The 144179-nt window shown below is 41.1% G+C and overlaps 4 protein-coding genes and 1 pseudogene across 5 annotated transcripts; 4 read left to right on the top strand and 1 right to left on the bottom strand.

The window, feature by feature from the left end:
* The window catches only part of LOC127215580 (C-type lectin domain family 4 member A-like), a 10599-nt pseudogene extending 270 nt beyond the window's left edge, over nucleotides 1-10329 (top strand).
* A 14551-nt stretch (nucleotides 10330-24880) lies between these two features.
* LOC127215585 (C-type lectin domain family 4 member A) lies at nucleotides 24881-53211 on the top strand. The gene is made up of 6 exons (XM_051175988.1): nucleotides 24881-24965; nucleotides 26140-26256; nucleotides 31136-31237; nucleotides 50238-50389; nucleotides 51413-51525; nucleotides 52687-53211. Exons 1-6 carry the CDS (start codon nucleotides 24884-24886, stop codon nucleotides 52826-52828), a joined length of 708 nt encoding a protein of 235 aa, XP_051031945.1. The 5' UTR covers nucleotides 24881-24883; the 3' UTR covers nucleotides 52829-53211.
* A 24167-nt stretch (nucleotides 53212-77378) lies between these two features.
* Nucleotides 77379-89282, top strand: LOC127215586 (C-type lectin domain family 6 member A). Its single transcript, XM_051175990.1, has 6 exons — nucleotides 77379-77405; nucleotides 77617-77713; nucleotides 79133-79234; nucleotides 82504-82655; nucleotides 86582-86697; nucleotides 88705-89282. Exons 1-6 carry the CDS (start codon nucleotides 77379-77381, stop codon nucleotides 88847-88849), a joined length of 639 nt encoding a protein of 212 aa, XP_051031947.1. The 3' UTR covers nucleotides 88850-89282.
* Nucleotides 89283-99883: 10601 nt separating this feature from the next.
* On the top strand, nucleotides 99884-117819 carry LOC127215584 (C-type lectin domain family 4 member D-like). Of its 2 annotated transcripts, none has more exons than XM_051175987.1 (6): nucleotides 99884-100028; nucleotides 102176-102268; nucleotides 104033-104143; nucleotides 105200-105348; nucleotides 113999-114114; nucleotides 117287-117819. In XM_051175987.1, exons 1-6 carry the CDS (start codon nucleotides 100001-100003, stop codon nucleotides 117456-117458), a joined length of 669 nt encoding a protein of 222 aa, XP_051031944.1. In that variant the 5' UTR covers nucleotides 99884-100000; the 3' UTR covers nucleotides 117459-117819. The 2 variants fall into 2 exon arrangements, with proteins under 2 accessions (XP_051031944.1, XP_051031943.1); XM_051175986.1 differs by having other exon boundaries at nucleotides 105197-105348.
* Nucleotides 117820-126783: 8964 nt separating this feature from the next.
* LOC127215582 (C-type lectin domain family 4 member E-like) lies at nucleotides 126784-133180 on the bottom strand. Its single transcript, XM_051175985.1, is given in 7 exon segments — nucleotides 126784-127629; nucleotides 129030-129132; nucleotides 129135-129144; nucleotides 129690-129841; nucleotides 130740-130829; nucleotides 132162-132257; nucleotides 133021-133180. Coding segments are annotated over 7 exon segments (645 nt in total). The 5' UTR covers nucleotides 133058-133180; the 3' UTR covers nucleotides 126784-127472.
* Between the last annotated feature and the right edge of the window lie 10999 nt (nucleotides 133181-144179).

Raw genomic sequence — 144179 nt, 5'->3', positions numbered from 1 at the left:
TTTGCTGTTTATGCTGCATTTTTTTCGTTTATGCCCTCACTTCTTCCAAGTTAACACTTCAGGGGAGGCTAAGTGGCAGCTCTTTAGGGCTCAGGAGTAGAAATCACAGCACAAGATGGGAAAAGGAGGCTTCATTGTAGAGGTTGTCTTAGACCACGTGTCAGAATCTCAACTCTGTGAGGAGTTTGACTTCTCTAATGGCCTGGTTCCTCTTTTCCATTCCTTCCTGTTTTCTTCTCTCCCCCGTCTGAGTTCTTGGTATTGCTATGATTGTATAATTGTCCTGCGTGTATTCTCTGTCTGTGTTCTCCCTTTGTAGGGCAGGGGATTGGACCTCAAGCTACATGCTCAGGGAAGCTGTTACTGCCCCTCATCCTTAGCTGTATCAGGATAATTTGCTCCCACTTTTGTTCAGGACCTGTTTTAAAGAAGGGATGGCACACATCTTCTGGAGAGCAGGGGAAGATTTCTTCTCAACATGTATTCAGAAAAACATTTATATTAACACGAACCTCAAAAACAAATTTGATTCCTCAGACATCAAAGCAGACCCTCCCTCCAGGTAAGAAAGCATTTTCTGATGCTCCTAGCTAGTGATGAAGGACGAAGACAGATAATCTTAGTTGCTGGCTGTGTTTCTGGGTCACTGGAGTCTTAACCAAGTGTTCTGCCTTTAGACAGATGTGAAAGGTTGTGGGACTGTACAATGGAAAAGAGAGGTGTTGTCTTTACTTTTACCATCTTGAGAAAATCACACCATCAATGTTATTGTATCTTATGTGTAGAAACACATAAATATGTATAACAAATTGCTTCAAAAATTAAATTATGGTTTAGTGATTTCCCCTTCTCTATTTTGTAACATGTTGTAGCCTGTTTGGCATCTAAGTGTTGAGTAGCCTTTTTCACTCATCTCCCTCCAGTGATGAGGACAGAACCTTGGACCTCACAAGAGGTTGGAAAGTATTGTAACTCTTTCAGAAGTGGTGACTTTATCATAAAATGTAACTTATTGACTGTGAATACTTTGGAGTTAGAAGCAAGCTGGAAGACTTTAAAAGTCCATAATGGAGTACTATGCAATCATTATAAAAATGATAAAGAAGACATGATGGTATAAAAAATGTTCATCCAGATGTTCAGGCACATGTTTGTAATCACTAAATTCAGGAGGCTGAGACAAGATGGGAGGGATTGTTGTGGGTTTGAGGTCACCTTGGATTACACAATGAATTCAAGGTCTGTAGCAAGACTCTGTATCAAAAATAAAAAAAAATCATAAAGGAAAAAATCATGTCAAAAAATGATAGTCAGGAATCAATATTTATGATGTGGAAATCAGTTGTGGAAAATAAAATTAAACTTGTTGGAACGATACATACCAGAATACTGACAACAATCATTCTCAATGTCAGGAATGGGTGATTTTACACTTACTGTAATGCTTTATAATTAACATGATTTTTTTCCTATTTGCATTTTCCTATTATTTCAAACATCATGTTATTAGTGTTTATCATGCACAAAAGAGAGGAGAGGGAGGGAAGATGAGGAAAAAGGAACAGAACTGAAGACATGAATTTGTTTCATTTTTCAGATCCTCAAAAGAAGACCACATCTCATGAAAGCTGTCATGGATTCTTCAGGGTCCTCCTCACCTCATCCACAATATATTTCCTGCTGTTGACAATCTTATTCTCCACTGCTGTGATCAGTAAGTATGCCCGTGGGACAAGTAAACTAAGGGGAGGAAAGGGACCCATTAGACAGATGCTTTCCCCTGGGGAGGCCCCAGATGACGCTGGGAATTTTGCTCTGTCTCAGAACAACTCTTCTGTAAAGTCATTCCTTCTCCCTGGAGAAACAGGTGTGTTTGTTGGTGTGACAGAGTGAAACCCCTGGGCTTGTGTGTTAGACTCCAGTACTGAGGACGGGTCTGTGTTTCCTCATCAGCGTCTAGAAGCCAGCCCCATTGGATGTGTAGATACTTATATTTGGACTGAGCAGGGTGATGAGAAGATATGGCCAGAGATATTCCGAGGGACAGAGCTCAAGTGAATTTCCTTCTAACCATTTACTTTTTTGTTTCAGATTGTATGAGACCTGAGAAGCTAGTTCAGAAAATAGTGGATTTCTCTCTAAATGGCTATCAATTTATGAAAAATTAAAAAGCAGAAATTATATTTTTTGTAGGTATTATATTCATTCATTCAATAATTAATGATATTCATTTCCTATATATTAGGCAGCATATCAGAGAGTCCAGAAAGTGCTACCATCCCCAGTGTCGAGAAATTTAGACAACAGTCAAGTGAGTTGAGTGTTAAGAAATTGCATGGGAAATGCTATGCAGATGGGAAGGAAGAAGTAAACACAGGGAGCTCAGAAAAGCTTGGAGCAGATGACATCTAGACCTGTGTGTGACTTCAGTGTTGTAGACATGAGGGATCATGAAAAATATGGGCTAATATAGTGATGCATTACTTTAATGTATATTGCTATGTGAAATTGTAGAGGACATACAAAACTAGACTCTATATCATAAAGTTAGTACATCCCATATTACATGGGTGTCCCTCTAAATGTTATTTTATTTAGTAGACTTAGTAGGTTAGTTGAGCTTTTTATTTAATCTTCTGGAGCTTTACTTGAGACTGGGTTCTCTTGGAAGATTCCCTCCGTCCTAGGTGAACTTACTCTCCTTCTCAGCTCAACTTCCCATGCCAATTGCAAACTTCCAGGCAAGATGTGGCAGGAAGCCAAGCTCAACATGGAGCAAACATACATTTGCTTTTGTGTATTTTAGTGGCCAAAGAAAGTCTTAAAGGCAGCTCAGATGAGGTAATGTGTAGAAGTAGACCTTGTTTCTTGAGTAGGGATATTCATATCAGGAAGGTTAAAAAGTGTGTCTGGTTTTTCAATGTGCCACAATCGTGAGGATTCAATGAAGAATCAGAAGCAAAACATACTAAATTAAAAGTGACTTAGAGAAGTGTGTCACTCCACAGAGGTTTGGGAAGGAAAACAGGTGAAAATTAGGAAGCTGATTCAGAACCTATTTGATCAGTACTTGGGGTTTGATCCAAGTGCTGATGATTACAGGAGGGGAGAGAAACTTGATGGAAAGGAGGTGAAGTTTTGATTAATATTTATGGCTGAGGATTAGGGAAACACATAGGAGTGAGGCCTGGTTTTAATATTCTGACTTCATGAAGTCAGAAGTCATGAAGTTATTATTAAGACAAGAAGGTAAGGGAACAGGTTTGGGTGGAATACGATGATCGAAGTTTTGTTTATGTTCACCTGAATCTCAGATGCACAGATTCTATTCGAATGACATTAACATGTTTTAGGAAAGAGGTGTGCATTTTAGAAGACCTAAGCTTACATAGGCAACAGATAACAACAACAACAACAACAAGACTACAAAAACAAAACAACAATGCTTAGTTCCCACCCCCACCCCAACAACCCAGGGAAATACAATATCACTAAGCAAGAGGAATTTGGAGAAAAAGGGGGTTATAGATGGAACTGGGTGCAATATTTCATTGTAAGAGAGGTGGGTGGAGAAGGAAACATGCAGGAAGGAGCTCAGGAAATAGCATCAACAGGGCCAGGCAAAAGCTGGAGGGAGCCACGGTCTCCTCACAGTTAAGGAGGAAGAGAAGTCAGAGTGAGAAGTCCCACAGGAAGGTGTCAAAGAGCGGCATTGATATCTATTTCAGGAACAGTTTGGTAAATTAGCAGATGTGAAAGCCAGACTCTAGTGACTCAAGGAACAAGTGGGACATGAGGCAGAAGAAAAAAAAAAAATTGTATTTCTAGAGGAAAGGTGAGTTAGTTTTAAGTGAGGAGCACCGTGAATGTGTAGGGACACTGGGAGTCAGGGCTAGCTGGGGGTGGGAGGGAGGGACAGGAAAGAAGAGGGTGGAAACAAGGTCCTTTAGATCAGTGTCAGACTCCTTTATGACTTCATGCTCAGGTAACCTGGAATTAGCTCATTTCTCCCTCACCTTTCCTGGGATACCCACATACTTAATAGAACTTGTCTCCTAAGATGTAGTCTTTAGTAATTTAGTTTTTAAATGTTGAGAGACTATCCAGGGTCAATGATCTGTCCTGTCCTTTTCCTGGAGATATCTGTGTCATAACGGGGTTATATTGGCTGTGGGTTGATGGCAAATTGCCTTTTTTGTGGTAAGGTATTGTGTAGCCAAGGATAGACATAAACTAAGTAGATAACCAAGTAACTAAACCAAATCCAACCAACCAACCAACTACACTAACTTGTATAAGTTAGGGATGACCTGAAACTTCTGATCTTCATCATTGTAACTTCCAAGTGCTAGGACCACAGCCACCACACTGTAGTGATGGGAAATCTTTCCCAGACAGGCTCTAACTACTCAGGTAGTTAACATTTATAGGTTTTGCTTCTACAAAGAATATCAAGACAATAAAAGTAAAGAATTGAGTCTTAGTACTTTCAGGAAAATGAAGTGTTTTTATTCTGTTTTACAGCTTTGTTTAAAAAATATTCTCAGCTTCTTGAAGAAAAAGCCAATCAGAAAAGAACTGAATTATACTGGATTGGAATGTACAAAGCAGCATTCATTCTTGAAAGGTAATGCCTGGAATCTGCATTTCCAGCATAATTCTGGTAGATCCATCCCCCAGTAATGGGAGCTATGGTAACATGTTCAGATCAGATGCTCAGGGAGTCTGTTCTAGAGGTCTCCAATGAGGCATAATTGGGATGTATGGACAACCTATTGACAATGAAGGAGTTTCAGGGACTGGAGAGCCAATGCTGGGCTGAGTGAAGTTTATTAGAAACAGAAAGGAGCTCCAGAGAGAATAAAGCAACCTGATGGTGTGAATGTGAGCATCTCTAGGGTGTTATGCTCAAGGGGTGTGGTTAAGGTTTTATTGTTTAATTAAAAATACCTATACATGCATGTGCTTGTGTGTGGATTTGTGCATGTGAGTACAATGCCTGAAGAAGGCAGAAGAGGGCGCCAGATTCCTGGAGCTGGAGTTGTATGTAGTTGTCAGCCACAGGTGTGGGCGCTGGGAACTAACTCCAGTCCTCTGTGAGAGCTGTGCACACCCTTAACCACTGGGCCTTCTCTGTAGTCCCTCAAGATTCTCTCTCTCTCTCTCTCTCTCTATATATATATATATATATATATATATATATATGTATATACACACACACACACACACACACACACACACACACACATATATATATATGATGCTGTTGCTTTTTTAGTTACAGTGTCTAAAAGTGTAATTTTTTTTTCAAAATTTGAATACAGAATTTGTTTTTCTTGTAAACTAAGCTGGAAGGTGGATGTATGAAGGTGTATTGCTTAGATTTAGAAACGAGAAGGGAGTGCTTAAGGCTATCCCTTACTTTGCCTCTAGTAAGCAAAGTGTCTTTGACATCTATAAGTGAGATGTCTTTGGAATATACCATCTGGCCCTAAATAGGCAGTATCTTTACTGTCTGTGACAAGAGATCTTTTGCAGAAGACTGTTTGAGCTTGTCTAGGGTTTCCAGCCCTTCTGAGCACATCTCTCCATCTCTCTTCACTCAGCCGTATCCTTTGCTGTAAAGAAGCCTGCAGTCCTATTCATGGAATCTTTGCCTGTGACTACATCTTGAAATGTTTCTCATGGTTTTTTCCCCCTCTAACAATTTCAGGATTCCAGGCCTCACAGCAAGATGTTTAACCCATTTAGACTCATTGTAGAGTCATTTTATATTCAGAATGGCTGTGGATCTAGCTTCATTCTTCTGCATGTTGGTAACTAGTTTTCCCAGAACAATTTGTTGAAGAGCCTATCTTCCTCCACTGTTTATGTTTGGTGAAAAGTCAGGTGGCCGTAGCCGGTGGGTTTGTGTCTGTGGTTCTCTTTGTGTTTCCCGATCAATGTGTCTCCTTTTGTTGCTGGTACTGTACCCTATAGTGTAGCCTGGGGTCAGGCATGGTGATACCTCCAACTTTATTCTTTTTCCTTCAGGGTTGCTTTGACTATCCAGGGTCTTTCATGCTGCTATCTGACTTTTGAGATTGTTTGCCTATTTATCTTATGAAAAATCTTGGAATTGTTTTTTGGTAGGGATTGCATTCATCTGTGGCATCTTAGGATTTTTATAGGAGACTTTATTTTTCTATTTCATTTCAGTTTTTCCCCCTTGAGGGTTCACGGATATCTCTGTTGCTTTTAGGATTCAATGCAATACCCTGGAAAACTTAGAGATATGATTTTCAGATATAAAATTGTTTATTGTAATATATTTAACACACATTTATCACCACTAATGAAAAATATCTGTCTGCTAATTCTGAAATTTTACTGCCTTGGCTAATGACATGTATGTATGTATGTATGTATGTATGTATGTATGTATGTATTCTTTTTATGTAGCAAACTTTCTGGTTCTTGGTGTGATGAGTTCAATTCTTTGGAGACCCAGGCTATTTAACATTATGTCTTTAGTGTCTGAGTGCCCTTTTTACACTGTGTTCCGGACATCACCCCAGTAGGACAAAGGGGTCTTGCCATTAGTGCAGATGGATGTAAACTGGGGTTGCTTGGCACCTGACGGGGAGAGGCTCCTTGTTACATCTGGAGAAGTGGGAGTCCCAACTCCCATGTGGTCTCTGCACACAACAACTTTTTAAATGACTTAATGACATTGACTCACATCTCCTTCCTCCCGGATAGACAAAGTCTGGAGCTGTTGCCCAAAGGACTGGAAGCCGTTTAGTTCCCACTGCTACTTCATTCCCACTCCCTGGGCAAACTGAGCGAGAGTGCGGAGAAGTGCTCCAGCATGGGCGCTCATCTGATGGTGGTCCACAGCAAGGAAGAGCAGGTGCATTGTGGGAGGGAGTGGTTTCCTGTGTTCTGCCTGGTGTCTGCCTCATTTTACTGAGAGGGAGTTTATGCGGACATGGGAGTTGGTGATGTGGCAGAAGGCTTTCCATCAATCAGCCGGAAAGGTAGCTTCAGCCTTGGCATTCTACACCTTGCTCCTGCTTCAGTGGAGCTAAACAGCCCACAAGGAACCATGGCAACAGACATGCCAGGCCTGAGGGTGGAGGGAAGGATGGAATGTTTCTGCCTGAAAGACCAGTGTGCCATCCCAGCCCTCTAATGCTTCCTGTAGTAGCAACTGCCTAACAGAGGAGGGCGCAGAGCTGACTAGGGAAATGGGATGGAATCAGCAGTCACAGCCAGCCATCAGAAAGGAAATATCCGAAGTGGAGAGTGATTCATCTGCAAAATTCTGTCATGTACAACTTTCAAGAACGGTCTTGGGGGAAGAAAAGAGGGGAGTGAGTCTGAGATGAGAATTATTATGATCAGGGCAGAGACTGTTTCCAGTGACATGGAAATCAGGCCTATGGGTGATGACTTTGTGTCCTGGTCAGATGGGGACGATGGCCCTCCTGGGGGGTGGGAGTGGCCCCTCTAGTCCTTGATCCTTTCTTTGTCTTCTCATCTCTGTGTGACCAGAAAAAGTATCACAGAGTACCTCTAAAATGTACAATTATTGTGTATGAATCTAAAATTTGAAAACTGTTTAAGGGTCGGAGAGATGAACTGTTTGATTATTATATATTTGCATATGTGCATCACACCGAACCTATAATTTTATGTTGTTATAATAATTTTTAAAAGAGCATATAAAACTTCTATAACAGAAACAGCAGCCCTCCATCCAGGCTGAATGCTTCATCTTTCCTTCCTCTTAGGATTCCATCACCAAGATCCTGAATGTTCATGATGCTTATTTTATCGGGCTTTCGGATCCAGGTCATCGGCAGTGGCGATGGGTTGATCAGACACCATACAATGAAAGTGCCACGTGAGTCTAGAGTTACCTAGAGAGGCCTGTGTGCTGTGGCATGAGGAGACTTTAGGGTGTTGCAGCTGTTGGTTGTGAAACTAAAGCAGCTCAGTCCTGGTGTGGCTGCTGGGGATGGAGTTACTTTTAGCCCCCATGTACTCAACACAGGAGTCCTGTGAGACACGGGTTACTGATGCTCCAGGTAGAGATGAGTGTGAAGAGTGTAGAATGATAAGGACCCAGGGTACACAATCTAGGTGCTTATACCTAGGTGTGTTTTGTTACACTTTCAGGCACTCATCTCTATTTTAGAAACTAGGATCCATTTTTACTTTTGTTTGTGTGTGCATGTGTACCTCTGGTGTGTGCCATGTGTATGGTGGTGCCCATGGAGCCCATAAAAGGGGTTGTTGGGTCACCTGGAGCTGGGGTTACAGGTGGTATGACCACGCCAATATGGGTGAAGGTATCTCTCATGTTTTCTGGAAAAGCAGCAGCACTCTTAATGTGTGAGCCATATCTCCAGGTTTCACTCATATCTTTTCTTCTTCTTTCTTTTTATTTATTTTTTAAAGTCTTTTCTCATTTTACCACTCTCAGTTTCCCACTCCCTCTTCTCCTCCTATACCCTCACTCATTCCTCAGAGAGAGTTAAGGCTTCCAGTCAACAAAGTCTGGCACATCGTTTGAGGCAGGACCAAGCCCTACCCTCTATATCTAGGCTGAGTAGGGTACCCCTCCAAAGAGAATGTGCCTAAAAACGCCAGTTCAAGCATTAGAGATACCTCCTGCTTCCTCTGGGCAGTGGCCACACAGACTGCCCAGGCAGCAGAACTGTCACCCATTCAGAGGGCCTAGTTTGGTCCTATGCAGGTTCCAGTCCAGAGTCAGTGAGGCTCCTACTAGCTCACTCCAGCTTTTCTGTGGGTATCTCCATCATGGTCTTGACTCCTTTGCTCATATTATCACTCCTTCCTCTCTTTAACTAGACTCTGGGAGCTCTGACCAGATTTTCAGGCAAATTGATGGAACTAGAAAAAAAACCATCCTGAGTGAGGTAACCCAGACCCAGAAAGACACACACAGTATGTACTCATTCATAAGTGGATATTAGACATAAAAGCAAAGGATAACCAGCCTATAGTATATGACCCCAGAGAAGCTAGGTAACAAGGAAAACCTAAGAGAGACATATATGGATCCCCTCCCCCCAGGAAGGGGAAATAGACTATATCTCTTGAGAAACTGGGAATATGAGCTGGGGGAGAAGGGAGGGGAAATGGGAGAAGGAGAGGGAGGGGGAGAAAACCATGAGGAAATGTGTTGAGGAGATAGGGGAAGGACAGAGAGGGAGAGCAAGGAAAGAGATGTCCTGATTGAGGGAGCCATTGTGGGTCTATCGAGAAGCCTGGCACTAGGGAAATTTCCAGGGAATCCACAAGGATGACCCCAGCTAATAACCCCAAGCAATAGTGTAGAGGGTACCTGAACTGGCCTTCCCCTGTAACTTCAGATTGATGACTGTCTTAATTGTCAAGCACAGAACCTCCAGCCAGCAACTGAAGGAAGCAGACATAGAGATTCATTTGTATCTTTATAACAAAAATTAATGTCAAGATAATAACTGATATTGTGTTTTGTGTTTATGTAATTATTTTAAAACTCTAATATCTTAGTATTTTCCCATATTGTATCCTGACTTCTGTTGTGACCAGTAGGTAGTGATGGTATTGTTGTTCTCAGTTTTCAGAGAAGAAAAGTAGGAATCTAGGAGGTTACTTGTCCTAGATGACAGAAATTATAGATCGTCTACACATTTTAACTAGTTCTCCAGTTTCTAAAGTAATACTGTTGTAAAAATGAAAAAAAAAACTTTATTAAAACATGAGAAGGGAGAGGCCTTTTCAGCTTGTAAATATAGCACCTATGAAATGATAGCCCCAGGTACCGAGACCTAGGGATGAAGTAGCCTCTGGGATGTGTCCTGGGAGAACAGTTAAGTGACAAGCTAAGAGAACTTTGAATGTGGTGGGCTGTGTTTTCCAGGGAAATGTCAGATATGTGGTGGAGTGGAGAATGGCTGCTTTGCACACACTTGAATCTGATTTCCACAAAATTCCAGCCTCATCCTCAGACTTGCTTACTGTGCCTTCTCTTTCCCAGCATTGCTGTAGAAAACACCCTGATGACCTTTTCCCTCCCTTTCAGGTTCTGGCACCCAGGTGAGCCCAACAACGACAAGGAACAATGTGTTATAGTAAGTCATCCACGTTCTAAGTTGGGGCTGGAATGACACCCTTTGCAGTGTGAAACAGAAGTCAGTTTGTCAGATGAAGAAAATATACTTATGAAAAACCATTCTCCATGGACATGTGATTGCATTTTTATCTGCCATTACATAGATACCTGCCAAGTTTTAGGCATACCTATTTAGGCATAGGTATACCTATGATAATACTGCTCCACCAATATACTTACTTATTGATCCTTTACTTTCTTATATAATGAGAATTTCCCATATACCAGACACTATACAGGATCCCCTTTGTGCATATGTGGAAGCACACCAGCTTCTCTGTCCATTCTGAGATTCCTAAAGCCTTAATTGATGATAGAACTGTGTGCCGTGTGGTCCCTCTACACCATTTCTCTCTGTCTTTTCCCCCTGTTACTGGACTTATTGATGTATAACTGACAAATAAATCATGTATATTTATGTTACACTGTCTTGACTTGATATGGAAATGCTGGGCAATGGCTACCATGACCAGGTTAACAACACCCTCTATTACCTTTCATAGTTGCCTGTTTTGTGTGTGTGGTGTTAGGACATTTAAGATCTTTCCAAGCACCTTCAGACAGACAGGGTGACATTGTTACCTACTGTCACTTTGATCCTCAGTGATTACTCACATTTTCTCAGGCAGTTTGTGCCCTTCCTACAGCAATTTCATGTCTCCAATACCTGTACTTACCAGCAGCCATTCAGGATCTCGGTCCTCATGGCTAGTGTGTGGGGGAGCTCTGGGTACTAAGAGGCTGATGAGGGGCCTCTAAAGCGTGGCTAATCCTGGGCTGGGCGGCCTTCATCAACAGGAAGTTTTAGAAGACGATAGCCAACCTTTTGGCACCCCCGTGATTCTTGGTGTCTCACCTTGGTGCCTGCCACATGAGGGACAGCCTCTGCCCTGTAGATGGACACTGAGGAGACCCACATGTCCCATCGAAGCCTGTATGCTGCTTAACACTTTTTGAGGCCCTTTCAACTCTTTATCATGAATATTTTGAAACAGAAGTTGACTGGATGGTGTCATTGTTACTCAAATGATTACTGTCTATATTAATGGTAGTTGGCATTTAGATGATTTGACATATGTGTCTATATGTATATATATGCAAAGTGATGTGGGATAATGCTCTCGTAACTGTAAAGATTTGTCACTTGTATTGGTTTAATTAAAAGCTGATTGGCCAATAGCTAGGTTGGAAGTACAGGTGGGGTGACCAGACTAGAAGAATTCTGGGAAGAGGAAAGGCGGAGAACGCAGTTGCCAGCCAGACCCAGAGGAAGCAGGATGCCTCACTGAGGAAATGTACCGAGCCATGTGGCTAAACGTAGATAAGGATTATGGGTTAAATTAAGTTTGTAAGAGTTTGTTAGTAATAAACCTGAGCAACAGGCCAAACGGTTTATAATTAATAAAAAGCCTCTGCGTGTTTATTTGGGACTAAACAGTTGCATGACTAAGTGGGACAGAAATTTTGGTCTACCTGCCGCACCCAAACATTTGCCAAGAATTTCGACATAAAACCTGACAAAAGCTTGAAAAGGGGATTCTGAACACAGAAGAACAGGACAGAGCACAGCTTCCTGGTAGCAGCATTTTCTCCGAGTAGGCTGTTTACTAGAGGCAAGCAGAGGCGTGGCCCCCGTTAGGAGAGGCTTCCTGATCGAACATTACTGGCAAAAACCGCAGGGCTCTTTTAGAGGCCCTGCTGCTACATTCACACCACAAGGGCATTTGCTCAGCTATGTTCACAGCAGCATTATTATAATAGCCAGATCTTGGAAACAGCCTAGATGCCCCTCAACTGAAGAATGGATAAAGGAAATGTGTTATATTTACACAGTAGAGTACTACTCAACCATAAGAAACAATGACATCCTCAGATTTACAGGCAAATGAACAGAACTAGAAAAAAACATCCTAAGTGAGGGTAACCCCAAACCAGAAAGACAAATATAGAATGTACTCACTCGTAAGTGGATACCAGACAGGAAGCAAAAGTTACCCAGCCTACAATCTATAATCCCAGAGAAGCTTGAACCCTCTTCCAGAAACACATGGAAGCAGATGCAGAAATCCAACTAACCAATGGGCAGAGCTCCTGGAGTACAATAGAAGTGAGGGAGGAGCAAACATGAACAAAGGAGCCAAGACCATGATGGGCAAACCCACAGAATCAGCTGACCTGAGCTAGTGAGAGATCACTGACTCAGGTCTGACAAATGGGGAACCTGCATAAGACCAAACTAGACTCCCCTTAATATAGGTGACAATGGTGTGATTGGGGCAACATATGAGGCCACTGGAAGTGGGTTCAAGTCCTAAAACTAATGCACAAATTGACTTAGTGGAGCCTGTTCTATATGGAGAGATTTCTTGCCCAGCCTAGACACAGGGGCATGGGGGTGGTGGAGAGGTGCCTTGGTCCTGCCTCAATGAGATGATGGGACAGACTTAGAAGACTTCCTATGGGAGGCCTTACCCTCTCAGTAGAGCAGAAGGGGGAAGGGGGAGAGTGGAGGGAGTGGAGGGAGAGGAGGGAGGGGCAACTTGGTTTGGAATGTAAAAAATAAATTATTGAGAGAGAGAGAGAGAGAGAGAGAGAGAGAGAGGCCCCTGCTGCCAAACACTTAAATGATGTTTATGAGCAACTGGCAGCATGCTTCTTCATAGTGACACGGACCTAGAAACTCTCCAGAGTTGTGGCAATAACCATGGATCCACCAGTACCTCCATCATGAAGCTAGACTCTCAGGAAGCCAGGGAATGTGGCAGAGCCAGCTGCTGCTTTATCCTAGCCATGCTGGCCTAGCCTAGCAGATTGAAGACTCATGTGGTCAGAAAATGATAGAGATATACAGTAAAGACTGATTCAGATGAAAAAACAAACCTCTAAAGGGTTTACAGTGTGTTTAAAAATATACATAGGCTTGGGAGAGAAAAAGAAGGATAGAGAAAGTTCTTAAAAAAGAACTAGAGTAGTTGTGTGTGATAGCTCATGTCTTTAATCCCAGCACTAAGGAGGCAAAGGCAGACAGATGTCTGTGGTTTCAAGGCCAGCCTGGGGTACAGAGTGAGTCCCAGGACAGCCAAAGGTACACAGAAAAACCATGTTTCAAAAAACCAAAAAATAAAAAAAAAGAGGAGTAACAAAAAATAAAAGCCATAAAATGATGGAAAATACGGAGAGTCTGGATACTGCATGTTACTGTGTTGTCTCTGGATTGTTTGAACCCTGAGGAAGGCAGCAGCTGCTAAAAGACTTGTGGCTATAGATGCTGCTGGATTAATCACAACCTATACATTTAAAAAACTGCCTGCCTCGACTTCAAAATTGAAGTAAAAAATATGTTACTTTGGAGAAGAGGTTTTGCTTTTGTTTCCAAAAGAAATGAGAGGCTATAGATTCATTCTTGTTCAAGAAAAAATAAGGTTTGATCTAGAAAGAACTCCTGAAAAATTTCCAAAGGGAATAAATGGGCTAAATGATCCAACATTTCAGAACGCCTCTTTTTTCTGAGTTCTGTATCCAGAACAGCTTCAAGGCTGCTGACTTGAAGATGATCCAAACTCCAGGCAGGACTTGACCATAATCCTAAATTTTCTTTGGGTCCCCATAAGATTACCACTGCCCCCCAATCAGCAGGAAGTAGCCTAGAAAACTATGTTCACATCCCCCAAGTGGATTATGGATGTTTGTCTTTGTTTAGCATGTTGGTTACAAGTTGTTAATGGATAATGGATGGTCAAGAAAAAAGCTAAGCAAAGGAGATGAGATTCAGGGTTCTTGTGAAAAGAAGAAAGGGGGTAATGATGTGGGATGATGCTCTTGTTCACTGTAAAGATTTGTTATTCAGAGTGGTTTTAATAAAAATGCTGATTGCCAAGTAGCCAGGCAGGAAGTATAGTCAGAACGACCAGACTAGGAGAATTCTGCGAAGAGGAAAGGCAGAGATACAGATGCCAAGTAGACACAGAGGAAGCAGGATGAGAATGCCTCACTGAGGGAAATGTACCAAGCCATGTGGCTAAACATAGGTAAGAATATGTTATAAGAGTTTGTTAGTAATAAGCCTGAGTGATAGGCCAAACTTTTATAATTAATATAAGCTTGTGTGTGTTTATTTAGGACTGAATGGCTGTAGGACCAGGCAGGACAGAAACTTCTGTCTACACACATTACTTGATAGGGCATTTGAGAGATACTTAGATTCATAACACGTCAGGCAATATTTCAGCATATATCATCTGAAATTGTCATTGCACAGCAAAACAATACCATTATTACTCTTGGAACATTTAACAACTCTTTTCTTAGCCATCTCCAAAATGTTTCTTATGTCTGTTCTAGTAAGCCATGGCCAAAACCATTTCATTGACTAATTAAATTTATTCTACAGGTTCAGGCCATGCTTTCACAAGACCAATAAACCAACCACCAACCCTTAAAAAGAATTTAGAGGAGTCCATTGCTAGTAAAGTTAGGTTAAGATGTTTTTGTTAATGGCTTTGATGTAGAAACCCTTTGGGAACAATTTACAGTTTAGGAAGGTACACTTTTGCTTGTTGAGCAAGGGACTTATTGAGGTCAGGGAACCAGAATGATAGCAGCCTGACTAATGCTGGCTGAAGTACCTCTCTTGCTAAAGGCAATGATTAATTTCTTGTACTGATTTTTGTCCTCAGATTCCTAACAAAAAATTGTTGTTGAGTGGGTGTGTACTCTGAAGATTTAAAATAGAAATGACTGATTTTTTTAAACATGAAAGTTTATATTTCTGATCCTAAAATTTTAAAAATAAGATTACCTTTTGAGATAAATCATAAAATAATTGATCTTTTTTTTTTTTTTTTTTGTAACTCGAAATGCAGCTTGCCAATAAAAGAACTGGTTGAGAAAAAATACCTTGTTTGCTTACACTTTGTTATTCTGTAACAAGTTGCTTAGATGTGAATGTATGTGGATCCATTGGAATAATTTGTTTGGAATAATTTGTTTTTTAACTGTAATACATAAATATTTAATCATGTAAAGGAAATGGGGATCATGCTGTGTTTTACTCATATTCATTGTAATCATTCACTCAAAGAAAAGAATATAACCACATTGTAATGTTTATATTGCTTGAAAGATTTTGCTGGGGTTTAAAAGCTGTAAGGAAAAAAAATAAAGGTGGTAAAAGGAAAACAACAGGGAAGAAGGAGGAAAACAACAGGGTAGAAGAAAAGAATAGAGAGGAGCAGCAGATGAGAAAAAGAAAGTAAACAATGAAGTTCTGTGTGCGTAGGTCATTCCGCAGACTCCGTGCCTCCTCCTCAGTATCTGAGCTGCCGAGGTTCCCTGCTGAGGGGTAGTGACGATGACTTTAATATTCTGATTTCATAAACTCAGAAGTCATGAAGTTATCTGAAGATGAATAAGATGTGTAGGAGGTTCTTTTGGTTGGAATACGATGATTTAAATTTGTTTATGTTTACCTAAACCTCAGATTCATAGATTTAGCTGGATTCATATTTAGCATATTTTAGGAAAGAGGTACATTTTAGCAGATCTTTGCAGCAGATATAACAACAACAAAAAAAAAGATCAAAAACCAAAACAAGCCCTCCCAGCCCCCAACCACCCAGGCAAATGCAGTATCATTAAGGGAGAGGGATTTGGAGGAGATAAAGATGGAACCGGGTGAGTGTTTCATTGTACGAAAGGCAGATGTAGAAGGAAACAGGTGGAAGAGAGCAAGGAAACAGAAGCAAGCAGGACCAGGCAAAATTGAGGAAGCCATCATCTTCCAACAGGAGGAAGAGAGCCAGCAGGCTTGGGTAATGTGCCAAGTCTCACCAAAGATGGCTGCTGTGTGGACAGGAGGAGCAGCTGATGGTCGATTTCATACACAGTTTGGTAAATTAGCAGACGTGAAAGCCAGACTCTAGGGACTCAAGGAACAGTGAGGCAGAGGTGAGGCAGAGAAAAAAAAAAAATTGTATTTCTAGAGGAAAGGTGTGTAACGTGTACGGGGTTTTCCGCCCGCCGCCTGGTCTTGTCCCGCCGCCAAGCCAGCCCCAAATAACACACAGAGACTCTGTATTTGATATTATACTGTTGGCCAGGTGCTAGTTTCTAATCGGCTAGCTCTGTCTTAATTATTAACCCATTTCTGCTGATCTATGTATTTTCACATGGCCTTCTCTTACCGGGGAGGTGGCTGGCGTCCAGCTCTCTCCAGACCCTCCATCTTGGCTCCTCCTTACTACTTCCTATTTCCTCCTTGTCTCCTAGTCCATCCTATCTTCCTTTCCTATTGGCCAACAGTGCTTTATTATTAACCAGTATGAGAAACATATATACATAATGGCATCTCCCATCAAAGGTGACTTAGTTTTTAAGTGAGGAGCACCGTGAATGTGTGAGGACACTGGGAAGTCAGGGCTAGCTGGGGTGGAGGGCTCTTTATGACTTTGTGCTCAGGTAACCTGGAATTAGCTTATTTCTCCCTCACCTTCTGGGCTATGCACATACTTAATAGAACTTGTCACCTAAGATGTAGTCTTTAATGTCCTCTCCATTAAATATTGAAGAGTCCTCAGGGTCATGATCTGTCCTGTGTCCTGTCCTTCCAGCTCTTCCTGGGGATATCTGTGGTCATAAATCTCTAGGAGTGGGATTATACTGGTTGTTGGGTGATGGAATTGTTATTATTATTATTATTATTTTGTGTGTGGTAGGGTCTCATGTAGCTCAGGCTAGCTACAAGTTAACTAACAAACCAACTACACTAACTTGTATAGTTAGGGATGACCCAAACTTCTGATCTTCCTCATTGTAACTCCCCAAGTGCTAGGACCACAGCCACCACACTATAATGATGGGCTCTAACTACTCAGGTAATTGGACAATTATAGGATTGGTTTCTAGAATGTAAGAAGGTAAAGTAAGAAGTGGAGTCTTAGTACTTTCAGGAAAATGAAGTGTTTTTATTCTGTTTTACAGCTTTGTTTAAAAAATATTCTCAGCTTCTTGAAGAAAAAGCAATCAGAAAAGAACTGAACTATACTGGATTGGTGTGTACAAAGAGGCATTCAGTCTCAAAAAGTCATACTACATGTGCCTGGAATCAGCACTTCCAATACGATTCTCGGGTAGACGCATCAGCAATGGACACCTTGGGGACACAACTTCATACCGCACACTTAGTACCAGCTGCCTGGGGAGTCCTTTTAGAGGTCTCCAACCAGGTACAATTGGGACATAGTTTCAGGGACTGAGAGCCAATGCCCGGCTGAGTGAAGTTTATTAGAAACAGAAAGGAGCTCCAGAGAGAATAAAGCAAACCTGGTGGTGTGAATGTGGGCATCTCTAGGGGTGTGTTTAAGATTTTATTGTTTAATTAAAATACCTATACATGTGGGAAGCCACAGCCCCAAGGTGGTGCCTGGCTGGATACCAGGTAGTCCAAGCTTAGCTGTAAACAAGCCAGCCCCAAGGTGGAGCCTGGCTGGATGCCAGGTAGTAACTGGTTGTAAACAAGCCCTATTTGGAAGTGCTTGATGGATCTGGTGTGCTTCCCTCCTTCTGTGGCCTATCCGGGATTGCCAGGTGGCATGAGCTGATTGGGCAGTGAGCACATATTTAAGGGCTTGCTGGGGCTGGGAGGGAGCAGAAGAAGATTGTTCAAGGTTCCTGAATAAACTGCTTAAAGAAGAGTCTGAGCATTGCATCTTCCTTGCTGGTCAAGGTGGTTGTGACAAGTGTTGGCCCATACGGGGAAACCTCTCATCGAAAGACTCAGAACTTTCTGCAGTCAGGGTAAGTGCACTGGTAGTTCCAGGTTAAAGTGGGACAAAAGCGGGTGTTTGCTCTTCTCTGTAAACAAAGAGGGGAGTGAGAAAAGTTCTCGGCGCTTCAAACCAAAGTAAAAGCTTAAAAGGAAACTTTGCTAGTTTAGCAATGGGCGCTTCTCAATCGCACCCAGTTTTGTTTTGTTTTTTGTTTTTGTTTTTTTTTGCTCTGAATGAGCTGCTTCGTTCAAAGAATTTAAAGATTAAGAAGAGCACTCTAGAGAGATTCCTCGGGGAGGTTGAGATGGTTGCTCCCTGGTACACTGTTTCTGGTAATTTAACCGTCAGTTGCTGGGACAAGCTTGGCAAAGACCTAGACTTTGCCTGGGAACAGGGAACGTTGAGACCAGGGACAAGACCAATGTGGAGGCTTGCTCGCAGCTGCCTAGAGGATCAAAGGTGCTGCAGGGCTGTCGAAAAGGGGCACGAAGTGTTAGAACAGTTGAAAGAAGAGTGCTCCATGAAGTCAGAAAAGGAAAGTCTGGGGAAAGTCTAGAGGAAAGTAGCTCAGAATCAGAGGAGGGAACTAGAACCACCCCCTCTTCCATACAATGAAACTTCTTTGTTAGATGATCCTGGAGGGCTGTCTTTCTGCCCAGAGGTCTGGAAGGAGGTTAAACATGAATTTTGTTCCAAGCCTCGTTCCCCTAGACAGGGCTTGGGTTTTCCCTAGGGGCCGTTGAGGACATTATTCCCATTACCTGGAATACAGAGGGAGCCAGTCTGGGTACCCCTCAATGGCCTCTCTCCTCTGAAAAACTTGCTGCAGCTAAATCTTTAGTTCAAGAACAATTAAAATTAGGACATATTCAGCCTTCTGTTTTACCCTGGAATACACCCGTTTTTGTGATAAAGAAAAAGTCGGGGAAATGGAGGTTGTTGCATGATTTAAGAGCCATAAATAAGCAAATGCAAGTTATGGTGCCTGTGCAGCGTGGCTTACCTTTCTTTACTGTCAGCTTTACCCAAGGATTGGTCCCTTATAGCGGTGGACATTAAGGATTGTTTCTTTTCCACCCCATTGTGTGCTAAAGATAGTGTTAGATTTGCTTTTACCTTGCCTTCTGTTAACCATGAAGAACCTGATCTGCGCTACTTAATGGGTAGTGCTGCTGCAGGGCATGGCTAATAGCCCCACTATGTGTCAGCTTTTTGTAAGTCATACCATTGTTCCCATTAGAGAAAGATATCCTGAGATGCGATGTGTTCACTATATGGATGACATTTTAATGGCCAGTAAAGATTTGATATTACTATACAAGGCATATGGAGAGTTGGTAAAGATCTTAGAGAACAAAGGGCTATATATAGCCCCAGAAAAGGTATACCAGGGCAATATTATTGATTACTTGGGAGCTAAGATATATAAGGACCACATAGTGCTTCAGAAAATTACTTTTAAGATTAGATATCTTGCAAACCTTAAATGATTTTCAAAAATTGTTAGGAGATATAAATTGGATTCGGCCATTTTTGAAGCTTTCCAATCAAGAATTGAGACCCTCATGATATATTAATTGGCAACCCTGATTTAATTTCTCCTCGGGCATTAACTGATGAGGCCCGAGTGGCATTGCAAAAGGTCTTTAATGTGGTGCATTTGGCTTTGTATACTGACAACTGTGTGTCAACCCTCAGGAGTACTGTGGCAGGGGGGCACCGTTACAGTGGATCCATCCCAAAAGCTCAGTGACTAAGTCTGTAGAGCATTATCTGACCAGCGTTGCTAGTCTAGCTCTGATGGGGATCCAGCAATGTTTACAATTTTTTGGATGTCAGCCTGAAATGCTTATTACCCCATATTCTGCTGCCCAAATAAAAGTTTTAATTGCCTCATTAGATGAATGGGCTATTTTAAAATGTAGTTTTGATGGAGATATTGATAACCACTATCCCAAGCATCCCATTTTGAGCTTTTTTAAGGAACATCCTGTTATTTTCCCAAAAGTTACCCGTAAAGTACCCATTGAGGGTGCAGTAACCATTTTTATGGATGGGTCTAAGACTGGGTGCGGCACGTATGTAATTGTAGAAGCTGCCCCAATTATTTGTCGGTTTATGCCAGGCTCGCCTCAAATAATGGAGTTTCAAATAGTGTTAGAGGTTTTTAGAAAAGTTTCTGAAGCCTTCGATTTAATTTCTGGTTTCAATTATGTTGTTAATTTGGTTAAAGATTTGGAGGTAGCTGGAAAAATACTACTAGCCCTATTCAGCCACATGTAACCCAGCTACAAGAGATCATTTGGAAACGTTTGCAACCCTTTTATATCCAACACATTAGAGCTCATACTGGATTGCCTGAACCAATTAGTGAGAAAAATGAATTAGTGGAAAAGTGTACCCGGATGCATTTTATATTTGCCTCCCTCCCAATTGATAGAGCTCAGCAATTTCATTCTCAATTTCATGTTAATTCAAAGACCTTGCAGCATCGCTTCGGGATATCCAGCACAGCCACTCCTGATATAGTTAAGGCTTGTAAAAATTGTGTAGTGTATTTACAGCCACCTACTTGGGGGGTTAATCCCAAGGATTGGCCCCTCTTAGAATATGGCAGATGGATGTTACTCATATCGCTGAATTTGGCACATTAAGGCATGTGCATGTCTCTGTGGATACATGCTCAGGAGTGATACATGCTACTCCTTTAAATGGAGAAAAGGCACAAAATGTAATTACAACTGCTTAGAAGCTTGGGCTACGTGGGGTATGCTGCAGCAATTAAAGACTGATAATGGACCAGCATATACTGCTGCATCTTTCTCTGCATTTTGCAAGCAAATGCAGATAGATTTGAGACATGGTCTTTCCTACAACCCACAAAGTCAAGGCATTGTTGAATGAGCTCACCGAACTTTGAAGGAATGCTTAATAAAACAAAAAAGGGGGAATAGGCCAAGGTCGCAACCCCCCAAAGAGAGAATATTTCTAGCTCTACTGACTCTTAATTTTTTTTCAATTGGATGTGAATGGGCGCTCAGCTGCTGATTGCCATCACAGTGTCCTCCCCGTTGATAAGGGATTTGTAAAATGGAAAGATGTCATTTCTGGACTATGGAAGGGTCCTGACCCTGTGTTATCATGGGCGAGAGGGTCTGTTTGTGTTTACCCACAGGATCAGTCAGAACCTTTGTGGATTCCTGAAAGACTGACCAGGAGAGTTCCTGCCTCTGTAGATGGTGAGGTCCACAAGCAGATTGATGCACCTGATGCTGACGATCATGATGATGGTCCTGGTCGATGAGATGGAGGCAGATCCACGATGGGGGATCCTGTCAGTGTTTCCTAAACCCATGCCAATTAGGCATTATGCCCAAGTTTTTCCCAGATTTTTTTAGTAGCAATTTAAGTTTAAATTTACCCTTTTTGCCTTTAGATAAGGATATTAGTCCTGTAGAGGGGAAATGTTAGTTTTGCGCTGGGAGGGATGCTTATCCTAGTCAGTCTCATTGCTTTATGGCGTATCTGCAGGATGAGAGTTACACAGCCGGAGAAGTAATGCCACGATTGCACAAGCCTTCACAGTTCTGGAGGTAGGGCAATCACCTCAGGCTTGGTTAACTGTGCTTAAAAGCTAAGCAGTCATCACGCTCAGGATGCCAGACGAAGTACTGTACTTGAGGCCAGCTATTAGCGGCTTCATGGAGGGCAAGTCTGATTGCATATGGGTTGGTATCGTAATCCCATCTCTGAGAAAAGATACCGGACGGGTGTGGCACCAGCTTGGCTGATAACTGGGCGCGGGGCCATTACAATGTCCCTTGTTCATCAGAGATCAGACCTCTACCCTTGCCTGTTGCATTTTAAACAAAAAAGGGGGATCTGTGGGAAGCCACAGCCCCAAGGTGGAGCCTGGCTGGATGCCAGGTAGTAACTGGTTGTAAACAAGCCTTATTTGGAAGTGCTTGATGGATCTGGTGTGCTTCCTCCTTCTGTGGCCTATCCGGGATTGCCAGGTGGCATGAGCTGATTGGGCAGTGAGCACATATTTAAGGGCTTGCTGGGGCTGGGAGGAGCAGAAGAAGATTGTTCAAGGTTCCTGAATAAACTGCTTAAAGAAGAGTCTGAGCGTTGCGTCTTCCTTGCTGGTCGAGGTGGTCGTGACAATACATGCATGTGCTTGTGTGTAGAGTAGTGCCTGCGAAGGTCAGAAGAGGGTGTCCGATCCCTGGAGCTGGAGTTATATATGGTTGTGAGTCAAAGGTTGCTGGAAGCTGAGCTCCCGTCTTCTTCCAGAGCAGTACACACCCTTAACCACTGAGCTATTTCTGTAGTTCCTCAAGTGTCTTTATAAGTGTGTGTGTGTGTGTGTGTGTGTGTTCCTTCTCAGTTACAGTGTTTACAGAGTGTGATTTACTCAAGATTTTTATTCATTTTGTTTTGTTTTGTTTTTCAAGACAGGGTTTCACTGCCTTGGCTGTCCTGGAACTAGCTTTGTAGACCAGGCTGGCTTAGAGCTCACAGAGGTCTACGTGTCTGTGCCTCCCAGGTACTGGGATTAAAGACTGTGTCATCACTGCCCAGCAATATATAAAGTATGCTTTCAACCCTAATCATCTGGTTTGTCTAGGTGACTTTCACTGGCCCATAGAATGAGAATGAATCTGATTCTCTAAATACAGGAGGCTACAAGGAGCTGCCATTCTTTATGACCTGGCTCCCAAATGGTAAGTGTGGAAAAAGACTGAACAGAATGACAGCGGTCCATAGCCAGACCCCTAGGGCACACACACATGAGAAACATTTGTTGTTGGAAGCTATTTGAATATTGTGTGTGGATCATTCTAGTGTATGTGAGATATGATAACTTTAGAAATACGTTTTTCTGAGAAGGTAAAACCCCTGAGCATCTGTGACTGGAGTGAAGTGGTATGTAGAAATATTTATGCACCTGGAAATACTTGATAGGTTTAATAATTATACTTTATTTGCGTATTCTCCGTCATACCCGGTTTCCTTTCCTGGCAGCACCTCAGTTACTAAGAAAGTTACTGAATAAAGAATGGCGTAGGAAGGGCAAGGCAGGTGTCTGTGGAAGGGCAGGTGTGGGGCAGCAATGGGCTGTCTGAGGGTGTGAAAATCCAAGCTGGGTGGTCGTGCAGCTCTGGCTTGAGAGCAGAACTGGAGTCCAAGTAGTGAGGGGATTGTCAGCAGGCTGGAGAGAAAGTGTCTGGGTCAGGAGAGTCCATGAGCAGCAGTCTGGTTGAAACATCAGAGCCTGAGAAGTGAGGAGGGCGGCTGTTCTATGGAATGAATGGTCCCTCTGTGCTCAAGGATGGTGAGGAAAGTATCAACTCATTAGACCACTTCCTGCGGGGAGTCAGAGCTCCAAACAGGTGAGCAGAGGGTCCTCGTGGAGTAACTGGACATTTGCAAGGGTGGGGGAGGGTACCAGCACATAATGGGTTGGGATTTCAGAGGCACAGAAGGAACTTCCTTGCAGAGTGTAGTTCAGGCATGGGTAAAGAGTGTGTGTACAGTAGGTGTCAAGGTGGGCCCTATGATTCCTGCAGCAAGGTGTCTGTCCCTGAGGGGGGAGCATCCAGCTGAAGGAGGAAGGCAGCAGTGCAGGGGACACAGGCTTGACCTGAGGGCTGGAGCCCATCCTGCAGGGCAGGTGTCTTAGTGGAGGTCGTGAGAGGGCGATGGGCAGCATCCAGGAGATTATCACTTGAGAGCCTGCGATAGAGATGATGAACACAGATGTTTTCAGCCACAGATGTAGGTTCAAAATGCTGAAATTGGGGAAACAAAATGAAGGATGTGGTGGCATTATGTTAGAATGGGGTTAATAGTGTGAACCCATGGTTGTTAGTGTGTTTGGATACAAACTGGAGAGAAAAACCTGGAGACACAAACACCGTGTGTGTGTGTGTGTGTGTGTGTGTGTGTGTGTGTGTGTGCGTGTGTGCGCGTGCGCACGTGCACATCCCGTTTGCTTGCTGTATGAACATGGAAGTAGCTAGAGAAGATTTCAAGAAGGGAAGTGTCTGGACGAGCCCAAGGGTGAGCATGTGAGTACGAGCTGGAAGACATCTGCACAAGGAATCCCACTTTTAGCAACCAGTTAAAGTTTCCCCTCACATATATTGTGATCTCTTAATTCTCCCAGCTGTTTCCAACAGTGCAGTGGACCCATGAAGCTCGTGCTGAGCAGTGCAGGGATCCAGGGAAGAGAGGCATGAGGAGAGGCACAGCCTGCGCCCATTGCTGCCAGCCAGAACTATTTCTGGATGTGGCCAGTAACACAGTGAGGGGAGAGTCCCTGTGCAGTGAGTTATGATCTGCTTAGGGAAGCAGAGAGCTCAGGGGGAGCAGCTCCAGAAGCAACAGTGTGTGAGTGTTGCCTTCCCCCTGCTGAAGGCAGCCGAGGGGGGGATGGGAGAGCCCACATGATGGTGAGGGGCTAATGGTTGTCTAGAATGTTGTGCCAGAACTTGCCTTTTAGTCAAAATGGATGCTGTCATGCCTTAAGTGTTTGCTCATGTTGTCTGTTTCATCTGAAACAACATTTGCATATAAAAGTGCATGAGTTTATGTTTGCCGCAGTGTCTTAAGACAGAGTTCCCTAATGGCATGGTTCCTCTTCCCTCCTTCCTGTGTCTTTCCTTCCCACTTTAAGTTCCATCTTTATAGTGTTTGCATATCGCATTGACTGGGCTTGAGCACTACAATCCTTTTTTCTTGTTTTAAGATTTTTTTTTTTTTCATCTCTGTATATGGCCCTATTGACTCCGTGCTGTGGTATCTCGTTCTCATGTGGTAAATCTTAGAGGGAAGTCCTTCTTCTCTTATAAAGTTGTGTGATTGCCGCGTTTGGTTCCCACATACCACAAGTTTTAGGGAGGAGGCGAGGTGTGTTTTCTGAGGGAGGCAGGCCTTTTTTGATATGGCTTCAGAAATCATGTATGCAGAAGTGAAGTTCAAGAATGAATCCAACTCCCCAGGCACCGACTCAAATTCTGCTGCAGGTAAAAAACAGTTCAGATTTAATGTAGTGGGAAGGATAAAGGAAGGGTCATTAATAAGCTTTGGGTGACGTTGGTTACTAATTCTCTGAGTGCTCATGTCTGGGATTTTACTGGAGTCACAGAGGATTGAATTGTTTGTAGAGTGACTTTAATAGCTGTAGAGTTGTCTGGTGGGAAGAAAAGCTTTCTATTTTTTGCTTTTTCCATTTACTGAAATTGTATCGTCTTCTATATAGCATTTCCTGCTACATAAAAATTAATGTAAAATGAAATCATACTTTTCAACATTGAGCTTTCCCTTCCATGCTTGACAGTATATTGTAACGTTGTGAAAACTGCTTCTGTGTTTGGAGCTTTTATCTCGAAGAAACTTTTTCTTTCATAGGAAAGATCAAAGCACAGCTTCTCCCTCAGTAGAGAGTTGCTCTGTCACTGAACTACACCTTCACCTAGCAAAGGGTTCCCAGCCCTGATTGAACTTACGCTAAAGAAGTTGAACATGATTAGAAATATTTATCTCTTACTGTATATGTATCTTTAGTGTTTTGACAGTCTGGGATTTATTTGAATACATAGTGCTGCAACCACATTACAGGACACCAAGAAAACATGCGATATGAAAATGTACTTACAATACTGTATCAGAGAAAAGTCATAGGCCAGACAGGAGTATTTATGTTGTTTTGCCATGTGGGAAAACATACTATATGTGCATCCTTTAAAATTTGCTTAAAAGGCCAGTGTGGTGTAATTCTAGCACTCTGGAGGCCTAGGCAGGAGGACCACAGAGGATTTGAGGCCAGCCTGGTCTACATAATAAGTTCCAGAACAGCCTGTTCTACGTAGTGAAATCCTAGCTCATTACACCTCCCACCACTACCAAAAACAAAACTAACAAACAAAAACAAAACTTGCTGAAAGATTTGATCAAAGTGTTTTTGTGAAAATATAATATATTCAAATTATTTTTTCAGATCTCAGAATGTTAATACCAGTCATTTCAATGGTGCATGTGCTCTTATGTATTTTATAATGTTTTTACAATGGACATTATTTTTCTGTCATTTTAAGTGTCCACACTGTTAGTAATTCTGTGATATGGAGGAGAAGGGAGGAAAGACAGGATGGAGGATGGGACATTGTACTCATGAAATACATGTGGCTGTCCTTCTAGCTCCCGAAGTGAAGCCTACCCCTCATCTAAGTAAGCCTGCTGGCCCCACGCTGCTTTTTACATCTTTGATGGCACTTTTCCTGCTGTTGGCTATCTCATTCTTAGTTGCTTTTATCTGTAAGTATCCCAAACGAACCACTAGGCAATGTTTGCCTTAGGGGGAGGGAGGTTCCACTGTAGCACTTGGCATTTAACAGAATATGAAGAAGAAATATTCTTTGAGAAAAAATAATTCAAGAGATTATGTTGTGACTTTTACTTTGTCCTTGGATTTAGCTATTGTCTTAGGAAAACAATGGAATCCATTCTCATTGGAAAAACTGAAGTGCATTTATGAGTGTATGTGGCATTGTGGAGTGAACTCTGTGAGGTGTTGTCTTTGTTAGAGTGGAAGGGCAAATCTATATTTTCTCATGGGATTGAGAAGTCAAGCTGGATGTGTATACAAGCTGTGTTTGTATACAAATTGTGTGTGTATACAAGCTGTATGTGTATATAAGCTGTATGTATATAGTATATACAGTCTTTGTGTGTGTATGCAAGGTGGATATGTTTGCAAGTTGCATATGTATATAAGCTGTGTGTGTATACAAATTGTGTGTATATACAAGCTGTATGTGTATATAAGCTGCATGTATATAGTATATACTATCTGTGTGTGTGTGTGTATACAAGCTGTGTGTGTATACAAACAGTATGTGTGTACAAGCTGTGTGCATATATAAGCTGTGTGTGTATAAAAGCAGTGTGTGTATACAAGCTGTGTGTGTATATAAGCTGTGCGAATATACAAACTGTGTGTGTATTCGAGCTGTATGTGTGTACTGGCAGGAGCCATGAGAGATACAGCAGGTGCTAACTAGTGTTTAATAGATTGACCCACAAGATGCATGATTCCTGATGGGGTCACCCTACTTGGCAAGGCTGTGGGGTTACTGGCTGTGGAAACAGGCTCTTGCCTGTAATTTCTTTCATGAGTCACTTCATTCTTCCCCAAGAACTTCCTTTCTTCCCCAAGAATAGCTTTGGGTCTTTCCCACTGCTTGTGTATTCACCTCATGAGAATATTCCATCCACTGGCACATGTATCTGTGGGTGGTCTAGAACATGACTTTCCATTTAACTATATAGTTTTGATATCTAGAATATATACTGGGACATGCTTCATAACCAGAACTATTTGTCCCACAAGGTCTGTGGACTCTGAACAGCCTGCCTTGTTCTCTTACTTAGATTAACTGCACACAATAGATCACTTTCACCTCAGAGCAAGTTCAAACTAGACTAAAAGGCCTTTTATAAATAGATCATAAGTTTAAACCCTTACAGCTATGTCAGAGCTGCAGATGTCCAACCAAGGTTACTAAGAAAAGCATGCCAATTCTTCACTTGCCTGTCTACTAACAATGGATCTGTGTCTCAAAATTGTCATTGGGCACTGTGCCCCTTCCTGTCTGGTCATAGATTTGCTCCCATGGCCTTGGACCCTTGCATTGCCATGGTAATCACTTGCTCTAGGAATGTGCTTTTGACCAATAAGAGGTCTGCTCCTTCTTCTCCCTGATCTCTCAGCATTTTCCTCTATATATGACTCCGGGTTTTTATTACTTAGACCAATTAAGAACTCCATTTATATTTTAGCACCCAATGTGGGGTACGAACCCTGAGATCTGAGATTGAGTCTCATGCCCTACTGACTGTGCTGTTCCTGCCCAGGCATCTCACTTCCTGTCTGTGTCCAGCCATCTTACTTCCTCCCCTCCACCCCCCAGCCATCTCCCTTCCTGTATGTCTATACAGACCTCCAGACCTGTATGGTTAGCTAGTGGCAAACTCCATTATCTGATCTTCAGGCAGGCTTTATTTGTACAAGCAAGATATCACCACATGGAAGCTAGAAGAAGAATAACGGAGAAGTTAGAAGTAGAACAGGGTTATCAGAGTAGAAAAAGAACAGTAAAGAACACATGAAATAAAGAGCATGACCCTCAGATTGTGTGCGAAATTACTATAGAAATCTTTTACCCCCTCCTTTGCTTCTGAGAAGCGTATCACCTTTGAAACCCTGGGCAGGGGCTGGAGTAGGTCTTATAGCACTTACAGTATACAAACAGTATATGTATATAAGCTGTGTGTGTATATAAGCTGTGTGTGTTTACAAGCTGTGTGTGTATACAGGCTGTGTGTGTATTCAGGCTGTGTGTGTTTATAAGCTGTGTGTGTGTGTGTGTATATATATATATAAGCTGTGTGTATACAAGCTGTGTGTGTATACAAACTGTATGTGTATAGAAGCTGTATGTGTATACAAGCTGTGTGTGAATAGGGCTTCTTCATCTTGGGATGAGCATGTGGACAAGGAGGAGCTAGTGTTCTTCAGCTAATTCCTAATTGCTTCTGTCTTGCCCAAGATTATGTGAAACCTAGAAGCCAACCGAGAAAGCAGGTGGATTTCTGTTCATCAAAGATTTGAGAATATCTGAAAAATTCAAAATGCATGCAAACTCGTATATTTAGAATGTTTGGTCAGTATCAAGTAGTGGCCATTTACTCTACATCGTGAGGTGAGTCTGACAGAGTCCAGGAAGTGCAGGGACTCCGCTCTCCAGAATCTTAGAGAAAAGCCACTGAGCCAGTGCCAGCCGGGTGCAGCGGCATACTCCTATTATCCCAGCTACCTAGGATGTTGAGATGGGGGACAGCAAGTGTGGAGATAGCCTGGACTGTGTGAAAACTCTGTGTCTAAAAAAATGAAGAAAAAATGGGCTAGTGTCTGCAACACTGTCCAGGAAGTTTTGTGGTGACAGATTTCCTAGAAGAGGTAACATCTAGAACTGTGTGTCAAGAATGTCAAAGAGGGGTGAGACAGAAGCACGAGCGGCTGAAGCTCACAGTGCTAAGTAAAGAAGAAATGACATTTCTCTAGGCAGACATAGCAGGGTACAGAGCCTATGTTGTGCCCCTTTATGAAAAACTTAGTTTTTACCCCTAAATAATGTTTTTATCAAGTATGTTTTCTGGTTAATAAATTAGCATAAACTTAATGAGGCAAGACAATGACTTATTAATCTTATGCTTTCATGGCATGGCAATTTAGGCCAGTCTGTATCGACTGGTTCCTCTGGTCCTAGCTGAACTTAGGCATTTGTATGTGGTCAGTTACGAGTCCAGGCACCTCAGCTTCCCAGAGGAGGAGGCCAGCTTTAGTGACTAACAGTACGGCCCGTCTTTATATGGTCCCTTAGGATGGCCTGGGCTTGTTTACATAGCAGATTTCAGACTTCCAAGATTGAAGGTGACCATGAGCCAGGTTTCTCAAAAAAATTAACATGAGGACTGGAGAGATGGCTCAGAGGTTAAGAGCATTGTTATTCTTCCAGAGTTCAATTCCCAGCAACCACATGGTGACTCACAATTATCTGTAATGAGATCTGGTACCCTCTTCTGGCCTGTAGGCATATATACAGGCGCAATACTGTATATATAATAAATAAATCTTTAAAAACTTAACTTACTAGTAGATCAGAGTTGATTTTTCACATTCTCTTGGCCAAAAGAAGTCTCGGAGGCATCTCACACAGAAGACTTCATCTCTTTTCTTTTGTGTTGTTATCTGGGAAAATTTCAAAATCACATTGCAGTGGTGTGTGGATACAGAAGTTAAAAATTGTGGTCATTTTTTGCAAAGTGTCACAGCCATGGAGAACCATTGCAACATTTCAAATAGAGAATTGATGTAGCTAAATTTAGGTCATAGACAGTGCTTTGCAGGAATCTGAAAATAGAGTCATTAGGACAAAGAGAGAAATGAGAAGGCCAACTTATAACCTGATAATGAGATAAGTAAAAAACACAAGAGGAAAAGGTTTCAATGGTAAAGAGCGTAGGACCAAGGAAATAGATGCTTGATGAATACCGAGATCCAGGGATTAAGGGGTCCAAGAAGTACAGTGTGACCTTAACATTCTGATAATGTAAACTCAGCAACCATAAAGCTATTCAAAGAGGTAGACAATGTACGAGAAGTCATAGGTTTAAGTTGGTTGTGTTGATTTGAGATTTGGGCATATTGAGTCAAACCTAACATGTTTGTGTTTAGGGGAGCACAAAATCCCACACATATAGGCAGCAGGCAAGGCTGTAGCAATACATGACATCACTCGGAAAGGTTTTGCTCCGAGGAGGAAACATAATAACAAGACTGTAAGTGTGACATTTTAAAGGGGTGGTTGGAGGGAGAAGAGATTATATGAGTCAACGAGTCAAAGAAAAAAAAGAAAGAAAAGAAAAGAAAAGGGAGGCAAAAACCAGGACAGAGCAATGTCTTGATTGCTGATGAGTGAGTGCCCTGGGATATTACTGCTAATCCAAATTCGGTGTTAGTGAAAAGGAGGGAGAAAAAGTGGTGGGGTGAGGAGGGTAAAGACACAGGGAGGAAACTAAGAAGAAATTCAGTTCCAGACAGAAGCCAGTCAGCTTTAAACCTGGAGAGAGCGAGAACAATTGCCTGGAGGAGTAAGTTGTTCAAAATAAAGAGAGTTTAAGGAAGAAAACAATGCTCCAAAGATAATGTTGGGTTCTTTCGTATTTCACATTCCAAAATAAACCTAGAGACCCTCAGAATTAGCGAGCCCCCTTTCCTCACAAAGCCAAGGCAGTTTACATCCTTGAATATGAGTATCTATGCACGCTTCACCTCCCCCAAGAGTTAGCATTACATCTTACATTAAGCATTTGAAAGGCATGGCTCATTCCCTTTAGAGTCACGACAATGGGTCCATCTTGCTTTTTAAATTACTGGTCCTTCTATGAATCCTGGAGGTACCTGTGGTTTCAAAATAGGAAGACAAGGACAGTAGGGTGATGGGAATCCCAGTCAGGCTCTGTCTGCTTAGGTAATCAGGACTTAATAGATCTGTGTACCAGTAAGTAGAAAGCCATAATTCTTTCATGAAAATGAGTGGTTTTTGGTTGTTTTTTTTGTTTTGTTTTACAGTTTATTTTCAAAAGTACTCTCAACTTCTTGAAGAAAATAATGCTTTAAGAGGTCTAAATTACACAGAGTTGAGCTGCACAAAAGACCATTCACTCAAAAAAGGTAACAGTTAATGTGCCTAAGAATTTGGTTGCTAGCTATAGAATATAATGGTTGCACATAGATTTATTTCTTCCTTCCTCCCTCCCTCTTTCCCTCCCCCTCCCTCTTTTCTTCCCCCTCTCTCCCTCCCTGCTTCCCTCCCTCCCTCCTTCTTCTTCTCTCATACATTACATCAGAATTGCAGTTTTCCTTCCCTCCACTCTTCCCAGTTCTATTCCCCATCTCCCTTCTCCCCCAGATCCACTCCTCCATTCCCTCCCAAAAGGGGCAGGTCTCTCAGGGATATCAACTGACACATGGAATAACAGGTTACAGTAAGACTAGGCACAGACCCTCATATCAAGGCTGACCAAGCAACCCAGTAGGAGGAAAAGGTTCAGAGACATGCCCTCTCCCATTGTTAGGAATTCTACAAGAACACCAAGCTACACAACCAGAACATGTATGCAATATGGTATCCTCCACTTCTCTGGCTCCTACAATCCTTCCTTCCCCCTCGTCTGTGGGGTTTGTTGAAGGTATTGCATCACGGGTGTGGGTCCACTCCAGTCCATTGAGAGAAAACTGAGACACTTTAAGAATAAATTTAGTGGTTGCAGCTGCAGGGGACTTCCAGGAACTGACACACATTTCCTACGTCCGGGGCATTTTTACTTTTCTCTATATTTTGCACTTTAGCCAGTTGATTACCATATCTCAGAACAACTTGAATGAGGCTTCCAAAAAGACAATGGCATGTGCAAAGACTTGACTCATAGGCACCACAGTTTTCTGGGTTTCCTGAACCAAGTTTTTTTCTCCTTGGGAAATTCCTAAACAAGTTTCACATGGGGGAGCAAAAAGTATTCCCCTTAATCCAAAGGATGGATTAAGCTAGGTACTAGCTCTCCAGAGCTAGGCCAGGTGCACTGAGCAGATGGTTAGTATAGCAGTGGCCAGCAGGATACAGGGGTCCCCAAGCTCAGTCTGATGTTTGGCTGTGTGTCTCTGCATCTGCTCCCATCAGTTGCTGGATGAAACCTCTCTGATGACAATTGGGCTAGCCACTGATCTATGAGTATAGCAGAGTATCATTAGGAATACTTTTATTGACTCTTGTGTTTGTTTTTATTGTTTTTCTGTTTGATTCTACTCTAAGTCTCTGAGCCAGTCAGCTTCAGGTTCTTGGCTGTGTCTTGGGCCTCAAGCTGGACCAGTCTTACAAGTTTTGTGCCACCTTTACCCCAGCACATCTTGCAGACAGGATAAATTGTAGATTGAAGGTTTTGAGGTTGGGTTGGAGTCCCAGTCTTACCGCTATAAGTCTTAGCCTGGTTACAGAAGACAGCTGGTTCTGGCTGCATATCAACCATTTCTAGAAGTCTTTGCTAGGATCACCCTCATAGATTACAGGGAGTCTCCAGTGCAGTACAGGTAGGTTTCCATACCACCCCACCCCATTCCAGTCACCACTCTCAGTGATCCCTTCCACCACCTCCACACATTGATCCCTCCTGTTCCCATATCCATCCACCCACCCCAAAATCTATTCTATTTCCCCTTCCCAGAGAGAGCCCCCTGACAGGTAGCCTCTCTGGGTCTATGGATTGATTGTAGCATGATTATCCTTGAATCAACAGCTAATATCCACTTATAGGTGAGTACATGCCATGTTTGTCTTTTCTGGATCTGGGTTATCTCACTCAGGATGCTTTTTTTCTAGTTCCATTCATTTGCCTGAAAATTTCACAATGTCATTAAAAAAAAAAAAAAAAACTGCTGAGTAATACCCACTGTGTAAATGTACCACACTTTATCGGTTTTTCTGAGAAACATCTAGGTTGTTTCTAGTTTCTGATTATTATGAATAAAACTGCATGGGCATAGTTTAGCAAGTGTCTTTGTGGTAGGATGGAGTGTCTTTTGCCCAAGAGTTGTATAGTTGAGTCTTGAGGTAGGTTGATTCCTAACTTTCTGAGGAACCACCAGGTTGATTTCTATAGTGTCTGTACAAGTTTGCACTCACACCAGCACTGAAGGAGTGTACATCCTCAACAGCTGTCACTTGCGTTTTTGATTTCAGCCATTCTGACAGGTCTAAGATGGAATCCCAAAGTAGTTTTTATTTGCATTTCCCTTTATGGCTAAGGGACTTTTCACTCACACACACACACACACACACACACACACACACACACACACATTTTTATTTTACATATTGATCCCAGTTCCCTCTCCCTCCCTCCCATACCCCCCCACCCCTCCCATCCCATTCCTCCCCCCCACTCCACAGGGAGGGTGATGCCTTCAAGGAGGTGTTTTAATTATTATGTGGCGAGGAACTTTTTTTTTTTGGTCCAGTCTATTTGGTGTTCCGTATGCTTCTTGTACTTTCATAGGCATGTCCTTCTTCAGATTGGGAAAGTTTTCTTCAATGATTTTTTTAAAATATGTTTTCTGCACCTTTGTTCTGGGCTTCTTCGCCTTCTTCTATGCCTGTTATTCTTAGGTTTGGCCTTTTCACGTTGTCTCACATTTCCTGGATGCTTTGTGTTAAGGATTTGTTAGATTTAATTATTCTTCTCCTTGTTCTATGCCTATTATTCTTATGTTTTTGGTTGTGAGCCTAGCCTTTAGCGGCTGAGCCACCTCTCCAGCCCATATGCCTATTATTCTTAGGTTTGGCCTTTTCACGGTGTCCCACATTTCCTGGATGTTTTCTGTTAAGGATTTGTTAGATTTAAGATTTTTCTTTGGTCGATAAATCTATTTCCTTTAGTTTATCTTCAGAGCCTGGAGATTCTTTTTTTCAATCTCTTGTATTCTATTGGTTATGTTTGCATCTGTAGTTCCTGATTAATGTGGTTTAATAAGGATTAGGAAAAACAAATAGGCTAAATAGATGTTTATTCAGGGAGAAATAACTTACAACAGAGACAGATGAACACCAGCAGGTTCCTGGTCCCAAGGATGCCTCCAGATGCTCTTCTGTCCCCGTGCTGCAAGCAAGAGAGCTCCAAGGCCCCTTCCCCAGACCCAGTTCCCCCAGGTAACATCTGCCCCTATGTCCACCCCCAATGGGTGTGGTCAGTGCCACAGGAGTGGACAAAGTGAATATCTCACTACACCTGACTTTTTACCCAGTTTTTCTATTTCTAGCAATCCCTCAGTTTGTGTTTTCTTTATTGTCTCTATTTCAGTTTTCAGGTCTTGAACTGTTTGAATTGTTTCCTTCATCTGTTTCATTATTTTTTTCTTGGCTTTCCTTACTTTCTTTAAGAGATTTGTTCATTTCTTGCATTTTTTGTTTGGTCTTTAAGGAACATTTCTTTAACTGTTTCTTAGCCATTTGAGATTCCTCTATTGAGAATTCTCTGTTTAGCTCTATATCTCATTTTTCTTTTTTTTATTTATAATATTTTTATTTAATTTTATATAACAAAGTCCAATTAAATGAAAACAAACATTTATACACAATATTTGGGAATTTGGGCGTCGTTCTTTCCAAACTACTTCCTGCCGGTAAGGGGCGCTGTCTTGAGGGATTCGAAGAAGATTCAGATATCCTGGCTGTAGTCTGTAGGGCTGTTTTGTCCAGCTGTTTGGAATGTAGGATCAGCTTGTACTCTGTTTCAGGCAGTCTGGCGTGATCAAACCACATTAGTCTGGAAGGAAGCCACATCTATTCATTTTCTGTGGAAACAAAAATAGAAATCCTTTTCCCCAGTAACTTGTTCTTCAAGTTAAATTTTGGAGTCAAAACATTTTTTTTAAAATTTATTATTTTACATGTCGATCCCAGTTCCCTCTCCCTCCCTCCCCTCCAACCCTCCCTTCCTCCTTCCCTCCCTTTTACCCTCTCTGCCCTCTCACATGCACTCTAAACACCCTCCCCTCCCATCCCCCCACCACAATTCCATATGTAGGGGAATGCCATCCAGTTGGGGTCATGTAGATGTGACAGGTCCTGTGAAGTAGGGACTAGGGCTTCTCTCCTGTCTCTAGAATAAGGCAGTTATCCCTCCATGGGGGATATGTTTGCAAAGTGCTTTTGTGCACCAGGGATACATCCTGGCTCCACTGTCTGAGGTCTCTTAGACTGCTCAGACCTTCTGGCTGAGACCCATATTCAGGGGGGGGCCCGAGTCAGTCCCCTGCTGGCTTCCCAGCTATCAGTCTAGTGGCCCTTAGCTCTATGTACTTCTCCACATGGTCTTGTCCTCTCCATCTGCTTCTGGGTTCTAGTTCGACTCAGTGTTTATGTATGGGTGTTTGCTCCTATTTTCAACAGGCATTAGTTGAGGGCTCCATAGAGAAGTTAGTTGTTGATCTCACTCTCCGGGAAGGGCATTTATGGTAGCCTTTCCACGGAAGCTGAGATTGTTAGTTGGGAGCAGTCTTGTAGTTCTCTCGACCTTTCTTTGTGTTCAACTTTATCTTCAAACCAATATTGGCTCCCTCTTTTATGTTCTCTCTCTCTGTCTCTGTCTCTGTCTCTCTCTCTCTCTCTCTCTCTCTCCTGTCTTCCATTCCTAACCAGGCTCAATCCTCCTGGTCGCACATGCCTTCCTCTCCTCCCCCTCATTTTCTCCTACTTCTCTCTCCATTCGCTGTCCTCCCCCACTTCACCTGAGCTCTGGGGGACTTGTCCCTTCCCAGTTCTGTGAGGGACTTTATATGAATCTCTTAAAATACACCTTGTATCCTATTCCTCTGGTGATGTGAATTATAGGCTGGTGATCATTTGATCTAGTTCTAAAATCCATATATGAGTGAGTACATACTGTGTTTCTCTTTTTGTGAGTGGGTTACCTCATTCAGGATGGTTTCTTCAAGTGCCATCTACTTGTCTGCGAATTTCAAGATACCATTATTTTTTTCTGCAGAGTAGTATTCCATTATGTAGATGTGCCACATCTTCATTAACCATTCTTCAATTGAGGGGCATCTAGGTTGCTTCCAGGTTCTTGCTATTACAAATAGTGCTGCTCTGAACATAGTTGAACAGATGTCTTTGTTGCATGGATGTGAATCCTTTGGGTATATGCCTAAGAGGGGGATTGCCGGGTCCTGTGGTAAACTAATTCCCATTTTCCTGAGGAACCGCCATACTGATCTCTAAAATGGCTGTATGAGTTTGCACTCCCACCAGCAGTGGAGGAGTGTTCCACTTTCTCCACATCCTCTCCAACATAAGTCATCACTGGTGTTTCTAATTTTAGCCATTCTGGCAGGGGTAAGATGGTATGTCAAAGTTGCTTTGATTTGCATTTCCCTGATAGCTAAGGATGTGGAGCATTTTCTTAAGTGTCTTTCAGCCTTTTTGATTTCCTCCATTGAGAATTCTTTCTTCAGTTCTGTACCCCATTTTTTAATAGGGTTATTTGGTGTTTTGTTGACTAGTTTCCCGAGTTCTTTGTGTATTTTGGAGATCAGCCCTTTGTCGGATATAGGATTAGTGAAAATCTTTTCCCAGTCAGTGGGCTGCCGTTTGGTCTTGTCAACTGTGTCCTTTGCCTTACAGAAGCTTCTAAGTTTGAAGAGGTCCCATTTGTTAATTGTTTCTTTCAGTGTCTGTGCCCCTGGAGTTATGTTCAAGAAGCGGTCTCCTATACCAATTTGTTCAAGGGTAACTCCTACTTTCTCTTCTAAGAGGTTCAATGTGGCTGGATTGATGTTGAGGTTTTTGATCCATTTGGACTTGAGTTTTGTGCATGGCGACAGACATGGGTTTATCTACAGTCTTCTACACACCCTCATCCAATTGTGCCAGCACCATTTGTTGAAGATGCTGTCTTTGCCCCATTGTATAATTTTAGCTGTTTTGTCGAAAATCAGGTGTTCATAGGTGTGTGGATTAATATCAGGATTTTCAATTTGATTGGTCTACCTGTCTATTTTTATGCCAATACCAGGCTGTTTTCAGAACTATAGCTCTGTAGTAGAGCTTAAAGTCAGGAATGGTGATGCCTCCTGACGTTCTTTTATTGTATAGGGTTGTTTTGGCTATCCTAGGTCTTTTGTTTTTCCATATAAAGTTGATTATTATCCTTTCAAGGTCGGTGAAAAATTGTGGTGGGATTTTAATGGGGATTGCATTGAATATGTAGATTGCTTTTGGTAAGATTGCCATTTTTACTATGTTTATCCTACCTAACCAAGAGCATGGGAGATCTTTCCATTTTCTGGTATCTTCTTTAATTTCTTTCTTTAGAGTCACAAAGTTCTTATTATATAGGTCTTTTACTTGTTTGGTAAGCGTTACACCAAGATACTTTATGTTGCTTGTGGCTATTGTAAAGGGTGATGTTTCTCTGATTTCTTTCTCTGTCTCTTTGTCGTCTGAAAAAAATAGGGCTACTGATTTTTTTGAGTTTATCTTGTATCCTGCTAGTTTGCTGAAGGTGTTTATCAGCTGTAGGAGTTCCCTGGTAGAGTTTATTGGGTCGCTTATGTAAGCTATCATATCATCTGCAAATAGAGACAGTTTGACTTCTTCCTTTCCAATTTGGATGCCCTTGATCTCCTTTTGTTGTCTTATAGCATTAGCTAGAACTTCTAGTACGATATTGAAGAGATATGGAGAGAGAGGACAGCCTTGTCTTGTTCCTGATTTTAGAGGAATTGGCTTAAGTTTCTCTCCATTCAGTTTGATGTTGGCAGTTGGTTTGCTGTATATTGCTCTTATTATGTTTAGGTATGTTCCTGTTATCCAATACCTGTATCTCCAATACCTTTATCATGAAAGGGTGTTGAATTTTGTCGAAGGCTTTTTCCGCATCTAGGGAGATAATCATACGGTTTTTCTTTTTCAGTTTGTTTATATGGTGGATCACGTTGATAGATTTTCGTATGTTAAACCATCCCTGCAATCCAGGGATGAAGCCTACTTGATCATGGTGGATGATTTCTCCTGATGTATTCTTGAATTCGGTTTGCCAGTATTTTATTGAGTATTTTTGCATCGATGTTCATCAGGGATATTGGTCTGTAGTTTTCTTTCTTAGTTGTGTTTTTGTGAGGTTTGGGTACCAAAGTTATTGTGGCCTCATAAAAAGAGTTTGGCAATAAACCTTCTGTTTCTATCTTGTGGAACAGTTTGAGGAGTAGTGGTATTAGTTCTTCCTTGAATGTCTGGTAGAATTCTGCACTGAATCCATCTGGCCCTGGACTTTTTTTCGTTGGAAGGCTTTTGATGACTGCTTCTATTTCGTTGCGGGTTATAGGTCTATTTAAGTTGTTTGTCTGTTCTTGATTTAATTTTGGTAAGTGATAGTTATCCAGAAACTTGTCCATTTCCTTTGAATTTTCAATTTTTGTGGAATACAGATTTTCAAAGTATGACCTGAAAATTGTCTGGATTTCCTCTGTGTCTGTTGTTATGTTCCCCATTTCGTTTCTGATTTTGTTAATTTGCATGTTCTGTCTCTGCTTTTTCGTTAATTTGGATAAAGGTTTGTCTATCTTGTTGATTTTCTCAACTCTTTGTTGCATTGATTTTTTGTATTGTTTTCCTGGTTTCTATTTTGTTGATTTCAGCCCTCAAGTTGATTATTTCCTGGCGTCTACTCCTGCGGGGTGAATTTGCTTCTCTCTGTTCTAAGGTTTTCAGTTGGGCTGTTAATTCTTTTATGTGACTATCCTCTGTTTTCTTCATATGGACACTTAGTGCAATGAACTTCCCTCGTAGCACTGCTTTCAAGGTGTCCCATAAGTTCGGGTATGTTGTATCCTCATTCTCGTTGAATATTAGAAAGTCTTTAATTTCTTTCTTTATTTCTTCTTTGACCCAGGTGTGGTGCAATTGCATATTGTTAAGTTTCAATGAGTTTGTAGGTTTTCTGCTATTTGTGTTGTTGTTGAATTCCAATTTTAAATCATGGTGGTCCGATAAGATACAGGGGACTATTCCTATACTCTTGTATCTGTTGAGGTTTGTTATGTCTCCTAGTATGTGGTCGATTTTAGAGAAGGTTCCATGTGGAGCAGAGAAGAAGGTATAGTCTTTTGTCTTTGGATGGAATGTTCTATAGATGTCTGTTAACCCCAGTTGAGACATAACTTCTGTTAATTCTTTTGTTTCTTTGTTGAGTTTCTGATTTGTGGTCCTGTCTAGTGTTGAGAGTGGTGTATTGAAGTCTCCCACTATAAGTGTGTGAGGTTTTATATGAGCTTTGAGTTTTACTAGTGTTTCTTTTACGAATGTGGGTGACTTTGTATTAGGGGCATAGATGTTCAGAATTGAGACTTTGTGTTGATGGATTTCTCCTGAGATGAATATGAAATGACCATCTTCATCTCTTTTGACTAATTTGGTTTGAAGTCTAACTTGTTAGATATTAGGATAGCTACGCCTGCTTGCTTCTTATTTCCATTTGATTGGAAAATCTTTTCCCAACCCTTTACCCTGAGGTAATGTCTATCTTTGGAGCTAAGGTGTGTTTCTTGTATGCAGCAGAAGGATGGATTCTGTCTTCGTATCCATTCTGTTAGCCTGTGTCTTTTTATAGGTGAGTTAAGACCATTAATGTTGAGGGTGAGTAAGGTCCATTGATTGTTGATGCTTGTTTGATTTAGGTTTGTTGTTGGCAGTGGTATTGTGAATATATTTGTTCTGCTTCACCCTAGGTTTCTGGTGTAGTTGGATTATCTGTTGCCTACATCTTTGTGGGCGTAGTTACCTTCCTTGGGTTGGAGTTTTCCTTCCAATACTTTCTGTAGGGCTGGATTTGTAGATACATATTGGGAAAATCTGGTTTTGTCATTAAATATCTTGTTCTCTCCATCTATATTAATTGAGAGTTTTGCTGGATATAGTAGCCCAGGCTGGCATCCGTGTTCTCTTAATACTTTTAGAACATCTATCCAGGACCTTCTGGCCTTGAGGGTTTCCATGGAGAAGTCAGGTGTAATTTTGATAGGTCTGCCTTTATATGTTACCTGTCCTTTTTCCTTCGCTGCTCTTAATATTCTTTCTTTATTCTGTATGCTAGCTGTCTTGATTATTATATGTGGAGGGGTCTTTTTTCTTTGATCCAGCCTATTTGGGGTTCGGTATGCTTCTTGTACTTTCATGGGCATGTCCTTCTTCAGATTTGGAAAGTTTTCCTCGATGATTTTGTTGAATATGTTTTCAGCACCTTTGAGCTGGACTTCCTCACGTTCGTCTATGCCTATTATTCTTAGGTTTGGCCTTTTCATGGTGTCCCACATTTCCTGGATGTTTTGTGTTAATGATTTGTTGGATTTATGATTTTCTTTGGTCGATGAATCTATTTCTTCTAGTTTATCTTCTGCGCCTGAGATTCTCTCTTCCATCTCTTGAATTCTATTGGTTATGCTTGTGTCCATGGTTTCCGATTTTTTTGCCCAGCTTTTCAATTTCCAGCCTTCCTTCCGTTTGTGTTGCCTTTATTCTCTCAATTTCAGTTTTCAAGTCTTGAACCGCTTCCTTCACCTGGTTGATTGTTTTTTCTTGGCTTTCTGTACTTTCCTTAAGGAATTTGTTCATTTCTTCCACTTTTTGTTTGTTTTTTCCTCCATTTCTTTAAGGGATTTACTCACATCTTCTTTGAGGGCCTCTATCATTTTTATGATGGTGATTTTTAAGTCGTACCCTTCTGCTTCCTCTGCTTTGTTGTTGTGTTCCATTCTAGTTGGTGTAGATTCCCTAGATTCTGGTGGTGTCATGTTTGTCTTTCTGTTGTTAGGTGTTCTCTTGTATTGCCTTCTTCCCATAGTTTCTTCCAGTAGGTGTTGGTGGTGTCTCTTCCCTCTCTCTATGGTACTTCCCCGATGGGCTTATGTGGATCTGAGATTCAATATCTGTAGCTCTGTGTGGTCCAAGCTCTCTAGGAGGTTTCTCTGCAGACAGGGATTCAGGGATGGGGTCAAGGATGAGGATCCAGAAGAAGATGCCAGCAGGTACTCACAGTGGTCCTCTGGCCAATAGCTCTGGCCAATAGCTCTGGCCAATAGCCGGCAGAAGATCTTGCCTGCAGGAACTCCGAGTGGACCCGCAGAGATAGGCAGATCTCTGGGAGGGGCCCGGGACTCCAGCAGAGGACTGGAGGCGGGGTCAGAGACCAAGCCGGTGGAAATTGCAGGTGGTCCTGAGTGGATAGTCAGGTCTCCTTTGTATGGAGTTGCTCCAAGAAGTCTCTCCGAAGTAGGGTGGACTGTTGGCTCCACCCTCTGTCCCAGTGCTCAACCAGAGCAGCAGGACCGTAGGTGGGGTAGGGCACAGGGTGGGGGGGGGTAGGCTGGAGGTGGGGAAGGGTGGGGGTGTATCAGAGCTCCAAGGGTGCTCTCGATGGGGACCAGAGGCAGGAGCATCAGGATCAGGGGCCAATCCAGGGAGTTCAGGCGGGGGAGGGGGGAAAAGAGGTTGTAGGGGACAGGCAGCCCCAATTGGGCCCAGACTCACCCCTGGCCAATAGCTGGTGGAAGAGGATGAGGGCTGGGCTGGAACTTGAGAAGGTTTTGCAGGGTAGTGGGATCTCACTGGAAACTGGCGCTCTCCCGCTGAGACCTCGTTCTTTGGCAGGGGCCCGGATTTGGGGGTCAAGGATCTTGCCCGCAGGAACTCCGAGTGGCTCTATATCTCATTTTAAAATTGGATTGTTTGTTTTGTTGATATCTAGTTTCTTGAGTTCTTCATATATTTTGAGATTAGCCCTGGGTCAGACCTGTAGCTGGTAAAAACCCTGTCCTATTCTGTAGGCTGCCATTTTGTTCTATTGATGGTGTCTTTTGCCTTACAGAAACTTTTCAGTTCCACAAGGTCCTGTTTATTGATTGATTGCTGATCTCAGTGCCTGTACTGTTGGCATTCTGTTCAAGAAGTTGTTTCCTGTACCAGTGCATTCAAGGCCATTTCCTACTTTCTCTTCTACCAGGTTTAGTGTCTGGTTTAAAGTTGAGGTGTTTGATTTATGATGGAGTCCACAGGATTCTGCAGTAGATTACAGCTGATATTTAGAAGTCCAGCCCACCAGAGATACACTATCTGGTGGAGGAAAAACTCATACGCAAGGCCTACAAGGAATACTGCCTTTTGAATAGCTGGCTCGTCTACCTCTAATTTCCAACACCCCCCCCCCCAAACCCCAGCCTTTAACAGCTACGAGACTTGTCCCACAGCAGTGTATTCCTCATTTCTCTGGCACAATTATTCCAATTATTCCTGTGTACTGATAGAAGGATGACTTCTCCCTACACTGTGCAATTCTGGTGATTAAAATAAGTCACACAGTCAAGCTTTTGTTCCACATTACAACAAAAACTCAGAAGCCTATTCTTTATAATTATCTTACTGATGGGACAATTTGGCCAGATGACGTGTCCTTGCAGATGGACCACAAACGGGACTTCCACAGATAATGCTCAAGGATGGAATTACAGTATACCTGGATTTGTTGAATCAAAACCTTTTGGAGATTAAGGAGAACAAAATTACCCTGGTTTCACCCTGCCTGCTGATAGCCGAGCCACAGCGCTTCCTTGCTTTGACCCCAGAAGGCTATTAACACGCACATTGTATTTATTTTCACCTCCGTCTATTGATGCAAGATTTCAGCTTAGGAAACTGTTTATGTTTTAGCCCTGCGATTTGTGTGATTAACAGGAAAGATTTGTTAACTGACTGAGCATCTCCAGAGAGGGGGCAGCTTTCTCACCCAGTTACTGTGGGAAGTGAGCCATGCAGATGACCAGAATGGCAGGGAGATGTACGGCTCTGCCTTGTACAAAGTAGCCAACAGGCCGCCTCTTTGTTATAACTACACATAGAGTAGAAGATGAATTTTTAGTTCTGAAAAACTTTCTGTAGTAGACTAGGCTGTTCTTGAACTCACAGACAACCACCTGCCTCAGCCTCCCAAGTGCTGGGATTAAAGCATGCACCACCACCCAAGGCCAGAGCCTTTATCCAGAAGCTGATGGAAACAGAAGCAGACACCCACAGTGAAACACTGAGCTGAACTCCTGGAATCCAGTTGCAGAGAGGGGGGGGGGTGATAAAAGGGGTCAAGACCAGACTACAAAAAACCAGAGGCAGCTGACCTGAACGAGGGGGAGGTCATGAACCCCAAGACTGATAGCTGGGAAACCAGCATTGGACCAACCCAGACCCCTTGTACATGGGTCTACGTTAGAAGGCCTGGACAGTCTATTGGACCTCTGACAGTGGAACTAGGATGTATCCCTGATACACGAAAGGACTTTGGGAGCACATTCCCCATGGAGGGATACTCCCTTAGCCTAGAGTCAGGAGGGAGGGCCTAGACCCTACTCCAAATGACTTGACAGATTTTGATGACCCCTCCTGGAAGGTTTCACCCTCCCAGTGGAGTGGGTGGGGAATGGGATGGGAATGGGGGGGTCAGGGAGCATGGGAGGATGGGAGGGAGAGGGAACTGGGATCAATAGTAAAATAAGGAAGAAAGAAAAAAAAAAGACTGTGTCAGCTAGCATTTGGTGAATATGCTGATGTGAATCAACGCTATTTGCCTCCCCTTCAGTATATGCAGGTTGCCATGGTTATTCACTGACACCACTTCCCAAAGGCAGCTGCACACTCAGAGCTGGGATAAAGAGGAGGTTTGCCTTTTTTGAGTTTTATTTATCACAAAATTTTAGCTTATACATTTAGTCACACTTAAGAAATGTAAAATAGTGTCCAAATTCTTTGCTTTCTCCTTATATTTCTCTTTCACTTAGTTTCTCTTCTTTGAGAAACTTCACTTTACAATAAGCCAAAGCTTTTTACAGCCACAGAGGCAACCCTGGGCCTTAAAAAAAGCTGTCGAGTTATTGCTCCGTGTGTCTCTTATTGAATCTACGAAGACTGGCTTGTGACACTGAGAAATAGCCTTGTAAGCTTTCTAATGTCAGAGAATTGCTGTTGTGTGTGTAAATAAACTGTAGATCTTTGAAACTCAAGGAGAACAGTAAAGTGTCTGGCCTTGGGCTTCTTTTAGTCAGAAGACTTTTAATGACTGCTCCTATTTCCGTTATAGGTCTATCTGATCTTGATTTAATTTTGGTAAGTGGTATCTATTGAGAAAATTATCCATTTCTTTTTTGATTTTTCAATTTTGTGAAGTACAGATTTTTAAAGGGATTTATTCATTTTCTGTCTAAGGACCGCTATCATCTTAATAAAGTTGGATTTAAGGTCTTTTTGCTGTACTTTAACTGTGTTGAAATATTCAGGACTTGCTGTAGTAGGATAGCTGGGCTCTGGTCATGACATATCACCCTGGCTGTTGTTGATTGTGCTCTTACCCTGACATCCGGGCTTGGGTTTGGGATGGCTATAGGTCTAAGCTTGTGTATTTCTAAGTTTGTGTATGTTTGGAGGGTGTTTTGTTCCTGGGGTCACTTTCCTCTCTGGCCTTTTTGGTCTGTGTGTCTTATGGTTGTCAGAGTTGGGGGCTGGAACATGGTAAGGAGGGGAGGGGGCATTTGTGCACCCCTCGTGTCTGGGGTGCATAAGGACAGTGGAGGATGTCCTTGAGCGGGCATCTATCTGGAGTGGCCCTCATGGCCTCTGGTGGCCCTCATGGCCTCTGGTCCAGCAGTTGAGTCTCTGCCTGACTTTTCCTGTTCATTCTTCTGGCTGGTGTGGGATGTCTACTTGAGCTGTGTGACATTTCTGATAGATTCCCAGGTGGCACATACTGAAAAGTGGAGCCCTCATGTACTTTCACATCAGACCGAGGAATTTGATATTGTATGAGTCCATTTGTCCACACAAGTCTTATTTGTGGAAGGGGTTCTGTAGCAAGTATGGTTTTCCCGCCTGCCGCCGCCCGGTCTTGTCCTGCCGCCGCGCCAACCCCAAATAATACACAATACACAATACTGTTGGCCCGGTTACATGTTTCTTATCGGCTAGCTCTGCCTTTAATTATGAACCCATTTCTGCTGATCTATGTATTTTCACATGGCCTTCCTTTACCGGGGAGGCGGCTGGCGTCCAGCTCTCTCCAGACCCTCCATTTTGACTCCTCTTTCCTACTTCCTATTTCTTCCTTGTTTCCTAGTCCCTCCTATCTTCCTTTCCTATTGGCCAACAGTGCTTTATTATTAACAAGTATGAGAAACATATACAGAATGACATCTCCCATCATCTCCTCTTTTCTGTCTAAATAAAAAGAAGGGTTTTAACCTTAACATAGCAAAATATATTATACAACAGTTATCAAGAATCACACTTATCAATATTTAGTCCATTAACATTTAATAAGATTTGAAGAAAATATTTCATCATCTATTTTATCTTTGTGTGTCTAAAGTCTAAGTAACTTATCTTTAACCCTAACTAATGAAAACTATAACCATTATTATCTGTCTTCAACTCCTTCAAAGACCACAGAAGGATAATATATAAACTCTAGAAATGACAGAGACATCTCACTGCCTGGCCATCTGAAGTTCTTTTGTAATCTTCCATCTTCAGCCCATAGGCCATAGTGTGTCTGGCAGACTCTTTAGCAAAGTAGGAGACTTTGAACTGTCTTCTTGTATTTGCAGTTTGTCCGTCACTTTTTTCTGTGTTCTGCAGACTGTCTGGCAGACTCTTCCACAAAGCAGGAACTCTGTAGCAATGTCTATCTTGAATCAGCAGTCACTTTCTGTGGATCCTGCATGTCCAGTTTATACATCAAAAAGTCAAACAGTCCAGACAAGAGCAGTATCTTGTTCAAATGGCTAGTCTTGCCATATTGGAAGCAAACTCCATAACGAGTTTCTTCAATGTCCATCTTCCTTTCTGGTGCAGGTGGTATTGCCAAGAGCAATTATGTCTCACTGTCACGAAAACCCTAAACCATTTTAAATGCCATATTCTGTAGGTCTTTGAAAGGTTTGAAGAATGCCTATCTCAAATACATCTCTGTGTATCTTGAAAATCTAACTCACCTAGCTATAAGTTTTGACTATTATAGGTAACTATGTAAAATCTGTACTAAATTATACATTACATTTTTAAATGAGCTATATAAACACAATACATAAACAAGAAGAGAAATATACATATCACAACACTGATCTTAAATTGTATCAATAAATGAAAATCCATTCCAAAATGAAGTATTCATATCTATACCATAATCCCCTTTTTACCTTTAAAAAGATAATGGTTGTGATCATTAACCATTTATAACCAAGTCCATTTAAATGAAAACAAACAATTATAAACAATATTTGGGAATTTGGGCGTCGTTCTTTCCAAACTACTTCCTGCTGACAGGGGGCGCTGTCATGGGGGATCCTGAGAAGACTCAGAATCTTGGCTGTAGTCTGCAAGGCTGCTTTGTTCAGCTGTTTTGAATGTAGGATCACCTGGTACTCTGTTTTAGGCGGTCTGGCTTGATCAAACCACATTAGTCTGGAAGGAATCCACAGCTTTTTATTTTCTGTGGAAACAAAAATAGAAATCCTTTTCCCCAGTAACTTGTCCTTGAACTTAAATTTTGAAGTCAAAGCATTTTTAAAATATATAAATTGAATTAATTCAGCAGCCTTTGTTTTAACAGCTGTTTCCTCAGCAGTCAAACAATAAAAAAACAACACAATAGCATATAGTAACCAGATTCTCTCTGAGCTTTTCATCTTTACGTGGCTTTATATTACTCTGTTTATTTTACTTTTATTTTTTTTTTACATAGGGTTTCACTGTGTAACTCTTATCTGTCCTGGAATTTACTCTGCATACCAGGTTTACTTTGCAAATCACAGAGTTCTGCTTGCCTCTGTCTCTTGAGTGCTGGGATTAAAGGCGTGTGCCACCACACCCAGCTCCTCTCTGTCTTTTTAAAACCATTTTCCCCCCAAGCCTACGTATTTTTTTAAAACACACTGTAAACTTTTAGCACCTTTTCTTAATGTGAATTATGTCTTTACTGTAAATCTTTATCTTTTTCTGGCCATGAGTCTTTATCTGTTAAACAACAACATTGCTAAAATGAAAGTCTTTGTTTCTGCCGCGGTTATCAAAGATGGTGGCGGGTGCTTTTACCGCCAGCAATGAAAGCTGTGGTCACTGCTCTGGTCAACGCTGCCGGCTTGGAGATGTGGTCACTGCCATTGCCATCTCTCATACACACCAATGAATAGTTAGCAGAGTTTCTTAAAAGCCTTGTGGTTTTTTGTCGCTTATGCTGAGTCAGGAATCCTCCCTTTAAGGAGCCGCGCAAATATCTGCTTGTCTCTCGCAAAACAGAGTCCAACCGAGAAAAATGCTGCTACCAAGAAACCTTGCTTGTCTCTGTTCTTTTGTTTCTAAATCCTTTTTTTAAGCTTTTGTTAAATTTTAAGTGGAAGTTCTTACTAGCCACGTGGGCGCCATTTGTAGCGAGTGGGTTCTATTGTTCATAGACTTTTCTAGCCTCTGTTTCTTTCTGAACCATCTTTGTACACTTGCTGTTTCTCACCTCAGTACACACACGCACATGCACATGCACATGCAGTGTATACATACATATATGTGTACACACACACATATGGACTGGAGAGATGGCTCAGAAGTTAAGAGCACTAGCTTCAGGGTCCTTAGTTCAATTCCCAGAAAACTCATGGTAGCTTACAACCATTTGTAATGAGATCTGATACCCTTTTCCACCATGCAGATACACATGCAGGCAGAACGCTGCATACACACTAAATAAATAAGTCTTAAAAATATATATTTTGAAGAAAACGATGATGCCCTGTATCATGAATACAAATTACTTAAAGCTTTAACAGACTCCTTGAGAACATTTTCAAATTCTTAGATTTCATAAGATATAAAGATATCATTCTAACCCCACATATTCATACACTGTCCACTGTCCATATGAACATTTTTATACATAGACGTGGTTGCTACAGCTACCAACTGACATCATTGCTGATTGAAGTTCATGGTTACTAGACTCTCATCAGTGATATAACCACCATATTTAGCTGTCACATCTCTTTAGTCTTCTCTTGGTCGGGATGAATTTTCAGAAGGTCCTTGTTTTTAAATGATTCTGAATATCAGTTTTGAGGATGGCTGATCTGGTATACTATAGGATATTCCTGTATTGAAATTTGAGAAATTATTTTTGGAGAGGCAGATGGCAGGTGTGAAATGCTAGTTTAATCACACCATGCACAGGGTCTAAACTATACAAATGACTATAGACCGCCATTATCACCTGATGGTCTACTTAAGGTAGGCCACATACAAGTGTGTCTTTTTCATCATCTGAGTCTCTTCTTTTTTGGAAAAATGTTCTTCTTTTATACAGTACATCCCAACGGCAGCCTCCCATCCCTCCTGCAGGTCCCACCCCAGTCACCTCCCTCTCCCCCAGATTCACTGCCCCTCCATTTCCCTTCAGGAAAGATCAGCCCTCCTTGCTCATGGGACCTTTTCCCTACTACTGGGTTGCCTCTTCCAGACATGATATGTGGGATTGTGCCTAGCATAATTGCATCTTGCTATGCAGTGTTTGGTTGATAGAAGTGTACCTATCTAGGGCTAATGATTTGGTACTGGATAACCAATTAGGAGGTTCATCCATGTTGAAGATTAATTGTCCCTCTCTCAGCAGTCATTAATTGCCTGTAGTTCTTATAACACTAAAAGTAGGCTATGGATTTGAGAGGGAGAAGGGAACATACAGGGTTTGGAGGGAAGAGAAGGAGGGGGAAATGATATAATTATATTTTAATTAAATGTAAAGAAACTGATCTTTTTTTAAAAATCTATTTCCACAGTATAATTTTTGGAAGGATGTTGTGACCAATAGGCCACACTATGGTGGAATATTGAGTTAGGTTTCTCAAGAGACAGAATAATGTATCTTTCTATGTCTATCCAGGTTCCTCATGATGTTGCGCACTACTCTTTGTTCTCCGAGCCTTGTTATGTTTACCACTGCAAACGTAATTTCTTAGTTATTTGCTTAACACTGCATGCTTTGGCTGTTCATTCTTCTATCCCCTCCCACTCTTTGATTGCTCTCTTAGCTCTTTGACATTCTTGGTGTCCACACAAGCACATAGGGATACATATAAGCGTGTGAATATATCTCTGTGTACCTGCCATGATCTGTTTCTCAATTAATTTTTTTCATTTTTCATATATTTTAAACCTCTCTTATTTGGTATAGGCAGTTAAGGATCATGATAGGAGACTGTTTTTAAATTCAATTTCTATGGTTTTGTTTCTCCTGATTTTGCAATCCATCATACTATAACCTCTACATTTAAAAAAAGATTATTTTATCATTTTTTATTATAAAATGGAAAAACATATTATTACAGATATGAGAAGTTATATTTACAAAACATTTGATCCTTTGGTCCAGCAATTTATTATTTAAAATTCTTCCCTAGGACACAATTAACTAGTGTAGACAAAAGTTGATTTGCTATAATTCTTAGAGGGTTGTAACGAAAAGCAACCCCCTAAGTAACTGGCGAAAATTGGGATCTGTTAAAAAAAAATATGGTCATATATCATTGTAATGGAACATTATGCAATGGTTAAAATGTTTTCAAAAATAAAAAAGTTATATTTGCACACATTGGGTGTTTATATATTTTACTTTCCTGAGGCATTCTATTTTACATTTATTTCTAGAATCTTTGTAATATTTGTGTGAAGTACTTTTATCATCACTAAAAAATCTCTCTCAGGATTTTGCTGCCATTATTGACATGTGTTATTTAAATACAACATATAATATTACAAAACCTTCTTGTTCTTGGTATAAGTTCTATTCTTTGGAGACAAGGGCATTTGTCGTATGTCCTTGGTGTCTGAGTAGCCTTTACACTGCATTCCTGACAGCACCCCGTAGGACAAAGGGAACTGATGTTAGTGTTCACAGAGGTAGACTGGGGCTTCTTGGCACCTGACGGGGAGAGGCTCCTTGTTATATCTGGAGAAGTGGGAGTCCCAGCTCCCATGTGGTCTCTGCACACAACAACTTTTAAATGACTTAATGACATTGACTCACATCTCCTTCCTCCCGGATAGACAAGTTCTGGAGCTGTTGCCCAAAGGACTGGAAGCCGTTTAGTTCCCACTGCTACTTCATTCCCACTGCCTTGGCAAACTGGAGCGAGAGTGAGGAGAAGTGCTCCAGCATGGGCGCTCATCTGATGGTGGTCCACAGCAAGGAAGAGCAGGTGCATTGTGGGAGGGAGTGGCGCCTGGGGCCTGCCTGGTGTCTGCCTCCTCATTTTACTGAGAGGGAGTTTTGCGAACATGGGAGTTGGTGATGTGGCAGAAGGCTTTCCATCCAATAGCCGGAAAGGTAGCTTCAGCCTTGGCATTCTACACCTTGCTCCTGCTTCAGTGGAGCTAAACAGCCCACAAGGAACCATGGCAACAGACATGCCAGGCCTGAGGGTGGAGGGAAGGATGAAATGTTTCTGCCTGAAAGACCAGTGTGCCATCCCAGCCCTCTAATGCTTCCTGTAGTAGCAACTGCCTAACAGAGGAGGGCGCAGAGCTGACTAGGGAAATGGGATGGAATCAGCAGTCGAATCCCCCCATGATAGTGCCCCTTACCAGCAGGAAGTAGTTTGGAAAGAACAACGCCCAAATTCCCAAATATTGTGTATATTGTTTTCATTTAATTGGACTTTGTTATATAAAATAGAATAAATTAATAAAAAATAATAAAAAAAGAAAGGAAATATCCAAAGTTATGAGTGGAGAATGATTCATCTGCAAAATTCTGTCATGCACAACTTTCAAGAACGGTCTTGGGGAAGGAAAGAGGGGAGTGAGTCTGAGATGAGAATTACTATGATCATGGCAGAGACTGTTTCCAGTGACATGGAAATCAGGCCTATGGGTGATGACTTTGTGTCCTGGTCAGATGGGGACGATGGCCCTCCTGGGGGTGGGGGTGGCCCTTCTGGTCCTTGATCCTTTCTTTGTCTTCTCATCTCTGTGTGACCAGAAAAAGTATCACAGAGTACCTCTAAAATGTACAATTATTGTGTATGAATCTAAAATTTGAAAACTGTTTAAGGGTTGGAGAGATGAACTATGTTTGATTATTATATATTTGCATATGTGCATCACACCGAACCTATAATTTTATGTTGTTATAATAATTTTTAAAAGAGCATATAAAACTTCTATAACAGAAACAGCAGCCCTCCATCCAGGCTGAATGCTTCATCTTTCCTTCCTCTTAGGATTTCATCACCAAGATCCTGAATGTTCATGATGCTTATTTTATCGGTCTTTCGGATCCAGGTCATCGGCAGTGGCGATGGGTTGATCAGACACCATACAATGAAAGTGCCACGTGAGTCTAGAGTTACCTAGAGAGGCCTGTGTGCTGTGGCATGAGAAGACTTTAGGGTGTTCCAGCTGTTGGTTGTGAAACTAAAGCAGCTCAGTCCTGGTGTGGCTGCTGGGGATGGAGTTACTTAGCCCCATGTACTCAACACAGGAGTCCTGTGAGACACGGGTTGCTGATGCTCCAGGTAGAGATGAGTGTGAAGAGTGTAGAATGATAAGTACCCAGGGTACACAATCTAGGTGCTTATACCTAGGTGTGTTTTGTTACACTTTCAGGCACTCATCTCTATTTTAGAAACTATGACCCATTTTTACTTTTATTTGTGTGTATGTGCACATGTACCTCTCTGTGTGTCATGTGTATGCCATGGAGCCCATGAGAGGTTGTTGGGTCACCTGGAGCTCGAGTCACAGGTGGTATGGCCACGCCAATATGAGTGCTGGGAACAGAACTCTCACATTTTGTGGAAAAGCAGCAAGCACTCCTAATTTCTGAGCCATCTCTCCAGCTTTAATTTATATCTTCATGGCAAAAATTAATGTCAAGATCATAACTGATTATTTCTCTTAAATCAAAAGCTTCAATCTGATACAGTTATGTTTTATATTTATGTAATTATTTTAAAACTCTAATATCTTAGTATTTTTTCATATTCTATCCTGCTTTCTGTTGTGAGAAATAGGTAGTGATGGCATTGTCATTGTGAGTTTTCAGAGAAGAATGTAGGAATCCAGGGTATTAAATTACTTGTCCTAGATGTTAGAAAAAATTAGATTATCTCAATATTTTAACTAGCTCCCCATTCTCTAAAATAAGACTTGTAAAAATGAAAAAATTTTAGTAAAACAGGAGAATAAGGAGACCTTTTCAGCTTGTAAATTAGCACCTATGGAATGACAGCCCCAGGTACCGAGACCTAGGGATGAAGTAGCCTCTGGGATGTGTCCTGGGAGGACAGTTAAGTGACAAGCTAAGAGAACTTTGAATGTGGTGGGCTGTGTTTTCCAGGGAAATGTCAGATATGGGTGGTGGAGAACGGCTGCTTTGCACACACTTGAATCTGATTTCCACAAATTCCAGCCTCATCCTCAGACTTGCTTACTGTGCCTTCTCTTTCCCAGCATTGCTGTAGGAAACACCCTGATGACCTTTCCTCCCTTTCAGGTTCTGGCACCCAGGTGAGCCCAACAACGACAAGGAACAATGTGTTATAGTAAATCATCCACGTTCTAGTTGGGGCTGGAATGACAGCCCTTGCAGTGTGAAACAGAAGTCAGTTTGTCAGATGAAGAAAATATACGTATGAGAAAGCATTCACCATGGACACGTGATTGCATTTTTATCCACTATTACACAGATCCCTAGAGCATTTTTCATGTCAAAGAGAGGGTTACAGAATTTAAATAGGCAGCAAATGGTTATACATGTGAGGACAGCATGTCTGCTTGCGTATTCATCCACTTAGTCCTACACACGATGACCTTTCTCTAGGATTTCCCGTGTGCCAGGTCACTGCACATTGGTCGTTTTGTGCACATATGGGGCTTTCATTTCCCCTTCAAGCTTTCATTAACTCCCACAATTGTATGCTATGTTCTTCCCATTTATCGGTTTTTTTTCTTCCTCTGTCTTACTCTGCCTTTGGCTTTGTTGACATGCACTTGAGAAATAAAATTATGTACATTTAAATTATAGTGTCTGGCTTTTAATATTAATATATATATTTACTCTGAAACTACTATGCAAAGCAGGGTGACACCATCCATTACTTAATATAGTTACCAGTGTGTGTTCGTGTGTGTGTGTGTGTGTGTGTGTGTGTGTGCATGTATGTGTGTTAAGAACACTTAAGGGCTTTCTAAGAAAGTTCAGATATTCAGGATAGTGTTAACTATTGTTACTCTATTGTATCTTGGACCCTCAGTATTTACTTTTATTTTATCTGTCTGTCTGTGCCCTTTCTTCAACATGTCAGGGATTCCAACATCAAACCCCTGCCACCATGGATTTTCTCTCTAATTCCTGCAGTTTATGTTTTCAGACATTGTTTATAAGTGAGATCGGATACTGATCCTTCTTGTACTTGTTCACCATAGATGAACACCCCCTACATTCATCCATTGCTGCACATCCGACGATGCGCATTTCATGATGGACCAATGTTTCAGTGTGTTAATACACACACAGGTAGGTGTTAAACATTTATGACCCACTCATCCACTGACCCCTGTGGTCCATAGGACTACACAGTGAGAACTCAGCTGACAAATCACAAGGATAACCCACAGGGATCACACATTCTGATGGAGGAGACCAAATGCAGGGCAGTGGGAGTCTGCTTTTTCAATAGTCACTGTCCTTGCTGCAAATTCCCTGTAGAGCCACAGTGCTCCCTTTGTATGGTGACATTCATCTCATTAACCCCAAAACTGTATTAATCAATTACTGGGCACATATATCTGTGGGTGGTCTAGAACATGACTTTCCATTTAACTATATAGTTTTGATATCTAGAATATATACTGGGACATGCTTCATAACCAGAACTATTTGTCCCACAAGGTCTGTGGACTCTGAACAGCCTGCCTTGTTCTCTTACTTAGATTAACTGCACACAATAGATCACTTTCACCTCAGAGCAAGTTCAAACTAGACTAAAAGGCCTTTATAAATAGATCATAAGTTTAAACCCTTACAGCTATGTCAGAGCTGCAGATGTCCAACCAAGGTTACTAAGAAAAGCATGCCAATTCTTCACTTGCCTGTCTACTAACAATGGATCTGTGTCTCAAAGTTGTCACTGGGCACTGTGCCACCCACAGCCCCCGCTCAGGTCGCAGTTTTGCTCCTATGGCCTTGGGCCCTTACATTGCTATGGCAATGCCTTTACCCTTATTGCTTTCCCTAGAAATGTGCTTCTAACCAGTGAGAGCTATCTGTTCATGTAACTCCTTCTTTTGCTTCAAGCCTCCATGGGAAGGGGGATGTTTGAGAGACTAGAATAGAAGAAACTGGAAGAAATTGGGAGAAATTAAAGTAAGACAGGATTATTAGAGTAGAAGCAAAAGAGTAAAGAAACTGGTGTGAAAAAGTACATAGTGGAGAATTCATTTCGCCCTCAGATCTTTTTCAGTTAGTTCTCTTACTGGCTGTAGAATCTTGGCTGGACCCTGAAGAGGTCTAAGGGGCTGGTACCCGAAAGACCTCAGTAACTAACATACAGGTTGTTTCCAAGTTTTCACTTTAGTGAGTGATACTGCAAAGAACATGAATGTGGACGTCTTTAGGTGACGATATTTTTATGTTTCAGTCTATATATCCCAAAGTGAGAATGCTACACCACAGCCAGTGTTTGGAGGAACTTCTTTACTGATTTACTTAATGGTTGTACCACCAGCTCAGTTTCCTGGTAACAGTGCATCAGAATTTTACCGTTAAATATTTTGTGTTTTAACGTTCTTAGACATGGATTTCTTTCTACTTCTGTGCAACTGCAAAAGACCTGTCTATGATTTATCCTGGTACTGTACAAACTTGTTCTTTATGTCCAACATGTATGTATGTGAGCTGTATGTGTACTATGTAGAATTTTTTAGGGTTTACTCTATAGATGATCACATTATCATTACAGAGAGATAATTACACTTCCATTCTGTGTGTGGGAGCATGGACAGTATGGACAGAAAATGTCCCCTGTTGCTTTCTCCCACTGGATGGTCACTGCCTGAAGTCTGCTCCCCTGTAGACACTGCTCCTACTGAGAGTAGCTAAACCTGGCTCCATGTTCAGTTGTATCTAATAAACACTCTGAGCTTCTGGGGTGTTGCAGCTTCTTCAGACAGCCTAACCCACCTGGTTCCAGCTTTTCTGTATCCATGCCTTTGTCCTGCCATCATTTTCCAACCTTTCTTTATTCCATCATCTCCTCTGGTCATGGCTTCAGAACCCAAGCCATGCACGATGTAGTACATTCCGAATTGGAGGCCATCTGAATTCCTTTCCTTGTCTACTTTTTCCAGTTAGGTCGTCCAGTACCACAGTGAATAGGAGTGGTGGGAGAGGCCACCATTGTTCCTGATGCTAAAGGAGTTATTTCAACTTTTCAGTGTTGAAAGAGGTGATAGCTGTGTATTTTGTCATTAATATATAGTCACATTTTATGATTTGTGTTTTAATTATTTGTGTTATCGTTAAATATCTTACATTCTATTTCCTTATCTAATTGTTCTATCTAATGAGTTGCAAAAAGCACCAGCCATAGGCAACCACACCAAGCAACTTCTGTTTTGTGTGTTGCTTAATTGATGTTTAAGGACAATCTTGGATTATAAATTAATCTTAGATAAATAAAATATGAGAAAATAAGGCTCAACTTGTTAATGTAGCTACAGTGCTGATTTAAAAGAAATAAAAATCATGAACTTACATAACTACTATAAAATATGAGAAATATTAAATATTCCTTATTTGATATTACATGAAGACCACACTAACTTGCCTTTCAGTAAGTGAAAGTTTGACCCAAGAAATTTGATTAAATTGATATAGAGAATAAGAATACAAACAATTGCTTCACTCTTTTCAAACATTTCCTGTAGCAGGATAATGATGACAAATAGAAACACAGGCAAATATTGCTCAGCCCTGAGGCAGTGAGGCAGTTTCTTCAGCATTCCTATAACCAGTTACTTAAGTCCACATGTAAAACAGAACTGTGGTAGCTTCTGAGGTTGTGGTCCCATCTTTGAGCGGAAGTTGAATGTTGCTAACCAAGCCAGATCTTCTCTTTAGAAAGGGAAAGCAGGGGTAGTATTCACTAAGCTGATTAAAAGATCATATTTTTTTCACTATGAGCCAATTTTACTTAAACCCAACAAAAATATTCTGCTAGCCTTTCATGATCATGTATGAATGAAATTGTGGGGCAAGTTAAATGCCACGAGATGATTGGTTTGTAGTAAGTAGGCAATGGATATTAGTCATTAGTAGCCTCTTTAGCATAAGCCATCAAACTGGCCCCTCTCCCGCATTATTAATCCCAGTAAAGGTCAGCTTTATTCCAGTAATGGCCCGATCCTTCATCAGTGTGCCCTGCCCTAGAAGATGTCTCTGCGCTTGTTGACACTTGTGTAAGGGAAACCAGCGTTCTGACCTGCTGAGCTAATCCAGCCGTGTGCTACCTCTCTTACCCACAGAGTGGCGTTCTTCTTGTCTTTCTCAACAAAACCCAGGTTCATTTATCATTTTATTTTTTTTGTTTTTGAGATACAGCCTTCCTATGCATGTATTCCTGACTGGCTTCAAATTCACAGAGATCCACCTGCCTCTGCCTCCCAGGTGCTAGGGTTAAAGGTGTACGCCGCTGTACCTAGCCAAATCCCATTTTTAATTTGCTCTTCTATAATACTGACCATTACCCATTGGAAGCAGGACTGTCTCAATAGCCAAATGGATGTTGATGTACATTCCCATTGTACCCATTTTGTTGAGTCTTTAAAATTATGAATGTGTGCTAAGTTTTCAGATACATTAGATAATTTATTGAATTTGTAAATATTTTTTTCCCTCTTCCTGTTAATGTGGTTCATTGCATTGATTGGTTTTCATGTGCAACTCATTTTTGCCTGTTATTGGTAAACCCAATCTGATCATAATCCTTCAATGTCTGCTAAAGTCAGTTTTCCAGGTTCTTTGTTTGTTTGTTTGTTTTGTTTTGTTTTGTTTGGCCTCTAGCAAAGAGACCCGACCAGCCTGAATTATGTCTTCTTATAATACATTCTTGTCTCACTTAGGTATTTGTACCACATAAGGGTTATCAAGTGACTTTGCAAATGTATCCTTCCCTTAAAGGTTTTGCTTTATTTATTTATTTGGAGGTCATTGGGCTTCTTTACTAAGCATTTGACAAGAAAAGGTGCCTCATCAGACTGCAGAGAAGAGAAGGTTGGGATCGCACTGTGAGAAGGGTTCTGCCTTCCAGTCCAGCTCCCTTTATTAGGAAAACAGCCTCAACCTAAGATATTTTCTTTGAGTGCAACTTACTGCTTCCTAGAAGATAGGATTTCTGCCTCAAGTGTCCCAGAGTTTGAAGAACTATTCTTAAAGTTTTGAAAAACTGAAAACGAATAATACTACTAATTTATCCATGAGACCATATGTTTTAAGGCTTTCCTTTGTAATAGTTATTTGTTAATAAATTCAAACTCCTTACATATTGATTTGTTCAGAGTTTCTACCTATTCATGACTCAGTATTGGAAGTTATAATTCCTTCTTTCCTTCCTTCCTCCCTCCCGCCCTCCTACCCTCCTTCCTTCTCTCCCCCTCTCTCTCCTTCTCCTTCTCCTTCCTTCCTTCCTTCCTTCCTTTCTTTTTCTTTCTCCTTTCCTTTCTCCTTCTCTCTTCACTTTTTACATAGCATCTCATGTAATCCAGGCTGGCCTTGAACATGTTACATAGCTGTGAATGACTTTGAACTCCTGGTCCCCTTGCACATCTTCCACATGCTGGAATTACAGGCTGTCTCATAGCATCCAGCATGGATTATTAATTTTTATGGATTATTCAATTGTTGATATGTAATTGTTCATAGTATGTAACGAGTACTGTTTTTCCGCCTGCCGCCGCTGGTCTTGTCCTGCTGCCGCGCCAGCCCCAAATAACACTCAGAGACTCTGTATTTGATACAATGCTGTTGGCCCGGTTACTTGTTTCTTATCGGCTAGCTCTGCCTTAATTATTAACCCATTTCTGCTGATCTATGTATTTTCACATGGCCTTCTCTTACCGGGGAGCCGGCGGCATACTGCTTTCTCCAGACTCTCCATCTTGACTCCTCCTTCCTACTTCCTATTTCCTCCTTGTCTCCTAGTCCCTCCTATCTTCCTTTCCTATTGGCCAACAGTGCTTTATTATTAACCAGTATGAGAAACATATACAGAATGACATCTCCCATCATCTCCTCTTTTCTGACTAAATGAAAAGAAGGGTTTTAACCTTAACATAGCAAAATATATCACATAACAGTTATCCAATAAGAATCACAGTTAACAATATTTAGTCCATTAACATTTAGCAAGATTTGAAGAAAATATTCCATTATCTATCATATCTTTGTGTGTCTAAAGTCTAAGTAACTTATCTTTAATACTAAGGAAAACTGTAACCATAACTCTCTGTCTTCAAGTCCCTCAAAGACCACAGAAGGATAGTATAAACTCTAGAAATGACAGAGACAACTCACTGCCTGGTCACCCAAAGTTCTTTTGTAATCTTCCATCTTCAGCCCATAGGCCATAGTGTGTCTGGCAGACTCTTCAGCAATACAGGAAACTTTAAACTGTCTTCTTGTATTGGCAGTTTATCAGTCACTTTTCTCTGTGTCCTGCATACTGTCTCGCAGACTCTTCCATGAAGCAGGAACTCTGTAGCAATGTCCATCGTGAATCAGCAGTCACTTTTCTGTGGGCCCTGCATGTCCAGTTTATATAGCACAAAGTCAAACAGTCCAGACAAGAGCAGTATTTTGTCCAAATGGCTAGTCTTGCCATATTGGAAGTAAACTCCATAACGTGTTTCTTTAATGTCCATCTTCCTTTTTGAGCAGGTGGTGTTACCAGGAGCAATTATGTCTCATTGTCAAGTAAAACCCTAAACCATTTTAAATGCCATATTCTGTAGGTCTTTGAAAGGTTTGAAGAATTCCTATCTATCTTAAATACATCTCTGTGTATCTTGAAAACCCTAACTAAACTCTAAGCTTTGACTATCATAGGTAATTATCTATAATCTGTACTATATTATACATTACATTTCTAAATGAGCTATACAAACAAGAGGAGAAATATACATATGACAAAATTGACCTTAAATTGTATCAATAAATGAAAATCCATTCCAAAACAAAGTAATCATATCAATACCATAATTCCCTTTTTACCTTTAAAAATAATTGCTGCGATCATTACCCATTTATAACCAAGTCCATTTAAATGAAACCAAACATTTATAAACAATATTTGGGAATTTGGGCGTCGTTCTTTCCAACTACTTCCTGCTGATAGGGGGCGCTGTCATGGGGATCCTAAGAAGATGCAGAAATCCTGGCTGTAGTCTGCAAGTCTGCCTTGTTCAAGCTGTTTTGAATGTTGGATCATCAGGAACTCTGTTTCAGGCGGTCTGGCTTGCTCAAACCACATTAGTCTGGAAGGAATCCACAGCTTTTTATTTTCTGTGGAAACAAAAATAGAAATCCTTTTCCCCAGTAACTTGTCCTTGAACTTAAATGTTGGAGTCAAAGCATTTTTAAAATATATAAATTGAATTAATCCAGCAACATTTCCTTTATCAGTTGTTATTTTCTCAGCAGTCAAACAATGCAGAGACAACACAATAGCATACAGTAACCAGATTCTCTCTGAGCTTTTCATCTTTACGTGGCTTTATTATTATTCTATTTTACTTTTATTTTTTTTTTTTTGACATAGGGTTTCACTGTGTAACTCTTATCTGCCCTGGAATTTACTCTGCATACTAGGTTTACTTTGCAAATCACAGAGATCTGCTTGCCTCTGTCTCCTGAGTGCTGGGATTAAAGGCGTGTGCTACAACACCCAGTTCCTCTTTGTCTCTTTAAAACCATTTTTTTTAATGTCTACATATATTTTAAAACACAGTGTAAACCTTTAGAGGTTTTTCTTAATATGAATCTGTCTTTACTGTAAATCTTTATCTTTGTCTAGCCACAAGTCTTTTATCTGGTAAACAAAAACATTGCTAAAATGAAAGTCATAGCTGTGTCAGCCGCGGTTTACCAAAGATGGTGGCGGGTACTTTTACCGCCAGCACGGAAAGCTGTGCTCACCGCCTTGGTCTGCGCTGCTACCAAGAAACCTTGCTTGTCTGTGTTGTTTTGTTTCTAACACCGCGTTTTTAAGCTTTTTTTTTTTTTTTTTTTAACTTAAGTGTAAATTCTTATTAGCCACGTTGGGCGCCATTGTAACGAGTACTGTTTTTCCGCCTGCCGCCGCTGGTCTTGTCCTGCTGCCGCGCCAGCCCCAAATAACACTCAGAGACTCTGTATTTGATACAATGCTGTTGGCCCGGTTACTTGTTTCTTATCGGCTAGCTCTGCCTTAATTATTAACCCATTTCTGCTGATCTATGTATTTTCACATGGCCTTCTCTTACCGGGGAGCCGGCGGCATACTGCTTTCTCCAGACTCTCCATCTTGACTCCTCCTTCCTACTTCCTATTTCCTCCTTGTCTCCTAGTCCCTCCTATCTTCCTTTCCTATTGGCCAACAGTGCTTTATTATTAACCAGTATGAGAAACATATACAGAATGACATCTCCCATCAATAGTATTTTATGATTTTTGCATTTTATTATATCTACTATAATATGAGTTTTGTTTATAGTTTTAAAAGTTAACTCTTGTCTTTCGCAATTATTTAATTATAATTTCAGCCCTTTCCCCATGCTGCCAGGCAGGCTGGCTCCTTGCTATCCTATGGGCCTGCCTGGCCCCTGTGGGATTTCTCTCCCCTGCATTGCCTCAGGAGCAATAAACAGCAAGAGACAATCAAGATCAGGGCCGAAATTCATGAAATAAAAATGAAAAAAAAAAAAAAAACAAAACAATGAATCAGTGATAGGAATAGTTATCTCTTTGGAAAGGTTAATAAGAATGACAAAAATTTAGCCAAATTGAGTATGTGTGTGCGTAGATCCAAATTTACAAAATTAGAGATGAAAAAAAGAGACATTAGAATAGACACTGGTGACTTTCAGAGAGTCACCAAACTGTTAAAGTAAGATAACTAGATAACATTTCTAGATGCTTATGACTTACCAAAGTTAAACCAAAATCAGGTAAATAGTTTAAACAGTCTCATAGCAACTGATGAGATAGAAGCAGAAATTAAAAATATCCCAACTTAAAAAAGCCAAGCACCACTAAACAACTACCCAGGGCTAGTGAAGCTTTGAATCTTGGAGGAGAACCTACAACCACTTCTCTACTAAACGAGTGTAGCCCCTAACTACATTCTAAATATTTGTCCTTGCACCCACAGACAAGTGTAGTCCTTGCCCCTCATCAAGGAAACTTCCCTTTGCAACCAATCAAAATGTAGAGTTGTGGACCTCAGTCCCGAAAGATACCCCTGCAGCTCCTGTACCCAAGGCCCAGGGAGTTTGTGGAAGAGAGGGTTTGTACAGATTGTAAGAGCCAGAAGAATGGGGAGTGTGTTGTGATATTGTTTCTGCTAGGAATGTCAGAAGCTACATCCCATAAGGTGTCATCAACATGACTGCTTAAACATGAGCTGAACAAAGGACAGCAATAGACATACTAATGTGGGTGTGGGGAAGGCAAGGAAATGTCACCCCTACATAAAGAACTACAGGCAACTACAGAATGCTGAGAGAGGGAGAAATAGTCTTCTCAGGCAGAGATCAGTTGATTTTCCAACACCAAATGATCAGTCCTGGAAATATACATACAAATATACAGATGGAGCAGGATGTACTTAGGTATTTAGGAGTGTGTGTGTGTGTGTGTGTGTGTGTGTGTGTGTGTATGTGTGTGCGTGCAACAACAATTAATGAAAACAAGAAACCGTGATTTTGAAAAAGAACAAGGAGGGGCATTGGGAAGGAGAAAAGAAAAGGAGGAAATCACGCAATTATAATCTGTTGTTCTCGACTTCTTTGGCTCCTACAGTCCTTCCCCCCTCCTCTTCTGTGGGGTTCCCAAGCCCTGTCTAATGTTTGGCTGTGAGTCTCTGCATCTGTTCCCATCAGCTACTGGAGGAAGTCTCTCTGATGACAATTGGGCTAGGCACCAATCCATGACTATAGCAGAATACCATTAGGAATAGTTTTATTGACTTTTGTTTTTGGTCAGCCATGTTTGGTTCTACCCTAGGTCTCTGGGTGGGGGTTGGGTGGGGATGTCTCTGACTCTTTTGACTGCTCATGGAACCCTTTTCCTCCTCCTGAGTTTCCTCCTCAAGCCTTGATGTGAAAGTTTATGCCTGCTCTTATTGCATCTTGTTATGCTGTGTTCAGTTGATATCACTGGAAAGCTTGCTCTTTCCTCAAGGGAAATGGAAGAGCATGGCTGTGGGGAGAGGGGATGTGGGAGGGGGCAGGAAGGAGAAGAGGAGGCTGTGGTTGGGATGTATTGTATGAGAGAAGAATAAAGAAAGAGGGGAAAAGTATATCATAATCTCAAAATATAAAGTAAATAAAAAACCCCAAGACCAGCTGGATTCAGCACAGAGTTCTGCCAGGTCTTCAAAGCACTAACACCAACATGCTTCAAATTATTCTGTAATGTAGAAAAGGAAGGAAAATTTCCAAATGATTTTTATGAAGGAAGTATTTACACACACACACACACACACACACACACACACACACACACACACACACAGAGAGAGAGAGAGAGAGAGAGAGAGAGAGAGAGAGAGAGAGGAAAGAGAGAATGATAAGCCTTGAGAATTATTCCTGATGAACACAAATTGAAACATTCTCAATAAGGTAATTCCATTTTAACTCCTATCTATCTATCTATCTATCTATCTATCTATCATCTGTCTATCATCTGTCTATCATCTATCTATCTATCATCTGTCTATCATCTACCTATCTAGCTATCTATCTATCATCTACCTATCTATCATCTATCTATCTATCTATCTATCTATCTATCTATCTATCTATCTGAGCCTCTACAGAAATAAGCTTCCACACCACTCTTTTGAAAGGTCTTCATTATGACTCATCCCTCCCTGTATTCCCTTTTCTATCCTGCCCTTCTTACCCTTACTCCAATTTAACCTTTCCTATTCCATTATTCCTCGTTAACTTTTATACCACTGCATTCTATTTCTCTTTGGTTAAGAGTCTGTTTGCAGACTAAAGTCTCCGTCAATAGCCAATTTACAAAAACCAGACAATTTACACTCTGAGGGTTAAGATGAGTCACTTGAGAAAAGTGTACAGTCACACAGGCAAGCTGCATGTGGCAGACAAACCATACATGGCAAAAACATGTCCCCCCCAGAAGCATATAAACAAATAAAATAAGCAGTTGTAATGAATAATCTGAAGTAAACTCACTCCTACCCACCATGCCTGGGAGGGGACATGAAAGCATAACCCAAGAATGATTCTGTCTTTTTGCAGACTGGTTATTACTGCTGCTTGCAGGCTTCATAGGAATGGGTTACCTTTTTTAGAGTTGTTTGCCAGTTAGCCCCATAGATGCCCCCAACATGGTAGGCTGTTGCAATTTTTTTGGTTACCCTCCAGAACTTGACCATAAGATCCTATTGCTTAAGGCACCACATGCTTGAATCATAGATCATGGGGAAATCAAGCTGGTATTCATTTGGATGCTTCATCCTTACTGGATAGCTTTCATGGAAGGTGTTTTGCAAAGCACTGAGAAAGAAAAATAATCATCAATCCTATTCATCTGTGAAGCCCGAAAGGAACAGTGTTAACCAGTCTGGTTATCACTGTTATGCCCATTGGTACAATGGTGGCATAAATATCATGGGAGTAATCAACCATTTTCTTATTGGATTTAAGACCCAATCCATAAGTTGAAACACATACATGGACTGTTATCAGTGCCAAGAACATATGACTAGATAGGTCATAGGCTCTAGAGGGAGAACCTAATACTATCATTTTGCTAAATTAAATTCACTCTTAATGACACATTATTATAAAATGTTAAAGATATGTTATATCTTTCTATGCTCTAGAATATTTGTTTAATGAGTGCAAAGATGTGTTGCATTCTTTTATGTTGCATTTGTTTAACTCTGTGAAGCTGTGTTATTTTGCCTGACTAAAACATCTGATTGATCTAATAAAGAGCTAAAGGTCAATATCTGGGCAGGAGAGAAAAATTGGCAGGGCTGGCAGGCAGAGAATAAATAGGAGGAGAAATCTTGGAAGGAAAGATTGAGGGTCAAGGAATAAGAAAGGAAGGAGAGGAGGACATCAGGGGACAGTCACCCAGCTACACAGCCAGTCATGGAGTAAGAAGGAAATAAAGGAATATAGAATAGAGAAAGGTAAAAGCCTAGAGGCAAAAGGTAGGTGAATAATTTAAGACAGCTGGCTAGAAACAAGACAAGCTAAAGTTTGGCATTCATAAGAAAGAATAAGCCTCCATGTGGTTAATTTGGGAGCTGGGTGGTGCCCCCCCAGGTCGGGAGATGTCTTTGTGGGGCTGCAATCGTAGCCAGCAGAGCTGCCCCAAATCCATACCTGAGTGGGGGTGGGGGAATGTGGATGAGAGAAAGGCTAGTTATAGACAATAGAGAAAGACAGAAAGACAGAATAAAGGTCAGGAGGGCAGATCAGTCAATACTGAAATGCCATGAGTTTATTTTTCCGCCACTCTTATATACCTTAACCAAAAAGGGGAAACACCGTATCATGTATATGGAACAAGCAGACTTTAATTCTTCACTTATTCTAAGGGTTCAGTAACCACACCTTAGCTCCAACTTCTTGTTCCCTAGCCTTGAGGTCAGGAGTAGCCATGCCTCAGATTCAACATCTTCTTCCTTAGCCTTGACAGTCAGGAGTAGCCACACCTCAAATTCCAGGTCTGTTGTTATTTAGACTAAGACAGCCAAAGCCTCCTTCTGTAGCCACACCTTTGTCCTTAGGTCTTATGACTTGCTGACAGCTTTGAACTTTCTGCCCTTGTGCCAAGATGGAGTACAGCCATCTTTATGGGCACCCCATCCCCAAAGAGTAAAGGGTAAAAACAAACAACTACAACACATAGTTTAATACATCTCTCAGCTCTTATCAGAGAAACTTTTATTTTCAGTAGACATTGATTAACACTGAGAACCACAACTGGCCAAGGTAGAAAAAAATAAGAGACTGTGACATACTCAGTCCTAGATGGGACATGTATGTCACATCCTCTCTTCTCAAATCTCATTGAGGAAGAGGGGATGGGATGAATGTGAGAGCCAGAAGCAATTTCTTCTGAACACAACAGGGTAGCTGCAATATGAACTCAGTGGTTGTCACACCATGTGTAATGTCTCTATAAGCCACCAAACAGACTAATTCCAGCATGGATAGGGGAGTTAGGCATGAAACGTCACCCCTATCCACTGAGCTATTGGCAGTAGTTGTTGAGAGAGGTGAGTCGAAGACTGTAACTTGATGATGTGACCATCCTTGGATGGATGGCCACACATGGAAGAGTATGTGGGCAGTGCAAATTGAGTTTGATGGATTTAAAACAAAGGAGACACAAAACTGGCTGGATAGGGAAGCGAGAGTGGATATGGGGAAAGCTGGAGGAAGGGAGGAATACAAGCAAAATGTGAAATTCTCAAAGAACCGATAAAACATTTCTCAAGAAAATACTTTCAAACTGAATTCAATAACACATCAAAGGGATCACCCACCATGATCAAGTCAGTTTCATTCAGAAATGCAGGGATGGTTCACCATATAGAGCTGAATAAATGTAAACACGTGGTGATATATTGTTTATGGTCTAATGAAGCTTGCTTGGAGGTCAGAATGCAAAGCTAGTGACAGCCATAGAGGCCAGGCAGTGTAGCACACACCTTTAATCCCAGGACTCAGGAGGCAGGCATATAGATTCCTGTGAGTTCAAGGCCACCCAGGGATACAGGAGAGTGAATCAGTCTAAAAGAGAAATAGCTCACACCTTTAATCCCAGCACTAGAGAGGTATATAAGACAGGAGCAGGGTCTCAGAACTGACATTCAGTCTTATGGAATTATTCTCCAGTTGCATTGAGGACAGGATCTCCCCAGCCTTGATAGAGGTAAGAGCTCTCTGGTGACTTGGCTGCTTTGCTTTTCTGATCTTCAGCTTGAACCCTAATATATTTGTGTCTGGGTTTATATTAGTCATGCTACATAAACCACCATATAAACAGGCAAAAGACTGAAAGAAACAACATGAGCATCTATCTTAGTGAAACCCTGTCTCAAAATAAAATGCAGAGAGAGGGAGACTGGAGAGATGACCCAAAAGTTGAGAACATAGTTGTACTGGTGGGAGCAGATGCAGAGACCCACACTCAAACATTAGACCGAGCTTGGGGAATCCTGCTTAAGAGAGGGAGGAAGGATTGTAGGAGTCAGAGGGGCCAAGGACATCATAAGAAAACCCATAGAATCAACTAAACCTGGGCTCGTAGGAGCTCACAGAGACTGAACCAACGACCAGGTTGCATGGGACCACATGCAACACATGTGACAGGCGTGTAGCTTGGTCCTCTGGTGGGACTCCTAACAGTGGGAACAGGGACTGTCTCTGACTCTTCAGCTGGCTTTTGGGACCCAACTCCTCATACTGGGTTGCTTTGCCCAGCCTTAATACAAGGGGAGGTGCTTAGCCTTACTGTAACTTGACATGCTATGTTTTGTTGACATCATGGGAGGCCTGCCCTTTTCTGAATAGAAATGGAGGAGAAGTGGAGGGGGCAGAGAGGAGGTGGGGGAGAGGGACTGGGAGAAGGAGGAAGGGGAAACTTTGACCAGATTGTATAATAAAACAAATATTAATAAGAACACTTGCTGTGTTCCCAGAGGAAGTGGGTTTGGTTCCCAACATCTACACAGTGACTCACAAGCATCATAACTCTGGGTCCAGTGGGTCAGACACCTCTTCTGACCTCCAACAGCACCCGGCATGCACGTGGTACATAGACAGACATACAGGCAAAACACTCACACTCATAAAAATTACTCACAAAAAGTAGGGAGACGGTGAGCTCTGGTGTTCATCACCCTTGCTTTCTGCCTTGTGGCTCCTGCCTCCAAGAATCCTCCAAGAATACGGACTGTGCCCTTGGACTGTGAGCCAAATAAACCTGTGTCGTGTAAGTCACTTTTGTCAGGATATTTTATCATGGTGACAGGAAAAGAAACCAAGGCAGTTTCCTTGTCTCTGTTTAATCTTGTAGAAAAATTTAGTAATCAAGAAATTAAAAAAAAAAAGAGAACTAAGCCAGGGAATATTAGATATTTGAATTAGAAATTTAGAATAAGAAGTCAAAGTCCTTCTCTGCATCTAATGAGATGCAGAAATCAAATGATCTCTATCTTTGAGTTTATTTATAGACTTACATATGTTGAACCATTCCTGCTTCTCTGCAATGAAACTGACATGGTCATGATCTTTTGATATGATCTTGAATTTGGTTTGCTAATTTTTATTGACAATTTTGTATCTATGTTACTTAGAGAGGTTATTTTGTAGTTATCCTCTTCTTTGTATCTTTCTTCAATTTTGGTATTAGGCTAATAGAAGCTTCATAAAAAGAATTTTAGAAGCGTCCCTCCCTTTTCTATTTTCTAGATTAATTTAAGGAGTGTTGGTCCTTTGACGTTCTCAGGATTCTGTGATGGATCCCTTCAGTCCTGGGTTTTTATTGTTGAGAGAGTTTTTGGTACTGACTCAGCCTCATTGCTGACTGTGGGTCTGTTTATATTATCTATTTAATCACCTCTCTGATTAGTTTCTGTGGGATGTAGAACAAGGACTAATGGTTCTTAACCTGATTCAGGAATGGTCCACACCCTGAATCTGCAGCATCTGTCGAAGTCATTTAGAAATACAGAACTTCTTGGGTATCTGTGGACCTAACCTGGAGTCAAATCCAGTCCCCACCCTGCATCTGCACTTCTGCTGGAACCCCTGACATACAGCACTACTACCTGGGGACCGAGTGTTCAAATACATAAGCCCATGAGGGGTCCCATGATTGGAACCACCACAACTACTAATCTCACAGCAATAGCCTCCATGGAGAGTGAATTAGAAGAAATCCCAGGACAAGAACTCAAAAAATGATTGTGAGTCTCTTCAAAGAAATTAAAAAAGGCAGTAAATGGATTCCTATCTGAATTCCAAAAGGATATAGAAAAACAGCTGAATGAATTGAGGAACTAGTACAACACACGAGAAATGAATCCAGAAGGAAAACAAAACAGAAATACTAGAAATTAAAAGTACAATAAGCCAAACAAAATGATCCATAGATTGAATCAGAGAGGGAGAGAGACTTTCTGAGCTAAAACAACAAGGTGGAGGATTTGGAACATTCCTCTGAGTCTTTTGTTTGGGGGAGTTGAGATCTTTAATTTTCAGAGCTAATATTAAAAGGTATGTATTAATTCCTGTCATTTTTGTTAAATTTGTAATATGTGATATTTTCCTATTCATCTCTTGCTTAACTATTTAAGTATAGTTTATTCTTTCCCATGGTCTCATGGATATGTTGTCTTTATTTTTGGTTCAGAGTATCCTTAGTAGAGCTGTGTTAGTGTCACGAATCCCTCCAGTCTGTGTTCTTTTCATGGTGAGTTTTTCTTCCTTTTTCTATTGTGACATATAGCTTTTGAAAGGCATTGTAATACATTGGCATGTAATTCCCAACTCTCCTGGCCTTTAAAATTCTGTTAAGACATCTGCTCTTAGTCTGATTGGCTTGCCTTTATATATGACTTGGTCTTTCTCTCCTGCTGCTTTCCACAAATGTATTTGTTCTTTCTATTCAGTGGTTTAATTATATTATGATGAAGGATGATTGCTTCATAGTTTTGTCTGATGTTTATATGCCTCTTTTATTTAGATTGGCAAACATTCTCTGAATTTTGGGGAAATTGTCTGCTATAATTTTTGATGAAAATATTTTCCGTGAATTTAGAATGAAATTTTCTCTCTTTTATGCCCATGGGTCTTAGTTTTTGTCTTTTTGTTGTGTCCTGAATAGATGAAAAGCCTGCTTAGATCTTATTAGTTTACGTTTGCCTTGTTGGAATGTTCCAACTCCTCCACCTTGCTAACTCAGAAATTCTGTCTCCTCCCTGATTCAGTCTATCTATGGATTCTTTTATTTGACTTATTATACTTTTAATTTCTAGTATTTCTGTTTTGTTTTTCTTCTGGATTCCTCTCTTATGTGTTGTATTATGTAGGTGGAAGTTTCTGTTCCACCCCATCCTGCAGCCATCCAGTCCTAAATAAACATACAGAAGCTTATACTAATTTTAAGCTGTTTGGCCTGTTGCCAAAGCTTATTACTATCTAGCTCTTACAACTTAAATTAACCCATAGTTCTTATCTATGTTTAGCCACGTGGCTTGGTACCTTTTCTCAGTAAGGCATTTTCATCTTGCTTCCTCTGCATCTGACTGGTGATTGCGTCTATGCCTTTCGCCTTCCCAGAATTCTCCTAGTCTAGAAGTTCCATTTATACTTCCTGCCTGGCTACTGACCTATCAGTGTTTTATTAAACCAATACGAGGGCCAAATCTTTACAGCGTACCAGAACATTATCCCACACCAGCATTAGGACCCTCAATTTATTTAGCTGTTTGCCTATATTCTCTCGGAATTCAGCTAGGAATTAATTTATTGTCTACTTTAATTTCTTTGGATGCACTTGCAACGATTTCTTGAGTTCTTCTCCTGAGATTTCTTCTAATTCACTCTCCATGGAGGCTATTACTGTGATGGTCCCAATCAGAAATGTTGCCCACAGCCTTATGTATTTGAACACTTGGTCTCAGGTGGTGGTGCTGTTTGGCAGGGGTTGTGGAACCTTAAGGAGGGGCAGCCTTGCAAGAAGAATTACAACGTGTGTGTGTGTGTGTGTGTGTGTGTGTGTGTTCATGTGTGTATGCACATGCATGAAACTTGAGGCATTACAGCTTTATTCCTACTCTCAATTTTCTTTCTCCTCTTCCTGAATGGAGATGGAAATGTGATCTCTAAGCTTTCCACTCTGCTTGCTGCCATGCCTTCCCTCCCATATGGACTCTCCCTCCAGAACGGTAAGCCCAAATAAACTTTACCTTTTCTATGTTGCCTTGGTTATGGCATTTTTTTTTTTATCACAGCAATAAAGGTAACTAATACAGTAATTTTGGGGAGAATCATATCACCTTCATTTTTCATGTTTTATACATTACTGCATTAAGATTTATGCATCTGAAGTATTTTATTGCTTGTGTTTTTAAGCCCATTTTATTATTTTAGTTGAAGTATTTACAATGTTCCAGTGGGGCTAGATTGTGGTAGAGTTGAAGCGCATGGTTCAGAGTTTAGATTTTCAGTTCTGGAGCCTAGAGCACCTGATGCATTCATTGTCTGTACTACTGTCAGAGTAGAATATCAGCAGCAGCCTCAGCTGCTGGATAGGACAATTATGGAAATTCATATTAGGAATGAATAACAGTTGTGTCTTTAGTTTCAATAGCTGTTGAAAGATAAATGACCAAAAGTATATGGTATATACTAAGATTTTAGTTACTAAGAACATGATTTAGAGGGATTTAGTTTAGGTGACAATAGGGAACTTTAGAGAAAATCAAGATTGAAAAAGTTACTTGGAGGGTGACCTAGTTAGGGTTTCTGCTGCTGTAATAAAACCACCATGACCAAAGCAAGTTGGGGAGGAAAGGGTTTATTTGACTTACATTTCCATATCACTGTCACCACCAGAGACAGTCATATAGTAACTCCCACGTGGTAAGGAACCTGGAGGCGGGGACTGATGCAGAGGTCATTAAAGAATTGTCCTTACTTGCTTGCTCCTCATGGTTTGCTCAACCTGCTTTTTTATAAAAGCTGGGACCACCAGCCCAGGGATGGCACCATCCACAATGGTCTTGGCCCTCCCTCATCAATCACTCATTAAGAAAATGCTCTATGGAGGCATTTTTCTCAATCAAGGTTCCCTCCTCAAATGACTATAGCTTGCGTCAAGTTGGCATAAAACTAACCAGGACAGAAGGGAAAAGTAGAAGACTGCTAAAGCCCACAGACTTTAAGGCTAGAGAACATTAGAGTTGAGTAGCAGTGATAAGGAAGAGGGACAGAAAGAAGAACGAGGGAAGGAATATAAGCTGTGCAGAGGAAGCATAGTACAGAGTGTCTATCGGTAGGCTTCGTAGAGAAACACACAGAAGTGCCCTAAGCATAACCGAGCAATGGATTTACTATGATACAGCAAAAGTACTTACATATATGCATGCATATGCACTGATTCAGGAAGTATGTTTTGCAATCTAAGTTGAAGCCCACAGAGCCTGATTTGAGGTATGTACCGCCCTGGTGGAGTTTAGAAGTTAACTTGGAGTGACATTCTCGCACAGCCTCCCCGAGATGAGAGGTGAGCGGCTTAGCTACATCGTGAGCCTCTCTCTGACTCATCTCAGTACTGTGTGTTGTAAGTTTAAGTGGGAGCCCTTGGTTGCAGCCTTTGAGGAAGGAGTGGTTGTAAGTCATTGCCTGGTGGTAACCGCAGACCTCCAGCACCTCTATGCTGCTGTAACTTCTTCCTCTCACTGGGTCACTGCTAATTACACATCCAGCCCTTGGTGTTCAGCTCACTATTCTTTCCAGCCTAGTGTTAGTAAAGCACAGTGCTTCCCCATCATCTGAACTGCTTTCACCGGAGAAGCCTGGTTTGTCTGGGCAGTTCCGTCTCTCCTGCCTGCCCCTTCAAAGAGATCTCTCTTAGCTTTCTAAGTTCATTGGCAGTTCCTGTGTCCTTTTGACTGATCTTTCAGTTCGGTGACTTCTCATTTCTCATCTTACCTAGGAGTCAGCATTTATAATTTTTTGAATTAATGTATTTATGGAAAAAAGTCTGTTAGCTAGGTCAAGGCTGCCATTGGAATCTGAAATGAATTTCTGGTTCACAGGAGCTTACTCATGGCTTATTTTTATTGCTTGCACCTTTCCAATAATTTATCTGCAATGCTCCAACCCTCTGATAAGGACTAAGAACAACCAAAGCACACCAAGTATTCTACTGCCAGGGATGTTGAGCCAGCCTATTCTAGACCAAGCCACATATGAAGGACAGCTGGCAGGATAGCCCAGGGGAAGATATGAATTGAGGACTCAAGACCTAGGCATTGTGGATTTTTAAATACCTTATTTATAAATACTTCGATCTCCTTAGTCCTGTGCCTTCAGAAATTCCTAGAATTTTGATATATTGCAGGGTCTGAGCAGAGTCCCAAGCGTAGCTTATAGGAAATTTCTAACTAGCAAGGTTCAATAGGAGCATTCTTTTTTTTTTAAATAAAAGAAGTTCAGTGAAAACAAAATAATATTCCGTTTGTCTATGTCTCCAGATGTGTGTGCTCCATGCCTCTAGTTTAGTCCCCAGTGGTTATGATACTCTTCATAGCGAGTTCTTGCATTTTTTCTGGATAGACTCATATTTTATATTTGTCTGCACATCTGATTTGAGCTTACTCTGATTTCCCATTTTCCTACTAACTGGCTTTCTTTTGTTCAATGTTATATTTTATTTCAGGACAGCCTTTGCTCCATCTCTTCAGCATTATTTATTAAAGGCATACAGCACAGTCTGGGAGATGAAGGGAGCAGAGGCTAGTGTGGTCCATCAGGGCGTTAGTGGTCCAGACAGAAGACAGTTAGGGGAGCAGTTAGGAACAGTTAGGGGACAGTTAGGAAGCAGAGAGAAGTTTCCCCTCTGTACAGCTTAGCAGGGGTAGGGGACTCATGGGGCAGGGGAGGGAATGTTTTCTCTCCCTGGACAGTCAGTCAGTTCAACACTATAGATTGTATTTCTTCATCCCTGAGGGGAACTGGAAACAGTTGGTAATGTCTTAGTGGTAATAACCTCTTCTTCTTCCCTTGTGACTTACTACACCTCAAACAACCCCAATGGGAAATAGCTTTGGGGGCTTTTACAATTACTAAATGGATCCTGTCGTAAGTGACACTTGAAAAGCCCTGTTGAATTCAACCCACATTTGAACTTTCTCTGCAGGGTCTGTAATGGTTGTGGTGGTTGAACTCAGTCTTCAGCTCTTTTCCGTTTCTGAAGGGGTGGGACTGAGGGTACCAATGGTCTGATCACAAGGTTGGTCCCATTTTGAAACAATCCTGGGGACTGGCAAGAATCATCTCATTGCCACACAGTAAGGCCTGGTTAATATGGACTTGTTATACATATGAAAAGCTGGTCCTTTCATATTTATTGCTCTGGAACTATTTTTTGGAATTAAAAATATCCTCACAAAAATTGCAACTGAAAATGCCCTACGATCCAAAGACTTGGGAGTTCTGTGCCTAGAACCTAGGAAAGGGATCATGTATGTTTTACATCCGGGTACTGTACTATCTATCCTTATGAGTGTGGAGGTCTTGGTGATGATAGAAGAGGAGAGGCCTGTGCTCCCAAGAGTGGGTGAGGAAGGAGTGGAAATGGACTTCATGAATCTTGCCTCTGACTTTCTACCACCTTTCACATCTCTTAACCTAACGAGAGAACACATAATGTTACTAACTTTTGCCTGATGTTACTCTTGATGCACTAAGAATTTTAAGTTGATTTTGTCATAGTGGACCAGCCAAGGTGAGTCTGGTTCCTTGGTACCTGGTCACAATTTCAAGTCCAGGGATTATAGCTCCTGCCAGAGGAGCAGGCTTTTTACTCTCCTGTCAAACAGCAAGTCATAAAACTGGCCCACAACTTAATCAGTTTGCTTCAAGGATCACAAAGTCAGAACACGAAAAGAAGGGAAAGGAATATATGGATATGTAGGCAAAAGTAGATAAAAGAAAATTACTTGAGCCCACAGTGTTAGTCATGAACCAAAGATATGCTCATGAACGAAATCCTATAGATGGTTGCAGAGATCAGTCCCTTCCATGATGACAATGGACAAAGTCTGGATTGCCCCCAAATCACCAGCACTGAAGGAAAGGACTCATTTGTTTCAATAGAGCCTCCGCATGCACAGCTCAGAAGGAGTGATAGAGTCAAGACGTGTCGCAAATGTCAACCTGAATCATTCATTGGTCCTTACTATATAAGGAAATGTCTAAATATCTAAAAGCCTACACCCCAGCAGTCTCATTTGCATATTGACCTACCATTGTCAATGTGATTGCCATCGAGATGATAGATCAGTTATTTGCCTCAGTTATAGCTTGTACAACAAGAGGGGGTTCAAACTGGAGTTGGTACTGTCAAGGCATAGTCACAAGAATATCATAATTAAAGAACCAGTTTACTCACATTCGAAAGAGCCATATGACAGCAAAACTCACATCACGACGCGGTTGACATTTCACAACACCACTTCTGAACAATGCTCATGTGTCTTGTTCTTAATGTATGTATGCGTGTTGCGTGTGTGTGCATGAGTTGGGGACTGTTAGGTCTCAAACCTGGGCCAGCCAGCCAGCTGAGGTGCCTATTAACACATCAAAGTAGACACTGTCCTCTAGTCTCTCGCAGCATCTCCAGTAACCGTTACAGAGACATCCTGGCTGGCATACACCACCGCTAGTCTGGACTCTCCAGCCCAGGGCCTGGACTGGGCCCTTTCCACCAGCTTCTCTTCCCCACATAACTCATCCATTTTGGCTACATGGTCCTTTTTGTTTCCTGGCCTATTGACTCTCGCCTGACCTCTTGGCCTCTGGTTCCTCTCTCTTTTTCTATGGCTGGCCCTCCCACCATGCCCTGGTTCAGTCTGGACCATTCCAGACAACTCTGGCACCTCTGGATGTGCTCTCCCTTGTATCTATTATAAAAACTTCAGCTCCTTAGGAGCAGTAGTGTCCTCCTTTTATTTTTTCATTCAAGGACATCCTCGGGTATAATTCTCAGGACACCATCTACCTCCTGTGAGTCAGGGTCTCATGGGTCTGCAGGACACCAATCAGGCTGGGCTGTTCAGACAAGAAGCTCCCAAGGTTCCACCTGTGTCTACTCCCCAGTGCTGGGATACAAGTGTATATCATTACACGTGACATTTTTAGGTAGGTTCTGGCTATCAGTTTCAGGTCCTCAAGCTTTACCATCTCGCAGCCCTCCATGAACATCTTCTTATTCTCATATGTCTCATATGTCTCAACTCTAACCATTCGATCAGACTTCTTAGTACTTTCTGGACCTGCTCAATACACGAATTAAGCCTTATATGAACTAAATAACTCACATGCGTTTTGTGAAGAACCAGCGCTCAGCAGGCCAGAGAAACTGAAGAGGAGATGTGGAGTCGTCCAACTGCTGGACACACTCACGGACTTTATCTGAGAGGCAAAGCTTAATTCTTCACTTAATTTTTCTCTGTATGCCCCGACTCTGTTCTTACTCTGCTCTGCTCTTCTGCCCAGTTGTTGTTCTTTTTCCTTGCTGTTCTCCTGCATCCTCTCTTACTTTTCTCTTATCCTAAGGCAAAAATTTCTGTGCAAGAAAAGATTACCTCACAACCACAAGTTGCATATTTTCCAAAAACAATTAAAATCTTTACAAAGGAAGAGACCACAAATTAAGATTACAAGTTACATGTTTTTCTTAGAAGTCCACAAATAGTTAAACATTTTCCTCTGTGTTAATTGTCCCACCATAGCATCCTCACCCCAAAGCATTGATTTTTTTTTATAATAGATGAAAAAAGATTTAAGCAAACCAAGTATATTACAGCAGGTTCCTTTTGTAGGGGCAGGAGGCTGTTTGTGGTTTGAGATCCCTATCCTTTTTCTACTCAATTAACTACCCATTTTTCTTTACACACAAGAGGGTCATTTAATTTCCTTTCACAATTTTGTTTTTTCAAGGTGCATACTGAAACCTGTGATTAATTCTGTAAGTTACGGGACTTAGGCTCAGGCCTAACTTTGGTGTAGGGACATGATTGCTTTCTTTGATCATCAGCCTGTTTCTCCACAGGCAGAATCCATGGGTCTGTAATGCATGAAACACCCTTGTTCTTATTTTCCATACTCTGCAAATCTCATATCTAACAAAGGAGAAGGTGACTTCTAGCCTATTTTTGCCTTTTTATTTATTTATGTATGTATTTATTTATTTATTTTTGTATCCCTTATTGGAGCAATTGGCAGAATAACCTAAACTACTTCCCTAATCATCTTCCCCAAATGTCTTGGCAACTTCTATCTTCTAGGCTGACTCCAAAATTTTAATTAATTAAATCATAGATCTAACTAAGCATCATTGCTCTTATAAAAATCATCTTCATTATGATCCACAAGTAAACTGCCCAGTGAGGCGCGGGATTTTCCCATGAAATAATCACACTACACTACATACAGTGGGATCCACTCATACAGGAATCAGAGCATGCCAAACACAGCAGGAGCATGGCAGGAACAAGGCAGGAGTACAGAGCATGGCCCAGCAGGCAGCAGGAACAAGGGGCCATCTGGGAACAATCCTTCTGGGGCTTTGCCTGTCCAGGGCTCATTCATCGCTTAGCTTGGCTATTAGGTGCTTGAACTTCATAAGCTCCGTTGCTGCCTGGAGCTCCTCTGACATGGCCACTGACAGAGAAGGAACACTTAATTTGAGCACATTAGGAACCAAGCAGATGATGAGCCTCTTCTTGTCAGAGTTTTCAGGAACAATTTAAGGCATGTTTCTCAATTTCCTCTTTCCCATGTCTTTAAATCACTGGAAACCAGTTCAGACTGTGACTTCTTCTTTGTGTATCCAGTGTTGGCCATCTCTGGGCCATTTAGCTTGGAGCTTGTAGAGGTTGACTCTGAGCTCTGGCCAGGTCTCTTTGTCACATCTTGGAGAGACAGATACAAGAAGTCTTGACCTTCTGAGCGTAGACCTAAACAATGGTGCAAGAAAGACATTCCCAAGGTGGAGGTGAGCATTCATTGAATGGGAGTGTGTGAAGTGATGGGCAGTGGATTGGTGTGAAAAGGCAGGCAATGGGCAGGCTAAAGTGAGGGAATGGACCAAGGCAGCAAGAAGCCACATACTGAAAGGAGACGTGAAAAGACAGGACATCCATGGAAGAAGATGATACTTACAAACAAGTAAGGACATGAGAATTGCAACTGCCTGATGGTGAACTTTTTCTCGGTTTTGTGTGTGTGCGTGCTTCAGAGCTGACTTGGTCCTTTAATATGGGGCATTGACAGCTTTTTCCTGCTCGAAGATTATCATTATTCTGAGCATTTTGTCAGGTTTTTCATTGCTCTGACCTTCTTGGTCTTGACATGAGTGCATCTGCTTGCTATCTGACAGGGGGAGGGAGTCGGAGTCTGCTGGTCCCTGAGAGTCTGGTCAGTCTCAGTGATTTCCATCCTACTCCTCAGCACCTGTTTCATCGGCAGCTGTGTGGGTAAGTTCTTCACTGACGTAGTGTCTCTTTTGGATACTTTCTTTTCTGTTCTGCAGAGACTCCTGGGGGTCATTTCTTCCTTCCCCCCCATTAACTAGTCAAATCTTAATGCAACACCATGTTTTTTTTTCATTGATTTCTCTTCTTCCATCTTTTGATCTCTGAAACTTCTAAGTTAGTCCATGCTATTCATCACTGTCGTCTATGACAGTGGCATCAAATTCCCTGGTCACAACACCGCTCTATTGGGAATGTAATTCCAGTGGCTTTCGTATTGTCTGCAGTTTAGAGTCTTTGATCCATATGGGATTTTTTCAATACAAGAGGAAAAAGCAGCTAAATTAAATGATGGAGATTGAAGAAATAAAACATTTCTTCCCTGTTCACCAACCCATAAAACCATATCTCAGTCCACGGTGTGAGAGGTTTGGACAGTGTTCTTTGCAGCTACAGTCTGAGTCTCTGTTTGCCGTGAAGATGATCACAGTCATTACGGAATGGTCCAGGAGGGCGTGGGAGTGGCTTAGGCCAAGAGCATCATGCCTGCAGTATGCTCTGAGATGCAACAAACATCCCATTCTCACCAAAGCAGGAGGGGCTCTCATCTGCACAGTCAAGCCTAAGAAGGCAGGCTGTGCTGTTCAGGATAGATTTTACTGGTCAGGAAGAAACAGAAGGTCAGGACCCAAAGCACAAACTAGAAATGTAGATACATTTGCTGAAGAAAGTTTGTTTTTTGTTAATGCTGTTTAATGGGCACACCCATGAGCAAAATGCTAACTTTAAAACATTAAATCTTACTTACTCAATGAAAAATTCATACTTACATACAATGTATCTTGACCATATCCACCCAAGATGTTTATGTTAACATACCCTGTGGTCTTGCCTTAAAGTTGTTTAAAGGACCAGACATTGGTGAGCCAACAGATAACTATACAGAACCAGTGACAGGGTTTGTGATTAATGGATGTAGAAGATGGAATTTCTGCTCCAGAAAACAAAGCTGATGTTATAGTCAGGGAGAAGAAAAACAAATGAGATGTAGAAACAAACAATATAAGAGAATATGGAGGGGAGGGCTGGAGAGATGCCTCAGAGGTTAAGAGCACTGGCTGCTCTTCCAGAGGTCCTGAGTTCAATTCCCAGCAACCACATGGTGGCCAGAACCATCTGTAATGAGATCTGGTGCCCTCTTCTGGTAGTTGTGCAAGCGTACATGCAGACAGAACATTGTATACATAATAAATCTTAAAAAAAGAGAGAATATAGGGGAGCAATAATTTAGTCTGCTCTTCAGTGGTTTGCCTGGAGAAGGGAAGTGGGGAGGTAGAGCGGAGGTGCATTGGCCTCGTCCACATGGAGGACATGAGCTTCTGGGGCTGACTATGTGTACATCCATCCCTTCTCTCCTCACAGTGACTTACCAGTTTGTGATGAACAAGCCCAAAACAAAACTGTCTGAACTCCATGCATACCATTCCAGTCTCACCTGCTTCAGTGAAGGGACAAGGGTGTCAGGTAAATATTCACAATATATTTCCTGACATGGGGGGATACTAGGGTTGAGCTTAAGATTTATTTATTATAGTGTGTGTGTGTGTGTGTGTTGTGTCATGTTTCAACTTGGATATTATCAAGGTTTCTCTAAACTTACATGTTCAGTTCAGATTCTGGGTACATCCAGGAAATGATTCAATTACAATTCCCAGGCTTCTTGATTTTGGGAAATACTATCAACACATAACACATAGTTTGCAGTAAACTCTGGAAGTCATTCATAACTTTTCCCATGAGGTTTACATTCAATGTATAAAATTCTCTTTGACATTTAAGTTTCTCAATTAATACTATCCATCTCCATTCCAAGTGCCAGCTTTATTTACTTGGAAAACTGACTCAGCCTGAGCCTGACCCTGTCTAAAATGCACAAATAGCAAATTCATCTGTGGAGAGTTGGGAGCTGAATTGAGTGTCATATCTGACTTACCTCTGTGTGATGATGGATGCTAAAGACAGTCATATGTTTATCTGTAGTTTTCCTTAGGCTCTCAGTCTTTACACATAAAAGAAATACCATTTAGACAGATGTCAGGGGTCTCTAGAACTGATTTACTCACATGCCACCTTTGTGGAGAAATATGTGAAGCAAAGACAGAGCAAAAGCCCCACATATGCCTAGGAGGTGCTGCTTTTAGTTATTGGTGAGGGTATGTTGCATGAAAATGTAAAAGTGTTGTCAGTTTGCCCTGGCCATGTTTCTTTTAGCATATTAGGGTTCTTTGGGTCAAATGACTATGGAGTTGATTTATTCCTAAGGAAAACAACTCCATGAGGATAGTCTTTCTCTTATTTATTTATTTATTTTGGGGAGAAACTTATACAATAATAGCTCATCTATCTAATTTGACACAAGGTTTCACATATAACCCAGGAAGGGATGGACTCCTTAGACAGCTGGAACTAGCTCGTACTCACCATCTCCCTGAGCGCAGGTATTACAGATGTGCTGGACCAGGCTACAATTGCAGTTTTAAAGAATAACTTCCTGGAAAGGAGAAATGGGCACTTCACCTTTAGAAGGCTCAGAGATGAGACAGAAGTGGATTTTAATGAAAAACTTTGTGTCCATTCATAAACACACCCCCTAAGCATATCTAGTTTAAAACTATGGCCAAACAGGCTGTTTGGTATAATTCATTCTATTTGTAGATAAGCTTATGTGGTGAAATTATTTTATATACTATCATATCAGAAAATATAAATAGCATTTGGGCAATGCTCTTTTGAATTAATATAACAAAAAACAACACTTACAGCAAAAATGTTATTCATGGTGGTGCATGCACAATCCCAGCACTTAGGAGGCAGAGGCAGGGAACTTCCTGTAGTTCTGAACTCAGTCTAAATCTAATCCAGAGAGTTCCAGGACTACATAGTGAGATTCTGTCTCAAAGGAAGAAAATAGCTGGGTGTCGTAGCCTGGACTGGTAACTGTGGTCTCTTAGGTTTTGTAGAACATCTGTCCAGGCTCCAAAGAAAAGTTGGGGGTTATTATAATGGGTCAGCCTTTATAAGTTACTGTCTTGTTCCCTTGTAGCTTTTAATATTCTTTCTTTGCTCTGTATGCTTTGTGTTTTGATTAATATGTATTGTGGGGAATATCTTCTATGATCCAGTCTATTTGCTGTTCTGTATGTGTCTTGTACCTTGACAGACATGTCCTTCTTTAGGTTGGAGACCTTCTTCTTCTTCTTCTTCTTCTTCTTCTTCTTCTTCTTCTTCTTCTTCTTCTTCTTCTTCTTCTTCTTCTTCTTCTTCTCCTCCTTCTCCTTCTCCTTCTCCTTCTCCTCCTCCTCCTCCTTCTTCCTTCTTCTTCTTCTTCTTCTTCTTTCTCCTTCTCCTTCTTCTTCTTATTTATTTTTCTTATTTTACATCTTGATCCCAGTTTCCTTTCCCTCCCTCCCTCCCTCCTCCATCCCTCCCTCACTCCCTCTCTCTCTTCTACCCTCCCATGTCCCCCTACCATCCCCCCCATAGGTGGTTGGAGACATTTTCTTCTGTTCTTTTGCTGAAGATATTTTCTGTGCCTTTGATCTGGGTTTCTTTTCCTTCTTCTATTCCTCTTGGTCATAGACTTTGTTTTGTTTTAACAAGATCCCAGATTTCCTAGATGTTTTGTGCCTGGATATTTTTAGATTTTACATTGTCTTTGACTGGGGTATCCATTTTCCTACCCTGTCTTCAGTCCCTGAGACTCTGTCTTCCATGTCTTGTGAACTATTGGTGAGGTTTGTTTCTAAGGTTTTGTTTGACTTCTTGAATTACACATTTCCAGTTTTATCTCTGGGATTTACTTAGTGATTCTATTTTTACTTTCATGTTGTGGATTGTTTTTGTTATTTTATTCTACTGTGTGTGTTTTCACAGACTTCAAACTCAATGATAGACATTTTTTTGTTGTTTCATATTGCTTTATTTGGGCACTTAAAAATATTACTGGTCTTTTGCTTGTATTATTATTTTCAATTTTGTGGTTTTTTTTTAAATGGGGCTTTCTCTGTATCAGTTGAGTCTCTCTCTCTCTCTCTCTCTCTCTCTGAGTTTTTTGTGCTTTCCTTCTGTTTTAAATTCTGTTCTTTAAGAAAAGTTGCTTGTTTGTTTTCTAAAGAAAGAGAGAATGAAGGTGTGGAGTTAGTTGGGTAAGGAGGATCTGGGGGGAGAAGAAACCAGGATCAGAATATATTGTGTAAAAAATTATTTTCAATTAAAAAAATAAAAGAAAAAATAAAGTTAGCTCATAAAGACCACAAAAATGTTCACTTTGGCTACATTTAAAGATAATTGGAAAATAGACTTTTTCTTCTCCAGTTAATTCCTCTCACTCAGTGAGAGTGCTACAAAGTTTGGATGCTTGAGTTAGAGCATGAACCTATGATCTGCACTCTTAATAATCAATAAATGATTGTTAAGGTTCCTGAATGTTTGATATTGGCTAAAACTTGGTGAGAAGTAACATTTACGGAGCAATTATTCTTAGTTAAGTATTGTTTAAAATGCTTCAGAGATGTTATGTGATTAAATAACCCACGAGGTCAGCACTGCTCTTAACATCAATTCTATGGCCTCAGACGATATCTCCAGAGAACAGTAAATGCTGTAATTATAATAAGAAATCAATTCTGGCGAGCGGCCTCAGATCCTTGGAGTTGTGTAAAACATCAAGAAGAACGTGTCTCTTTAATCTTATTTGTCTCCCCTTGTGGTCACACTTCTCGTTCATGTCACAGAAAAAATGTGGGGATGCTGCCCGAGTAACTGGAAGTCATTTGGCTCCAGCTGCTACCTCATTTCTACCAAGGAAAACATCTGGAGCATCAGCGAGCGGAAGTGCATCGAGATGGGGGCTCATTTGGCGGTGATCAACACGGAAGCTGAGCAGGTAGCTCTTTCTCATTTTTCATTAGACGTTTGTAGGAAAATGTAGCCATATTTACTAAACTTGATCGTTTTCATTTGTCATTAATTAACTAGTTAATTAACTTTTCTCAACCGGCCCAGTTTCCCCTCCCTTTCTCCTGTTCTCCCAGGCCTCCCCCACAATCTTCCCTCTTTTACCCAGTGCCGCGCGCTCCTCTCTTCTCTTCAGAAGAGGGCAGACCTCCCATGTGTTTCAGCCAGCCATGGCATACATATCAAGTTGCAGTAAGACTGGGCGCCTCCTCTCCTCCTGAGGCTGGACAAGGCAACCTGGTAGGAGGAAAGGTCCCCAAAAGCAGCAACAGAGTCAGACACAGACCTGCTCCCACTGTTAGGAGTCTCACCAGAAGACCAACCAACACAGCTGTAACATACATGCAGAGGCAATGGTTAGTAGTGATTAGTATGTTCACTAAACATGAACGGTAGAATAAAATAACACAAACAATGCATAATATGAAAGTAAAAACAGAATCACTAAGTAAAACCCAGAGATAAGAATCCCCTAGAACATTTTTGTCTTGCAAGACTGGAAGTCCTTGAACAAACTGTCCACTTCCCAATTCATAAAGGCTCTGGAAATCACTCCTCTACTTCCTGTTTTTTTTTTTCTTTATGAGTTTGATTACTTTAGATTCTTCATGTTAAGTGAAATCATGTATTACTATTGGGTGCGCCTGCATGCGCGCGCGTGTGTGTGTATGTGTGTGTGTGTGTGTGTGTGTGTATGTGTGTGTGTAGCTTATTTCATTTGTTATGGTATCCTCAAGGTTCATCCATGTTGTAATATATAACAAAATTTTCTTTCATGTTACATCTGAATATTCCATTATATATATATATATTCCCTTTTTATATAAATTTTCCCCGGTATCTTAAAGTGTGACTGACAGAAAAAAAATTCATCTATTTCCAGGGTACAATGTGATTATTTGCTATATATGTGCTTATGAACTGAATGCTCAAGCCAATTATGTTCATGTATGTATGTGTGTGGTGAGAACATTTAAAGTACCACTTTCCCTCCATTCATCAAGTGGTTTTTGTATAGACTGCTCCCATTCCATGGCTGTTATGAATAGTGCAGTGGGTATAGTTGTGTAAATATATATTTTAGGTCCTGCTTTTTGAAAAAGTATTCATATTTCACAATCTCATTTATGTATAAGGTTCTCTGATCAGAATGTCCCTCATCATTTTCTCTTATCCCCTTCCTCTCCCACTGCACACCCTCTTCTTTACTAATCTCTCTCTCTCTCTCTCTCTCTCTAGTGGATGATACTCATATTTCAATAGCATTGCCTGCATGATCTTGAGTGTGCAGCCACCTCTGAGAAATAGGACTCCTTTTATACCAGCAACTGTTAATTACCATAGCTCCTCAGGGAGGGATGAGGTCTTACCAGCCCCTCCCACACCCATGATGGAATGTTGATGGATCCCGCCTTGTGAGTGTCTGTCACAGGTAGCCATTGCTGCTGTGAGTTTCAGCGCTTGTATCTTCCTCTCTGTGCCATGTTCACTGACCTTGGTGTGCCGTGACGTAGCTGTCCCATTGAAGAGCACTGACCAGTTATGAATCTCTGTACTGACCGTCACCCACTGCAAAGAGGGGCTTTTCCGATCAGCATCTTATAAGGAGGTATCTAGAAAAAACACTAGGGTTTCAAAAAATAACTTACAGAGCATCTATGCCCATGGTGGTTAACTCCCTTAAAATTCCATGTTAAAGACTGCGTTTTTAATTGGCTTACACAACAGCGGTTTCCCATGTGACTTTCCCACCCACCCACCCTTAGTTTTGGTTAACCCTCCCGTACCCAGGCATCTCCCTCATCACCCACCACACTCTCACTCAAACCTTTACATTCCCAGTATTTACTCCGTTTACTTTCACAGTACCTTGGTTCTGCTATCCCTCCTCCTATAAGGCATTTCCTCCCTTTCCCACCAATGGTCCCTTTCTAGTTTCCTGGACTCTACAGGTAAGTTAAACACAAATCCAAAAATTCCAAGATAAAATCTCCATAGAGATAAAACATTTGATTTATCTTCCTGGGCTTAGATTACCTCAGTAACTTTTTTCCCACCCCATTGATTTACCTGTAAATTTCACAATTTTACTTTCTTTACAGTTCCATAGTGTACATGTATCACATTTTTCATTGTCCATTTTCAGTTGATGGATATCGAGATCAATCTTACCCGCTGTGCATAGAGTAGCAATGAACATGGATGAGTAAACCCCTCTGTAATAGTCCTCTGGGTATGTGCCCAGGAGTGATACAGTTGCATCACATGGCATCTCTAGCTTTAGTGTTTTGAGAAACCACCAAAAATAAGCATTTCTCTTTCCCCATATTCTTGTCAGTATTTGTTCTCACTTGTTCCCTTGATGACAGCTGCTCTGGTTGGGGTGATTCTAAGTCTCAAACTAGTTTTAATTTGCATTTCCCTGGTGACTAATGATGTTGAACCCTTTTAATCTGATAGTTTCACACGTGAGTGCATGAGTGTTTGTAGCATTTCCATCCTTTCCTGTTCCTTCTGTTGAACATCTTTTAATATTTCTGTTGGCCATTTGTATATTTTCTTTGGGAAAATGTCAACTCACCCCCCCACCCCCGGCCAAGTTTTTAATTGTGTTATTCTTTTACTTTTGTTGGTTTATAGGTGTTCTTTATTTATTTTGGATGTTAGTCCCTTATCAGATATATGGCTTGCAAATGTCTTCTCCGGTACCACTGGTGGCTTTTTTACTTGCTGACTTTTTTTTTTGTTGTGAAAAAGCTTTTTGGTTTGCTGTATTCCTTTGTCTATTTTTATTTTGTTGCCTGTCCTGTCTGTACCATGTCCCAGAATACCTTGCTAATTCCAATGTAGTGGAGCCCTTACCTTGGATTTCCTCCCAGGACTTTATAGTTTTGCACCATTCAGTTAGGTCTTTGAAGCTCCTTGAACTGGCTTCTGTATGAAGAATGGACTAGCTTTGTTCTTTTCCCGCAGTGTTCATTCCCAACACATTTGTTGAAGAGTCTGTTCTTTTCTCATCATACGATCTTGGTACTTGGCCAGAGATCATTTGACTATACATATGAGTTTACTTATGCACCCCAGGAAAATGGAGTCTCTCTACTGAGTGCTCTTTGCTTTCCTTAGTCAATGTCTTCTAGTTTTCAGAATACATTGTTTTGCTTGCTGAGTGAATCGGTTGTCCTCTGGGTTAAGCTTATTCTTCGGTATTTTATTCTTGATGTTATTGTAAAGAGCCATTCTCTTTTCAGACTGGTTTTGTTCTTGTTGCTTTTGTTAGTGTGAAGAAATGGCATTGATTTTTATATGTTGATTTTGATATATCTCCAGTCAGAGTTCAAAGGCCTGAGAACTAGGGGCATCAAAAGGCTATCTCTATCCAAGCAGGCAGGCAGGAAGCAAAATAAGAGGGACTCCTGCTTCCTTTGATTTGTTGTTCTATTCGGGATGTTAAATGTTTGAATGATGACTACTGATGATAGATGGCAAGCTAGCTTACTGAGATCACAGAGCCTGTGGAAACACATCACAAACATATTCAGAAACTATTAATCTGGCTGTCTCTTGACCTTGCCAAGTAGAGACATAGAATCCAATATTATAACATTTAAGCACATAGCATTTTAAAAGAGATTAAAATATAAAAAAATAACCTCCTGGAATTAGAGATTATCCTTTTGGTTGGTGAAGAAGACCGGTGAGGGTTCATGGGCTTGGGCCTTCTGGCCTTGCCACCATGTTGGTATTTTGGTTCTTGTGCTGCTGGTACTTTTCTTCTATTTTGTACGGCTGTGAAGGATGCTCAGCCTGTTCAACAAGGGCACCTGCAGCTTTAACTCCCTTTCATCCATACAGAACTTCATCACCCAACAGCTGAATAAGTCGGTTGCTTACTTCCTGGGCCTTTCTGATCCACGAGGTAACGGCAACTGGCAATGGATCGATAACACTCCTTTCAATCAAAACGTCAGGTGAGTGCAGTCCTGGGTTAATGCACCACTGGGATTATTTACATTGAAAACTGAGGGAAAGTTTGCTAGCAGTGACTATTAATATTAATGATTACAGAGACTAAGTTCTCACTAACTGCATGAATAATCTAAAGTTTCATGAAACTTCTCTGTTAGAAATTCACTTTACATATGAAATATTGAGTAATAACTTCCTCAAGATCAATAGACCAATAAAATGAGAAGCTGCATTTAACCCAGTGTCTACCTGGTGTTCTCAGCCATTAGATTTTTCTGCCTTTAAACACAACTAGAGACTTAAATTAATTTATTGATCTCTAATAAATAAAATTTTAAAATAACTGGATCAGGATTATGACAAATAGAAAAATTACATAATAATTCTTTTGTTATTTTTAAGTGAATTTACTGATATATTACCTTATTTTACCCTCATGCAGTCTTGTGAGTTCCTTTGAATCCTTTACTAAATTTATTTCTATTTCTTTTTATGATTTTCATCTTTATACACAAAGAATTTAAAATAAAAAAAAAAACTAAATGTCTTGATCGGGGTTAAAGTGAATTTGAAGTTAAACAATATTTTATTTATTTATCTTCCCCTTTTATTAGACATAAATATTTTTCTCATACAAAATAATCTGGACATATTTCCCCTCCATCTACTCCTCCAAGTTCCTCCCCACCCCTCTCCTATCTGTATCTACTCCCTTTTCGCCTCTCATTAGAAAAGAACAGGTTTCTAGGAGATAACAATAAAGCATAACAAAATAAAATATAGCACGATAAAATGAAAACCATCACATCACAGTTGAAGAAGCCAAGCCAAGAGAAGGCACAAGAATCGGAGAGACTCCCCCTCCTTACCCATTCATAAATAAATCCCATAAAAGTACTAAACTAGAAGCTACAGTACATATGCAGAGGACTTGGTGCAGACCCCTGCCAGCCCTGTGCATGCTGCTTCAGTCTCTGTGAGTGCGCAGATCAAGATTCACGGGACTAGGTTCAATATAGGTCAATATAATTTTATTCGGGGAGAGCCACTTACACAAGAAACAGAGGACCGCCACAATCCTGCATCAAGGATCCACCCAGGCTACTCTCTGTGACCTGGCCGGAAGCAGGAGAGTGAGAGCTGGGGCTGGGACCCCAGACCTAGTCCTACCACGTCATGCCCACACCTGTGACCACGCCCAAAAGGGCGTGGTCAGCACTACAGGTGTGGGGGGTGGGGGTGAATGTCTCACTGCATGTGATTTCATGAGTTTTGCTCCCGTTGACTTAGAGGGCTTTGTTCTCCTGGTGTCATCTGTCCCCTCTGTCTTCCCCACTCATTCCTTCTCTTCCACACTGGGTACCCTGAGGGGGGAGGGATTTGATGGGGACATCTTGTTTAGACCTGTGTGGTCAAGGTTTCTCTCTGTGTAATCTCTTGCTGTGGGTCTCTGTATTTGTTCCCATCTGAAGCCTCTCTGATGATGGATGAATAAAGCACCGATCTGTGAGTACAGCAGAATATCTTTAGGATTCATTTTATTGTTACATCTATTTGTTTTAAGACCGCTGGCATTTGGTTTTACTCTAGTTAATTAAACAAGTATTTTAGTTCAAAAAGTAAGGCCCACTCCTATGTCTATCCCCTGCTATCGTCCTCAAAGTAGGTAGATAACACACATTCAGTTAGGAAGCCGATAGTAGGAAGCAGCCTCTGTGAATGCCAAAGAGAAAAGAACTTTCACTAACTTATTTCACAATGAGAGATTTGTGAAGAAGAGAAAGTAAAGACTGGATCGCAGGGAAAAGGTCAAGGTGTACCACATCAGGGAAAAAAAAAATCTATGTAAAACTGCCTGTATTTGGTATTTTAGAAGTGGGTTGTATGAGAGAGGGGAGAAAATGCTGGAATCTTATCTTCAGCTGTGTTCCAATTAACCTTAAACTCCATCTTTCAAGTTACCACTGTGCATCAATGGAGGAGTTATTTCCATCTTCTGTTTCCTGCAGGTTCTGGCACATACATGAGCCCAACCTGCCTGAAGAGCGGTGCGCTTCAATTGTGTACTGGCACCCTATGCAATGGGGCTGGAATGATGTGTTCTGTGATGGTAAATACAACTCAATATGTGAGATGAAGAAGACTTACCTATGAGTGGCATTTTGTTCATTTATACCTTCAAAGTCTCTTGGCATGTCACGTGACTGCAGCCATTCTTTTCCTAGCTGTTCCTTTTGACTGATGACAGAATGTATCCTTCCTCTCTGTGACGGATAGTCTTGTCAATTGGACACAAACTAGAATCACCTGGGAGGAGGAATCCCCAGCTAGGGAGTTGCCTCCATCAGACTGGCTTGTCAGCATGTCTGTGGGGGCATTTCCTTGATATGATTATTGAAAGAGAGTCCAGTGGGTACTGGGTAGGTGGTCGTGGGTGATGGAAGAAAGCAAGTTAAAAAAGGCATGGCAAGCAAGCCCGTAAGCATTGTCCCTTCATCTCTGCCCCAGGCTCTTGCTCTGGCTTCTTTCTGCAATGAACTGTTGTTACTTGAAAGTATAAGATGAAATAAATCACTTTCTCCAAGCTGCTTCTGGTCAGTGCTTTGTTTTTTGTTTGGTTTTGATTTTTGTTGTTGTTGTTTTTTCCCCCCTCAGCAACAGAGAAGCAAACTAGGATACCTCTTTATTCTGCTCTTTCATTTATGGTTCATGGCTTTCCTCCTTTCTTCCTACTTCTACAAACATTCCTCTTTCAAGACTGTACTCTTTGGGTTGTTAGAAGATTTACAATACAGTATTGTTTGAAAGTCACTTCATCCTCAAAATGCCATCGGAAAATCCCCTGGTGAAGGTTGTGGCTACGGCTAGAGCCACAACCATCTGGGAACCAGACAGGAGCTCAACTCTGCTTTCTCGGCGCTTACTCTGGCGGCTGGCACCAGCTTGTTGCTGGCAGCTTGTGTGTGTTCAGAGCCACCTTCCACTTGAGAAAGTGACCCCAAAATCTAAAGCTGCAGTTTTTCACGAGGCAGCTTCAGAATTTACTCACAACCAGAGAAGATAATCAGTGCCCCAAAGTATGAATAAAGGAAATTGAGAGTCTGTTGGAGACCATCTCGGAGCCTGGTTATGCCAGGCCTCCTTTAAGAAACAAAACAGGTATAACAAAAGGAATAGAATCAAAAGTTCTTCACTATGATGAACTTCCATTTACCAAAATGAGAAAAATTTTCAAACATATATCAATAACACAATATTAGTACAAAGGATATATAAACGACTGTCACATGAATTAGAAAAAGTCAAAGTGAATAAAATATTTGAACAAATATGACATAGAGGAATACATGCATTCATTCAGTGTCATTCAGTGTCGGTGCCATATCAGAGGGCAGCAGGTGGTAATTGACTGCCCACCAGGAAACAAGGGATCTCAGGCAGACACGGTCCCAGAATGTCTTTTGTTACTGCCGCATCTTTGCATGTTTGCAGCTGCCATTTTCCTCTGGTATCTGCCCTTAATGTAGTATGATCATCTCTTGGGAATATCCTGTTCTATGGCCATTCTTACCTGTGGATCATTACGAAGATGATTTCCTCCTAAACTGTACTGTTTAAATGAATAAGTGATTTTATATAGCAATAGTGTTAACTCAAACAGAACTTTGATGATTAAGGGTTTTTAATAAATAAAGTAAGGAATTATGATAGAGGTTAATTTAGTGGGAAAATCAACACAGCTAGAATGCATGAGTTTCTTTTGAGGAGCTGTAGACTGTGGCTTTGGTTGATGATTTAAAACAATGATTGAGCCCCAGTTGCCCAGCTAGCTTAAACTCTTTTAATCTTAATGTTGGGAGATGTGTTCACAGGTTTCAGAGTGCACCATAGCAGAAACAAAGCTTTGGGAATGACTTAAAGTTAGACTAAGATGTTTTTCTCAAATAGCTTTGGGGCAAAAAATCCAAGAAGACAATCTGAAGTTCACAAGGACACATAGCCGAGTGATAGACTTATTAAGGTTAGGGATGAAAAACAAAGCTATTATTAGCTGACGTACCTTTCTTGCTTGGTTAGTGATCAAAAATGATGATTAATTCCTTGTACCCATTTCTACCCTCAACTCCCTGTCATAAACAAAACAAAACAAAAACCAACAAACTACTGATGAGTGGGTATGCACCCTTAAGTAGCGATGACTGATTGTTTTTTATATACAAAAGTTTGGGTCTGTGATTCTTTTAAGATTCCTTATGAGATTACCTATGATTAGTAAAGTGATTGATTCCTTCTTTGTAACTGCAATATGTAGCCTACCAGCAAAAGAACTGGCTGAGAAAAATACCCTGCTTGCCCACACTCTGTTAATCTATAACAAGTTACTTAGTTACGTGGGTTCTTGGATGATTTTGTTTAATCATGAAAAGGAAATGGGGAACTTGGTTTTACCTATACTCATTACAATCATTCACTTGAAAAATAGAATGTAACCACATTGTAATCTCTATATTGCTTAAAAGATTCTACTGGGGTTTATAAGCTATAAGGGAAAAAATTAACGTTAGTTAGAAAGACATCAACAACGAGAGAGGGAAAACACCAGGAAAGGTGTAGGGAAAAAACAATAAATAAAAAGCCAGCAGGAAGTCAGTGTGGTGAGATTTTGTTGTTTTGTTTTTCTTCTCTCTCTCTCTCTCTCTCTCTCTCTCTCTCTCTCTCTTTTTGAGACAGGGCCCCTCTGTGTAGTCCCAACTGTCCTGGAATTCAGTTAGTAGACCAGATTGGCCTCGAACTCAAACTCATAAAAGACCCACCTGCTCCTGCCTTTCAAGTGCTACTATTAAAGGCATGCACCACCATCGATCATCACTCAGTTCAGACGCAAGCTCTTTAACTTGTATACTGACATGATAGTGTTAGGAATGTTGTGTGAATAAATCAAGAATATTTGAAAGACAAAAGAAAGGGTGTATGCGTGTGATTTTTCCCTTACTCCCTCAGATAAAAAAGTCTTAGCTTACTACTCCAGAGATGCCCATCGAACCGTGTGATGCTGGAGGCTGGTCTTCATGGTGGCAGCAATTTAGCAAATACTATTGTATAGAAGTGTTTCACTTGTAATTTGGGAGCTGCACATCAACATTAGAATACACCATGCATATTATGTATGCTTCTTTGTTGGTGAGTGTATATGTAAATGTTCACGTGTGTGTTCGTGCATGTATGGAGGCCAGAGGTAGATGTTGGGTGTTTTAATTTTTTGCTACTGTGCCTTTTGAGCTCACTGGTTTGACTAGGCTGACTGGACAGCAAACACCAGAAGTCTTCCTGTCTCTATCCCCCTAGTGCTGGGATTATCGGCAAGCGCCACTGTGCTTGGCTTTTTTTTTTTTTTTTTACACGAGTCCTGGGGATCTGAACTTAGGTCAGAGGTCAGCCAGGACTTTACCAATTGGTCCATCTTTCCAGCTTCGTAGAGGGTCTCTCTACATAGACCAGACTGGCCTCAAACTCACAGAGATCCTCTTGCCTCTACCTCCAGAGTTCTGGGATTCCAGGTATGAGCCAATACAGCTGGCTACAAATACATCTTAGGGGCAAAACTGGAGACAGGTTAATACCAACTGTTGGGGAAATGTAGGTGAATGCGTCACAATAACTGTATATTGTTACTTTAGCTAGCTTTGGCACCTCTGCTTAGGGAAGTTGATCAATGGCCATTTTCGTATGTAAACACCACCCAGCTCTATGTTTATGATGCTTGAGGTGTGTGAACACATAAGCCTATGACAGAAAAAAGTCTAGTTTCTGCATTGACTCATGTTGCTCTTGCAACAAACATCAAGCAGAATAAAACAAGTGTCAAAAGAATAGATTATGATGAATTAAAAATCACTAATATGTCAGAGATTATGATATGACAAGTATGTAACAGATATAGGACACACACATCTATCTACACTGTTGGGTGGTAAACTTTCTTCAAGGTATGCTATAGAAATTAGTATTTTCTAATTCCTCCCCTCTCAATCTCATGACTTTTCTTTTCCAGCTTCTTGTGCTTTTTCCCATCTCCCAGTCCACTTAGTGCTGCCTGTGAGTGCCTGGTTGTGGGGCCATCTACTGGAGCACGGTTAGCCTTACAGGGGCTACATCCCTGAAACAAAATGGACTTTCCTCCCCCAGCAGCTTCTAAGCTAGGGGTGACAGACACCTCAGGAGCTCCTTCCATGCTTGTAGAGGTCTTGTGCATGTAGTCACAATTTCTGTGAGTTCAACGACCTGTTTCATTGCAGTCACCCACTACTTCTGGCCCTGACAACCTTTCCACCACATCTTTTCATGATGCTCCTTGAGCCTTGGGGTAAGGAATGCGGTGTAGATGTCCAATTTTGGACTGAACATTCTGTAATCTCTCTCTCTCTCTCTCTCTCTCTCTCTCTCTCTCTCACACACACACACACACACACACAAACTTTTTTCCAGGCAGGGTCTCTGGTTGACCTGGAACTCATTAAGTAGACCAGGCTGACCTTAAACTCTGAGTTCCTCCTGCCTCTGCCTCCCTAGTTTAATTATTCTACATGTAGCTATCAGTTTGACTAGCACTGTTTGTTGAAGAGGCTCTTTTGCTAGTGTCTATTTTTTGGCCTCTTTGGAAAAAAAAGAGTGTGGACTTATCCTCAGTTTTACTCCACTGATAAATGAGTCTGTTTTTATGCTGATATCATGCTGTTTGTATTACTATAGCTCTGTCATATAACTTGTAACCAGGGATGGTGATCCTTCCAGCGTTGTTCTTACTCAGGATTGTTTTGGCTGTTCTGGGCCTTTTGTGTTTCTATATTAACTTTAAGATTATTTTTCCAGTTTCTGTGAAGAATTACATTATCATTTTGATAGTGATTGCATTGAATCTGTAGATTGCTTTTAGTAGGATGGTCATTTTTGCAGTACTAATTTAATTTGTGGTGGTCTATATGATTTAATAAAGCTTGCCTGGAGATCGGAATGCAAACAAGCCACAGCACTAGACGTTGGGTGGTGGTGGCATGCACCTTTAATCCCAGGATTCAGGAAAGACAAAGGCAGATGGATCTCTGTCACCCAGTGCTACGTGAGTGTTAATTAGTCTAAAAGAGAAACAGAGCTCACACCTTTAATCCCAGAACTAGAGAGGCATATAAGAAGCAAAGGGTCGCTTGTGAGACTCAGTTTCCAGTCACAGGAAAGATAGACTCTCCAATTCAGGCTTGGTAGAGGTAAGAGCTCCTGGCTGACTGCTTTGCTTTTCTGATCTCCAGCTTTAACCCCAATATCTGTCTCTGTGTTTTTATTATTCATGTTGCATTAATCCGACCAATCCATGAGCATGGGGTGGTGGGTATCATTCCATGTGCTTGTATCTCCTTCAGTTTCTTCATTGACTTAAAGTTTTCATTGTATGTTTTCCTCCCCCTCCCCGCTTTATAATTTTATTTTTGTTGCTATTGTAAAAAAAAAAATCCTTGGTTAGATTTATTGCAAGACTTTTTAAAAATCCATTGTGGATGATATTGCTTCCCTGATTTCTTTCTTGGTATGTTTGTCACTGGTATGTAAAAAAAGCTGATGCTATATTGTGTGTTAATTTTGTATCATGCCGCTTTGATGAGCGAATTTATCAGCTGCAGTAGCTTTCTGACCGAATCTATATTGTGTGTTCATTTTGTATCATGCTGCTTTGATGAGCGAATTTATCAGCTGCAGTAGCTTTCTGACCGAATCTTTAGGCCTTTCATGTCATCATCTATCTACTTGGGGAGTCTTTGATGTCTTCATTCCCTACTTGCATCCCCTCTGTCATCTCCTCTTGTTCAAGCCCACATTGAACAGTAGTGGAAAGAATGGACATCCTTGTCACTCTTCAGTGAAATGCTTGGAGTTTCCCCTCTGTCCGGCATCTATGGGCTTGTTACACATTGTCTTTATTATGTTAAGATGTGTCTTTTGTATGTTTAGTTTCTTGAGAATTTTATCACGAGGGGATATTGAATTGTATTAAAGGTGTTTTTTAATGTAATGAGATAACCATATGGTTTCCGTCATTGAGTCTATTTATGTGGCAAATTACATTTATTCACTTCCATATGTTGAATCATCCCTGCATCTCTGGGATGGACCCAACTTGGTTGTAGAGGATGATATTTTTGATATGGTCTTTAATAGTATTTTACTGAGGATATATTTGCAGCTATGTTCATCTGGGAGGGAGAGCTGAGATTGCAAAATGGGATGAAACAAACCAACAGAAATGAAAGGGACTCTTTGGTGAAAGGGCAGTGAGCCGTGGGGGGACAGGTGACAGCAAGGGAAGGCCCCGGGGGGAGGGAGTACAGATGGCCTGTGTCAGCGTAAGTTGTTGTAGGCAATTGCTAGTTTTCCTGGCGCTGTCCAAGCAGTGATCCACTTTGCAGAGCCCCCGCTTTGACTGCAGCTTTCACAGTTGAATGTGATAGACATGAAAATGTATGTAAGCACAAATACCATCAACAAACACAAGCAAGCTCTGGGAGAGCAAGGCTTTCATTCCTGGGTGTATGTACAGAGGAGACAGACTTCTAGAGGGGCTGGGGAATGCATTGAATGGATCAGCCTTGTGATAGCAGACGTTAACCTTCAAACACTAAGGAGGATAAGTGTGGTATAATAGACCTGAGCTGAGCTGTGAGAGGATTTTGTCCAGAGATTTGAGAACCATTAAGTTTTCTGGCCTGATTACATCCATCAGAGGTCTCTCTAGATCCCCAGACATCTTCCTCTTTTCTAGTGACTCACCAAAGTCATACTGGGAAATTGGCGACATGTTTCATAATCTTCCCTAAAATGCAATCTTGTTGAAAAAGTACCATCTTGCCATGAGCAACCAAACTTCCTGTTCTAGTGTCTGATTCCTGTTCATCTTGAGCTCCATCCTGAATTCCTCCTACGCAAGTCCTGCTGCTTCATTCGCAAATCAAAAACATTTCAGGCTGAATTGTTCAGGTGGCATTGTAGATTTTATCAACAAAGCCTCTTCTCCTCTTGTAGCATTTTCTTTCTTTTTTCTTTTTAATTAATTAATTAATTTATTTATTTTTTATTTTACCTTTGTAGCACTTTCTATGAAAGTAAGTAAGAAACTCATGGTATTTATCTCAGAATCATTAGAAAATTTTCATGGTTCTATATATTTAATATATTTATTTTAATATTATGTTAATATTAATTTAGTATTTAATATTTATTTTAAAAATATAATTGCATAATTCCCTTTCCCCACTTCTGCCCAATTTATGTACTCCTTCCTCACACCCTCTTAAATTCATGGTTTCTTTTTTTTCTTTGTTACCATTACATATTTGTATAAACACATAGATATATAAAGTTAGCTTGTAGGTATGTGATTTTAGAAATGATTACTTTGTATTGGAAAATCAATTTGGGGGCTCATCCCTGGGACAGACTAATTTCTATCCTGGCAGTTGTTAGTTGCCTGAAGTCCTAGGGGTGAGGCCCAGTGAGATTAGCCCCTTCCATGATAGAATGCCCATTGGTGCCTTAAGTGCTTGGGTCCTGTTTAGGCAGCCATATTATTGAGGTCTCATGGGTGCAGCCTCCCTGTCAATTCTAAGATGCAACATTTCACAGCAGACTTCCTGGCCTTCGAGCTCTCACAATTTTTCCACTTTGTTGCCGGATATTTGATCCCACAGTGAACCCCGAGACTGCATTGTTTACTGGAAAAAGCTTTTCTACTTGTGGTGTGGATTAGCTCTAGCACACATCTTCAATCCAAGAGATTTCTGTATAAATACTGTAAACAGTATCAAATAAAGTCAACCATGGGTTAAGAGATGGAGCAAGCAACCAGCTGACAGGAAAACAAATCATAGAGAATGAGAGGGAGTCAGGAGGATTGATAGAGATCCATAGGAAGTAGAAGAGCGGCACATTCCATTTGAGGAGTTTTGTTTGAGATGGAGTAGGAGAAAGTTCTACAGATTGGGTTCTTGGATAGTCAGAGATAGATGGTGAGACTCTGTCTCAAAAGCAAAACAACCAAACAAGAAGCAGCACTGAGATTCCACCTCAGTGTCTTCTTCTAGGAAACATATTGCCAAGGATGTGCCGAAGAGGGGCCCTGGGCATCACAGGCAGGGCTGCAAACCATAGGCTTTCTGTCCCTTGTTAATAGGTTTCTCTACTGGGGCAGTAAGCCAGAATACGATGAATTAAAAAGTAAAGGACCAGGTTTATTTGACAAAGCACTCCAGTCCCCAGAGATAGAGGTGGGGGAAGGAGGCAGGAGAAAAATCATATGGCCTGTAGGTGCTGGGGTGATGACGGGTCCTCTACAAGCTGGGTTTGTGCCCAAGTATGGTATGCTTTTAGGCAGAGTCTTGAGCAGCTAGCAACGTTGGGAGAGAAGCCACAGACACTTTTAGCTGTCTTTCTGAGAAGGTGTGGTTTGGAGAGGGAGGAATGGCCAGATCAAGCAGGGGTGAGTTGAAGATTCTAGCTGAACATAAACTACTTTAGCTATAATGAAAATCTGCATAGATTAAAAATAGCAACACCACATGCTCAAGCTAACTACCCTACCACTGATTTTCATCCAAACAATATTTACTTTTGTTTAATTTCAAAGAAAGGCATTTAAAAATAAATATATGCCATGATGGGAATCAGTGGTTTAGAACCCGAGCATCTGGGAAGCCAGAATCTGTGTTTGGGACATTCAGACAGTTTCCCTTGTGTCAGTGTCCAGTACCATATTTATCAGGAAGTCTAGCTTGACTTTGTAGCACCAGAATGCAGTGGTATGTATGCTAGCATCTTATGTGACTTGAGCCTTTAAATTAGTTGGTAAATTTGTATTACACTTCTCTTCAAACACCTTAAGAAGCTCATAATTTCTTATTTGTGTGAGTGTATAACATAAAATCAGTAATTTCTTTAGAAAGTTTTAGTTTCTTATGAAAAAAAAATACAGTTTGAAAATTGGAATGAGTTTGTATGGACTCCAGTCATCTTACAAGATAGGTAGTTCAAAAAGGATTCTAAGTTGGTTTTACACATAACTTCTATAGAAAGGTGATTTCTCTCTTCCTTCTTTGCAAATACATTAGTTTGTTGCTTCTCCATAAGCTTTTTCTGGAAATGCTGTTATTTTCATTTGTTTGTGTGTGGGTGTTTCGTTGCATGTGTCTCTTATGCATTCTCTTCAGTGGTCAGAAGAGGGCAGCAGATCTCCTGAAACTGGAATTACAAATGGTTGTTAGCTACCTCGTTGGCACTAGGAATGGAACCTGGGTCCTCTGGAAAAACAGATGCTGATCTGTCTTTCCAGTCCATGTATTTCATTTATCTTTCCATCCTTCTTGGGGTTATTCTAAAGCACAATCAATAAATAACCAATAAGTAAATAAATAAACAAACTAAAGAGATTAAGAAAAAGATGATCATTTTCTAGTTAATTCTGCAGGGACTGTGTAGAGTTAGGGAGTTCTTCCAGATTTTATGGGATGCATGAACATTGCAAATATCACCATATGTTTTTGGTGGAAGTACAATGATTCCGTAACTTATGCAGGGCATCGCTTACTAGAGACAATTTTAGAACCATTGCAGCGGGGGTGGGGAACACCTGCTCATTTCAAGACAGGAACACGGTTCTTCCTCAGACGAAGACGTGACATTGACCACTGGAGAAAATACCAGCAACAGCTGTAGTAGGGAGGTAGAGGCATGATGGTAAGGGGCTCGAGGTCTGATCTCATTGCTGAATCAGAAAAGGTGTTCCAAGAGTGAAGCCACAGAAGCCACAGCGGCGTTCTTGGCATAGACTCGCGTTTCTTCCCAGCAGGCCCCAATGTCTCTGCCACCACCTTCCTCCAGCACTGAGGTTCAGATGTCCACTGCCATGGCATTTTTACATGTGGCGCTCAGGATCTGAACTCAAGTCCTTGTGAGCCTTTCCAGCCTTTCCATAAATCTTTTGAAATTTAAACGTGGATTTCCTGGTAGGGGGGAACCAGTGACCTGTTCTTGGTACCCCAGATGGTGTCTGGGATACCAGTGAGGCTTGTGCATGCACTCTGTCAGAAATTTAGTCTTCATACATTATATTTCTATTGTGAAATCGTTCATATGCACCTTATAGCTATTGTTGTATTGCTTTAAGCTTACTAAAAATGTATATAGCCTAAGATCTGGGTGTGCTGGGACACACCTATAATCCTAACAGTTGGAGATGGAGGCCCAGAGTACTGTAATTTAAACCAGCCCAGGCTTCATTCTGGGTATAGGGAGACTCTGTGGCAAAAAACCAAACTCCCCAATCCTGACCAACCAATCAAAATTGAAGCAACAACTCCCCAGACATCAACATAAACCACTGACACAGACTCAGCACCTACGGAAGGTGTCATAAAGTGCCAATACCACATGATTAGTTTTAATTCACGAATGAACAATCTTTGGCATTTCCAAGAGCACACAGGCTTACTTTTCTGTTTACTTAACAGAGATGCATCAAACACATCCCACACCGGCCTGCTTGCTATTCCTGCAAATGAAGAGAAGCTTCTACTGCAGGACCCTGCCACGCTCCTCTCTCTGAGACCCCTGCTTCCACCTCTAAACACCAACGGAAGGGAAGTGCCTATGGCTTCAGCAAACAAAATTTGGAGGAACATAAACATTCATTCTTTAACAATCCTGTAGGTGGAGCCAGGGATCACCATGGTGCGTTTTTTCATGCAACCTTTTTACCTTTGCCACAGGAGCCTATTTTCTCTTACCTGGGACGAGCTTGAGATCCCAACAGCTTCACTGCCCTCTTCCTCAGTTCTAAAGCAAAGGCTTTCACATCCTTACATGTGCTTGTGCACAAAGTATATGTTAAAAGTGTTTCTCTTGCCATCCTGGGCACATCTCGTCGAGCTCACAGAATTCTCCAAGCCACATCTTACCTCAAACGTTTACTACTTTTGAAAACATGATATATGACTTAACAAAAACACATTGAGAAATCTTACATGACACACTTCTGGAAGTTTCTATTGACCGTTTTGGAGTTGCTTTCTCAATTTCCTTTTTCTCTTTGCCTCATCTGCTGGAGTACCTTAGAGGAAACCTCATTGTTTGAAGATTTCTTCTTCTCAGCTTCCTTCTACTGGCACTTACTGATCTTACCGGAATAGGTCAGATGCACTGATGTCAAGTTTTAAATGTTTCTGAATGTGAAGAAGTAGAAGAGAGACGAGTCTCCTGGTACACATAATGGAGCTAGAAGAAAATCGAAGGAAATGTGAGTCTCTTTCTCTCCCCACCCTCAAGACAAAGTCTACCTATTTAGTAAGGCTGGCCTTGAATTCTCTGTGTAGCCCAGGCTGGCCTCTAACTGGATCTTCTTGCTTTCCATTTCTGGGGGCTGAGATGACAGCTGATGTGCTATCAAGTCCAGCCCCTTTCACATTTAACTAGTTAGAAATATTTATGACTATGACTTTAAAATATGAGTTAATTCAGTGCAGAGATGACAGAAATGAGAACAAAATGAAGATACCCTTGGTAAAGAGAAAAGACATAAATAAATCCCAATAGGCTGCACAACAGACACTAAATCAGAGAGAACCAAGAGAAGACATAAAGAATATAAAAAGAAATGGGATAACAAGAAAATGATAAATACTTTGGAAGATTGCTTTGAGGGGAAGAAGACCTATAGCAAACATAGCTCATGATATACCAGAGGCTCTATCTGGTTTCCTGTTAAGTGATGCTACTGGGTTTGCACAATGAGACTGCTAAGTAGCGCTTTATCATATTAATTACACAATATAATAAGCAAGCTATAGATACATCTTCTGGATATGATATGGTCATTGTAGCCATGAAGTCCCAGCAGCTATGGCTGCCTGCACAAGATCAGTCAGTATTCCAGCAGACAGCACTCTGTGGGCTTAGTGAATTACAAAAACAACAACAGCTACAAAAAAAAAAAAAAAAAAAAAAAAAAAAAAAAAGCAGAGAACATGCACGGGGAAGTGGGAACTTGCTGGGGATGGGAATGGGAGGGTGAGGTGGGGCGACTTAAGGATGGGTATGATCAAGACACATTGTTTAGATGTATGAAATTATCAAAGAATAGCTTAAAATGCTTTAGTAATAAAAATAGTAAAAATGTTAAAGTATGTTTAAAATTTAAGTCTTGCTTAAAATCTCATCAGTCTGCTATAGCTAATTTCAACAGGACCACAATGTACTATAGTCCTAAAAGACACTGTTGGTTTTTTTGTTTGTTTGTTTGTTTTTTGCTTTGCTTTGCTTGCTTGGTTTTGATTTTGTTTTGTACTGGATACTAGAAGCAATGTCTACCCATCCTAGGGAAGTAAGTGTGCTGGCCCTGAGATATACCATCAACCCTTTTTTTACTTTTAATTTCTACACAGAATTTCATTGTATTTTGTGGGTTAGCCCCAGGCAGCCCTTGAATTTAGTCCTTCTCCACTTCCTGAATGGTTGGGATTATATGCCTATTGTACCAGATATGGTAGAAAAAAATACTGCTAGGAATATGCTTTTATACAAATAAATGCAGTTGTATTTGTGGCATAGAGTTCTAGCTTGAAGTTGGTACAGAAATGCAATGCATTTACAAATGGATTAATGCTGGGTCATCAAGGTGCCTCCATAGATGACAGCACTTGCCATCAAGCCTGAGGACCCAGATGGTAGAGGGAAAGAACCAGCCCTCACAAGTTGTCTTCTGATTTCACACGTGCACCATGGTAGGTGCACACACACTAATAAATAAATATGTAAATAAATGAAATAAAAAAGTCAAGAATGGACAAGTGCTGCTCATTGGTGGTTGGGGGGGGGTCTTAGGGATTAGCCTCAGCAATCTCCTCTCCTGAGTGCTTTCTCTCAGTTGGGCTAACACTGCATACTTCCAGTATGCTTTTTGAATCAATGTGAAAAACCTTGCCTTTAGTTTGTAGTTCTCCAATGAAATGCACGTTCATTTGTCTGATGACCACTGACAGTCTCAGCAGATTAAATATACTGCTCATAATTTTGCTCTGTTTTTGAACTGATTTTAGAAATTCATGTGTGCTTGATAGTGATATTACAACAAGGGCTTTCTTTTCCTTGTGTGTGTACGTGTGTGTGTACATGCATGTGCATGTTTTCCATTATTTATGCTATATAGAAGCTTTAATTTTTATGGCTTTTGTTTTTATGTTCTGCTTAGAAAAAAAACCTTTATTAAAAAGTTTATGTTTTTCTTTATTTACTAGCAGATTCTAAGATTGGTTTATTCACAGGAAATATTTAAGTCTCCTGTACTCCTCAAATACCTTCTGCATGCTCATACTTAGCCTAAGGCTCGATAATCTTGGCTTCCCTCACAGCAGAGAGGAAACTCACTTATTTTTCTTTCTGTCTTAGGGAAAGGGGCCCGACACCCCCAGTTGGCCCCTTGGGTCTTGGCTATTGTTTTCATCTCGCTTCTCAGTGCTTGCTTCACAGCAAGTTGTTTGGGTAAGTTATACACAAACGAAGCTCATCTTGAATAATTTTCCCCAAGGATTTCCAACATGCATGCCCAAAGCTTCACTTATCCTCAGTTTATCCACATACAATGCATCTCCCCCCCCCCCCTGGCTTAACATTAGAGCTATACAGTTGATTTTCCAATCTATGTAAGATTGCTCTGTTTGCTTCCAAATAAAGCACTTGTTGAAGCACATTTAATTAAAAGCTATACGTATTAAATGTGCCCACCTGAAAATTGGGGACAAACAAGCATCCATGAAGCCATCAGCACCACTGACCCCATAGAAAGTCTTGTTCTATCCGATATCAAGCTTTAAGATAAGGTTGTTATGACTGGACTAATACAATGTAGGTCTAAGACAAATAGACTGGAGGAAAGAATAGATAGTTGAGATATGGACTCTACATAAGTAATTCCTTATCTAAAATAAAGGGAGATATTTAAGAATTATGGGGAAAGTAGAGTTTTGTTAAACTAATGTTTTAGACATCATTGACTATGTTTAACAAATGAAATTGGTTTCTTGGATCTTATGCACAAAGAACAGCCCACTGTAATGAAAACAGAACTCTACAGGACAGAATATTTGTACTGGATTAATGTGCAGAATGTATAGTAATCTGTCAAAACAATTGGGAACATGTCAGCAATATAATAAAAAAATGGACAAAGTCTTAAGTAGACATTATAGAGAAGAGACAATAAAAAGATTGCAAACACAACCTGTCAACCTCCTTGGTTGTTAGGGAAGTAAAACTGCAATTCACAATGAGTCAACACTGTAAAACACCAGAATGGGAATGACTAAAAGTTTAGCATCTGAGGATAAAGACACAGGAGAGAACACAAAGTAGTAAGCCTGTTTGGAAAGCTTTCCCATTTGCCATGCATGTAACTACCACCAGTAACAGAAATGCATACTTAGTCGCTTTGGGATACAATGTCAAAAATGCTCAGAGTAGCACAGTTCATGTCAGCCAAACTCTGGAAGCAAGAAATGTGCTAGAAGCTGTGTGAAGATAATAGATCACTTTCTAGTTATGAAAATGGATGAGCAGTAACCATGGGCAGCAATATTGTTTCAGAAACAATGCTGAGTGTAAGTCAGCACCAAAGGACACATGTCAGCTGAGTTCATTCCGAGAGAATCTCAGAAGGACATTCTGATCTGTATGGTTCCAGGCAGGAACTGCAAAGCACAGCACAGGGTGAAGATGATTAACCACAAAGGAAGATTGGGCTGTGTCTGGGGTATAATGGCTACCTGGGGTGTTGACAGCATTCTATTTCTTGAACTTGGCAGTCCTTGCCCAAAGTGTTCACATTATGGTAGTTTACCAACCTGTGCATTTATTTTATTTTTATTTTTAATATTTGATTACATTTCAAGTACTTGAAATATAATGAAAATATTACTAAACTCACGAAGTTCATAAAACTTTGTAGAACTAGCCCAATGTTTACTAAAATCCTTCCTCTCACACACATTCTGATAGAATAAACTGAAAATGGCATGCACCCAAAAGATTCCAAAACTTCCAATGTAATCACAAAGTGGATAAGACGATTATAAAATATTAGCTTTCTGAAGGTGCTTCCAATGAATTTACCTGGGATGACAGAATAGCATAGGAAAGAAAAAGGGTGTGGGAACCTTAACTGCAAGGGTAGGAGAAGGGTGGGGAGATCGGTTCACTTTTCTAAATCAGTGGCTACACAGGGAATAACTTTTTTTTCCTGCCTGACAGTGACTCACCGTTACTTTTCACGATGGGAAAGAAGAACAGAAATGGTGAAGCTCTCAGAGTACCACACAAGGCTAACATGTGTCCGAGGGGAGCCAGAGCCTGGAGCTACAGGTAGTAGAGGAAACGCCTTCAATTCAGCCTTTAAAGAACATCCATAGCAAATCAGAAAGAAAAAAATGTAACACATGAGACTGGAGTAAGTCAGAAAGGAATATTGTAACAGAACATGAGACCTTAGTAAGTCAGAAAGGAACAATGTAACAACATGAATCTGGAGTAAGTCAGAAAGAAACAATGTTAACAGAATGTGAGACTGGAGTAAGTCAGAAAGGAACAATGTAACACAACATGAGAACTTGCTACAAGGATGAGTATCAGTCAATTGGGACAGAATGACTTCTTGTGACTGTAGTCTAGTAGTGCAACACCTTTAGTTTATTTTTGTGGTGCTGGGGATGGAGTGCAGGGCCTTGTACATGCTGGGTAATTGCTCCCCATCAACAGATCTTGCTTTTGTTTGCTTGTTTTTTTTTACTTTTTGGAGACAGGGTCTTACTATGTAGCCCAAGCTGGCCTAGAGTCTTGTTTCTGTGTCCTAAGAGCTAAGATTACAGGTCTGCATCATTACCCTAGATTGGTATTTTTGACATCTGAAACATAACAACACGAACTTCAGTCAATTTTACTTTGATTCAGGTATATCATGAGGACAGTTTCTTCTCAGTTTAAATAACTTTGCTGAGATACCTATTTCTTTATATTGTGGAATTTATAAAGCTACAGAGAACTAAGGAATTCTTGAGTTTTGCATATTCTTTGCTTTTTCCCAAATAAAATGTCCTGCAAAAAGACTTTGTTATAGGAACATTTTGCTTAATTTTAAATTAAAAATTCTCTCTTCCTCTCTTTCCCTCTCTCTCTCTCTCTCCCCTCCCCCCTCTCAATTCTTTTCTTTCTTTGCTAAGTATCAAACTCAGGACTTTTCACGTTCTAGGAAAGTACTTTACCATTGAGCCACATTGCTAGCTCTGGAAAGCACATACATGTAAGGATACTGAACCATGTTAACGTCTTCTAAGGTAGTACTTGTAGTAAGTTAAGTGTGCATCTGTCACAAGTGAAATGCTCCTTTGTAACTAATGCCCATTTCCATTCTCATCTGAGGAGGTACCTGGAACTGTTGTCCTGATGGCTGGATAGCCTTCCAGTTTAACTGTTACTTCCCCCTTAATGACAACCAGACATGGCATGAGAGCGAGAGGAACTGCTCAGGGATGGGCAGTCATCTGGCGACCATCAACACCGAAGCAGAGCAGGTATGTATCAGCTCAGCTTACACTGATGCTCCCGCTCCATTGTGTTGCCGTGACAACACAACCCAAAGTAACTTCCAAGAGGAAAGTGTTTATTTCAGCTTATAGTCCCTCATGAGGGGAATTCAGGGCAGGAATTCATGCAGGAACTTGAAACAGAAACCAAGGAGGAACACTGTTTTCTGGCCCACTCAAAGCCACATGCTTAGCTAGTTTCTTTTTAGCCCAGGACCACTTGCCCAGGGAATGGTGCTGTCCACAGTAGGCTGGGGTACCCCTGTGTCAATTAACAATCCACACACCTCCCTACAGACACACCCACAGACACCTCCCCACAGACACACCCACAAGCCATTCTGATTTGGATGCCTCTTACCTGAGACTCCCTTCTCAAGTAATTCTAGGCTGTGTGAGTAGACAGTAAAAGCTAACCGGGGCCACCGGTTATTTTGTTGTCTTACATCTCTTTGTAGAGAAGAGATTTCTTGGCTCCCTGTGTATCCTTCCCTCCTCTTCTTCATCAGCCTAGAAAGCCTTTTCTTCCTGTCCCCAATTCCTTCTTTTTTTAACCTCTGGTTTTCAACTGTGCTTTTCGTAATAAGAAAGTCCAACATACATTATAGCATAATTTACCCTTTTTCTGATAATACACCCGAGGAATTATATAGAACACATCATGTCTTTGTTCCTTTTTATTGAAAATAGATTCTTCTCTCATACAATACATCCCAACCACAGTTCCTGAACCCTGCTCCTCCTAGGCCCCCAACAACTTTCTCTCTCCCCCAGTTTCATTCCTGTTCCATTTCCTCTTCAGAAAAGAGCAGGTGTCCAAGAGGTGATGGCCATACAGGACAGAACAATAAGATAAGGTGAAAGCCCTCATATTGAGGCTGGACAAAGTAACCCCATGGGAAGGAAAGAGTCTCAAGAGCAGGCAAAAGAGTCAGAGACCCACACTCCTCACAGCCAGGAGTCCCAGAAAAATACTAAGCTAATAGCTATAATATATATGCGGAGAATCTGCTGTAGACCCATTATGCCCTGTGCTTGCTTCTTCAGTCCCTATGGCCTCACATGCACCTTGCTTATTTGGTTTAGGTCTTGTTCTGTTGTCCTCCATCCCCCTTGACTCTTACAATCTTTCTACCTCCTCTTTGGGATTCCCTGAGCTCTGAGAAGGGGGCGGGATTGATGGATACCTCAAATTTAGAGTCTCTTTCTGCATAGTGTATGGCTGTGGATCTCTCCCATCTGCTTCCATCTACTGCTAGAGTAAGCCCCTATGATGATGACTGGGTAAGATACTGATCTATTAGTATAGCAGAGTATCATCGGGAATAATTTTATTTGGTTTTACTCTAGGATTCTGGGACATATAGTCTCTGGTTCTAGTTAGCCAAGTAGTGTTGGGTCTGGGTCAAATCAGATATTGGTTAGTTACTCCCACAAGTTTTGTGCCACCATTGCCCTTGCGTGTTTTTCAGATGGGACAGATTGTAGGCCAAAGGTGCTGTGGTGGGGTTGATTCTTTCAGAACCCAAAAGACTAGAAAGTAGGGATGAAGGTTCCAAGTAGGCACTGGTTTGATCTCTCTTAGTTCAGTGAATTTGTATGGATATTGTCCTTGGCAATGTAGAACCCACTGCCAGTTTACAGAGAACAACCCTTTGCTTTAGCATCAGCTTGGGTTGTTTGGGGTTTTCCAAGAGACCTTTCTTGCCAACAACTCAACTGAATATAACCCACCTGGAAGCCTCTGGAAGCCTCACCTGTCTACAAGAGATGGTCAGTTGAGACTCTGTATCCCATTGCTAGGAGTCTTCATTAGGATCATCTTCATGGATTTCAGGAAGTTTTCACTGTACCATTTCATACCACCCGACAAATGCCCCTCCCAATTATAGCTGTCTCTTCCCACACTCTCTCCCTCCATCTCTTCTCCTCCCATAACTGATCCCTCTGTAACACAAATAAATAAAATGACCCAGTGACTGATACTGGTGTTCAAATTTCAAGATAAATGTCAGAAAAGCTAAACCACCAGTCACTATCTTCTTACTTCTACCTCAGACTGAAAGGGCTGGTCCTGTCCTTACGAGCTCTCACCTAGCCTCAGACTGTAACCTCTCCTCAGTATGGCTGGAGAAGGAATGTCTCTCTGAGACCCTGCTTCTGTCTTATATACTTCCCCAACGTTGGGATTAAGGGTATGAGCTATAATACTCTTTTAGACTGATTCACTCTTGTGTAGACTCGGGTGGCCTTGGACTCACAGAGATCCATCTATCTCTTAATGCTGAGTCCAAGGATTAAAGATGTATACTACTACCTCTCACCTCACTCAGGATGGTTCTTCAAGTTCCATCCATTTGCCTTTGAATTTCAAGATTCCATTGTCTCCCCCACCCCCTGCTGAGTAGTACTCCATTGTGTAAATGTGCCACATCTTCTTTATCCATTCTTCAGCTGAGGGGCATCTAGGTTGCTTCCAGGTTCTTGCTATTACTAATAATGCTGTTATAAACATAGATGAACAGATGTCTTTGTTGCATGGATGTGGATCATTTGGGTATATGCCTAAGAGTGGGATTGCTAGGTCCTGTGGTAGACTGATTTCCATTTTCCTGAGGAACCGCCATACTGATCTCCAAAATGGCTGTATGAGTTTGCACTCCCACCAGCAGTAGAGGAGTGTACTCCTTTCTCCACATCCTCTCCAGCATAAACTGTCATTGGTGTTTCTGATTTTAGCCATTCTGACAGGAAAAAGATGGTATCTCAGAGTTGTTTTGATTTGCATTTCTCTGATGGCTAAAGATGTAGAGCACTTTCTTAAGTGTCTTTCAGCCATTTTGGATTCCTCTATTGAGGATTCTTTATTCAGTTCTGTACCCCACTTTTAAATAGGGTTATATGGTGTTTTGTTGACTAGTTTCTTGAGTTCTCTGTATATTTTGGAGATCAGCCTTCTGTCAGATGTGGGGTTGGTGAAGACCTTTTCCCATTCTGTGGGCTGCCTTTTGGTCTTGTTGACTATGTCCTTTGCCTTACAGAAGCTTCTCAGTTTGAGGAGGTCCCATTTGTTAATTGTTGATCTCAGTGTCTGTGCTACTGGAGTTATGTTCAGGAAGCAATCTCCTGTACCAATTTGTTCAAGGGTACCTCCCACTTCCTCTTCTAAGAGGTTCAGTGTGCCTAGATTTATGTTGAGGTCTTTGATCCATTTGGACTTGAGTTTTGTGCATGGCAATAGACATGGGTATATCTGGAGTCTTCTACACACCATCATCCAATTGTGCCAGCACCATTTGTTGAAGATGCTTTCCTCCTTTAGCTGTTTTGTCAAAAATCAGATGTTCATAGGTGTGTGGGTTAATATCAGGATGTTCAATTCGATTCCATTGGTCTACCTGTTTATTTTTGTGCCAATACCAAGCTGTTTTCAGGACTATCGCTCTATAGTAGAGCTTGAAGTCGGGGATGGTGATGCCTCTTGAAGTTTCTTTATTGTACAAGGTTGTTTTGGCTACCCTGGGCCTTTTGTTTTTCCATATATCTACATATTCACTGCAATCCCCATCAAAATCCCAGAACAATTCTTCACTGATTTTGAAAGGATAATACTCAACTTTATATGTATCCAGTTTTATAATGAGTTATTTAATCTATCTTGAGTTGAGTTGTGTGAAGAGTAACAGATATGGATCTATTTTCATTCTTCTATAGGCAGACATTCAATTAGACCATTTTTTGAAGAAGCTGTTCTTTTTTTCCAGTATATATTTCTGGCTTTATCATCAAAATTTAGCTGTCCATAGTGTTTGTATTTTTGTCTGGGTCTTTTTAGTTCAATTGATTAATTTGATGCATTGATCAATCTGTCTGTTTTTATGACAATGCCATGTTATTTTTATTACTATAGCTCTGGTGTACACCTTGAAATAAGGGATGGTGATACCTCTAGCAGTTCTGTTAGCTATCCTAGGTTTTTTCTTTTTCCATAAGAAGTTGAGAATTGTCTTTCAAGGTATGTAAAGAATTGTGTTGGAATTTTGGTGGAGATTGCACTAAATATGTAGATTGCTTTTGTCAAGATGGTCATTTTTACTGTTAACCTGACTGATCCATGAGCATGGGAGATCTTTCTGTCTTCTGATATGTTTTTCAATTTCTTTCTTCAAAAACTTGAACATTTTACCACACAATTCTTTCACTTGCTTGGTGAGAGTTACCCTACTATATTTTATAATATTTTAAAGTTATTGTGAAAGTTGTTTCCCTGATTTTTTCTTAATCTGTCACTTGTATATAGGAGGGCCACTGATCTTTTTGAGTTATTATTGTATCCAGCCACTTCACTGAAAGTGTTTATCAACTGTAGGAGTTATATGGTAGAATTTTTAGAGTCACTTATGTATATTATCATATCATGTGCAAATAATATTTTGATTTCTTCCTTTCCAATTTGTTCCCCCCTTATCTCCTTCAGTTATCTTACTGTTATAGCTAAAACTTCAAGTACTATAGTGAATATCTATGGAGAGAGTGGACAACTTTGTATTGATTTTAATAGAGTTGCTTTGAGTTTTTCTCCATTTAGTTTGACATTGGCTATAGGCTTGCTGTGATTACCTTTATTATGTTTAGCTATTTCCCTTGTATCCCTAATCTCTCTAGGACTTTTTATCATGAAGGAGTGTTGGATTTTGCCAAAGGCTTTTTCCACATCTAGTGAGATGATTATATGTTTTTGTTTTGTTTTCTTTTTGTCTTTCAGTTTGTTTATATGGTGAATTACATTCACTCATTTTATCATTTTCATATGTTTAACCATCTCTTCATTTCTGGAATGAAGCCTATTTGATCTTGGTGTATGTATTTTATGATTTGGTTTCCAAGTATATTATAAAGCATATTTTATATCGATGGCTCATCAGGGAAATTGGTCTAAATTCTCTTTCTTTCTTGAGTCTTTATGTGGTTTGCATGTGGCCTTATAAAATGAATTTGGAAGTGTTCCTTCTGTTTCTATTTTGTGGAATAATTTGAGGGGTATTGGCGTTAACTCTTCTTTGAAAGTCTGGTAGAATTCTGCTCTAAAACCATCTGGCCCTGGGCTTTTTTCCCCCTTGGGAGACTTTTAAGGACTTTATTTCTTTAGGAGTTATAGGTATACTTAAATTATCTGTTTGAAGACTCCCCAATGGAAGGCACCACCCTCCCTGGGGAGCATAAAGGGGATGGGATGGGGGTTGGTGGGGAGGACAGGGGAGGATGTGAGGGTATAGGAACTGGGATTGACATGTAAAACAAGCTTGTTTCAAATTTAAATAAAAAAGTTATAAAAATTGTTTGATCTTTGATTTAGCTCTGGTTAAGTGGTAGCTATCAAGAAAATTACCCATTTCTTTTAGATTTTCCAATTTGGTGGAGTACAGTGTTCTAAAGTATGTCCTTTAGATTCTCTGGATTTCCTCAGTGTCTGTTTCCCTCCCTGACACTTTCTGGTTTTGATTTTGTTAATTTGGATATTCTCTCTGTCTTTTAGTTAGCTTGAAAAAGGATTTGTCTATCTTGTTGATTTTCTCAAAGAACCAACTCTTAGTTTCATTGATTCTTTGTATTGTTCTCTTTGTTTCTATTTTATTGATTTCAGCCCTCTGTTTACTTCTTGCCATTTACTCCTCTTGGGTGTGATTTTTTTGTTATTGTTCTAGAGCTTTCAGGTGTGTTATTAAGTTGCTAGTATAAAATCGCTCCAATCTTTTAGGTAGGCACTTAGTGCTACGAACTTCCCTCTTACTACAACTTTTACTGTGTCCCATAAGCTTAGATAGGTTGTGCATTCATTTTCATTGGCTCCTAGAAAGTCTTTAGTTTCTTTTTCATTGCTGTCTTGACCCATTTTTTATTCAGTAGAGTTTTTCAGTTTCCATGAGTCTATAAGCTATCTCTTGTGTCTGTTGCAGTTGGTATCCAGTTTTAATCAGTGGTGGTCTGATAGGATGCAGTGAGTTACTTAAATTTTTCCGTATCTGCTGAGACTTGCTTGGCATCTGAGTATGTGATCAGTTTTGGAGAAAGTTCTGTGAAGTGCTGAGAGGAAGGTATGTTGTTTTGTGTTTGGGTGAAATGTTCTGTTAGGTCCATTTGGTTTCCAGTGTCTGGTAGCTCCTGTATTTCTCTGCTTAGTTTTTGTCTGGATGTCCTGTCCATTGGTGAGAACTGGGTGTTGAAATCCCCCACTATCAGTGTTTTAGAATCAATATGTGATTTAAGCTGCAGTAGTTATAGTAGTGCTTCTTTTACAAATTTGGGTGCCCTTGTTTTGGGGGCATAGACGTTAAGAATAGAAATGTCATCTTGGTGGATTTTTCCTTTGATGAGTATGTAGTGTCCTTCCCCATCTCTTTTGATTAGTTTTGGTTTGGAGTCTATTTTGTTACTTATTAAAATACCTACACCAGCCTGCTTCTTAGGTCCATTTGCTTGGAATACCTTTTTTCCAATCCTTTACCCTGAGGTAGGGTCAATGCTTGATGTTGAGGTGTGTTTCTTGTATGCAGCAGAAGGATGGGTCCTTTTTTCTCTTCCATTTTGTTAGTCTGTATCTTTTTATTGGGGGGAATTGTCCATTGATATCGAGAAATATCAATGACTAATGATTGTTGATTCCTGTCATTTTGTTGTTGGTGATGGTGATGATGTGTGTTTCTGTTATTTTGATTTTGCTGGTATGAGGTTTTTTTTTTTAATTTCCTGTGTTTCAGGGGTATAGTTAACCTCCTTAGTTTGGAGTTTTCCTTCTAGCACCTTTTGTAGGGCTGCATTTGTAGATAGATATTGTTTACATGTGATTTGTCATGGAATATCTTGTTTTCTCCATTTATGATGATTGGAAGCTTTCCTGGGTATAGTAGTCTGGGCTGGCATCTGCAGTCTCTTAGAGTCTGCAGCACATTTATCCAGGCCCTTCTGGCTTTTATAGTCTCCACTGAGAAGTCAGATGTAATTCTAATAGGTCTGCCTTGATATGTTATTTGGTCATTCTTCCTTGCAGCTCTTAATATTCTCTTGTTGTTCTGTTTGTCTAGTGATTTTGTTGCTATGTGGTGAAGGGAATTTCTTTTCTGGTTCAATATAGTTGGTGCTTAATATGCTTCTTGTGCTTATATAGGCATCTTCTTTATTAGGTTAAGAAATTTTTCTTTTATTTCTGGGCCTTCCTTCTTCAGGTTAGGAATTTTTTCTTGTACGATTTTGTTGAAGACATTTTCTGGGCTTTGGAGCTGGATTTCTTCTCCTCCTTCTATACCTATCATTCTTAGGTTTGGTCTTTGCAAAGTGTTCCAGAGAGAGTTCTTGGCTGTTTTGTGTCAGGAGTTTTTGGATTTAACATTTTCTTTAACTGATGGATCTGTTCCTTGTGTCTTCAGCACCTGAGATTCTCTCTTTCATCTCTTGTAGTCTGTTGGTAAAGCTTGCCACCATAATTCCTGTTCAGATTCCTAATTTTTTTATTTCAGAATTTCCTAATTTTGTGATTTCTTTATTGCTTCAATTTCCATTTTCAGGTCTTGAACAATGTTACTCACTTCCTTTAACTTTTTTGTGTTTGCTTGAATTATTAAATAGATTTATTAATTTCCTTCATTTTTTTGTTTGTGTTTTTCTGAATTTCTTTAAAGGCAGAATAGTTGAGCTCTACTGGAGACATAGTGCCCTGACTGTTATTTCTATGTTGGTTTCTAGGCATTTGAGTTTGGGGTAATTATATGTCTATGTGCTGGTTTCTGGATTTGTCTTTGTCTTTGTTGGTGAGTATTTTCCCCCATTAGTTTCTGTTTCCTCTTAGGATTTTCAGAGAATTTCATAGCTGTGTGTTGTCTGTTTTCTGGCCTGCTTCACTGGTGTGTTCAAAGGCAATGTCTGCTGGTGTTGGAGGCTGGGATACTGGGATGAGTTAGGGGAAGGAAGGTTGGAGGAGATCTTTGTGATCCACTGGGGGTGGGGTCAGAGAGGAATTGGAGAGCACAGCAGGTTTCCTACCCCAGAGCTGGGGATGAGAGTGGGGGAGTGGATCTCAGGAGAGGTGTGGGTCTACCTTCAGCCTACTTGTTGCCCTGGGAGGAGCCACCTTTGGGTTATCAGGGGGTGCCTACTATTGCTGGGGTGTGGGTTATTAGGGGGTGCCTACTATTGTTGGGGTCTAAAACAAGGCAAAAAGTGGAGGAGGAAAGTTAGAAGGGGAAGATCTGTGGGCTCCATAGGAGATGGGAACAGGGATGTCAGGGAAGGATGCCATGGGTGTTCTACTGCAGAGCTGGGGATGACACTGTGGGATTGAGTCTGGGGGAATCGTTTTTGTTTTCTTTTATTTTTTAAGTCTCTAAAAACATCAAACCTATTTAGCATGTGCTAAGGGTGTTGTCAATACAGTATTGCTTAATCTTCATGGTGATTCTACTTGTCAGAAGACTCAGGGTTTGGTGAGTAGGATCCCTCTACTATTTTAAGCAGGTTTGAGGACAGACTTACCTAATATCGTGATGTTTACACCTAACCCATAATCTCCTGACCTCTTCCCTCCTTATCAGCCTAATGGACATCACCCAAGAGCACTTACAAAAATGTATATTTTGTATTGCAGAACTTTATGACTCGGCTTTTGGACAGACAATTTCCCTATTTCCTGGGACTTACTGATCAGAACACGGAAGGTCTGTGGCAGTGGGTAGATCAGACGCCATTTAAGCCACACATGGTGTGAGTATTTTGGTTGGGGCTAATGGCATTTATAGGCAAAGGTGAGAAGAGATGGCAAGGAGAACTCATTTTAAAGTAGGGCACACCAGTGTAAGGACTTACTCGACAGGATACGGGCAGTTGAGCAATCTCGATATGCTATGTTCCCACTGCATAATTACTTCAGCAAAATGTTCAGTATTTTTAATCATACATTGCTGACAAAAGAACAAATAACAGGAAAGTAATGTGAAAAAGTGTTTAGGATTGTCATTTTGATAAATAATAGTATAGGAACACACACAGAGTTCTAGGGAGGCCATAGCTACAAAAAGCAAGACTGTGTTTCAAATAGAATAACAACAAGTACACACACACCCAAAATGGAAAAATTAGTAAAATTTATGGTAATAATATAAATAGACTTTTCCAGACAGGATTTCTCCATGTAACAGCCCTGGCTGTCCTGGGATTAAAGGTATGTGCCACCACCTCCCACTTTAATAATATGTTATCAGTTATTAATAATGTATTTAATATAGTACAGCCATGTGCACTTAACACTTAAAGGATACCTCAGTATAGAGAAACCACATTTCTTTCTTTCTCTTTTAAAATTAGTTCTTTTATTTGAGATTTTCAAACAATGTGTTTTGTTCATATTTGTGCCTCCCTCCCCACCCAATTTTGTGTCATCTTGCATTTTCTCATCCATTTGGTGTTGCCCATATATTATGGTGGAAGGTTTACCAGGGGCCACACTCTTACAGTTGACTCTCCCCCCTCCCAGAAGTTATCAGTTCCTAAGGCCAGCAATGGGACTTTGTGCCCACCTCCATTCTCCATGCTGGGGTCTGATACACCTTGAGCTTGCACAAGGTTTGTGCGTACTTCCATAGTCACGGTGAGCTCATATGTACAGCCGCCATGCTGTGTCTGGAGGACACTATTTCCTTGTGGTCACCCATCTCCTCCGGCTCTAACACTTCATCCACCAAGATCCCCTGAACCTCAGGAGGATGGGGTGTGGTACAGATGTCGCATTTAGAGCTGAGCATTTAGAACCAGCTGTGGGTCTCTGTTAACCTTCATCTACTATAAACAGAATCATCTCTGATGAAGATAGAAGGATGCACTAATCTACGGTCTTAATGATATGTCATTAGGAGCTGTTTTAGCACTATGTACATTTCTCATACTAATAGTGTAAGGTCTCCACCATGCCACAAGCTCTTGGGCTGACACTGGTGTCAGATGTAGGCTTCATCCTGCGGTGCAGCACTTAAATCCAGGAAAGTTGGTTGCTCCTATAACGTTCATACCACTACTGTGACAGTGGTTATATCTTGCCAGACATTCATTGCAGCTTGCCAGGTGCACAGCTGAGTAAGGCTAATGACTTCTCCTCCTCATCATCCTCCCACCCCCAACCCCCAGTAGCATTCACAGCATCTTCGGGCCCTATAAGAGCTAGTCAGTAGGGATGAAGCTTTCAGATAGCATCGGCTTTATTTATGTGGCTTGAATCTGTGTTATCCTTGCTAATAGGGTCACGCTATGAAGTTCTGGAGGGCAACCACTAACACTGGTAATAAGCTGTAATATTTAGATGTCTGTTGGACCTCATTGGACAACAAATCCAAAGGAGGTAAACCATTCCTGGCACTAGGCCTTTTATTTGTCAGCCTGAGGTGTCTAATAGGGGTAACTTATAGGATAATTTCATTCTAAATCTGTCTGTCTGTCTAACTATATGTCTGTTTGTCTGGGTTTTTTGCTCAGGATGATTGTTTCCAGATCCATCCTGTAAATGTCATCATTTAATTTTTGTTAATAGCTGAATAATATTCCACTGTGTAAATATGCCAGGTTTTCAGTATCCATTCCATAACTGATGGATATCTAGGCTATTTTCTTTTCCTTACTATTGTGAATAGAGTGGCAATGAACATGGATTAGTGGGTATCTAGATCTACAGGAGGATATAGAGTCATTTGGATATATTTCCCAAGAACAATATAGCTGGATCACATACTGGTTGTACTTTTAGCCTTTTGAGGGTACATCACATGGATTTCCATAGTGGCTGTCCCAGTTTTCACCCCTATCAGCAATGAATGGGTATTCTTTTTTCTCTGCATGTATGCCAACGTTTGCCTTCATTTTTTTTTTATTTGGATCTTAGGAATTCTGACTGGGGCAGGATAAAATCTCAGAGCAGTTTTAGCCTGCATTGCCCCAATGGCAAAGAATCTTGGGCATTTTAAAGACATTTCTCTGCCATTTGTACTTCATCTTTGAGAGTACTCCACTTGGTTTCAAACCCCATTTGTTCTCCTGGTGTTTACCCATTTCCCTTTCAGTTCTTTGTATATTCTATTTGCTAACCCTCTGTCAGAGGCATAGCTGATAATATCCTCTCCCCTCTGTAGGCTGCCTCTCCGCTTAAATGGTGCTGTCATGTGGTTTACAGAAGCTCTCTACTTCCATGAAGTCCCATTTATTAGTATTGGTCTTAATGCCTTTCCCACTAGAGTCCTGTTCACAAAGTCCTGTGCCCATGACTTTGAGAGCATCCCTACTTTCCCTCTATCGGATCAGGGCATCAGGTTTTATCTGAGGTCCTTGATTCATCATCTATTGTTGAGCTCTGTGAGGTGAGAAGCAAGAATTCGGTTTCATTGTTTTACAGTTAGTTATCCAGTCCTGCCAGCCCCATTTGTCAAAGATGCTCTTTCCTCCCATCTTCGTTGTTGGCTTCGCTGAAAAACAAAACAAAACAAAAACCCAGGCAGATGTAGGAATGCTGACTTTCTTATGATTCCTGCATTCTGTGCCATGGATCCCTCAGTCTGCTTTTATGCTAGTACCATGCTGAGGTTTTTGTTTGTTTTGTTAGTTGGTTTTTGGTTTTAGAGACAAGGTTTCCTGTGTATCCCTGGCTGCCCTGGAACTCACTCTGTAAATCATGATGGCTTCAAACTAAGAGATCTGCCTACCCCCTGCCTCTGGAGTACTGAGATTAAAGGCGTGTGCCCCCACTGCCAGGGTTGGAAGTCACATTTCAAGTGCCCAGTAGCTCCATCTGGCTGGCGACTCTTGTCGTGCAGGTTGCAGCTCTGTCCCTGCACTATTGTTACTCTGTTATTCCACCTGTCTCTCCAGATTGTATAATGTCATTGTTCTCTTTCAGATTCTGGCATGAGGGTGAACCCAATGACTTTAGGGAAGAAGACTGTGTTGTTCTTGTTAATATCGAAGATCAATGGGCCTGGAATGACTTTCCTTGTCACTTTGGGGCAAGTAGGATTTGTAAGTTACCTGGAGTAATATTCAGTTGGAAGCCCACAAAGGGGTCCTTATGATGGAGATGGCAAAGATGGACCTATCAGAGCAGGGAAAAGTGTCTATGCAACATAGAAGTAGAGAGCACGCTGGATCATGGGGGTACCGTCAACCATGAGGATGTTTTTAATTATCTTTGCTTAAATGTAATTCAACATAAATAGTGTGATTTGTGCTCTCTCTCCTCCCTCTCTGGATGTATGTGTGCTCATATGCTTAAGATAGGTTTTGTATGGTGTTTTGGTGGAATGATCATCGTTCTATGGGAATCAGGTTTTATCTTTGCTTCCTTGACAGTATTTTAAGACATTTACTTTTCAGACACTATGTATTAGTTATGTATTAATGGAAGAGTTGAATAATACAATCTTTTTGCCATTTTTTTTTACTGCTCAAATTATTACCTCTTAAAATTCAAACTTGCAGTAGACAAACTGGTTGTGATAAATTGTTTTACTGTTTGTTTTTGATTCTTCTCTCATATGTTACATCCTAACAGAAGTTTCCCTCCCTCCAGTCCCCCAAGAACCCCCCTGTCCCCCCAGTACCCCCTGATGTCCTGTCCCCCCAGGACCCCCTGACCTCCTGTCCCCCCAGGACCCCCTGAACCTCCTGTCCCCCAGGACCCCCTGATCTCCAGTCCCCCAGGAACCCCTGACCTCCTGTCCCCCCAGGAACCCCTGACCTCCTGTGCCCCCAGGACCCCCCTGACATCCTGTGCCCCCAGGACCCCCTGACATCCTGTCCCCCAGATCCACTGCTCCTTCATTTCCCTTCAGAAAAGAGCAGACCTCCCAAGGATATCAACTGAACACAGCATAACACGATGCATAACTAGGCACAAACCCTCACGCCAAGGCCAGACAAGGCAACCTAGTAGGAGGAAAAGGGTCCCATGGAAACCCAAATCTTAGTTTAAAACTTCAGCATTTTTACTCTTTGATATTTTACTTCCACATTTAAATAGTTACTAACAGTCTCCCAGGAAAATGGGATAATACAGGTCTCAGTGATTTATTGCACAGGTAGAAAGGAAGGACATAAAAAAAAAAACCTAACAATTTCTCTTCTTTCTTCATTCTGGCTGTCAAGTCAAACCATGTAGTGTCGTGCTGACCTAACTCTACTTTAATGGGCTCTTTAAACTCCCTTATAGCTAAGGAAACAGAGTCCTTGGAAGCTGAAGGGCTCATGGCAATCTGAACTACTCCTGTGGACCTTTTTCAGGAGATGAACCATAATTCCTTTGTACTTCCAGGAACATTAATGCAGATACACTGGCATGTTCGCTTGGCTAAAGACTCAATTTTCCAATTATTCAGCATTCACTCTGTTGGTGTTTTCATTTTGAATCATAAAAATATCACCTTTCAATTCGCTTATGTAAATTGTCTATTATTTAAGAGATGCACTAATGGCAAGAAAGTCACTTAATTGACAACCTACAATTACTATGTACTGTTAATGTTTGTAGTGAGATAGTTACTTTGTCTCCTTCTGTGGCACCGACCACGCAGTTCAGTCACAAATGACTATCAGAAAACCTACTGGGGGCTGAGGAAGGAGATGGATCAGCAGTTAAGATTGCTTGCTCATCTTTAGAGGACTGGAGTCTGGTTCCCATTACCTACATCAGGAGGCTCACAGTGGCCTGCAGCACAATCTGCAGGGTATCTGAGTCTTTCTTCTGCATACACAACACACAACACACAAACACACACACACACAAAATACACCACACACACACACACACAAAATATACATAACACACACAGCACACACAAAACACACACACAACACACACAATATACACAACACATGCAACACACACACAATACACAAAACACAACACATACACACACACACAATTTTCTTTGAAGTAAAAGACTGTTCTAGTCTTGTCTGAAATTTGATTTGCTAATGTTTCCTGCATCAGAGCTGACAATTTTCAACTTTTAACCTATCTTCTCCACCATTTTTAAAGGCAACAATGGCTTTGCAAGTTTGTTAATGATTTTCCAGGTTAAATGTAGAATCTTGGCCGGGCATTGGTGGTGCTTGCCTTTAGTCCCAGCACTTGGAAGGCAGAGGCAGGCAGATCTCTATGAGTTCGAGGCCAGCCTGGTCTACAGCACTAGTTCCAGGACAGGCTCCAAAGCTACAGAGAAACCCTGTCTTGAAAAACCAAAAAAAGAAAAAAGAAAAAAAAATAATAACCCCCCCAAAATGTAGAATATTGATGTTTGGTTAAGTATGGCAGTGGAGTGTATGTGTTTTTTGTGTGTCCATGTTAAAAATGTTGGTACTTTTGAATGAAGTAGGACTTTATATGTGTTGGGCACATTAATTAAGTCATATAATCATATAAATCACATATATCATATAAATCATATAGATTGAAGCACAAGATGAGTTGAAATAATTTTATTAATCTGTGTATAGTTAATTTTGTATATTTTAATGTACAAACAAATAAGCCTATCTATGTAGAAATCCAGTTGTCAATAAAATGTCAATAAAGTGTGAGCCCTCGGTGATGTCCTTCACTGATTTTGCACTGCTTTCTACCATCTGTTTCCTGCTGCTAAGAATGATTAATCTCCAGAGCCTATACCATTCTTTGGGCCCCCAGCCCTCCTACCTGGATGAAGGCAGCAGTCTCTGGTTAGGTCCATTCCCACATTTCATATGTAGGGAACCAACACATACACATGTTAACATGCAAACAGTAAATACATTAATGAAAACAAAAAGTAACAGTATTCTATGGGTGTAAACATGAGAATGTAGCAGGCGGTTGGACAATGTAGCCATTTCAGCTGCTAACTGCCCCTGCCTCTCATCCACATTTGGACAAGAAACTCACCCATCCCTGTCGGTCACACACAAGAAAATGTGCGTGTAGGAGAAGGGACTGACTAATCAGGAAGGCTTCCAGCCAGAGAGGGAGAGGAGTGACAAGGGGACACAATAAAAAAGAAAGGACAAAAAAGATGAAGTAGGCTGGGCATTGGTGACGCACACCTTTAGTCCTAGCACTCGGGAGGCAGAAGCAGGAGGATGCCTGTGAGTTGGAGGCCAACCTGGTCTACAGAACTAGTTTCAGGACAGTCTCCAAAGCAATACACCCTGTCTCACAAAACAAAAAACAAACAAAGAAAAAAATGAAGTAAGTCTCTTCCTTCAAGAAGCCCCATACTTCAGTGACTCTTTAGAGTAATTAATTACAATCATCAGGTTATCCTTTTGAAAGACTTTTTTTTTTTCCGTGTATTTTAAACATTTCTAAAGAGACCAGCAGCACAGGGCTCAAAAATGCAATCAGCATACTTGACTTTCTTATCTGAGGGAATTAAGAGGAAAGGCACTCACACACGATCTCACTAGTCTTCTTTATGCTTCTTCTGCATTCTCTACCCTGTGGGTTCCTCCTTTCACTCTTGATGTTTTCCTGCTCATTCTACCTTTACTCTCTGCCTTTATTTTTCCTCTCCAGCTTATTTACCTTAACAAAGTCTTTTAGGCAATATAGAAATTACAATGTAGTTACATTCTATTTTTTAAAGTGAATGATTACAATGGCCACAAGTAAAAAGAAAACATTTTTCATCTCCCTTCCATGACTTAACATTTTGCATATTACAGGTGAAAAGCAATTCATTCTCAAGAACACACATACATTCATATCCAAGCAACTTATTATAGATTAACAAAGTGTAAGCAAGCAAGGTATCTTTTTCAGTCAGTTCTTTTACTGACAGGCTGCATTTTGTGGTTATAAAAAAGGATCAATTATTTTATTATTTATCTTGAAAGGTAATCTTATAAATGATCTTAAAGGAATCACAAACCTAAACTTTTATACATGAAAACACCCAGTCATCTCTACTTTAAATTTTTAGGGTGCATACCCACTCATCAGTAGTTTGATATATATATATATATATATATATATATATATATATAGAGAGAGAGAGAGAGAGAGAGAGAGAGAGAGAGAGAAAGAGCGCAGATATGCGTATAAGGACTTCATCATCATCTTTGATCACCAGCCAATCCTCCCAAGGGAAGTATCTCAGCTAGTAATAATTGGTTTGCTTATTTTTTTTTAAAATCCCTAACCTCAAAACTGTTATCAAAATATCTTGATCTAACCTGGGATCGTTCTAAGGCTTTTTTTCTGCTATAATGCACTCCAAAACCTGTAAACACATGTTCCAATATTAAGATTAAAAGAATTAGAGCCAGCCTGATCCATGGGGACTCAACTGTTTTCTTTAATCATTAACCTGAACTGTTATCTATGCAGCTCCTTAGGTGAAACTCATAGGCCCTAGCTGTGTGACAATCCCTTGTGTATATTTTTAATCATCAAAACTTTATTTAAACTAATATTATTATCAATTAGTGCAGTTAGGAAAAAAAATCACCTTCATAATAATCCAAAGGTAAAATGCCCAGCAGAATGGACTGTTTCCATGAGATAAACACATTACATTACAGGCAGTGGGAAATCTCCCCACTCCCGTTCACATCATGGCAGATACTAGAGAAAGATGGCAGAGGCAAACACGTAAAGGCACAGCAGAAGCCAAAGGTGTGCCAGGGTCTGTGGTCTCCTGGTCGTGCCTAGCTGAGGTCTACGCATCAGGAATTTGCCTCCTGGCGGGCTGACACCTTGGAACGTTCATTGCCACCTGCTGCTCCTATGACATGGCCACCCGCAGAATTCTGTGCATGAGTATGACATGGCCACCCGCAGAATTCCATACATGAGCACTGTAATTACATCATCTCCCCCTCCTCCTGCAACTGTTCCCGTGTCCCCACCTTCACAAATGCATGGCCTATTCTTAAATTATTATTGCTCACACATATGTAAGTACAGTCTGATGAGTCCATTTAGTGTTGTTTGTATCTGCTCAGGGCTGACTGCTTGAATTGGATAAACGATCAGGGGGCTAATGCTTAAAGAACTATTCTCCCTTTCTTAGCAGCCATTACTGCCTTAGCTCTTCGTCAAGGGCAACCTTCCTAATGCTGTGGCCCTTTAATACAGTTCTTCATGTTGTGATGACCCCCCCCCAACCATAACATTTTTGTTGATACTTTACAACTGTAATTTTGCTACTGTTTTGAATCATAGTATAAGTATCTAATATGTGGCTCCTGTGAAAGGGTTGGTTGACCCCTAAAGGGTTGCAATCCGCATGTTGAGAAATCACTGATCTAGGGGTAGGGCTCTGTGAGAGTTCCCCCCATCCATATTAGCTTATGTGGTAATTTGAATGAAAATTGCCCCTTTAGGCTCATGTATTTGAATATTTGGCCTGCAGTTGGTGGAACTGTTTGAGAAGGATTAGGAGGTATGGCCTTGTTGGAGAAGGTGTGTGACTAGAAGATGACTTTGAGGTCTCAAAAGCCCATGCCCTTCCCTGTTAGCTCTCTCCCTCTATCTGCCTCTTCCTTGTGGGTCAGATGTAAGATCCCAGTTATTGCTCTATATTTGACTGCACGCTGCCGGGTTCCATACCATGATAGTTATGAATCTAACCTTCTGGAACCATGAGCCCCTAACTAAATATTTTCTTTTATAAACTCCTTGGCTATGGTGTATTGTCATGGCAACAAAAAAAAAAATAACTTGGTGTGAACTGTCACATGTAGGACTTGTGTAGGTGGTGGTACTTTTGATATTCCATGGGTATAGCATCCCCAGCACATAGAGATGACAGCATCCTACAGCGGATGCTCTTGCAGCCTTTCCACCCCCTCTTCTGGGGTCTGTTAACCCCGCAGTCAGTTTCTCTCTACATTTTCACCAGCTGTTGATCTCTGCAGTGGTCTCCCTCAGCTTCCTTGATGAGGGAGTGAGAGAGAACTGTCTTATCTATGGGTATTAAGATAGGCGTTTAGAACGCAAGTAGCAAGACCAGTTTAGAACAGTGGCTGTAGTAGGTTCTCCTCTAGGTTCCATGACCTAACTAGACATAGGTAGTTCACTAAATTTACAGTGTCAAGTGTGACTTCCTTCCTTCTCATGGCTTCAGCCATGCAACGAAAGTGCAGTACTCTACCTTTGTGCCATGCAGGTAGTCTTTGTATTTTGTGGTCATCACATGGCAGAACTATTAATTGATTTGCTGCCTCAGCAGCTTGAATATCATCTTTGAATACCTGAGAGCCAGCACTCAGAACAAGGCTTCCAGGTCAGTTCTAAGTGGATTCCTCCAAGTGTGTGGTGGCTTCAGGAATAGGGGCTTAACCTTCAATTTCTGGGAGGAAACCAAAGGCAATGGCGATATCCATATATTATTTCTCTTCAACTGTCTTGACAAATAACTCAAAGGGAAGTTTTCCATGGCTGTCCTTGGGGCTTTTGTTAGACAGTCTATACAAAGTAGCACTATATATATATATATACATATATATATATATGTGTGTGTGTGTGTGTGTATGTGTGTATGTATGTATGTATGAGTGTATACATATACACAGGTACATATATATACATGTATACATAATGTATGCATATATGTATGCATTCTATATTATATATTTTTAAGCAAACAAAGTATTTTCCCTATGGCTTTTTCAAATGCTCTTAGTACAACTATCCCTCCTCCCTTCTTCCTTGGCCTCCCTCTCACCTTTCCAGTTAATTCACACACACACACACACACACACACACACTTCCCCATGTCTCACTTTGTAGCACTTGTATCCCCCCCCCCCAACTCCTTCCTCAGCACCTTTTCCTCTCCTGGTCCCATGGTGAGTCCAGGTTATACTCTCATAGCTGCAGATTCAGAGCTAAGATCTACAAATAAGAGAGAAAACATGTTGCATTTGTGTCTCTGGGTCTTGGTGACCTAGCTCTAGTCCCATCCATTTACCTGCATTTGTTTTCTTTCTATTGTGTCTTAGCTATGCCAGCTCCTCTCTTAAGTCTAAAGAATCATTTCCAGAATTTTCTGTAGAGTTAATTTGGTGGATATAAATTATTTCTGCTGTTTATACTGGATACAGTAGCTTAGGTTGCTGCCCATGGTTCTTTTTTTCTTTTTTAATTTTTATTTATTCTTACCTCATACAGTATATCTGGACCACCGCATCTTCCCCTTTACCCTTCCTAGTTACCTTCCTTCTCCTCCCCTCCCTCCCAATCCATTCCCCACCCTATGTTCCCCCAGAAAAGAGCAGGCCTTCCAGAGGCATCAACCCAACACAGCACAAACAAAACAAACAAACAAACAAAACCACACACACACACACAATAAGGCCAAGTACAAACCCTCCAATCACTGCTGGGCGAGCAATCCAGTAGTGGCAAAGGGTCCCAAAAGCAGGCAAGAGAATTGGACACACCCCCCATTATCACTGCCAGGAGGCCCCACAAAACAAGCCAACAACCATAGCAAACACACAGAGGAACTAGTACAGACCGATGCAGGCTCTGTGAGCCCCCATGAGCCCTGATCAGCTGATTCCCTGGTGTGCTCTCCTGGTGTCCTCTGACGGGAGGGACCTGATGGAGACCTCCAGCCTGGGAGCTCTGTCCTCCCAATGTCTAGCTGTGGGTCTCTGTATCAGCTCCCATCAGCTGCCAGTGGAAGCCTCTCTGATGATGACTGGACTAGGCATCGACTTATGAGTATAGCAGACCATCATAGTACCTGAGGTGCATTGCTCTAGGCTCTTAAATTTTCCATTGAGAGATTGGCTGTCATTCTGGTGGTTTTTCCTATATATGTGATTGGTTTTTTTCTTTGTCGCTTTCAGTACCCTCTCTTTGCTCTGTATATTTGGTGCTTAGTTATAATAAGCCATGTAGAGGTTCTTTTCTGGCCCTATCTAATCAGTGTTCTGTTTGCTTCTTGGATCTGTAGGGTTATGTATTTCTCGATTTAGGAAAGTTTTCCTCTATGATCTTGTTGAAGATCTGGTCTGTGCCATTAAACTGGGATTATTCTCCTTCATCTGTGCCTTTACTTTGAATATTTGCTCATTTCAGGGTGTCTCATAATTCCTATATATTTCTTTTGTATGTTTAAAGTTTTTTCCCCTATTTTCGTTTGAGTGGTTTAGGTCCTATGATTTACCTTTAAGTCCTGATATTCTACCTTCAACTTTATCCATCCTATTTATAAGGCTTTACTCAGAATTGTTGGGTTTTCCAACTCTGTCTTCATTTAAGCTTGAGTTCTCTTCAATAATCGTATCTCTTTTATGAGTTCAGATTTCAAGTCTGGAATTGTGTTTATCATTTCGTTCAACTGCACATTGTGTTACCTTGAACATAACTCAGGCATTTATTCCTTTCCCCCTCTTATATTATTGAGCTGTCGATCATTTCTTCTTTAAATTCATTAAATTATTTAATGAGGTTTATTATTTCCCTTTAAATTTGCTTCCTAGGGTTCTGTGATATTTTATTGAGGGCTTTTCTCTAGGACTAGTGGTTTTGGGAAGGGGTGCACGGCCTTGGCCATTCACACAGCAGCACTGGGTAGACACGGCAGGTTTAAAAAGGAGAACAGCACGTGAAACTGGGAGAGAGGTGAGGTAGAAGGGCCAGGCTGTAGTGGAGGGAATAAGGATGGGCTTGATAAAAGAGAATTCTACACATACATGAAACTTTCAAACAAAAATAATTAAAAAAAACAAAAACGAATCAGAAGGTCAGATGACTGCGTTTCAAAGGGGTCAAGACCAGGCTGGAGAAACCCACAGAAACAGCTGTCTGTACAAGGGGGAGCTCATGGACTCCAGACTGGTAGCTGGAAACCAGCATAGGACCGACCCAGACCTCCTGAACGTGGGTGTTAGTTAGGAGCCCTGGGCAGTCTATGGGGCTTCTGGTAGTGGATCAGTGTTTATCCATAGTATATGAATGGACTTTGGGAGCCCATTCCACATAGAGGGATAATCTCTCAGCCTTGATACCTGGGGGAGAGCCTAAGTCCTGCCTCAAATGATATGACAGACTTTGAAGACTCCCCATGGAAGGCCTCAACCTCCCTGGGGAGCAGAAAGAAGATGGGATAGGGAGTAAGGGGGAGGAGGGGAGGGAGAGGGAACTGGGATTGACATGTAAAAAAAAAAAGCTTGTTTCTAATTTAAATAAAAAAAAGGTTAAAAAAAAGAGTATCAATTTCAAAATCAGATTGTTACAATGTCTAACTGGTAAAGAATGCTGATACAGCGAAATGATTTGTTTAGTCTAGCTTCCCTACTCAAGGATACATATTATTCCAATGTGTAAAAGCTGCTGAAGGTGTCTTTATGACTCTATCTGGAAGAAACAAGGTCTGTATCGACAGATTATCACGCAATAAACAGAAAGTCTTGAGAAGGGAAAGTGTGAAACTGAATTTTTAAAGGACAATCTCACTTGGAACTCTGACTCTACTTGAGCAGTAGATACAAATGCAGGGGAGAGCCAGTTGATGGGGAAGAGTGGACTAGACCACCATCTGTTTGGAGCTGATTTGGCCTCTGTCTCTGGAGATGCGCTGACAGCCATGCCATTCTCCTCAGCAGCAGTAAGTTTAAGAGCCAGAGATGCTTCTCCCTTGCTGTTGGAGAGTATGGATGTGATCTGTGCATTAACAGTGTGAGGAGATGACCTCGATCCTAGGATGTGGAAAGAAGAGGATTATCTGGACCATCCCAAGTCTGGGTCTGTAGACCTCTTCTTCACCAGATGGTGCAGTCGCTTGTACTTATGCTCCTCCCATCAGTTCTCATAAGCCAGACAGATGCCAGCGGGAAAGTCCCTTTCCTCTTGCTGCATTTATTAGTGGATTACTCTGCACATTCTGAAAACAGGCTTGAGGGCTATGGCGAGAATGTCAGTCGGGACCAGAGATTTTAGCAATGGGAACAACTCGGTTTTACTCATATCAGAGTAACACATGTGTTTGTGGTCCTTATGGTCCATAACGGATGTTTTCTCATGCTGGGTTTTGGGTTTTGTTACCCTCTTGTTGCTCCTCATGCATTTAAACCATGTCTCCTGCGTTCACTTGCATTTAGTCCAAAGGACTTATTTCCGGCATTTCACAAATCCAAGGCATACTGTAAAAACAGGGTATGTCATTCCAATTCTTCCTGGGATTTCCAGAGTCCCTTATGGTGGCACAGTCCTCCACGTAAACTATATTGTTGGGCTCCCCAGCATCCCAGAAGCTGTGAAAGGGAAATGGGAGATTTTAAATCTCAGTGAAAGGAGACAACACATTAAACGATTTACATATTTGTTATTTCACTCACTTTGTGAGGTGAAATTATAATTTTCATTTTATCAGTGAAGAAAAACCCACTTGTGTATGTCATCAGCTGGTGGGATCTTCCTGGATTTCTATACTGTCAGGCAACTCCATAGATTTGGACCCAGAAAGAGACGCCATGATAAGGACTGGCAACCCAGGCTGGTGACTTGGCAGGTGCAATGCCTCTGCCTGCCTGCCTGCCTACCTCATGCCGCTCTCACTCTTTGTTCTCCTAGGGCATCCTTCACTGTGTAGTGAAGCACATCTTCTCAGGATTCAGGCAGCCAAGCCCTGGATTCACAAGTGCTGCTTGTCAGCTGAGGGAGTCACCCAGTGCCTTTGACATTTAGTTCCCTCAGACGCTGGCTAAAGATTAGTACCGTTGGCACGTCTCAGAAATGCGTGATTTCAATAGAGAAATAATGAAAACCAGCTGTAAATGCGATGTTGTAATGACATAGGCCATTATTAAGGGGGAAGGCTGTAGGATCATCAGAATATTCTGTCAGTATAAGTTAATATATCTCACTTATTTCTATTTTAGGGTATAAGATACAACTTTACTGTTTTCAGACTCTACACCGTAGTCAATGATCTCCAGTTCTATTTTCCTCATCATTTTCATTTATTATTTCTCTGTCATTCTTTTGGCATTCCCAGGGAAGAGGAGGGTTAGGAACCCATACCTCCAATTTCCTTCTTCCTGCATCCAGTATCACCAGTGATGGACCTGAATTTACATCATTGTTGCAAAAGCCAGTCTGAGATGAGAATTCCAAGAACATGGGCTCTGTCTGGGGCCATAAAAATGAGTCTGCTTCGTCTTGGCTCAAGGTCAAAAAGTTCAAAACTGTCCTTAGAGAGTTATAAGACCTAAAAGTCTAAGGCATGGCTATAGTAGGATGCTTGGTCTTGGCCTTGGGTGTCTTATCTAATAACAACAGATTTTGCATGAGGTGTGGTTACTCTTGACCCTCAAGGCCAGATAATGAGAATTTGAATCTAAGGTGTGGTTACCGAATCCTTGGCGAATTAAGGAAGAAAGTCTGTTCTGTAAACATGATATCATGTTCCCCTTTTTGGTTAAAGTATTTAACAATGATGAAGTATAAACTCGGGACATTCTGTATTCACTGAATGGCCTGTCCTGTGTCTCTGTCTTTCTCTTAACATCTTTACCTAGTCCTTTCTCAGTCCACACTCCACCTCTCAGATATGAACCAGGGGCAAGCCGGCTCGTCCCAACTGTAGCCCGATTCCCACAGACCTCACTTTAGGATTACCTGATGTGACGATTTTCCCACAAGATATACCTACCTCAGGGACTCTGTGAGAGGTGTGTTATCCACCCATTGCCATTGACCCTCAACCACTTGGTCAGTCAGTCCAATATAAAACTCTTTCTTCTTGGGTTTTGTTTGAAAAGGAATTCCTAAGGAAGAAACATGATAATGACAATAACAACAACAATAATAAGACACATGATCAATTATTTTGGTTCTGAAGAGATGCTAAAAGTAGTTAGGAGGGGTGAGACAGAACCGAGGCTAGACACTAGATAAGCATTCCTCAAACTATAAGACTCCTGAAGGCCATCTACTAGTTTTTTATTGTGAAAAACTACAGATAACTCAACAGATAAAAACTCCCTAACCTCCAAAAGGAGATTCTGTGTAATTCATTCAAAGTTGGGTAGTAGTTGTTTGCCCTCACTCATATAAAGTACTCACCAACAAAATACTATCCTAAAGTTGGCTCCTACTCCCCCTACTCTGGTTAATACTGGATCTCTCTGTGTAAATCAGCCTTTTAAAGGGACTGCTAATGTTGAGCCATCACACAGTCAACAGTGGCAGCTGGACTCATGTCAACCCACTCCTTTGGGAAACAGCTTGTGGCTCAAACCTTGTGCACCAGTCAGGGAGAAAAGATCAGTAAAATATCCCACCGACACAGAGGAGCCAGTTTGCCAATTACCTGCTCTTCCGGTGTGTTGATAACTACCAGGTGCGCCCCCATTTCTGAGCAGTTCTTTAAACTTGATGGCCAGGTCAGGGTGGTCTTGGAGAAAAAGTAACAACTAGACTGAAAATGTTGCCAGTTCAAAGGACAGCAGCTCTTGACTGAACCTAGGAGGAGAGAGGCTTCAGGGAATGGCAGGGAATTTGGCTTGTGATATGATGGAGTACAAACAACACCGGGGGAGCCTGGAGCTTGTAATCTTTCCTCTCCTTTGTAGCCCTCAGCTTGTTCTCTAAGACTGTTAGGGAATTCCAGGGTCAACATGCACAAGCAGCAACTTCGTCTTTGGAGCACAATCGTTATTCTTTAGGTATCAGGACCAGTAAACAAAGCAATGTGTGCAGTCTACCTGGGTCGTGGAGTCACAGCAGAACCCTAGTTCTGTGCTCAGGCTAGCAAGGTCAGTCTTGAGTCTTCTCTGGGTGACTCTGGGGCAAACCCCCCTCTGTAGCTAAGCACTGGACTCTTACCAGTTCTCCGATAAATGTTTTTAAACCACTGAATTTCAGTCGTTGAAGTTTCTTAATTTAATGACAAGAAAATTGTGGCTCAGAGAAATAGCTTACTTTGCCAGAGTCTAGCAGCCATGTTTTGAACTACGCTGATATATGAGAATATTTGAGAATTTTTCTTTGGGTATATTAAAATTCTCTGTGCATGTTTTTTTTCTCCACCTCATTTTGGAAGCAGGTAAATGAAGAAAAACTTCCATTCTGGGCAATAGATTCTTTCCTTTGCAGAGTTCCCATTTAGATGTATACCTGAAATTTATCCTCAGCGTTTGCTGAAATGTCCCTGAGATCTCTGGCTCAAGGACACCTGCATTTCCAGAGTTTTGTCCCTCTGTTCTCTACAGCCTTTCCCCTGTCTCTGCATAGACAGGATTTATCATTTCACTTGGAAAAACAAATCCCACTGTAGTTTCCTTATACCAAAGACAATCAGGAAGCTAACAAAAAAGGTTGTCATATGTACTTTAATGTCCAATTTTGCAGACGCGTGTACCTGATGTGACACTGTAGCAGGAGAGCTCCTTGACATTTTCACGTGACAGTAACTTTTTCTGCTCATTAATTTGACAACTGCGATACGTTACTGTAAAGGAAAGGGTCACGGTCAATGCTTCATATCCTTGTTCATAATGGAATCCTTGTTCCCGGTTTTCTGCTCTTAACAAAGCTGCCAACAGTTATCTGGAAGTTTCTTCATTGCCTATTCTCCCCTCCACGCTGGGATCCACTTCCCCAAAATAAGAGTAATTCACATTTCATGTCTTTCCTGACTTAAAAGAGAATAAACCATTTCAGGTCAAAAACATGTTTGCAGTCCCTCCTGTACCAAGTCTAGCCATGTAAACCTTCCATCCACCAAGCAAATTCCTGTGCCTTTGGTCCTAACCAGTCATCTAAGCTGCAGGTTTACATTTCATAGACAAGGTTGGCCTAATGACAGGGGTCTGAAAGGAAGAATTCAAGAGCACCAATGGGATGGAAAATAGGCATCACAAAAATGTGTAGAGATGACTGAAATTCAGACATGGTTTCAGACTAGTTGCGTTTCTTCTGGCTTAGGAAACAACCTAGAGCTTAGGGATGAATGGAAAGGAAAATGAACTAAAACGGCACTATAAATCTGGTTAAAACCCATTGCAGGGGACCTCATAGGCCCTAACTGAGTCTATGAATACTGCTATTCAGCTAAATTAATCTAGTATCAAGTTGCCATCTCTATATCTGTGTTTATACCCATAGATAGATAAACACTATTCGGTCTTCATTAGAGGAGCCTCTCCCGGTGAATGGTGGAAAACACAGAAATGCATGGCCATACAAGGTACTGAGAATAAGTGGTGGATGAGTGTGCTCAGCTCTAAGCAAGGCATTTGTCATCCACTTTATGGCCCAGGGAAGAGGAAAAGAATGTGAGAGCCAGAAGAGCTATGAAATGTCATCTAGACCGGGCACAGCTATTACAACCATAAACCAACAACGCTGCTGGTGATCGCACTGGGTGTGACCATTCACTCTCAGAAAACCCTGTCCTCTGTTGGGCTTCTTCCTATTGATAGATTCAGGGAGCGGGGGAATTGTTGCTTTCAATTCTATACCCATTGATGACCCCAACATTCCCCAATGGACACTCCATCTAGTGATCACAAATGGGTCACAAAACCGAACCAAAAGTCAGGAAACTGGGGAACGGACTAGGTGGGTATTGATAGTGAAGGGAGGGCCATGAGCAGGTGTGAGAGAATGAGTAATCAGAATACATTATATACATACACGAAACTGTTTAAAACAACATCTGTCAAGAACAATAAGCTATTGCATGTGGGAAAATTTGTAAGAAAGGAAAAGTGATGCAACAAGCCAGAATCTGCTGCTAGCGTTAGCCGTGGCGAGAATGAACTTGACTTTCAGAACCCACCAACACATCTGGTGATGAAGCAGACACTGAGAAATAGGATGGAGGCCCCAGCCATGGTCCATGAGAGCACTGCGGAAGTTTTGAAGCATTCTCTCTCTGTAGGAAGAAAGATATAACACACGGCGAATCTTCCCAAAGCAATATACAAAAGAGATTTGAGTCAGTTCTATCCTTACCACTTCCTGTTCATAATTGCCGGTATCTAGTGATCTCCAGGCTTGTCCATGCATCTGTGTGGTATGGAGATTGCTGGGCCTCACCCCCTCCACCCTGGAGTTAACAATTCCGGAGAGTTTTGTGCAAGCAGTGTGCTCTCCGGGACTGCTAGCCTGGAAACCACACCTTAAGAACCCTCTGTCCTCCATTGCTGATTGTAAGACTAGGACTTATGTGTATGAGCTTTTCATTTCTAACTCCCCCATGAGAAATATTGCTATCCTTTAAGGCCCTCCTCGGTATACCCTTCCCTTCTTTTCTTCTCCTTTTACTTCATTTCCCCCCTTTGCTTTTCTAGTCTCTCTCCTGGTGTCTCATTTGCACGCTCTTTATAAATTAGACATAACGGTCATGCAGTGGGCACTTCCTTTCCTCCAATATACATTTTACAGGCAGTAGAGTGAATCCAGCAGAAGTGAAGGACTTGCTCAAAGACATTCAGAGAGCATCACAGACGGTAGAAACAGCCAACTGGCAGCCTTTCCCGGGCTCCTTGGCGAGCATTCTGCTAATCCTGACCTTTCTTCTCTGCCTTTTCCTTTCCACCTCACTTCACACCTTTCCATTGTCCTAGCCCTTAACAGACTCCCTACTGTTCTGATAGGAGAGCTGTGCAAGCAGAGGAAGGACTTGCGAACTGTACCTGTGTGGTAAGAGGCAGATGGTTTCGCTGAATGCATTCTTCGTTCCCCTTTCCTCCCTCTCTCTCTCTCTTTCCAACTTAATAGGAGCCCTTGGGAGGTGAGGCTCGAAATATGACTTCTTCACCCACTTTTTAAGGCTTAACCCTGTCAGGTGCAGCTGTCATCACAGCGTGCTAAAGTGCTCTGCCGCCGAACAACGAAGCCAGAGTTTCCTTTCTTGCACAAGGACAGGGAGTTTATTGGACAACATGACACTTCTTACTCCAGACCACAAAAGAGGAAATGATGAAATACGACATGGTTGAGGAGTCTGAAAAAAAAAAAAATCTCCTTTTACTTTGGTGGATAATTGCCTTACTTTTTTCAGAATCTAACTTTGGCACTGTGGGACCACATTCTAAGTCCTGTTTTTTGCTTTGTTGTTGTCTATATCAAGTACACATGTGTTCACAGACGGCTGAGACTCGAGGTTCTCCCCACACATAGCATACATGTTAGCGCTGACAGTTTCTTTTCATCTCTTTGTCCCTCTTAGCTGCCCTTGGACACTCACTGTGCACTCTGGCTGCCACACTGCTTCAGAGATCAGCCTCATACTATTTTGCAAGTCAGTTCAGTTTCTTATGGTGACACATGATCCCTGCAGACTCACTGGACACTTTAATTCTATTTTTATTTATCTGGAAATTTTAGAGGAACAGATTTGAGTGCCAGAGGAAGCAATTTCAGCTAGACACGAGAATGCAGTGCTTCTCTGGAATCTTTCTTAGAGACACTGACGGTCACATTAGCATCAGCTGCCTAAGGTTGCCAATGTGAGGAGGCAGAAGCGCTGGCTATACATGTGATTCGGCAATCCCCAGGTTCGATGAGCCAGACTTCCTGTGTGCTACACCATGCTTTCCATCTCATGGAAAATTTTCAATTGATTGGAAACTTTCCACAGTACTTTCCATTGTCAGACACATGGATTTATTCAAGTCTTTCAAATCATTTTTTAAAAGTCGGTATGGCTTGGCTACATTTTCACTACAATTCCATAAGTAGAAGTTTTATCCCTGGGGAGAAAGTTTTGTGGACTTTAAGAACCTTCGTGAAAGGACCTTAGCTTCGGTGGTTTTGAAGATGTCCAGTGCATTTCTCCTCTGTGGTTTCTTGGCTTCTGTCCCAGAGTGACACCTTTCCAAAGACCCAGATCATGGGGCTGCCCAATCTTTGACCTGATGATCCAAACAAGCATGCCAAAAAGAAAACTGTTTTCTTCACAAATGACCCACGCCAGGCCTTCCATTATAGTGATGTAAAGGCACATAACACACACACACACACATATTATACACCACACATATCTTTAGTAAAAGCTATTAAATTAAGAATCAAAATTAGTAAGTTTTTTTTATCAATCTTGATAATCAGTAATAATCTAATTAACAAAGAGTTTTAAATGGTTAAATTATTGATTGTAAATGTGCAATTAACTAGGTATTTCTAAGTAAATATTTTATTGGTCTTAATGTACATTTATATCATTATATCTTTCTGTATTGCAAGTGTTAATTATGGACTATAGTAGACCTCATTCTGATATTTCCATGCCTGTATATGATGTACTTTTATCATAGTCACCTCATTCCCCTCTCTTGTTTTCTCCTCGTCCTCACTGATCCTAGTCTTCTTATGAGCTGGTCTTCCTACATTTATGATTTTTTCCCTGTAACCACTGTATTTTACTAGGCTTTCTTACAGGGTGCTGGGTGAGAGATAATTTACAGACTCATACTCCACCTAAGAAAAGTCTCTCCCTCCCCCATCAACTACTCCTAGATACTCAGAGAAAGGTGGAACCTCAAGATCTTATCTGCCTATAATGGCTTAATGGGCCCCTCCCACCATCTTGATATCAATAGGCCTAATCTTGCATAGTTTTTGTTCTTGGAAACACAACTGCTGTGAGATGCCCTCTGAAGCCAGTGACCCACATAATTCCACACCCTTACATTCTTTCCTCCCCCTTTCATGCTGTGTGTGTGTGTGTGTGTGTGGCGTGTGTGTGTGATGCCCTACTCATGTTGAGTATCCAGCAGTCTCTTGTTCTCACCACTCTGACCAGCTGTGAATTTCTGCAGTTACCACTGCCCACTGTAAAAGGGAATTTCTCTTATCTATGGGTATAATTAACATTTGAGAACTACTTTTTTCCATTATCTAGCCCATTTTAAAATTGATTTCTTTGTTTTCTTGATGTTTATATTTTTTTAATTCGTTGGTTAGTCTAGACACCAGTCCTTTGTCAAAAGCATAGGTAGTAAAAATTTGTTTTCATATTGTGGATTGCCTCTTCACTCAACTGGCATATTCCTTTGCGATGCAGAAGCTTTTTGGTTTCTGAGGATCCATTGTTGAGTGTCTGCTGTGCTGCCAGAGTCCTCTTCAGGAAGTCTCACCAATGCCTATTCGATCTGTTTGTCCCTGTGCCGGCACTATGTTGTTGTCTTACTATGGCTGTGGTGTAATATCATTCATATTCGGTTATGATGGCACCAAATACTTTCCTGAACAGGATTGCTCCAGCTATCATTCGCCTTTTGTGCCTCCAGATTTCTTTTAGTAGCATAACTGTTTAGAGCAGATTAATTTTTACAATTCATGAGCATGGCAAGTTTCCCATCCTCTAGTTTTTCCCTCATTTTTTCCTTCAGAGTCCAAAAGTTTGCACTGTAGGGTTTTTTTTGCTTGTTTCCTTGGATAGGTTTATCTCCAGGTTTTTGTGTGGTTGTTCTCTCTCTCTCTCTCTCTCTCTCTCTCTCTCTCTCTCTCTCTCTCTCTCTCTGTGTGTGTGTGTGTGTGTGTGTGTGTGTGTTTATTGGAATGTGATTATTTCCATGACTTCATTTTCAGCATTGGAGAGGGTAAAAGGAAGGGAGGGAGAGAAGGAGGGAGAGGGAACTGGGATTGACATGTAAAATAATAAATTTAAAAAAAAAAAAAGAAAAAAGGATGAGTCCCAATTCTTGTGAGTTTCCAACTTGGTGGAAGTGTTTGTCATCTCTGTGAGTCTTTGTGGAGCCTTTGTTATGTGTAAAGTTATATCACTGACAGTTAAAGATAATTTGACTTCTTCTCCCGTGTGTGTGTGTGTGTGTGTGTGTGTGTGTGTGTTTGTGTGTGTGTGTATTCTTTTATTACTACTGTAGATAAGACACTGCATTGAATAGGAGTGGAGAGTAAACATTCTTATATTGTTTCTACTCTTAGTGGGAGTTTTTCCTTTTTCCTCTAGGATATTGGCTATAGGTTTGTCTTATGTCTTCATTATGTTGAGGTATGCATCTTCCATTCTAAGTCTTTTTCAGGCTCTCACCGTGCAGAGATGTTGGATTTTGACAGAAGCCTCTTCTGAATCTGTTGAGATGGTCATGCTCTTTCTGTCATTAAGTCATCTTCTTGTTTAGTTTTTGCCTAGAAGATTTATTGTTGAGAGTAGGTTAGGATTCCTAGTGCCATGAAGAGACATGATCACAGCAACTCTAATAAAGGAAAACAATTCATCGAAATGGCTCACTTACAGTTCAGAGGTTGAGTTCATAATCATCATTTTGGGGAGCTTGGTGGCTGGGAGCACGGTGGCATGCAGTCAGTCATGGTGTTAGCTACATCTTCATCAGAAGTCAACAGGAAGTAGATTGAGTGTCACACTGAGTGAAGCTTGAGAAAAAGAGACCTCAAAGCCCACTCCCATAGTGACACACTTCCTGCAACAAGGCCACACCTACTTCAACAAGAGCACATCTCCTAATAGTGCCACTTCCTTTGGGGGGCATTTTCTTTCTAACCACCACAGTAGGGCATTGAAGTTATCCACTATCATTGTGTTGGGATTAATCAGTGGTTGTACATCAATTAGCATTTTATGAAATTGGGTGCACATGTGTTTGGTGGAGATGCTTTTAAAATTATAATAGCTTCTTCATGGGTTGATCCTTTAATAATAATGAAGAGTCCCTCTTTATCTCTCCTAAGTAGTTTTGGTTTGAATTCTATCTCGTCAGATATTAGATTAACCATGCCTGGTTGATTCTTTGTTCCATTGGCTTAGAAAATTATTTTCCATCCTTTTACTCTAAGGTGATATCTATCTTTGGTTGCAAGACATGATTTTGGGATGAAAGAGATGAATGCTGTTTACTAATCCAATCTGGTAGTCTATATCTTTTCCTTGGGCAATTAAGAACACTAATTCCAAGATATTAGTTTACTAAATTCAGATGAGTATATATAAGTTCCTGTTATTTGTTGGTTTTGTGCTGTTTTCTTAGACTTCTTTTTATTAACATTCCTGATATTGTTTATTCATCCCTGGTGGCCAGTTGTGTGTCTGTTTGTCACCCTATTCATACTGAAGCATTATGTCTGGAATCCTCTATAGAGATGCTTAGGGATCATAAATTCCTATCTAATTTTTATCATGGAGATTTTTTTTATTTCTCCTTCAACTATATGGCATAGTTTTATGCTATGTACAATGCAATTCTAGACTTGAAGGTGATTGGCAGAAGCTATGCTTCTCTTCATGTTCTAAGCATCCACACCTGTGTGTTTTGTTGCAGGCTCTCTCTCCCCCCTCTTAGGGTCTTTGATGAAATGGATTTTCAATGAGAACGGATTTAATAGGATTTGAAGAAAACAGATTGCATATCCCATACACATTTGATTTTGTTATTAAATATGTGGTTGGGTCCCCCCCCCCACATCAAAATATGGTAAGAGCTAGGCTTGGTGGTTCACACCTGTAAACTCAACTAATTGAAAGGTTGAGATGGGAGGGTCACAACTTCAAGGACAACCTGGCAAAGTTAATAATTGACCCTGTGAAGTAATCAGAAATAACATCATCTAATGAAAAGGCTTTGGCTTGGTTTTGCAGAGATACACTAAAATGACAGTTAAATGATTAAGAGTCCAGAACCGCCCCCTGACTGAGCCCTTCCATACCCTCCTTTGATGATACTTCATGACTTAGAGAATAATGGTTCCACTACTTAGTCTGTCCTAACCTTGGAATGTTTAAAACTCTCAACTCAACTGAGTTTACACACCCCACAGGTGCTTTAGTGGGATTCACACTTGTTCTTAATTGTATGTTTTCCTTCTGAGAATCAGGATGCCCAGGTGCCAAGTGAGATGTCCATGACCCCCAGGAGACTTACGGTGCCTCTGCAAAGGGGACATAATTGAGGGCTAAGCAGGTGTAACACAGATTACACTCCCAGGAAACAAGGGAGTGAGTGTTTGGATATTGGTCCATCTGAATCAGGACAAAACAATGTCTTATAAATTTGACATTGATCAGAGGACCACATGTTTGTTTTTGTACTATCAGGGCTGATTAGCCCCAGACTCAACTCAACAGATTTCTGGGTTTTACCAATTATTTATCAATGCTATTATGAAATTATTCATTGTTTTCTCTCTCCTGATTATTCTCACTGTATTCCAGGAAAAAATTTCTAGTTTCTCCTTAAATATACCAAGTTCTCCTGGCTACTATCAAGATGGAGATTTTGTTATTGGGGGACTCTTTTCCCTTCAAGTGACTCAAGGGGACACCAGAACTAGATTTGGCTTTCATAGCACAACCTACATACCGGAATATGTTTACATGTAAGTGTTTGGTTTCTCTCTATAAAATAATTATTGTTTAAGGATTTCATACAATATATTTTGATCAAATCCACCCCTGCTGCCTCCCTTCAAATGTCTCCTCTCTCCTAACTTCATGTACTCTCCTTAAAAAAAAAAAAAAAAAAAGCACTGTGTTATTTAGTCTGCCTGTACTGCATGAGTATAGAACACCAATTGGAACATGGACAAGCTACTAGGGCCAACATACTGGAAGGGAACTGACCCGCCCTTCTCCAGTAGCCATCAACTGCCAACAGTTCCTTAGTTATGTGTGGATCTTTGTGGGTCCCTTCCTATTCATGCTGAATTCTCTTAAACACATTAAGAAGGCTTCAAAAGCACTCTGCAGTTTAGAATGGTCTTTTATACATTTAAGATATTGTACTGGAAATATTTTTTCCCACTTAAATTTGCTTGACAGTATTTTTAAAATTGCTATAGTTGATTAAGTGTTGTTACTTTCCTGAGGTTTATCCTATTATTGAAGATACACAGGAAATACTAAATTTTAATGTTTGCCACTCCCCACATGCATCCCTCCTTGATTTTACTTTCTCAGACACAAGTTGCACAGTAAAAAGTTAAAATTACACATTTGAATGTGTGTGGTGATGCAATCTTTTAATCTCAGCACTTGAGAGGCAGAGGTAGGTGGATCTCTGTGAATTTGAGGTTAATTTATTCTACAGTGTGAGTTTCAGGCCAGCCAAGTCTGCATAATGATACTGTCTTAAAAAAAAAAAAAAAGAAAGAAAAAGAAAAAAAAAGAAAAAGAAAGAAAGAAAATCCAAAACCAAAAATTGTGACTTTGATAGTGAGTTAGTTGTATTATGAATCTGTTTTTTATAGTCCAAATTCCCTCACATTTTCCATATAGAATATGTTGCTTGTTTCTTAGATTATCATGTATATTCTTTATAGGACTTAGATTTTTAGAAGTAGAAATCAAGTTATTTGGGAGGGAACAAGGGGAGAAACAGGAGAGAGGAAATTGAGAGGAACAAATGATGTAATTACACTTTAATTAAAAATTAAAATAAAAAGAAAGAACACAGAAAACTGTCTTTCTAATTTTTCCTCCTAGAGATTTCACTAAACATTACCAACACTTGTTGGCAATGGTTTTTGCTATAGAAACAATCAACAAGGACCCAAATATTCTATTCAATTTGTCCCTGGGATTCTATCTCTTCAATGTCAACTTCATTGAGATGAAGGCCATGGAGAGTTCTATGGCTTTGATCTCAGGAGAGAGCCCCCCAACCCCTAACTACAGCTGCAGGCCCGAGAAGAGTGACAAGCTGGTCGCTGTGATAGGAGGCATCTCTGCAGGAATATCAACTCAGATCTCCCGAGTCCTAAGTCTCTACAACGTCCCTCAGGTATGCCAAGAATCCTGGCTCCTCAGGTTACACATAGTGGTATAGTAATGAACACTGGCTCTGTTAGTGTTTCTTGATGAGGTATGGGACTGCTTAATAATTTACTATTTGGTTATCATTTTAACTAAAGTATAATTTATTCATAAGATAAAATAAAAGCCTTTAAATGTAAAACATAGGTAAAAATAATAGCAACCTGTAATCTTATCATTCCAAAAATAAATTTCCTTATCATTGTTAATATGTACTCTTTCCTTCCTGTGCGGTTTTAGAGCATTGCCAAGCATTGAGGGCTGTGCCAGTTCTACTCACGTATTTTTACTGTAACTAGTGTGAACATACGCTTGATTATTTTTCTGTAGTATCAGCTTAGGTTGCTACATATTACTTATTTTTTATAAGAACCAGAGGAGATGTTTGGGTTGTTTACAATTTTCCTTTTTTGGGGGGTGGTTTAAGACAGGGTTTCTCTGTGCAGCTTTGTAGACCAGGCTGACCTCAAACTCACAGAGACCCTCCTGCCTCTGCCTTCTGAGTGCTGGGATTAAAGGCGTGTGCCAGCACTGCCTGGCCAGGAGGAAAGTTTTAATGCTTATCTTTGTTTTAAAAATATTCTTGTAGCTGGGTGGTAGTGGCACATGACTTTAATTCCAGCACTCAGGAGGCAGAGGCAGGTGGATCTCTGTGAGTTCAAGACCATCCTGGTCTACAAGAGCTAGTTCCAGGAGTCTCCAAACCCACAGAGATCAGTGATGACTTCTTTTTATTTATTTATTTATATTTTTATTTTACATATCGATCCCAGTTCCCTCTCCCTCCCTCCCTCTTTTCCTCTCTCCCACCCTCTCATGCCTCCCCCCAACCATCCCTCTCCACCCACTCTACATGTAGGGTGATGCCCTCCAGGAGGGGTCATCTAAATCTGTCAAGTCATTTGGAGTAGGGACTAGGCCTTCTGTCCTGTCTCTAGGTTAAGGGAGCATCCCTCCATGGGGGATGTGCCCCCAAAGTCCTTAAGTAGTGCTAGGATAGTGAAATTTCTAAGTCAAATGTGGTTTTGTTTGTAGAGCTTACAATAAACTTAAAATGGCTGTTTAGAAATATTTTGGTTTGCAAATAACAGTGATCTAGTTTCTGTTGTTGCCTGCTTGCATCAGTGAAGTAAGTTAAAATCTTTGCCAACTGCATTAGGCTAACATGTTTTTATGAGACAGTGTCTTCCTATGCACACTTGACTGGCCTGTCTATAACTTACTAGTTTTCCCGGGTGAATTTTATTTCTTCTTTTAAATATCATACTTTGGGCATACGATTGCTATGGTATTTGTCTTTGTAATACAGTAATTTAAAAGCACACGTGTATAATTGTACTTTACTCGTTTTTTTGTCGTTGCTCCTCCCACCCGGCTCTCACTGTTCGCTGTCCTCCCACCAAACAGCTCCCATTGGGCTTCCCTGCCTCAGGCCCCTCCCCTTTGCTGTATAGAAGAAGCTTTTGAGTCCACGGAGTCCCGCCAAGCAGCAGTTTTTTGATCACTGCGAACAGTGTAGGGAATGAAAGCTACAGTAGAAGATGGATGTGCAGTTTCTCTTGCATTGGCCCAGAGCCTGGAGTATCTACACCCTGGAGTAGTAGAGCTGAGTTGTGTGGTTGGTCTATTGTTTGTGAACTCATTTCTGGATTGACCTGTCAGTTTGCATTCCTACTAGCAGCAATAAGGCCTTCTGTTTCCTCACACCTGCCACTTGTTTTTGTTTTTAAGATTTGTGTGTGTGTGTGTTTGTGTTTTCTCTGCATGTATATTGTATGAACAACATATATGGCTGGTGTCCGTGGAAGAGGCCTGAAGGTGTTAGATCGTCTGGATGTGTAGTTACAGGTGGTCGTGAGCCACCATGTTGGTGCTGGGAATGAAACCCAGGTCCTGTCCTCATTCTTAATTGCTGAGCTGTCTCTCCTGCCCCTGCCAAGTACTTTCCTAGCAATAGCCATTGTGACTCCGGTGACAGAGGTTCAACATATTTATTTGTAATTTGGATTTCCCTGGTGGCTAAGGAAGTTCAACATTGTTATTTTTTTATTTTTTATTTATTTATTTTTAACATTCGTGTTTCTTCTTTTGAGCACTGTCAGCTTAGTTCATTAACTCATTTATTGATTTAATGATTTGGGGTTTGGATTTGTTTGTTTGTTTGTTTTGTTTGAGACAGGGTTTCTCTTTGTAGCTCTGGAGCCTATTCTGGAACTCACTCTGTAGATCAGGCTGGCCTCAAACTCAGAGATCTTCCTGCCTCTGCCTCCTGAGTTTTGGGATTAAAGGCACAGGCCACCACTGTTTTGTTTTGTTTTAATGAAGTTCAAGTTTTTCTCTTCTTTTACTTGTTGCCAGGGGGGCTGCGTGTGGTCAAAGACAGCTATGCCTGTGGTCCAACACAAAACTTTCAACTTCCTCATAACGCCATGAGACTTTTTCATGATTTCTTTTTGTAATTCAATTGCATACTTCGTAAGTGTGAACTATGTAGATGGCAATGTTGTGTTGCTGACCCATGTTTTAAAGACTTTCATTTCCTTTATTATCACATTAGCATTTTTTCAATTGAGATTTTTTTGTGTAGGATAAGCAATTCACCTCTAATATGTGTAAATGTGTCCCTAACATGTGTAAATTATTTTGTCATTGACTATGACAGGTAATCCTTTCTCTCTATTTGTTTGCTTTTCCAGCCTGGGTGCTGCATGTTGGCTCTTCAACAGCTCCACGTGGCAGACCCTCTAAGCCCCACACTTCTTAGGGCACACCCCCAACTTGAAGAAAATTCACAAACGGTTGTTTGGTTGTGGTTTTCATTCGATTGATTTCCTTTTTAATATCCATAAAGTTTAGATGGTTCTTTTCCAGAATTTCAATTTTTTTTCTGCTGAAGTTTTCCTTCACATTTTAAGTTTTCTCCACTGAATTCCAGTTTGCTAACTCCTATTTAGGTTCTGGTTGGTTCCCTTCCTACACCACCTTCTTGCTTGAGTTGTGTTTGTGATTGTAATCACTCTATAGAATAGCTCTGACATCCTTTCATCTGCTTGTGACTTCTGGGATTTTGTTTTTTTTTTTTTTTTTTACATTATCTTTTTAATTTTCTTTTATTATTATTATTTTTTTTTTACCACCTGACTGCAGTTTCCTCTCCCTCCTCTCCTCCCCCCTCTCTGCCTCTTTCACACCCCCTCTCTGTCCCCCACCAATCCACTCCTCCTCCATTTCTGTTCAGGAAAAGGCGGGCCTCCCATGGCTATCGACCAAACCTGGCATATCAGATCGCAGTAAGGATAGGCACTTCCCCTCATAATAAGGCTGGAGTAGACAAGCTGGTATGAGAGATAGGGCATGAGAGATAGGGTCCCAAAAGCTGGCTAAAGAGTCAGAGACAGACCCAGCTCCCACCACAGTTAGCAATCCTACAAGAAGACCAAACTGTAACATATATGCAGAGGGCCCAAGTCAGTCCCATGCCGGCTCCCCGGGTGTCCGTTCAGTCTCTGTGAGCCCCTATGAGCCCAGGTTAGTTGATTCTGTGGGTTTTCTTGTGATGGTCTTGACCCCTCCTGCTCCTACAATCCTTCCTCCCCCTCCTCTGGAGTATTCCTCAAGGTCAGCCTAATGTTTGGCTGTGGGTCTGCATCTGTTTCGTTCTGTTGCTGGATGACGCCTCTTGATGACTATTGGGATGACTGTTGGGCTAGGCTTCAGTATCACAGAATATCATTAGGAATTATTTCATTGAGGTTTTGGTTTTCTTTTGCCAGTTGTGTTTTTCTCTCTCCTAGATCTCCGGGCTACCCCTCCTCTGGGTCCTGGCTCTCCACGCAGTGTCAGGGGTGAGCTCCCTCTGGTGGCAAGGATCTCAAGACTGTCGATGTTGGCCACTCCTACAATTTCTGTGCCACCTGCACCCCAGCACATCTTGTAGGCAGGGCAAATTGTAGGTCGAAAGGTTGGTGGCTGGGTTGATGGAAGTTTTGCCTGGTTACAGAAGATGCCAGTTCAGGCTCTCTATCTCCTATTGCTAGTCTTAGCTAGGGTCATCCTCATAGA

The sequence above is a fragment of the Phodopus roborovskii genome, unplaced genomic scaffold (assembly GCF_943737965.1).
Source record: "Phodopus roborovskii unplaced genomic scaffold, PHOROB, whole genome shotgun sequence".
NCBI lineage: Eukaryota > Metazoa > Chordata > Mammalia > Rodentia > Cricetidae > Phodopus > Phodopus roborovskii.
The sequence above is the reverse complement of the archived record's forward strand: the minus strand, read 5'-3'. Positions and strand labels throughout refer to the sequence as shown.

What these genes read in the sequence shown, in the direction of transcription:
- LOC127215585 (XM_051175988.1), top strand. Translation starts at nt 24,884, where the DNA reads ATGGCTTCAGAAATCATGTATGCAGAAGTGAAGTTCAAGAATGAATCC. An exon ending in CGACTCAAATTCTGCTGCAG is followed by an intron (nt 24,966 to 26,139) that starts GTAAAAAACAGT and finishes CTGTCCTTCTAG; the next exon opens with CTCCCGAAGTGAAGCCTACC. An exon ending in ATTCTTAGTTGCTTTTATCT is followed by an intron (nt 26,257 to 31,135) that starts GTAAGTATCCCA and finishes TTTGTTTTACAG; the next exon opens with TTTATTTTCAAAAGTACTCT.
- LOC127215586 (XM_051175990.1), top strand. Translation starts at nt 77,379, where the DNA reads ATGGAAGAAGATGATACTTACAAACAA. An exon ending in AAGATGATACTTACAAACAA is followed by an intron (nt 77,406 to 77,616) that starts GTAAGGACATGA and finishes GCTATCTGACAG; the next exon opens with GGGGAGGGAGTCGGAGTCTG. An exon ending in TCAACACGGAAGCTGAGCAG is followed by an intron (nt 82,656 to 86,581) that starts GTAGCTCTTTCT and finishes TCATCCATACAG; the next exon opens with AACTTCATCACCCAACAGCT.
- LOC127215584 (XM_051175986.1), top strand. Translation starts at nt 100,001, where the DNA reads ATGGAGCTAGAAGAAAATCGAAGGAAAT. An exon ending in CTTCACAGCAAGTTGTTTGG is followed by an intron (nt 102,269 to 104,032) that starts GTAAGTTATACA and finishes CCTGCCTGACAG; the next exon opens with TGACTCACCGTTACTTTTCA. An exon ending in GCCAGAGCCTGGAGCTACAG is followed by an intron (nt 104,144 to 105,196) that starts GTAGTAGAGGAA and finishes TTCTCATCTGAG; the next exon opens with GAGGTACCTGGAACTGTTGT.